This window comes from Amphiura filiformis, chromosome 5, assembly GCF_039555335.1.
Source record: "Amphiura filiformis chromosome 5, Afil_fr2py, whole genome shotgun sequence".
Taxonomy (NCBI): domain Eukaryota; kingdom Metazoa; phylum Echinodermata; class Ophiuroidea; order Amphilepidida; family Amphiuridae; genus Amphiura; species Amphiura filiformis.
In genome coordinates this window covers 11,965,886-12,067,568 of record NC_092632.1, presented here as the reverse complement: position 1 = coordinate 12,067,568, position 101,683 = coordinate 11,965,886, and the positions used below count along the sequence as shown (strand labels likewise).

Here is a 101,683-nt window from a genome sequence, read left to right as displayed (position 1 = left end):
GGTTATAGTGATCATGGTGATCGTCGAAAAAGGAGAAAAGGTACACCTTTCGATTAAGATAGCTGAACTTGCGGCGCGCCGCGGCATCGTAACATCATGAACATCCTGAACCCAATACCAAAAAGTTGTGACAAAACGTTTTTTAAATTCTGTACATAGGGCAAGCAATGTGTCAAAGATGTTTTGATGATACATTCCATCATGTCCATGAATGCATGTTTTAGGATAATTGAGGTAACTATTCTATTTTTTTTTAAATCAACGTGATGAAGCCCCCTCGGGTTTTTTTGCACTTTCCTAACATTGTGAAATCGGGCCTGACCTACAATGTATACACTTTTCAACTCCGTTTTCTAGTCCTGCAAGAGTATTGCCCTGTTGAGATATTGAAAAGTAGTTCATGAGACCAATACATCCAAAAGGAAACAAAATACTTAAAAATAAATATGCCAAATCCCCGTCAGCAAAAGGGCGTCACAAAACCTTTAAACGTGACCAACTATAATATATCACATCATTGTGATATAAAAGTTCTACACCGTGTCCCAAAATAAACGGTGCAACCAAGAACGCCTGCTTTAGTTTAAAAACATTTGGGCCTGGTTACTGTGAAATTGTTGGTTTAAGGTTTATAAAAGTTTATATATTTATTTGAATAAGTTGATCAGGTTTGTTGATTAAATAGACGAAATGGCATTTTTCTTGACAAAACCAAGTGAATTTATAATCACTACAATATTTTTCCCTTTACATCGGATGACTTCATGAGGTATTTATGTCTACTAGTCTTTGGAAATTAATACAAACAAGTGGTTGAAAAATTATTTTGTAATTTTGCCCATTTTCTGAACATTTTTGTTAAACCTTTTACGTCACAGATAGATTCGCCAAGTGTTTCTCATTCTAAATATTTTACTTATTTCAGTTATGAGACCCAAAAGTTTCCAGAACTCCAGGGTAAAGAAGCTTAAAGACCAACCTTAACATAACCTTGCCTAACCAAGGTATTTTCTGTTTATACGATTTAGGGGGAGGGTACAACCCTCTTCTGGAAGTCTTAAATCCCTGTTACTCATTTTAATACCAACATCCCCCACGTACTGTCGCGATGACGTCATAATGTAAGTGCGCCCTCGAAATACTGGGACATTCTGGTTATGTACAAAGTACACTCCACATATGATTTGTGGCTCAGTAAAAATAGAAAAGATTTACATCCGTTATTTTTTGGCAAATATAAGAAAGTGCCTCTGTTGTTCATAGGTACAGATTTGTTATTAGCTAAATAAGAAAAGATTTAATACAAATCTAATATCAAGATTGGAAGTATCACTTTCATCGATCACCCTACCCCTGTGTAAGGTTGTAGGTTAAATCAAAGTTAGATTAAAGCCATATTATAACATTTGCTGAGAAAGACGCCCTCACTGAATTTTTAAAATTCCTTTTTTACACGATTAAATTGTACTTTATTAAACCAATATACCCTGCAAAAATCAAGACTCTAGGTGCTGTAGTTTTGTCAAAATCCGAGATTTTGAATAAAACGCCGGAACCGGCGCTTTATTATTATGGAATTATTAGTCGAACGCATACACGATGTTCATAACACACAGTACGTACACAGCGTGCGGGACGGTGATATACACAACAAAGGGTCGTACCACAACATGACCGAAGGAGTGGTACGTATTGGCGACATGTGCGCTGGTAGTAAATTTCAATTTTCTTTGCTTTGCCGTAGTTGTTCGGCTCAAAAATAAAAGGGATATATCTGACAGTAAAAGCTAACATTTTATGGCAAAGAAATGTTAATCTATTTTGTTTGAAAATGTTATAATATGGCTTTAAATGTGATAGACCTAAATATGTTAGGGGACTGGTACAACCCCCTTTTGCAGGCGCTGAATAGTGTCTTGAACCTAACCTCAAGCAGTTCACCTTGATTCTCTCTTCAAAAATTGGTTTCGGGCAAAGATTTACCCTCTTTCCAAAAATATTAGTTCAAGATTCACCACAAGAAAATAAATATTAGGTCAAGACTCAACTAATCTGTGTTGGTTGTAAAACAAATATAACAATCTACACGAGGGCAATGATTCACATATTTACATATTTTGCTTTTGACTCATCATTTAGTTGATCGAATAATGTTCAAGAAGTTTTTTGTTGACGCTAAAAAAGGTTTCAGCGTGTGACAAATTATATTCTTTTTAATATTATTAGCTTACGTCAACAAGCGGTGGCCAATTCAGAATAAGAAAAAGAATAATATATTGTGAGAAAAGTTTTTAACACAAGTCTCCACATACATAAATGACAGCCAGTGAAAAAATTTCACTGACCATCCAGGATTTGAACCTGGGACCTCCGGATCACCGGACCGATGCTCTACCAACTGAGCTAATGAGTCAGATGGAGAAGAGCAGTGATGTTATTATCTATAGGCCTTCAGTTCAATACCCGCCCTCTATCACATCTTCTCATCCAAGAAGTTTTAATATATTGTGTATATGTTTTTTGAAAATTTATTCAAAGTATAGACAATATGCCAAAGGTATCACTTTTACTGCATTACCGTAAGGTATTCTTGCTTAGAAGTAAGAGGTGGACGAAAAGGGGTGGAAGAAAAGTGCAATATTTCATTACTTTATTGTATTGTTTTTCCTGCTAACAATTTCTTCAATTTCTACCACTTTACTAATTGCGATAATATGTTATGTCTTACATGTCTCAAAATCGATCGTTAGTTACTATGTATCGTATATCGTAAGTTCCAGTTCACTAAGGAGATTTACGATTGTTATACATCGTAAGTAATATAGGGACATCGTAAAGTTGTGATAAGTACAGAGAACTCGTAACATTACGACCTTTACGGATTGACGCTACGATGTGTTTTTATATATCAAGGGTAGTGGCAGCATGGCAGACAAGTTGTAAATCACACTAAGGGCGCACACCACTAAATAAACTCCCATTGAAATACGTGTAAATATACATGAAAGTAAGTTTGTTTTTCTACCCCATGTAAAACCATTTTTCATATTTTGGTAGCACCAATGTCTTAAATAAAGATTAAAATTTAATTTAAAATGGGTTTTTTGACACAAGTTGAGACTAACTTTTAAGCTACGGGGACCTGAACAGCGCCACCCTTATTTTCAGCTTGCACGAATGCCTCCTTACCATGTCCGTACGCGGATTAGTTTTGGGAGCCAAACTTTTTGACCAGATCAAGATGCATCATTTTGTGATATTCTGAACATTTACCAATTGCATATCTTTTAATTTAATTATATTAAACAATCATGGCTACTCATCTTGCTCCCAAGGGACACCCACTTGTTTGCACTACTGACCTATGTTTACCGGGACTATCAAGGGTTACACCAAATGCGGAAGGATTTAGTGGTGTGCTGCCTTCTAAGAACAAAATATTTTTGTTTTTCCTTATTTTTGGAATCAGTGTTAAACATCTTAAAAAAGTGTCATTTCTTTTTATTGCTAGTCGCTCCAAAGTTATAAAACAGCGCTTCAAACAAGTTCGCACCTAGTGAAAAATGTGCTACTTTTTGCCCTTTTGAGAATTCTAGGGTCACAGCAACATAGTAGGCCATGTTAAACTGTATTCATATGCCCATTGATATCAGAAAAGTGATTGATTTCTTTCAAAAATATTCACAATCATAAATATGACATGGTGGACAAACAGTATGTGAGCATTCCGCCCCCCGCTCTTTATCATGCAGTATATACGGATATGCCAAAGGCCTATGTTCTAAAGTTTGGGGCTATGGGTAGCTGGAACGTCATTTTGGCACTTTAAAATGTTCATTTTCCAAGTTGTGTGTATTATTGTTGCAAGATCTAAAATTAAGAAAACCCATCATTCAAATTGTTTGATATATTTCTCTCTTGGGAATTGAATATTTGAGAATATCTTAAAAATACCGGCATTTTGGGCCGTGTATTACGAAAAAAGCATGCATTGACTTTCAAAGTCTATTGCGACCCAATTAAATGGTCAGTGATTATTTTAAAAACGTTAATATACGAGTTTTGTTCTTATAATTACATTTTGCATCAAAATAATTTCAAAGATGTTTCAGTTTTTCTGCGCCGGGATAATCAAAAGTGACCACTCCTGTGATGTTAAGGCCAAAATAGCTCATTTCTATAGCACGGTCTTAAATTGTCAATTCGATGGGAACTTGTGTTTTGAAGACAATTTCGTGTGCGTTTAAGAATGAAATCGCGTATTTGTACACGGTAACAGAAAATAGACATGTTTTCTTTGCAAGTAGAAAAGTTTCAGGCAAAAATCTCAACTTTTTGGCACTTAAAATCAGGTATCAATCATGCCCATAGCCTACAAAAATGAGTCTTCGAAGGGCGCACACCACTAAATAAACTCCCATTGAAATACGTGTAAATATACATGAAAGTAAGTTTGTTTTTCTACCCCATGTAAAACCATTTTTCATATTTTGGTAGCACCAATGTCTTAAATAAAGATTAAAATTTAATTTAAAATGGGTTTTTGACACAAGTTGAGACTAACTTTTAAGCTACGGGGACCTGAACAGCGCCACCCTTATTTTCAGCTTGCACGAATGCCTCCTTACCATGTCCGTACGCGGATTAGTTTTGGGAGCCAGACTTTTTGACCAGATCAAGATGCATCATTTTGTGATATTCTGAACATTTACCAATTGCATATCTTTTAATTTAATTATATTAAACAATCATGGCTACTCATCTTGCTCCCAAGGGACACCCACTTGTTTGCACTACCGACCTATGTTTACCGGGACTATCAAGGGTTACACCAAATGCGGAAGGATTTAGTGGTGTGCTGCCCTAAGCAACTTTTCCAATCTGGACCACTGGGCAAATTGATCAGAAATAAGCGTCAGCTAGGACTCAGCTATGATGATATGAATATAAAAGCTGCAATTATTTGGAATGGTGGTAGATTATTATGCTTATCGATGACCAAGTGTAGTATATCGTATTGCTAGAGAGAACGTTGTAGGTAAATGGGGACGTTTCAGTATAGGATAATGGCCAAGGATTAGAACGTGAGTGGGTAAGAATGGCTGAGCCGCGGAGCGGCGACCGACTTAATACACACCTATGACGTCGCGCTATTGTTTTACCGCTCCATTATTTTTCACGAATGGAGTGTTATTGAAATAGGTTGCTCTTTACAAATTGATCAATTACTCATTGATGCCGGACAATACACTAATATAATGATCGTACTAAATTTTAGGTGCGAGTGCAAAAATAGTCCGACTCAGCTTTATGTAAAATTTCTATAGAAATACCCATCATATCACGATCCAGGTGTTTAGTTCAAATCATCCGTAACCACCTTCTTGAAATTATTATAAAGATTTAAAATGTTTGTTACACAAATTGAATAAACGTAGATTCGTAAAATCATTAAAGTGATTAGACCATCAATAGTTCTTTATGCCCACTTCTAATGTATTAACTGTTGAAGTAGTTGCGTCATGTTGCGTTTAGGTCTCTATTTTGCATAATAAGGAACATTGGCAAAAAGGTCATATAGCATGTAGGCTCATATGAAATGGTCATTACAGTTGTCAACCTCAAGAAAACTACACCTATCGCTATACCTGAGCAATGGTACTCTTCTCTGTGAATCGAGTTTACGATTTTGGAACAACCATGCAATTATGGACACTATTGTTTATCTTGGATAATTTTGTGATGGAATCATTCCGAGGATATATATCGTTGATTCGCAGCAGAAGGACCAAAATCAGGTACGAAAAGGTACGAAAATTTTAAATGTACTACAACACATTTTACCTAGGCCTATTATTGTCCTTGAACTTTGTCGGCAAAAACAAAACAAACTTCGCCGCCTTCGACGCGAAATAAAAGCCACCTCAACTTCCAGTCCCCCTTCCGAAATCAAATGGAGCGTCCCTAACATTGTAATATTTAATTACCGTAAAATGGGGATAACTTCGGTAAGCGGGGTAACTTTGGTCGTTCAAATATATTTTTTAAATGGTCATATTTCCGTACAGCAATATTGTTTTTAGTCATATTTGGTCTCAATTTGTTAAGAAATATATTTGGAAGAAGTCGCTCATGTCCAATTTCTTTGAAAGTTACGAAAATATTGGCATTTTTGACCAAAATGAGCATTTTTTACATTTTTTCAGACAAAATAAAATCGATATTTGTGAGCAAGGATGCGTGCTTGCTTAATTTTGCATGGGGATAAATGTCACAAAAAACAAAAACCTTGCCCATATACAGCGAAGATCAATTTTTTTCATTTTCTTTTCTTCATGGAATGTAATACTCTGACCAAAGTTGCCCCAAATGCGGGTAACTTTAGTCAGGCTATTTTCAACCCCTAGGGCACCCTTTCAAAATTATTCAAAAATCTTTTTCAACTTCAAGGTGTAGAGGGAACCCTAACGTCATAAAAAAGAGATAATTAGAAATATATTTGGTTTTGTTTTGAAGCAGTGGTTTAAAAACTCTGAAAAGTGCCCAAAGTTACCTGTTTTACGGTATCGGATAGGCCTACTGATCGATGTAAGTAAATATTCAAGCATGCCAAAATACCATCAGATGAAACATCAGATATACTAATGACAAATAAAAATTATACAGAAAATAGACCTACTGTGGCTTTTATCATTATTAAACATGCCCGAAGAGAACGATTTGAAAATAAACAGATTCATAGGCCTAAATACATTGATACAGAATGTGTATTATGTATATGTAGCAATGTTGCCCAAAATATGACAAATTATATGTAGGGCCTAAGCCACTAAAAACGTATAAAAATATAAAGAAGGAAAAAAAAATGTTATAAAAAACAGTAAGCGTAGAAAAGAAAGGTCCAAATAAATAAAAGTAAAGGCCTACGAAGTAAAGCCTAAGTGAGGGTAAAACACATCTTGCATAATAAGTACAACGTACTTAGCCAACAATTTAACCTGCCCGTTTTGATCTTGACTTGCTTTTCACAGATTGCATTGTAAGGGCTCGGATAGCGACGTTTTTACGTATTTTGTTTGTGGCACCTAAGAGCAAATCAGACACATCCTTCTGATATCAAATAATTTAGATTTTTATTAAATTCGCGATACAATACACATTTTAAGGCAAATTATTAAAATTGATATTTTTGAAATTTAACAGTCCTCAAAGTAAATTGTATAAATCTAACGATATGCAGTAAATAGTAGGAAGTTGGGTTGAACAGCCGTCAATCATATGAAAATTGTGACCTTCATTATTAAAGATATAGATTTTTTCCTCAAAACACTAAAAAATGTAGGTCTTTTTGGAAACAAATGTTTAAGTTCTATATGAAAGGTCAAATTTTCAATTGAGTCGGCTTTTCATCCCAGCTACATAGGCCTATAGTTTAATTACATATCATTAGATTTATGAAGTTTACTTCGAGGACTGTTACATTTGAAAAATATAAAAATATGAAATTTTAATAATTTGTATTATATCGCGAATTTCACAAAATCAAAATTATTATTATTATTAGATATAGGGACAATCCTCGTATTCAGCATGCAATTCGATATGTCTGATGTGCTCTCAGGTCCCATGACAATACTGTGCAAATGTTGCTATCCGCTTCCTCAATTTATTGTATTAATGAAAATCATTTTCTTCTTGTTTTTCGTATCATTGTTTTGCATGAATGAAGTGATGATAACAATACCGCACTTTTCGCAAATACTTGCTTTTCAAAAGTGCAATTGATATTAACACTACATTCGTAAATGCCAGTACTTTTTCCCTGAAAAGTATTTGCTTTTCAGAGAAAAGAGAAAGGCATTTACGAATGGCGTGTTATTGTGATCATCGCTCCATTCGTGGAAAATAATGGAGCGGTAAAACAATAGCGCGACGTCATAGGTGTGTATTAAAAAAGTGATATTTTTCGCAGCTTGACACCACAAAAGTCCACATATCTGTAATCCAATGTAGCATATGGTATTCATGGTATTATATCACGATGCTAAAAGAGTCAACACATATGTGACGTGTCATGTCAAAAGGAGACACTTTTGGGCAGGATCGTAAATGGAGAAATAGCCAAAAATCTGCCAGGGGGTGATTTTTTCACAATTTGAGTTTGTTGCGAATTTGTGATGTTAATAATGTTAAAAATATTGTCTGATAGTTTCAGACCGGAATATAACTGGCATCTTGTATGTTTTGAGACATATTTCAAGGTAATTCCTACTCTCAACATTGTCAATAATATTTTTAAAGCCCGATATCTCAATTTCCAATTTTAAAATACCATAACTTACGAACTCAATATCTTCCCTTAGGAATGTCCGATTTCATTGGAGAAAACGGTGTTGTGGAGCAAAATATCTCTATATTTAAGATATGTAAAAACCTCAAAATTGATAACCTGCCCAAAAGTGTCTCCTTTTGACATGACACGTCACATATGTGGGGTTTATTTCACGTCTAGAAACACAGGCGGGTCGAAAGGGAGCATTAAAATATATGAGTTCTATTAAGGAGGTGCCAAGCCTTAATATAAAGGGTGCCATTTCCGCCCCATGTACAGGATTTCTCAAAACTCTCGTTTTGATATATTATTGGAGTTAACTCAGGAATAACAAGACCTATGGAAATATAAACGCGACTATTTAGCTTCCATGATTCATTTTCTATATAAAATCAAGGACAAGAAGTGTACTGCATTAATACATAGATACTAAAATGTTTAGTATCTATGATTAATATAAGTCACAGCAACCTTTCCAATCTGGACCACTGGGCAAGTTGATAAGAGGTTAGAGGTAGTGGTAGATTAGAGAAGAAGTTGTAGGTAAATGGGAAGATTGCATAAATAAAAGTTGTATAATTCATAACGTCTGTAAACCACGATGAACATGTTAAAGATGGTCAATATCAGTATTGTCAACACTGTTATTTCGCACAGCTTGACATGACACGGGACCACATATCTGCAACTCAATGTAGCATATTTAGTTATCATAACGCTAAGAGTTAACACTAAAGAGGGTTTTATTACACCTCCAGTAACACCTTTTGTAAGTAACTCTTAATGGTGGGTAAGTATGTGCAAGTTTATGTTCTCACCTTTTTTTACTAACACATGAGAAATTTAGGGTGTGGTGACAGACATTTTACGTGAATTTATACAAAGGAAAATTCAATTACGTGACACAACATAAAAGCGATAAGAAATCTCGGGTTTTAACCAAATATTTATGAAAGTAACATGGTAATCCATTCAGACCAAATGAGGCGATTTTGACAATTGAGGTACTAGTGCAGAAAAAACATTCCTTGGACAACTTTGTTGCAAAGTTATGAGCGTCTATAATGCCAATTTGTATGTGTATTTTAATTTCTTCCCCAATATCACAACTTTGAGTTACTATAGAGCTATATTATACGTACATTGGACATTTTCAACATAAGTGACTACTGACATTAACTGAAAGAAAACCTTTTCATAAGAGCTCATCTTAAAATGGGTTGATCAACATGATCAATTAAGTCAGCTAATATATATTTGCATGCTGGATGCCAAGAAACGTTTCATGGCTCAAAATAATTGGTAACAAAATGAAGACTTTTATTGGAATATTTGGAAGGTTGCAACTTCAATAGTACGGTCACATGAGTACCTTCAAAAGAGACTACATCACAGTTTGTGAGGAATGAATTGAGCAACGTTGGCTTTATCAAGAAAGTGTCATTGAGTTGTTTGGGGATAAATCGCCTGTAGGCACATTCTCCGATAAAGTGTTCAAGTTTGGTCTCAGGAATGGCAAAATGCAAACCACGAAGAATTCATGAAAATCATTTTGAATCGTAAACTTTAATAGTTTCAGAACATGAAACAATGCATGGGTGATTATTTTTAAATACTTCACTTTTGAGCAATATTACTTGTGGTAACGTATCTGTGAAACCCTTTCCCACCTTTGTCTTAATCGTGCAAGTGTAAAAACTTACCGACTTTTAAAATACCCATACTTGATCAGTCATCACCCAATGTACTAAGGTCTGGTATGGTATTTGGCTTCATTTATCACAGTGTTTTTTCTGAGGAGAGTAGGTAACGTGACAACATGAACGTAAAGTCAGGACTTTTTGCCATTAATAGACTTGATTTTTTTTTTACTTTAAAGCCATTGTTTTATATACCACATATATAATATAGCTCTGGAGTGTGCTTGATCCATCACATATGAGAACATTCATCTAGCCAATTATTTTCACAGTTTGTTATCCATAAGAAATATGGTAACGTATCTGTGAACTATATTGGCGACATAGTCTAAACATCTGTTGGAAACATTTAATAACCTGTGTTGTGATGTTTTATATTTATAATTAGGGCACGATACCACTAATGAAAAGTACCTATAATTCCTTTATATGCGCGCATGTTAAACGAGCAGGGACACATTATACAGAACGCACCTTGGCTGGCGACATGGAGGAAACCAATGGATATGCATAATCAGCTTTATTGTTTTATACTTTCTAAGCATGTTACAACCTCTAGCCCCACACATTTTAGAAACTAACTCCTAAGAAGAAGTTATATATTAATAAAAGTCATTTCTTTCTGACGAAACAAGTCTGAATACGAATTGAGAAACTATAAAAAGCAAATAACAAAATGTTCCTTCTTTTATATGAAGTTTATTAGCGGTCGAACTGATTATGGTACAAATAACATATTGAAGTACTATATATGTTATGAAGGTATGTTAAAGGTTACATCTAAAAACCATTCTTAAATGGCACTTAAATAACTTGCCCATTGTTTGTGGTGTTGAACTTGACGCAACTAATTAGATTTCACTAGCCTTTTCCACACAATTTTGCCAAGATAAGAAGAAAAAGTAACAGCCAATCAGCAATATTGTGTGTGTCAGTAATTTCATAAAAAGGTTACTAACTGGTATAATACACACTTTACACAGTGATCATGTATACGTGATTATATATGATAAGAATACCAGTATAAGATGGAACACCTTGTGTATAATTGACGTTACTAATCGTCCGTAAAAGAACTTTAATGGAACTTGTACTTGAATAAGAAACGTTTTTGTGCCTTTTTACGCACAGTAAAGCACAAAGTTCAAATACAAAGAACAAAAGAACAAGTTAATAAGGCGACGATAAAAACATGTTCTACAGGCCAGACTGACCCAGAATTTGCTTTTTGAAGATTTATTTTTAAATTTGGCTAAAATCATGTAAAATCAGCCGTTTTGGGCCACAATTTATTAATTTTGGCTGAACAGTTTTAGAAAAGATTTTGGTGACATTTTAGGGTAATTTTAGCCCCCAGAAAAAACAAAACAAAACAAAAACAAAAACCCACAAAAACGCCTGAAACAGTTTTTTCGTCGCCTAAGGACAATTTATTTTAAATGAACACGATTGCGTATTATTTGAGCACAGACATTGGGCTAATCATAGTCATTAATTACAATGAAGATATAAAGTATACGAGTTATTATTAAACGAATTTGCAGCTGCTTTTTACATTTTAGAAGTTATCGCCTATCACAACTGCATGAGGTTAGTATTTTGAAGTAGGAAAATATACTATGAAGAAAATAAACTATAAAAAGACATCAAAATATACAAATATTTTCCTGAAGGAAGGAAGTACTGATAAAAAAAGCCTTTGGTATAAAATGTTGAAGACAAGAAAGCACTTGAATATCAAAAGTGAAAAAAAAATTTACACAATTAATACATATATATACGCTTGTATTGCTAATATACTTATTTCTTTATCATACTTGCATTGAAGCAGTACACTTCAGCCCATACTTTAAAATAACAACAAAATGTAATATAATTGTTCGCAAATCTGTCCTGCAGAATTGCATATTAATTTGCAACTTGAAATTTTCCCCAAAATATAGCGTTATTTAAAAAAAATATTTCTGGCATTTTAAACATTATTCAGTGCTCCAATGCAAGTAAGTCTATAACAGATAACATTTTGTCTGATATGTATGTCATTCAAGATTATAGTGTTGATTACTGACACTTTGCCACATAATTCAAAATATACAAATTTACCATTGTGTGTTTCTAATATTGGTCAAATTAAAATGCCTATATACATATATGTGAATACATACTTAAAGAAATACACAATTTAGTGAACGCTGTAAGTTTGCGCGAGTTGTATTCAGTAAGTTTTACGGATTTCTTTAATATTCTTAGAAACTTTAGGATATCTGATAATCATTTCCATGTGTTTCTGTTGTATCCGTCACAGTGTCTGTGCGGGTTTCTGGCGGCGTGTCTGGCACTGGTTCTTTTCTCATGGTGCTGTTTTCTCGAGAACTTGTTGATGAATCTTCCTCCATTTTCAAGACACGCTGCAAGCCAAAAAGTGAATCATGATGTGAAAAATTTTACATCTGTCTAAATTGCATTTTTGAAATTTTTTATTCGTTAGTTTATTTAGCCGTAATTTACGATCGTTTTAAATTTGTTGTTATTTTTTGTTCAAACCTGATTTTTTTTGGCATAGTTCACAAGATGTATGTTCCTCAAGACATTTTGGAATAATCCAAAAACTACTCGATCAATTATCTTGGTTTAAAGTTGGAACACATGTTGATTAGTTATGCATTAATTAAGTCAGCGGATTTTTGTTGGTGCCTTTTATCATCTTTACTGGGAAATACATATTTATGATTTTTTTATGCTCCAACTTGTGTTTGTCAGCATTTTCACTTTAAGTGTTGGTCAAGGTGGTCCAACAAGTCGTGTCTTAATAACGACTATCCATAGAAATTTGTTTCTTTAAGGCTTGATCCATTTAATAAATGACTAATGAAATAAAGGAATTGGGTTCCAGCAAAAGAGATTCAACCAAACAAAAGGAACTTTTGGTCCATTGGTTGCATAGATTAATACAACATTTATTGAAATTCTGCTATTTTTCTTAATAACTTAAATTAGAATGAAAAACGTTGAATTTACACATGTTAATGCATACAAATAGTCAATGTAGAAAAGTGCAACTTTTGTTTATGCCTGAAATTTTCACAAATGGCTATATTTCTCACTGAACCATAAAACATGTTTGGAATGTGTAGAATTTGTTGTGTTACTAGGACAACAGTATGAATTGATATCGTAATTAAATTATGACAGTTGTTACTAATATTATTTCATAATTTTTGGCAATGCATAACAAAAATAGAATGATCGAAATCGTATATTATGGCTTTAAATAAATGAACAAAATATTATTAAGGTATTAAAGTAAAGAGTTGTTTTTCCACGTTTGTCATGGAATATTGTTTGGTATCAAGATGGTTGTAAGAAACACAATGTTTTATTAAAAACACGACGTTTCGGACCGATGGTTAAGGGGTACTACACCCCTACCCAATTTTGTGCCTATTTTTGCCGTTTTCTCCAAAATTATAGCGCATTGGGAACAAGCAAGATATGTATATAATAGGGGCAAGGACTACAACTACTGCACTGGAATTTTTTTAATTTCAGCACAGACAACAGTTGTGGAGTTACAGTTAAAAATGAGGGAAAACCAATATTTGAACAGTAAATCAATAACTACTTGCTTTGAGTTGCTGAATTTTCAATACAGTAGTTGTAGTCCATGCCCCTATAATATACATATCTAATTTGTCACCAATGTGTTATATTTTTTTTAGAAAAATGCAAAAATAGGCACGAAATTTGCCCGGGGTGTATTACTTAGTACCCCCTTAAAGGACCATTGATTCGAACCGTCGTGTTTTTAATAAACCATTGTGTTTTTTACAACCATCTTGTACTGTTCTTACTTACTGCCTACAATAAAGTAAGAGACAGGTGAATTAGTTCATTTCATTGCAATTTATTCACTTCCTACAAATTCGTTTTGAGGGGGCTACTGTTAACAACTACACATTCCCATAAGGGATGGTCAAACGCACTGAAAACATTCATATTCAAATAATTAATATAGATATAAATTAAAGTAGACTACAAATCATCACACCGTGTAATTTGTGAATGTTAAATGTGGATGAGTGAATCTTAAAAGTCATATCGTTGCGATCATCATTTATGCTGGGCATTTTATTACCCGGGTCACAAGACGAAATGTGAAAAGTGACAAAGTCTTACCCTATCATCAGAAGCACCCTGTGTCTTTTTGATTGGCCGGCGTGCCTGAAAAAAATAATATTGCAGGTTACTTAACAGAAACAAATTACTCTAAAATCGAGACATTGGTATCTTACACATTTTTCAAGTCTAACAGATATGAAACAGAAAGATTCGAGCAAGGTATACCAACTTGGTGTAGGGAACAAGACAAAGACAAGATAAAAGCTAATGCATATAGTAAACCAGAATGGTGTACACTGTTACTGCACTAGTAAAAATCCAAAACCACAGGGATAGTAGATAAAGGTAACAAAAGTACAACCAACGTTTCGAGCAGATAAACGGGTGTCTACAAAACTAAGACCTAAGACCTAAGACCCAAAAACTAAGACCTACAAAACTAAGACCTACAAAACTAAGACCTACAAAACTAAGACCTACAAAACTAAGACCTACAAAACTAAGACCTACAAAACTAAGACCCTATCTACAAAACTAAGACCTACAAAACTAAGACCCTGTCTACAAAACTAAGACCTACAAAACTAAGACCTGTGACCATTATGATCAATTCAAAAATTGGTGCTGCATGATTTAATTATTTGTTATGATTTAATTATGGCATTTTCCTCTTTGATATTGAGATTTTTCACTGAAACTGGGGATACTTCTTACAAATTTCTGGTGAAATATGGTATTAAAAAACCCACTTTAAAATAGCTTGACACGATGAACATTCCAGTACAATCACAGTCTATGGTACAGTGTGCTTTTTGTCATGAGAGAAAGTGACACCACCGGTGTAGGTGCTAATTGACAACCAAGGGTAGGCCTACTTCCAGATAAGGGACTAGTAAAATTGGACATTGGGGGATCAAATCTTGTGAGTTTCACCATGCATAGCTTTGATCTGATGGTGATGAGGGACAATAAGCCCGGACAATAAGTGATTTAAAAAGCAAATTCAATGTGTGTTGCGGGAGGATATTGCGAACACGCCTAAGCAAACCGATACGTTTGTTTATTTTAGAGACCAATTTATCGGTGTTAACACTCCCAAGTGAGAGAGGGGTCTAACCAAATGCCAAGATATTTAAAACAATTTTCATTTTCGATGGGGTCGTTTTTGATACAAACATTGAGAGACTCTTCGGTCCTGCCTAATTTTTGTTGAGTTGCAAACAACATGGATTTTTTTTTTGACATTCAAAGTGAGGTAGTTATTCTGCAACCATTTGGAAATATGATCCAGCTCTGAATTAAGAGTTCTATAAATCTCTTCGACTGATTTACCCTTTACAAAAATGGCTGTATCATCAGCATATAAATAGACCTTGGAATCAGTTTTCAATAAATTTTGGCATAGGCGTCATACCCCAAATCATGAACTTTTGTAAAATTGTCTAAAATAAAAATACCAATAGCCTTTTAGCCAGAATGAAGATTTTCTTCTGAAAGGTCTGCATTTGAAAAATCTGCACCCCCCTATCTGCGAAATCATGCTGGCTACAGGGTTGTCCGCTAAAAGACCAAAGACCTAAATACTTATCTTTTCCCTGGTCTTTGTGCCCCCATTAAAATATATGATGGTGAGTCCCTTATCATATAGTTTATTTGCTGCCGTGCCATAGCACTGACCAAGGTCAATAAAATGACCATCTATTCCTCATGATACACTAGGATCCACAACATGCTCATTTATCAGGGCACAGTTGTTTAAGCCCAATACATTTGTGCATTCATTGAATGACCTTTGAAAATTTGGGTACAAAAACTCATACTCTACAACTTGAAGTCAAATTTTGCACTGTGATTGTTTTATTGAGGTTATTGAACAATGCCATTGGGATGGGATCACTGTGGTGAAATTAGGGGTGAAGTATGTTCTACAATTACACCATATTAATAATGCAAAAGCCAACAGTTCTAAAGCTGGTACTATTTGGGCTCAACACTTTAATATAATAATTGAGTATAGTAATAATAATTGAGTGAAGTAATTGGCAATAATTGAGTAATGACCAGAACTTTCATAAAAGATTACCATTCAATCATTATGGTCACGCTTCTTGGTTTCTTGTACATGTAGACAGGGTCTTAGTTTTGTAGGTCTTAGTTTTGTAGGTCTTAGTTTTGTAGGTCTTAGTTTTGTAGGTCTTAGTTTTGTAGGTCTTAGTTTTGTAGGTCTTAGTTTTGTAGGTCTTAGTTTTGTAGGTCTTAGTTTTGTAGATAGGGTCTTAGTTTTTGGGTCTTAGGTCTTAGGTCTTAGTTTTGTAGACACCCCAGATAAACCGCCCTTCCCCCGGGGCCCTTCCTCAGGGACAAACAACAAAAGTATATATACAGCAAAGAATTGAATCTAGTTACAAGTGATTAGCAAGCATAAAAGTGAATGAAATCAAAGCAAATAATTAAACCAAGGTAGCAAGCAAAATATCAATACAGAGCCAAAAAATATAGTGTCTCTACTGAAAGAGAGCTGAAGATATAAAAATTGATCAAACGTGTTGTTTTTACGACCAGTGAAGTAGCATTTCCTTGTTTTGCTCTACGTTGTTGTGATGTTCAGATAGGGTAACAAACCGCAGATCCCAAAACAGAAAATTTAATATACTCAAGATTATCACTGTATTTATTGAAATTAAATAAATGTTTTGCCTGTTGTACTATAATTAGTAAGGTTGGAATAGAAATCATCATTTTAAAATCATTTAAATGTATCAACATCGAATAAAAATGAGTTCTTCGTAATGTCTCCAAATTGCAAGTCAAACATCAAAACACTCACCACTGCAACAGCTATTATAAGCAAGATGAGTAGAATACCAGCGCCAACAATGACGATGATTATGATTTGTGTGGTGAATGTTGGCGTTTCTTTGCCATCACCATCGCCATCGCCTTCTTCCTCACGGGGTCCCTCAGATCTGAAAGAATCTGATTTAGCGATGTATGTCTCTCCAATAAACTCAACTGAAAATTCTCCTTTCTTTACCTAATTTGAAACAATAAGATGTAAAATAAGATTGGTAAAATGATGCCACAATGTAGAAATGAAGTAAATAGCTTTATTAAGAGACAATCATATCCATAAGTCCTGACATGTTTTTGAATCTTGCTTTTGTCCAAAATAATATCAAGGTAATGAAAACGTTCTAAAAACTTTTGTTTAAAAATATTACAGCAACGTTTTAAAAAATCAAAATATTAATTGTTAAATATTTTTATAAACGTTTGAAAAATCTGGAATATTGCAGCAACTTTAAAATAGTGTTTGCAAAATGTTAGGGATGAAAGCAAAACTCGACCAGCGGTTGACCGCCGATTCCGTCCGGTTTATATTGTTCTAAACAATGGGAACCGGTGGTCAACCGCCGGGCGAGTTTTGATTTTCCCATTATTAAACGTGTTATACTTTAAAAACAAAAATTACCCAACGTAGGGTCAAACTGTTGAGTGACAATATTTTGTGTCATTTTCTACGCAATGTTTTTACTCAACAACCAAAGTGTTGGTTATGAAATTGTGTGTAAACAGGCAAATTAAAGATCTGCAAAGAATTGAAAGTTTCAAAGTATTTAAACACTACACAATTTACCTTCGTTTCCATGTCAGTGACTGCTTCGTTAACCGTTCCCATGTCATCATCAACAATAGAGAATTCAACTTTGATACTACCAGGTGAAACCTGTAACACAAATTTAAAAACAATTTATGAGCTATCAAATATATTACTGCATATATAATATGTTTGAAATTGGCTATTTCCTGATACTCCTTTTGATAATATACCACTAATACTTTAGTAAATATTCGCCCTACTTAAATGAAACTTTAAGCTTCGCGAACGCACTGTCATTGTAAGGAATATAGTTCAGTATGTTAAAGCAAGAACAGTCTCAGCTCAACCTATGTTGAGTTTTTGATCATTTGGCATCTAAATCATCTACTTTCATCGTTGCGGTTAAACAAAACGATATCTAAATATGAGAAAATTCCGCCCGAAATTAGCCATTTTTCCATTGTACACTGTGTAATAGGCAATTAGTGGAATTGAACCTTTTATGTTAATTGTTAAGCATGTAACTTTTTCGCTTTCAATTCGGATGGGGGGATTGGCAAGTGTGACGGTGCGACTTACATTGACATTCTTGATCGTCACTATCGGAATTCCAAACGTCTTAGATACATCTGATTTGAATTTTCTGTAGAAAAAAAGCATCAGAAGAATGCAAGTATAGTGTAATCGTTTATCTTATTTATTAAATGGTTTTATAAAATATATTTTCGGGTATTATGAAAACTATTTTTTATTTTAGGGTGATAACATTACCCTGATGATTAGGTCGTAAATGCAAAAGATGTAAAGTTCAAACAACATTCTCTCTTATTCAAACCACATTTTCTCTTATTAGCAATGCACTTTCCAAGGGGAGTCGTCAATTAAAGATCTTTTTTACAATGATCTATAATAAATTACTGAGTTTGGCGACTTGGTAAGGCTAAAAACTTCTACGTTTTACATTATTTCGGAAAACGGATTTTTGCGTTGCGTAGAGTAAAGTTGTCCGCACCCCAATAAAACGTCCAATTTTGTTTTTGTTTACGTTAAGGGTGTCAAATTATGTTAATTAGTTTCAAAGCCACTACCAGAGCACCTGCATGCTAAAACTTTTCACGCCAACACAATACACTAATGGTGACATAGCCTGCGGTGTGAGGATATTATGCCTGTAGTCTCAACTATAACATGACACAGTAGAAGTATGCCTGTAGTCTCAACTATTACATGACACAGTAGAAACTCAATTAACATATATTGTTTATTCAACTAATTTATCAACATTAGCATGTATTCTGTGTTTTTATGGAGAACCTATAGTCAACATTAGAGTGTTTGTTTATTGAATTAGTTTGTAAGTGAAACGTTTGAAGGACAAATTAATCAGGGTTGCCAAACCTGTTGGTAACCCAAATGGGTGACTTTTGAACAATTTCACTGAGACTTCCCATATGAACAGATCATGGTTAAGAAAAACACAGCTGCACAGTGGTAAGAGTACGACATATTTATCCAAAATGGGCTAACAAATAAAAAGTACAACAAATGCATAGAAATCTAAAATATCAGATCACCCAGCAGGCCACAGGGGGCCAAGAGGGATGTGAATAAAAGTGTGTTCATCTGCTCAGTGATGTAGCCAGGACTTTTGCAGGAGGCGGGGCAGCAAGGTACATTTCAAGGTGGGGGACAAACTTGGATGAAAATGATAAAAAATGAGCTAAAAGGTACAACAAATTTGTCCAAAATGGGCTCAAAAGTACTGTAGAAACAAATGCATAAAAATCTTAAATATCAGAGCCGCCAGCATCCCACAGGGGCAAGACTTCTCACAGTGGATATGATATGGTGGCAAGAAGACTTGCTTCGATCATGATCTAATTGCAATTTCAAGCCATTGATTTATGTGGAAAAGATACTAAATATTATACTTCTAAGTTCTAAATGATAATCTCCTCTCATACCTTTAATCACATTAAATAAAACATTTACATGTACACAAAATATACAAAATTTACCAACCGCGGAAGACTCTGACCGCGAAAGACGGGTGACCGCTAGTAATTACTATTAAAAACATTGCTATTATTTGTACTACATGGTAGTAGCTGGTACAAACAATAAGGTACATCTACAAAATACTGTAAACATGTTCGATAAACATGGACGCACATGGATATCGTAAATCGTCGATCGCATGTTCGAAAATATGCGTACCGTATGATATATTTACCATTTATGTAATAGTTTGGTTGTAAAAATGGTGGGAGCGTTTGTTATAGGGTGGCTTTAATAAGAGGGAATACGGTAAAGTATTGTGCAAAGTTCCGAACAAGCACAAAATTACCATTCGCAAAGGATAACATTCGCGAGAAGAAATAATATTTCTTAAAGATGAAGCAATATATGAGCGAATATTTTCAGACTTTTTCATAGACCTTGGAAGCTGATACTCTTAGTATGCCTTTCAATGTATGCCCATTTCAGACTTTTTGCAGTCCATGTTCTAACATTCACCCATTACCATGTTAACAGGTCAGTGTGTGAGTATTGAAAACTTACTGTATGAATAGATTCTCTTGACCTTCGATATCTTCGTATTTTCCATTAAGAGTCAGCTTCACTTTCACCAAGTTGCTATATGACGATAAAAGAGTACGAGGCATAAATGATTACATAAAAATTAATATAAAGGTAATTAAGATGAATAAATACTAGTAAATAAAAAATAAAATAAAGAGTTAACATGGTGAACAAAGGAGTTGTACCAGGAGTTGAGTTCATTTCGTAGCAAAGCTTGTGTGTTTCTAGTTCCTTTTTTTGTTTAATTTTAGATCATTTTATTTGTTTGAGCTTTAATGGAAAGGACACGCATTCTGATCCTGATCAATTTGAATGATACTTTAAAGGAATATTGTGTGACTTTAGTGTCCTATATTTAGGGTATGCTTCAATAGAACCACGAAAACGTTTATTTCCAAAGGTTGATTGAATTTTCGAGTTCATAATTGCACGTATTACGGTGTCTAATCGTCTTTCATGCAATAGTGATTCCTTCACTTTTGTTGGGCCCTGGTAGCTGTTGCTTGCTGGTATATTTTGATCTGGTTAATATTTCTGCCAAGGTGTTTAATTGGACGATTTCTTGTCAAACGACCGATTCTGCAAGAAGTGTATGTACACAAATATTTTGTAGTCCTTGTTTTCTGATGCTATCAAAACCTGTTTGGTGTAATTTGTTGGTTGATGTTATGGATCACTAAGTGCCCTTTAAGTATCCTACTTACCCATCTTCAATATGCAAATGATCACGGATGTTCATGTAGGGGGAAAAGGAAATATTACAAATTAGTACCAGTGTATTAGTATACATTGTGTGATACTATTTAAATAAAGATATTTGTTTGTAGACAGTGCAATAAGTAACAAACTTTATTGAAAATTACAGAAATCCTTTATCTAAACACAACTAATCACCATTTAAATCAACAAAATTACTTATTTGGCCTTTTTAAAGAAAAGTTATGATTACCTACCGCATTTTTTGTCTGTGCAACTCCAACCGTCTTCACAAATGCTGAAATATAATTGAAACATTGAATTATCTCATTTGTAAGAATAAAAATAATCTAGATGTCTTAAATATATAGCTGGATATATTTGTCAAATCTAATTAAAATGACTCTAAGTAAAGGGGTTATCTATTTGTACATCATCTCATCTTGCAAGGGGCAATTCACTATGGTACTTTGTATGAAAGGGGCAGTCTACCCCGACAGTCTACCTGCATAACTTCGAAATGTTTGGTACTGATGAAGTCTGACCTAATGTAGACTAACGTTGGATAGTTATTATACTTTTTCGACGGTACACAGGGCTGAAAATCCTCAAACACGATATATATGTGTCCAATGGCCTGAAATCGTTTCGTTAACATATTTTTCACAATCGGATGTATAGTTACCAAACATTGCAACCGTCTTCTGCATCGATGGATTGGCCGACTTCGTACTCCATACTTCGGTATCTACACAGCCTCTGCTCATCTGGAAACAAAGTGATCATATTATTTTTGTCAAACAACCTATACCTCACGCTATTGTTTCGAACTAAAAAACAACTTAGAACACATCATAATTTATATAGATACAAAATGAGAGCATTTAAACAGGTTTCATGCTTACCTCGACAGTCCAATATATTTCCATCAGCATCCGAGAATTCTGCTCTACAGCTACCACACCTATCCACACGACATTTGGCTTCTGGGTATCTCAGACATTTGGCATATTCACACGGATTCACCGCACACAGTGCATGAGGTATATCACCAAGACATGGGGGTTCTAGTAAAGGAAAATAGTAACGCAAAATTATCAATTATGTAACAAATTAATTTTCAACCCAGTTGGTTGTGACCCCTACTTTGGAAGTAAAACTGATAATAAGCGTATATCAATGAATAAACGCATCAAACTCAAAACATAATATGAAGACTATGAATATGTGTCTTCTTCGTTTTCAATCAGAGGCAATCTCAAAAGAAATAGTTTCCCTTGCGCACTTTGATAACACTAGGACGCCAAGAGATATTTATGCTTATCCATAACCTTTTTTAGTTTTGTCACAGATTTTCTGTTTCAATTGAAAGAAAAACGTCCTAAAGGGCCAAGATTCATACCATAAATGGAGTCCATACAAGCATGACCACATCCGATAGAACAGCACTTCTGAGTTCCCGGACAACTGTCGTCATTGTCGCATAACTCTGCACAGGCGCCAAAGAGATCACCAGGGATGTAGGGACATGATCCTGGTTTTTCTATTGGGCAAATGCATAGATGTTCAACATGTTGTGACATTAAGTCAGAAACCATTGAATAAAATGCAGCTATGGATGGGTTAGAAATAGGCAATTTGAATACGCTTGTGGATGGAGCGTGGTACGGTCAGCATATCTCACCATAGAAGCAAGCATGTTTGAAAATGAAATTACTCAAAAACAAGGATAAAGCGATTAAAGCTAACGGATTGTGTAAATATGGCATTTGGAAGGCATTGTGTTATCTTGTTCAGTCAAGAAACATGGATATGCGAAGACTGGTGAATATTCATGGCACCATAGGTACAGCATTGAGACAAGAACGTTATTCATTATCAAGACGACAGAAATGGGTAAGAATAGAAGATTGAAAGAGTCATGAAGATGGAACATATAGGTAAGTATGTTTGAATAGCAAATTATAGAAGTTGAAAATGTCTACTCAAAACAGACAGAGAGGTGAGGTGGGGTAGTTATGTTATGGAGCATCAATCTTATTGCGGAAGAAACAGCTATATCGGCTAGAGATGGTTAGAAATAGACGATTGGAATTATATTCAAGAATGTGAAGCAGCAAATAGATCCTGGACAAACACCAATCAGGAGCGGATCATCGAAGCTAGATTAGAATGATTGTAGCTATGTCTCAGAAGCATATGATGTCTTGATTAAAGAAAATCTGTGATGTTAACATGAACAGTTGTCTGCGTATAAATAAACTGAAGACGACTACATGGATGAAATGGTAAAACAATTCTCCCATTGCATAGATCCGCCATATGCGAGGGGAGCCTCGATCTGGCTTCATACATGAATAGAAATTGCTGGTCACATAACATTGTGTAAAGTTACGTAATTCTTCTTTTCATGTATATTGCAAGTCGAGACTCACCTTGCATATGGAACCGTGCAATGGGTAGACTATGCCTAGTCGATTTTGATAAATAAAAATATGTTAATCATGATGAACGTTGAATTTGCAATTATACTTAAGTTTATTACATCAAAATATAGTAAATGGTAAATAATAAAAGTAAAGTAGGCTTATATTATTGAATGCAACATATCGTAATGGGTATTAATATAATGGCCCACTTAATACTGAACAATTCTGACCGGGGACTTTGTCCCTAACACACACTGTCAATCAAGTCTACGGAGGTATTATGATTTATGAAAATTTTGCTTGCCACAATATTTAGTAAAATAATACGATTTTTAAGCTACAAAAAAACTGAGTGATATTGAAAGCTTAAAAGAGTTCAATAATCGCAACGACATGTTTAAAATATTACCTGTGGGTACAGGATTGCTACAGACATTTCCACATCCATTAGAACAGCACTTGCGGTCACCATGACAATCCGTGTCGTGCTTGCAGTAATCAACACACAATCCAACCGAATCCCCAAGTAATGCTGGACAACTTCCCGGTTTCACTACAAAAAGAAAGTTACATGAAAGTATTTAACTTTTTCCGACACCATTGTTTTAAATTGATTTCAAACGAGAACAAAATGCACATATATTTGAGTAACCTGTATTTTTGTACCAATGTTAGACCGCTTGACATCATTGTTTATCAACAAAGGCGAGGGATTGGTCTATTGATATGCTTGAACGAACCGCTACACTGTTTTGGCTTTCTTGTACTATATGAAATGTGGTGGTTGATTTAAAATGCATGTGCCCTGTGCAAACTACGATGGGCAATGACGGCACATGTCAAGTGGTCTTGTTTAACTCTGCTTAAGGTGGCACTATCGGATATAGATTTTTTTCTAATTTAAATATGTGAAAGTCCATGCTCTCTTGATTACAAAACTGAAAATTTTATTTTAATCGGACATTCAGTTCTCGAGATATGGCCTGTAAAAATGGCGCGAAACCAACAAATTGGCAACAACTTTCTTTTTAGTTTCTTTATTTTCGGCATGCAGTGTTTCCAGGTAATTTTCTAATTATATATGCATAAATTATGCAAAGTAAAGTTTTCAGATACAATTAGAAGAGGTATGGCACTGAAACTTGGTACATGGGTAGTACACATGAAATGCAACAAACCTACGGTCGCGTTTGGCAAATTTCCATTTGCATAATTAATTAGGGCCCTAATCAACTTTTCTAATTAGTGGCCCTAATTAATTATGCAAATTGAAATTTGCCAAACGCAACCGTAATTTTGTAGCACCTTGTGTGTACTACCCACGTACCAAGCCTCAGTACCATAGCTCTTTTAATTGTTTCTGAAAACTTTACTTTGCATAATTCATGCATATATAATTAGAACATTACCTAGCAACTGGACTTGTCAAAAATATAGAAATTAAAAGGAAAGTTGTTGCCAATTTGTTGGTTTCGCGCCATTTTGACAGGCCATATCTTGAGAACCGAATGTCCGATTGAAACAAAATTTTCAGTTTTATAATCTACAAGGTAAGAGCTTTAACATATTTAAATTGAAAGAGAATCTAAATTTTTGCATTAGCCGATAGTCCTGCAACCGTTCAAGATTACCTTCTATGACTGCATCCACGCAAGTATGCCCGCATCCATTAGAGCAGCATTTCTGTGTTCCGTCACAATGGATATCGTGTTCACAATCTTCAACACAAATACCTAATCCATCACTAGCAGCAGGACAGGTACCTGCTCTTGGTTCTAAATAGAAGATAATAAATGGGTGGACCAAAAAAGAAATAAGAATTCTGGACATAAAAATAATCAATGAAATATTTCATACACGAACCGAAATGGATTCACATTAGAACACAGATTAACGTCAGAAGAATTTGCCAAAAATGGTATGCGGTTTGCCTTTCGGAAAGTATGTTTTTGCCACTGCTTGGCGCGAAAGATGACTGTTGCATAAAATACAAACAAGTAGTTTTACAAACTGCAATTCTGTTTAATGATCGTTGTGTATTTTCATGCGAAATATCACAATTCTCTATATTTCCTAAAGTTCTCTCTCTCTCTCTCTCTCTAGGTGCCATATCCTAAGATGTTGGCGATCATGTCATGTCATGCCACAATTCTCTGTTATAAGCCATCTCCAGAAGCTCTGTCGCTTTATGTTCAGCTCCCCTTTCTTTTAGCCAGTCTTTCAGATTTGATAACCACATCACTCTCTTCCTGCCTCTGCTCCTTGTTCCTTCTATTCTTCCTGTCAATACTAGATTCTCGAAACCATCCTTTCTGAGGATATGACCAAGGAATTTGAGCTGCTTAACTCTGATTTCACGTAACAGCTTCCTGTTCACATTTGCTCTTCTTAGGACATCGTCATTAGACACTTTATCAGTCCACGGGATCTTCATCATTCTTCTAAGGAACCACATCTCACAGCTCTCCAATCTTCTTTTAATGTATGTTGTTATTGACCATGCTTCACTTCCATACATTAATACAGGGACGACATAGCAGTTGAGTACCCGAATTCTGGTCTCTATACTGAGGGCACTGTTTTTTAAGATCTTGTCTAACTTTGAGAACGCAGACTTAGCCAGTGCAATCCTCCTCTTAATCTCCTTAATACATCTGGCATCTTCTGTGATTAGACTGCCAAGGTAGTTGAAGGAGGAAACTTGCTTAATTCTTTGATCTTTCACCTTCAATATGCATGTTGGGCTTTCAGTCTTTGATACCACCTAAAGTTACTATAGACCACTTGACATCACTGTTTATCAACAAAGGCGAGGGACTCGTCTATCGATATGCTCGAACGAGCCGCTACACTGTTCAATGGCTTTCCTGTACTATATGAAATGTGGCGGGCGATTTAAAATGCACGTGCCTTTAGCAGACTACGATGCGTACGCACACTGCAGGGCAAAGAACAATTGAAATTGTCATAATGCGCGCGCATACTGCCGGGCAATGACGTCAGATGGCAAGTGGTCTATAGATCCGCTGATTCAATACTATTCGTCTGTACTTTATACCTAAATACATTTGCCAGTGGGTTGTGATTCGGGTGATTGAAAACCAACGATGTATTTGAAAGACGGTATTGAATGCAATAATAATACCTGGTACTGGTATCATACAGGAACGTCCACAACCATTTGAACAACACATTTGGCGTCCTGGGCAAGTGTTATCACCGTAACATGACTCAACGCAGGTCCCTAATTGGTCTTCTGGTATAGCAGGACACATCACTAGGATAAAGATAAAGCATGGTGTGAAAACAACGTTTCAATCAGATAAGTGGTGTGCTAGGTCTACACTAAAACAATGTATTATGAACTGTAGCGTTCCGACCGCAGGGCTAGTTGCCACCTGGTTCTAAATACTGGGACAAAATTGACGACAATTGTCCTCCTTTTAAACAATTTTCACGCGCTTCGGTAAAGTCGTTTTAGTAACGGATTAGCTTGGTGCACTCCTGATTATGAACCTGAAGCGGCTTTTAGTTAATATCAAAATAAAAGTGTAAAAGTCTCCACGACATACCTGAGATTGGACGCATGCACACGTGTCCGCACCCATTGGAACAACATTTGCCATCTCCTCTACAATCTGCATCGTCTTCACATTCTTCTGCGCATGTTCCAACGACATCTCCATCAACCCGTGGACACATACCCGGCTTTTGCTCTAAAAACACAAATAACATGGGAAGTCGTCCAAATGACTTTAATTTGTAACAAATATTAATAGCAAGAAAAAGGCAAAACGATTGTAAAAGGACACCTGGTACAGCTTTCGACATTTTTCTTATTCGTAAAAATATAACAAAGGTATGTAAAATATGTCATTAAATACGAAAACACCAAAAGTAGGCGTAATCATTTATACGCCAATATGAAAAGGAGTTGACTAAAGTTATTAACACATACCTGCCATAGGACGCATGCAAACATGCCCACATCCATTTGAACAACATTTTCCTCTTCCCATACAGTCTACATCGTGTACACAATCTTCTACGCATGCTCCAACAACATCGCCATCTACTCTTGGGCACATGCCTTCTTTGGATTCTGCGAGGGCAATAAAACATCAAATTACAGTGTTGTTAGCAAGGTATATCTGGTTTAGTACTCCAAACTCAAACTCGTTTTTGAACGAATCAACTTACAGAAAGATATCGGTATAGCACTTACCAGGTACAGGCATCATACAAACATGACCACATCCATTGGAGCAGCACATCTGTTGTCCTGGGCAAGAATCATCACTGCTACAGAACTCGATGCAAGCACCTGCTTGATCCTCTGGAATGACTGGACACGTTACTGCAGTGCATAAAAAACATTTGTGATGTGCTACAATATCAAACTAGTATACCACGAAAAGGCGCTGAGATTACAATGACATTGAATCACACTTTCATAATGTAAAGGTATGATTTGTTTATACGGATTCTCACAAAGATGTCTTCGGGATTTATGAAGATATTAATCGTGGTTTAATAGAGAAATGAATGATCAATTGTCGTATCATCACACCAAGCAGTTGCTAAAGTCGTTTGCATACCCAAACTCAATTCGTTACTAGTTGAACTAAACATACAAAAGGTCACCTAGTCATACAACAAGGAGATGGTTTATATTTCAGCTCCGTCAGAATGCGAGAAACATGAAGATATCATTAATACGTAGGTTGTGTTTGACAATAAATAGGGTAGCAGTTTTTGAACATGACCCCATAGCCAAAGTCAAGGTCGATTTCGAATAACAATGTGACCAGAACTTCCTCAAGGGTGCATGTTTTAAGATATTGGAGAAGGCAAATTCAAAAATTTCTGTCGTTTACCTTAGCAAGCCCAATTATCCGCACCACACTTTTAATTGAATTCGGTTCGTGTCATGTAGGCCCTAACTGTGTGCAGGGGGGGTGTCTTCAAAAAATTTGGTACGGTGATGTACTACTTTATCACAAAACCAGACCCCAAAGCACACAAATTTACCCTATAATTTGGCACTTCTGAGGACAATTTTGATTTGAAAACATAACCATCGATAAACCAAAATCACTGAAAAGGCACCCCAAAACTGGATATCTCCCCCCCTCAGGTGCACTCATGACATGCATGAGCCATGAAATGTACAAATCAATGAGTTTTGCTCCGGTAAACATGGTAAAGGATTACGGAAATTAAAAAGTGCATCTTCCACCGGCTTTTGTTTCATAATGGTTATCTTGATTTTTGAAATCTACCATCACTGTGGGATATGTTACCTTAATAGATTGTATAAACTGACTCAAGTTACCTTGAATAGGCTCTAAACAGAGATGTCCACATCCATTTGAACAGCATTTCGTTCCTCCCCAACAGTCTGTGTCATGTCTACATTGTTCTACACAAGCACCGACCATATCTTCATCCATCATTGGACACATACCAGGTCTTGGTACTGTAATATGCGTAATGGAAAATCAAGTTTGAAAATACATTTTGTTTAAAAAAGAACTCTACCATTGAAGTACAAACTGGTAACTTGACAGAATTCAAGAGAATTCTCGAAGAAAAATTATTATTTGTGATCTGAAAATACAAATGAAAATAAATGTTTTAATTACCATATGGCATTGTGCACAAGTTACCGCCACAAGCGCTTGGACAACACTTGGTTTGAGGAGCGTGTTGACTGCATCCGGTATCATCGGAACAGAAATGTCCTCCACATGCTCCAAACGAGTCTGGATTGATTGGTGGACAGCCTTCTGGTATGACTAAATTAGGATAAAGAACACAATATAAGAACAAACTGATAAGAACTTTCACGATTTTAACAAAAATCGGGATTGACTTTAAAACTAAGACAAGGTCTAGTTATGAAAAGTGTGATCAGACAATTTTCATACTGATACTGATACCATTTTTAACGAAAATAAATTTTACCTGGCAATGCATCAACACAAGTATGCCCACATCCATTGGAGCAACATTTCTGGGTTCTTTCACAATCCACATCGTGTTTGCATTCCTCCACACAAATACCAAATCCACCACTAGCAGCTGGACATGTTCCCGGTCTTGGCTCTGAAGGAAAGCATTGCATAAGTGAATTGCAATTGATTACACAAATGTGTTTTCTTAGCATATTCTTGCATATGTATATTATAGGCAATCGATATCATGTAATATAAAACTTTCGTACCTGGAACAGGCATCATGCAGTCATGACCGCATCCATTGGAACAACACATCTGCTGTCCCGGACAAGAGTCGTCACCGCTGCAGGATTCAGCACAAATGCCTACTAGTCCTTCAGGGATAACTGGACACATTACTGCAATTCATTGAACAAGATTATAATAATTATAGCTGCTAATGCTAAAGTACTGCATAAGAAAACTCTTCTTTGCTAATCAGGTGTGTGGTTAATGGATATTGATAGGGTATGTAAAGTGATTTACAAAAAGTGGATACGGATGAAGTAAAATACACTTCAAAGAAATAACAAAAAGTAATGAAAATGACGATCAATGGATTTAAGAGCATATGACAATTTATATGAGTGTCATATACATTGGGGCGCAGCCTCGATTATCTTCAGTTTTTGCGTAATTGACCTAAGTATATTGAGTAAATATTGGCATGATTGGTAAACCTTTATTCATCTCTGGAGCCACAACACAATTTTGGCCAGAATTCACGTATACCATTTAAAGGAAACTAAAAAAAAAGAAGAAAAAAGTGGGGCTTCTAAAACGGTTGTTGGGTTGGTACCGTTTTGGGAAGGGATGGATGCACCAAAAGAAGGAACAATAATACGCTTGCATCTGCAAATGAATTTGCAGTTAGGCTCTAAGATCAATATCTAAATAACTAAGATCGATGAATTATATCAAACACTATTGTAAACAAGTGGGCTGTTTCAAAACACTATACCTGGAATTGGTTGTACACAAACATGACCGCATCCATTGGAGCAACATTTAGTTTCACCATTACAATCCATGTCATGAGTACACTCGTCTACGCACGTTCCTACTGCATCTCCATCCACTCTTGGACACATACCAGGTCTTGGTACTGAATCAAATGACAACATTAAATTCAACATTGAATCATCAGATTGTAATCAAGTTGCAAATTACTATCAAACACGGTATCTTTTCAGCTTTCCTTTTACTCTTTGAAATATGTTTGGAAATACCAATAAAAAGAGATGTAAGAATATCAAGAATAAACACTTTGCTGCTGTCGTTTGCATTATATAAATCGATACCAAAATTTGGAGAGGTCAAAATCAAAGCATTAGTATCTTAGATTATATATACCATAATAATGCGTAATCTGAAAATGCAAATGAATCCGTCTATAAGCTAAAAAAGTTTTATTTACCATATGGCATTGTGCACAAGTTGCCACCACAAGCACTCGGACAACACTTGGTTTGAGGAGCGTGTTGACTGCATCCGGTATCATCGGAACAGAAATGTCCTCCACATACTCCAAACGAGTCTGGATTGATTGGTGGACAGCCTTCTGGAATGACTAAAATAGGATAAAGAACACAATGTCAGAACAAACTGATATAGAACTCTTCAGATTGTAACAAAATATGGAATGACTTTAAAACTAATATATGGGCTAGTCATGAAAAGTGTGATCAGGAAATGCCGATACAGATACTACTTTTATAACCATGTTTTTACCTGGTTTGGCATCAACGCAAGTATGCCCGCATCCATTAGAGCAACATTTCTGGGTTCCGTCACAATCCATATCGTGTTCGCATTCCTCAACACAAATACCAAATCCACCGCTAGCGGCTGGACATGTTCCAGGTCTTGGCTCTGAAAGCAAGCATTGCAAATGGTAAATGCACAATGTGTTTTTATTACCACCATCTTGCAGATGTATTGGTTATATCAACCTTTATTCAGGAATGCAAAATAAAAAATATACAAAATAATTCTGCTTGTTTGTATATTCTTGTGTATTTTTGCTAATATACATAAGCAAAAATACACAAGAATATACAAACAAGCAGAACACACCAGGAATACCAAGCAGGACTGAAAGAAGCCAGTCGTAATCATGTAATCAATGTAAAACGTTCGTACCTGGAACAGGCATCATGCAGACATGACCGCATCCATTGGAACAACACATCTGCTGTCCTGGACAAGAGTCGTCACCACTACAGGATTCAACACAAGTGCCAAATTGTCCATCAGGGATAACTGGACACATCACTGCAATTCAATGAACAAGATGAGAATTGTAGTTGCTAATGCAAAAGTACTGCATATGAAAACATTTTGTTTCCTAATCACTTGTGTGGATTAATGAATTTACATAGGACTAGGGTATGTAACTTGTTTTACTCAAAAAGTGCAATAACAAAACGGAATTGAAATGACGATAAACAAAATTTATCCAGAACATGTGTTATATTTATTATAAATTCATAAGAGTGACGCATAGGGACGCAGTCAGGATTACGTTGGGATTTGTTTTTGCGTAAATGACGTGTATTTGGTAAATATTGGCAAAATATTATCTCAAGGGCCACAACACAATTTTTGTCAAATTTCGCATAACGATACAAATTGAAGAAAAAAAAAAAAAAAAGACCAAAGGTGGGGCTTATAAAACGCTTGTTCGATGGAAGATACAATATTTGGGATAGATGCACCAAATTGATGCGTCTAAATATCTAAGATTGAATAATTATATCAACCACTCTAGTAAACAAGTGGGCTGTTTTAAGACACCGTACCTGGAATTGGTTGTATACAAACATGTCCGCATCCGTTAGAGCAACATTTAGTTTCACCATTACAATCCATGTCATGAGTACACTCGTCTACACACGTTCCTACTGCATCTCCATCCACTCTTGGACACATACCAGGAGTTGGTACTGAATCAAATGACAACATTAAATTCAACATTGAATCATGAGATTGTAATCAAGTTGCAAATTACTATCAAACACGGTATCTTTTCGGTTTTCCTATTACTATTTGAAATATGTTTTGAAAATAGGCCTACTTATAAAAAGAAATGTATGAATATCAAGAATAAACACTTTGCTGCTGTCGTTTGCATTATTTAAATCAATACCCAAATTTGAAGAGGTCAAAATCAATGCATTAGTATCTTTGATTATATATTCCATAATGCGTGATCTGAAAATGCAAATGAATCCGCCTATAAGCTAAAAAAAGTTTTATTTACCATATGGCATTGTGCACAAGTTGCCGCCACAAGCACTCGGACAACACTTGGTTTGAGGAGCGTGTTGACTGCATCCGGTATCATCGGAACAGAAATGTCCTCCACATACTCCAACCGAGTCTGGATTGATTGGTGGGCAACCTTCTGGAATGACTAAATTAGGATAAAGAACACAATGTAAGAAGAAATTGATAAACTCTCAAGATTGTAACAAAATATGGAATGATTTTAAAACTACAATATGGGCTGGTCATAAAAAGTGTGATCAGGATATGCCGATACCGATACTATTTTTATAACAATTTTTTTACCTGGTTTGGCATCAACGCAAGTATGCCCGCATCCATTGGAGCAACATTTCTGGGTTCCGTCGCAATCCATATCGTATTCGCATTCCTCAACACAAATACCAAATCCACCACTAGCAGCTGGACATGTTCCGGGTCTTGGCTCTGAAAGCAAGCATTGCAAATGGTAAATGCACAATGTGTTTTTATTACCACCATCTTGCAGATGTATTGGTTATATCAACCTTTATTCAGGAATGCAAAATAAAAATATACAAAATAATTCTGCTTGTTTGTATATTCTTGTGTATTTTTTGCTAATATACATTAGCAAAAATACACAAGAATATACAAACAAGCAGAACACACCAGGAATACCAAGCAGGACTGAAAGAAGCCAGTCGTAATCATGTAATCAATGTTAAACGTTCGTACCTGGAACAGGCATCATGCAGACATGACCGCATCCATTGGAACAACACATCTGCTGTCCTGGACAAGAGTCGTCACCACTACAGGATTCAACACAAGTGCCAAATTGTCCATCAGGGATAACTGGACACACCACTGCAATTCAATGAACAAGATGAGAATTGTAGTTGCTAATGCTAAAAGTACTGCATATGAAAACATTTTGTTTCCTAATCACTTGTGTGGATTAATGAATTTACATAGGACTAGGGTATGTTTTGTTTTACTCAAAAAGTGCAATAACAAAACGTAATTGAAATGACGATAAACAAAATTTATCCAGAACATGTGTTATATTTATTATAAATTCATAAAAGTGACGCATAGGGACGCAGTCATGATTACGTTGGGATTTTTTTTGCGTAAATGACGTGTATTTGGTAAATATTGGCAAAATATTATCTCAAGGGCCACAACACAATTTTTGTCAAATTTCGCATAACGATACAAATTGAAGAAAACTTTTGAAAAAAGACCAAAGGTGGGGCTTATAAAACGCTTGTTCGATGGAAGATACAATATTTGGGATAGATGCACCAAATTGATGCGTCTAAATATCTAAGATTGAATAATTATATCAACCACTCTAGTAAACAAATGGGCTGTTTTAAGACACCGTACCTGGAATTGGTTGTATACAAACATGTCCGCATCCGTTAGAGCAACATTTAGTTTCACCATTACAATCCATGTCATGAGTACACTCGTCTACACACGTTCCTACTGCATCTCCATCCACTCTTGGACACATACCAGGAGTTGGTACTGAATCAAATGACAACATTAAATTCAACATTGAATCATGAGATTGTAATCAAGTTGCAAATTACTATCAAACACGGTATCTTTTCGGTTTTCCTATTACTATTTGAAATATGTTTTGAAAATACTTATAAAACGAAATGTATGAATATCAAGAATAAACACTTTGCTGCTGTCGTTTGCATTATTTAAATCAATACCCAAATTTGAAGAGGTCAAAATCAATGCATTAGTATCTTTGATTATATATTCCATAATGCGTGATCTGAAAATGCAAATGAATCCGCCTATAAGCTAAAAAAAAAAGTTTTATTTACCATATGGCATTGTGCACAAGTTGCCGCCACAAGCACTCGGACAACACTTGGTTTGAGGAGCGTGTTGACTGCATCCGGTATCATCGGAACAGAAATGTCCTCCACATACTCCAACCGAGTCTGGATTGATTGGTGGGCAACCTTCTGGAATGACTAAATTAGGATAAAGAACACAATGTAAGAAGAAATTGATAAACTCTCAAGATTGTAACAAAATATGGAATGATTTTAAAACTACAATATGGGCTGGTCATAAAAGTGTGATCAGGATATGCCGATACCGATACTACTTTTATAACGATTTTTTTACCTGGTTTGGCATCAACGCAAGTATGCCCGCATCCATTGGAGCAACATTTCTGGGTTCCGTCACAATCTATATCGTATTCGCATTCCTCAACACAAATACCAAATCCACCACTAGCAGCTGGACATGTTCCGGGTCTTGGCTCTGAAAGCAAGCATTGCAAATGGTAAATGCACAATGTGTTTTTATTACCACCATCTTGCAGATGTATTGGTTATATCAACCTTTATTCAGGAATGCAAAATACAAAATAATTCTGCTTGTTTGTATATTCTTGTGTATTTTTGCTAATATACATTAGCAAAAATACACAAGAATATACAAACAAGCAGAACACACCAGGAATACCAAGCAGGACTGAAAGAACCCAGTCGTAATCATGTAATCAATGTAAAACGTTCGTACCTGGAACAGGCATCATGCAGACATGACCGCATCCATTGGAACAACACATCTGCTGTCCTGGACAAGAGTCGTCACCACTACAGGATTCAACACAAGTGCCAAATTGTCCATCAGGGATAACTGGACACATCACTGCAATTCAATGAACAAGATGAGAATTGTAGTTGCTAATGCAAAAAGTACTGCATATGAAAACATTTTGTTTCCTAATCACTTGTGTGGATTAATGAATTTACATAGGACTAGGGTATGTAACTTGTTTTACTCAAAAAGTGCAATAACAAAACGTAATTGAAATGACGATAAACAAAATTTATCCAGAACATGTGTTATATTTATTATAAATTCATAAGAGTGACGCATAGGGACGCAGTCAGGATTACGTTGGGATTTGTTTTTGCGTAAATGACGTGTATTTGGTAAATATTGGCAAAATATTATCTCAAGGGCCACAGCACAATTTTTGTCAAATTTCGCATAACGATACAAATTGAAGAAAACTTTTGAAAAAAGACCAAAGGTGGGGCTTATAAAACGCTTGTTCGATGGAAGATACAATATTTGGGATAGATGCACCAAATTGATGCGTCTAAATATTATATCAACCACTCTAGTAAACAAGTGGGCTGTTTTAAGACACCGTACCTGGAATTGGTTGTATACAAACATGTCCGCATCCATTAGAACAACATTTAGTTTCACCATTACAATCCATGTCATGAGTACACTCGTCTACACACGTTCCTACTGCATCTCCATCCACTCTTGGACACATACCAGGAGTTGGTACTGAATCAAATGACAACATTAAATTCAACATTGAATCATGAGATTGTAATCAAGTTGCAAATTACTATCAAACACGGTATCTTTTCGGTTTTCCTATTACTATTTGAAATATGTTTTGAAAATACTTATAAAAAGATATGTATGAATATCAAGAATAAACACTTTGCTGCTGTCGTTTGCATTATTTAAATCAATACCCAAATTTGAAGAGGTCAAAATCAATGCATTAGTATCTTTGATTATATATTCCATAATGCGTGATCTGAAAATGCAAATGAATCCGCCTATAAGCTAAAAAAAGTTTTATTTACCATATGGCATTGTGCACAAGTTGCCGCCACAAGCACTCGGACAACACTTGGTTTGAGGAGCGTGTTGACTGCATCCGGTATCATCGGAACAGAAATGTCCTCCACATACTCCAACCGAGTCTGGATTGATTGGTGGGCAACCTTCTGGAATGACTAAATTAGGATAAAGAACACAATGTAAGAAGAAATTGATAAACTCTCAAGATTGTAACAAAATATGGAATGATTTTAAAACTACAATATGGGCTGGTCATAAAAAGTGTGATCAGGATATGCCGATACCGATACTACTTTTATAACGATTTTTTTACCTGGTTTGGCATCAACGCAAGTATGCCCGCATCCATTGGAGCAACATTTCTGGGTTCCGTCACAATCCATATCGTATTCGCATTCCTCAACACAAATACCAAATCCACCACTAGCAGCTGGACATGTTCCGGGTCTTGGCTCTGAAAGCAAGCATTGCAAATGGTAAATGCACAATGTGTTTTTATTACCACCATCTTGCAGATGTATTGGTTATATCAACCTTTATTCAGGAATGCAAAATACAAAATAATTCTGCTTGTTTGTATATTCCTGTGTATTTTTGCTAATATACATTAGCAAAAATACACAAGAATATACAAACAAGTAGAACACACCAGGAATACCAAGCAGGACTGAAAGAAGCCAGTCGTAATCATGTAATCAATGTTAAACGTTCGTACCTGGAACAGGCATCATGCAGACATGACCGCATCCATTGGAACAACACATCTGCTGTCCTGGACAAGAGTCGTCACCACTACAGGATTCAACACAAGTGCCAAATTGTCCATCAGGGATAACTGGACACACCACTGCAATTCAATGAACAAGATGAGAATTGTAGTTGCTAATGCTAAAGTACTGCATATGAAAACATTTTGTTTCCTAATCACTTGTGTGGATTAATGAATTTACATAGGACTAGGGTATGTAACTTGTTTTACTCAAAAAGTGCAATAACAAAACGTAATTGAAATGACGATAAACAAAATTTATCCAGAACATATGTTATATTTATTATAAATTCATAAAAGTGACGCATAGGGACGCAGTCATGATTACGTTGGGATTTTTTTTTGCGTAAATAACGTGTATTTGCTAAATATTGGCAAAATATTATCTCAGGGGCCACAGCACAATTTTTGTGAAATTTCGCATAACGATACAAATTGAAGAAAACTTTTGAAAAAGACCAAAGGTGGGGCTTATAAAACGCTTGTTCGATGGAAGATACAATATTTGGGATGGATAGATGCACCAAATTGATGCGTCTAAATATCTAATAATTATATATCAACCACTCTAGTAAACAAGTGGGCTGTTTTAAGACACCGTACCTGGAATTGGTTGTATACAAACATGTCCGCATCCGTTAGAGCAACATTTAGTTTCACCATTACAATCCATGTCATGAGTACACTCGTCTACGCATGTTCCTACTGCATCTCCATCCACTCTTGGACACATACCAGGTCTTGGTACTGAATCAAATAACAACATTAAATTCAACATTGAATCGATACCCAAATTTGGAGAGGTAAAAATAAATACATTAGTATCTTTGACATTATCCATAATGCGTAATCTAGAAATGCAAACGAATCCGTCTATAAGCTAAAAAAGTTTTATTTACCATATGGCATTGTGCACAAGTTGCCGCCACAAGCACTCGGACAACACTTGGTTTGAGGAGCGTGTTGACTACATCCGGTATCATCGGAACAGAAATGTCCTCCACATACTCCAACCGAGTCTGGATTGATTGGTGGGCAGCCTTCTGGAATGACTAAATTAAGATAAAGAATACAATGTAAGAAGAAACTGACATCCAGACAGCCGTCTGTAATTACTAAAATTTACCAATTTTAACGTTAAATTTGTTGCATTTTAAATGTCTGGAAGTCTATTGTTATAATCTGAAATATTAATGCCGTTTACAAAAGTGGATGTGGTATTATTTCGACATAGGACATCTTTGTTTCATTTATGCGTCCATGTCCTTTAAATGATTTGTGCTTCGAATTTTAAAATGTCCATTTGAAACAAAGATGAGGCCGAGGAGGCAAGCAAGTACAATTATAAAGCCAATTATATTTGCAACATTCCCTCAACTACCTGGTATAGCGTCCACACAAGTGTGTCCACATCCATTCGAACAACACTTCTGGGTTCCTTCGCAATCAATGTCATGTTCGCATTCCTCAACACAAATACCAAATCCACCACTAGCAGCAGGGCAAGTTCCTGGTCGTGATTCTATAATGAAAGATAATAGGGTTTTAATGAAGCAAAAGCCACATTATCAATCGATTCGAATATGTTGCCTATATATTTCTGTCCATGTCTAGTTTTACATGCTTTACTCGTACCTACTTTAGAAAGAAATCGTACCTGGTACGGGCATCATACAGGCATGACCACACCCGTTAGAGCAGCACATGTGTTGCCCTGGACAGGACTCATCACCATCACAAGACTCAACACATACGCCTACTTGGCCATCTGGTACAGCAGGACACATCACTGCAATTTAAAGTTCAACGAGAAAATTGTAAAGGCACGTACATTTTGCACAAATGATTTCACAAGAATAATCACGTCTATGAGTTTTGGTCGGTTGTCATCGGATCCCAAGTAGTTTGAAGATGGGTAGTCCGTTTGTTGGTTAGTAGTTTTCTATATAATGCTATATTTTTAATGCGGTAAAATGTCGCATTAGATGGTCAATCGGATCTACTGTCTTTATGCTCACATCAACCATTATCATCGCTATAATTGTGACAACATACCTGGAATTGGATGCATACAGACATGACCACATCCATTTGAACAGCACTTTCCATTTCCGCTGCAGTCGACATCATATTTACATTGTTCCTCACATATCCCGACAACGTCCCCATCTACTCTTGGACACATTCCTTGTTTTGCTTCTGTAACCAAAATATGTTGTTTGAGTTTTTAAAAATGCATTTAAGGACTTCGAGTCATTTCGTCAAAACCTTTTATGATAAATTACGTATGTTATTATGCAAAATGAGGTATTGTTTTCCTCCGTCTCCACATTGCCACGTCATCAACTAATCATAACCAGCCAAAAATATATATCCAAAGAAATAGTGAAAAATACGGTTATTATAGTCTAAATATGCTTTGTACTTGAAGGAGACTTCATTTCACAGGAGTTAAGCAATTATTGCGTAACGTTGAAGATTTGTTTATTTGCTTTTCAAAAAACCCAAAAATACGAAGTAATATTTTGTTTGGTATATAAAAGAAAAATAGTATAGCATACCCGGTATAGGCATCATACAGACATGACCACACCCATTGGAGCAGCACATCTGTTCTCCTGGACAAGAATCGTCATCACTACAAAATTCAATACAAGCGCCTGCTTGGTCCTCTGGTATGATTGGGCACATCACTGTTGAGACGAAATACGAAATGTACAAAGACGGTCTTGTGAATATTTCAATTATAAGTAAGAAGAACAATAAAAACAGTAGAGAAAGGATTAACAAAAATCGAACATTCTAATTCATGTAAAACAGAAACTAATAACAACTTTTGTTTCAAAATGTGAACATTAGGTAGTATTGTTTGAAAAACAGAATCAAAAGGAAATGATATTTGTTTTGGTCAATGGTGTCACGAAGTCAATATTCTCGACAACGGTCAACCAACTTTTGGAAAACAATTTTCACACAATTCTTGAAGATATTCATCAGGACCGTTCATGTTAAATGGTACAAGGTTTGTGAATCTTCGGCTAGCAATAAAGTCTAGGGACATTCTCCGCAGTCGGGTAGAACTGTTTATACTTTGCCTTCCCTATCCTCTCCTCAATCTAGTCAAGGTAGCCACCAATTTCAGTTTGTTCTTTTGCGTTGGGTCAGATGATAACGGGGCAAAACCGTGAGACGAGGGGCAATACAACTTGAGTCACGTCTTTGATGATCTGATAACTGACGAAAAATCAACTGGCAACTCCGTTGCTAAGCAGCGGAGATCACCAGCTGTACACAGATCGTCATTGCAACAATAGCATTGATAAACAAAATTGTCAGTTTCCAAAAAGTCTGCAAGTAAGTGGAAATCATTGGACTAGTTGTAAGAAATTACAAATTACAGTTTTCATACAAACCTTGAACAGGCTCTATGCAAGTATGTCCGCATCCATTAGAGCAGCATTTCCTTTCTCCCCAGCAGTCCATGTCATGTCTGCATTGTTCCACACACGCACCAACCATACCTTCATCCATCATTGGACACATACCCGGTCTTGGTACTGGGGAAAAGAACACATCAACGATATATAAAAAGCGGAGAAAAGTGATGCTCATTTTCTGTAATTTTATTTTCATACAAAATATTAAATTATTTTTCAATTACAACATATTTAGAGTGCGCATCTTTGAATAGAAATCGGCTAGTTTACTTTCGGTGCAAAATGGATTATGCAACTGGATTGTGAAAAAAGGGTTGACGAAGACAGAGTCAGGTTAAGATTCCAAATCATTACTGATTTAGCTCTTGGTGTTTGGATGTTAAAAACAACAAAACAAACTAACAAACAAAACAACCCCTCCCCCCCAAAAAACAACAACAAAAAACAAACAAAAAAAAAAAAACCCAAAGATTTGAATTTGTAATGATTTTTTAAAGACTTTCATAATTTGTTATCATTCAAGAAACACCAAATTATTTTGAGTATGGAATAAAAGAAGACCAATAAAAGAAGAACTTTTCAAAACAAAATGTAGCTAGAGTCCTTGTGTTTTCTCCATATAAGATTACTCGATAGCTTTCAATCTTATCTTGGAAAGCAAAGAAATTATTAGTTTCGAAAATAAAAGAATAAAACATCACGTTCGAAAGGTATGCTTTATACAGGACAGGAAGTTGCACTGTTGCATGTACATATAAAACATACCGTATGGCTGGGTGCAAAGGTTGCCTCCACAAGCACTTGGGCAACACTTGGTCTGCGGAGCATTTTGACTACAGTCATTGTCACTTGAACACAAATCTCCACCACATACACCAACGAAGTCTGGGTTGATGGGTGGGCAACCTTCTGGTATAACTGAAATGAATAGAGTACAATACATACATTAAAAAGCCTGACATTGAATTAGAAAAGTCTTGCACAGAAATTATTTTAATAGTTTATTTAAATAAATACAGTTAACGTCAAGCGCCTTTGCCGGCAATTTTGAGATTAAAAAAAACCCCTTTAATATATTGAATAAACTATCATGAAGTTTGTGTCTTAAATATGGTTAGATGAAATATACTCGGTCTTTGTATGAGCTTAGTAGCATGCAGAGTTCTCACATGTCGGAGCAGACTACATTTTCAACCACGAATTCTAGTCCGACTCTCGAAAATCGAGATGTCTACACAGTATGCCACCAATCAATAAGAAAAACTTTTTACGTGACCAGGGGTTAATGTATTATGTCAAAGTATACAGGTCATGACTTAAGGAAATGACTGATGATTCTTCGCTACATAAACAAAAGAATAATTATGAGGGTATGAGGTGAAAACAAAACCCCGAATTTTGATGGAAATCACTGAATTGGCTTTCATACTTCTTGTACATGTAAAGAAACACAGCATAGATAAATTCACTCGATAGAAATGTTCGTCCCTGGCGTTTTCTATCCAAAAAAGTGCACCAGAAAGATTAACATTCTTTAAAGTACCGAAATAAGTACCAAATGATGATCGCAAATGACATACCTGCTACTGGTGTCATACACACATATCCACATCCATTGGAACAACATTTACCATCGTCGGCACATTCTACATCATGTTGACACTCTTGTACGCATGTTCCAACAACATCGTCATCCACCATTGGGCACATACCTGGTTTTGGTTCTACAAATTATATAGGAAAGTGAAGTTAAACAACTGATACCATCTTTTAATCTGTTTTTGTTTTTGGTTGTAGCATATTAATGAAGTTAATCAGATTTGAGATGAGATATACCAACCTGGTACAGGCATCATGCAGACATGACCACATCCATTAGAGCAGCACATCTGTTGTCCTGGACAAGAGTCATCACCCGAGCACAGTTCTACACAAGAGCCGAATTGACCATCTGGGACGGCAGGACATATAACTATAATGGATCAAATAACAACGTTTGTTGTAAAATAATTTATTGTCCAAAAGAAAACGCTGTACTAGTTTTAAGTATTTAAAAACTTGTAACATTACCGTGTATTTTAATGTGACTAATTATAATCATTTTGAATTAAATTTTTACTCATACCTGAAATTGGTTGCACGCAGACTTGTCCGCATCCGTTTGAGCAGCATTTTGTTTCACCATAACAATCCATGTCATGAGTACACTCGGTTACGCATGTTCCAACAACATCTTCATCAACTATTGGACACATACCAGGTCTTGGAACTGAAAAAGAATGAAGAATCGAAAATAGTTAACAAGTAGGCCTACACAAAAAATACACACACATAAAAGACACACAAGCATCATGACTATTTTGTTGAGAGAACTGTTTTAAATATTCATTCTACCAAGCATCATGACTGAAGTAATGCTGTTAATTGGGTCCCAAATTGCCATTAATGTGTTTGAATTGTACAATGCAGTTTTTTGACTTGCATAAAATAGCCTTACCATATGGAACGGTACAGAGGTTGCCTCCACATGCACTAGGACAACATTTAGTTTGTGGTGAATAAAGCCAGCATTCATTGTCACTGCTGCAAATGTTTCCTCCGCAAACACCGACGGAGTCTGAACTTATTGGTGGACATCCTTCTGGAATGACTAAAATGTGACAAGAAAACAATCAAATATATAAAAACATACATTTATTTTGTGCTTTTTCTTTTATCATATCTTATACAGTCAACGGCACATTTGACCAGAACATTGTGCGACTATTACCCTCAATTGGGCTTAATGAACTTCTCAATTGATATTGATACCGTCAAAATGTACATTGAAATCTTATTAGGACGAATTACAATAGACATAATATTAGTCTTTTTTCATTGGTCTTAGGCTATATAAAATCCTTGAAGAATATTTTAAAGACATTCCTACCTGGAATAGCATTCACGCAAACATGTCCACATCCGTTGGAACAGCATTTCTGTGTTTCCGTACAATTAACATCATGCTGGCATTCTTCAATGCAAGTCCCGACTCCCCCTTCAACGGTAGGGCAAGTGCCTGGTCTTGGCACTGTGAATTAAATTGAGTACTTCAATCAACATGATCAAGTGAACATGCATATCCATCATGAAAAAGAAACATGTATTATGAAATATGTCTACTATGTTCGGAAGTGCACAATATATTATCTTCTTATCTGAGGGATTTTATATGGTATCAGAAGAATAAGCAAAGACACTACATTATAATGGAATTCAGCCAATTCTCCTGTCAAAAACTTACTTGGAACGGGTGCCGTACACACATGCCCACAGCCGTTCGAACAGCACTTGTTTTCACCTTCACATGTGGAATCATCTACGCATTCTTCATTACAAGTACCAAACGAACCATCTGGTATTTCTGGGCACACAACTGAAGACAGAAAATGGACAAAGAGTGTCAGGTTGGCATTATGACATGTCGAAAATGTAATGATTATGAACGTAAATATAGTACAGAGTCTTCATGGTCTTTGAAATTCTTGGATCTAGTTTCCTACCTGGAATTGCTGGAACGCAGACATGTCCACATCCATTTGAACAACATTTATGTCCCGTCTCGTCGCAGTCCATATCAGTCTGGCATTGCTCGTCACAAGTTCCAACAACACCGTCTGGGACACTTGGGCACATACCGGGTCTAGGTGCTGAAATGGAGATAATTCAAAACGATTTTAATGATACAAAAATGAAAAACACGAGTTGGTTCAATGGTAAGTAATACATCACCTGAAATAGTCGGATTAGCATGATTAGTCGGAGACGCGGCTAGACAACGGCGCACTGACAACGGCGCACCATCCTTCAAGAGCAGAGTGCATAAGCATCTCATTTCATGTGTCTGATGCTTAAGTAACTGTACCCCTTCACTCTTGTTTGTTCCTAAGCTGCTGTGAACCACTGATTGGCCCATGTGGTTGTCTTTTATAGTGCCTTGGTGCCTATATAAGTTCTTGACTTGTGTCACTCCTCTTGGGCTATTGTTCACTCTAAAAAAAAAAAAAAAATATAGTACTATTGCCAAGACCTCGATAAAGACTACTTGGAAATAAATATACGTATTGTATTATAAAACGAATCAAGTTTGATATAATTGAAAACCTCACCTGGTACTGCGTCGACGCAGCTATGACCACATCCATTGGAACAACATTTGTGGCCCTCCAATAAACAGCTGTCATCACTTAGACACTCTTCAACACAGGTTCCTGCAGTACCTTCGGGAACTTCAGGGCACATTGCTGTTTAAAACAATAGCCGAGTTTTAATGGTTAGCTTAAATAATTACTATCAATTGTCAACTTTCTTTTGCATATTACATCAAAAACATACCAAATATATTTGTACAAAAGGGCAATAGTGAAAATTAATTCAGGTTGTATTCTAAGTACACCACGATACAATTATCAAACAATGAAAATAATGGACGGTGATCAAATTTAACAACACTTAGGAAATACATTTTTGTTTGTATCGACTGCCGGCAGTACTTAAATGCTTTGGATGATTTTCGTATTTTATTCAAGGAGTTCTAAAGGATGGGTCCACCACTAAGAAAGTCGTTATCGGTGTATTTTGCTGTTGTTGTTGAATAAAGATTATTGATATGTCTTGTCTGGTAATTATGGATTTCAGAACTGTTTCTAAAATACAATCGAATTTAGATCATTAATAGAATATCTGTACATGAATACACCATATGGAGTGAGGGGTGAGGTGGTGATGTTGTAAATCTGACTCGCAAGAGTTATAAGTTATATTACTTTCAAAAGTTAAAGTTGTTTCATTTTTTTTTTTTTTTTTTTTTTCTTTAGTCATGACAAATCATTTAAAAACGACATTATTGATATAAAAAAGCGGTGTGAACTTACTCAAACATTGTCCTTCATATGCAAGTTTTAAGTTAGTGTTGTTGCATTGAGCTGCCATCAGACCACAAGGATTACCGTAGGTAATTCCATCATTTCCACACTGAGGCGTGTATTCCAAAGTACATATCAAGATTGGACATTCTGTCATAAAAAGAGAATTAGAAGCAGTCAATACCTTTAAACTGCTACAAACAATTACATCTATATTAATTTCATTTTCAGAATAAGATTGCGTAGGAAAGCATATCATTACTGAAGTTCTTACCTGTTATAGGGTAAACACAGACATGACCACACCCATTAGAACAACATTTCTGACCATCTCTGCAGTAAGCATCGTGTTGACATTGCTCTACACAACTTCCAATTTCGCCATTTGTAGACGGACATGTACCCGGTCTGGGTTCTAAGTTACAAACAGGCATGAAAACGGTCATTTTTATCAAATTATCCTCATTGCTCAAAACAAGAATAGTATACAAACCGAAGAACAACTGAGACCCATACCGATCTCAGGCAAGGGAAAACACAATAAACAGAACTCTCTACCGCATCATATCCGTACTTGTTCATCTCTTGAATCATTTAAATCACCTTCTAAAATTCACTTAATGAATATTGCTTATGGTTAAGTTCTTAGTTAGTTATTGCTTATCTTGATTTCAGTGCTCTTTGTTTGACATTGCTCCAAAATAAAACTTTGGTTTCATGTTCTATGAGACGTGCGCCAAATAATCTAAGGGTTTCACTAACATGACTATAATATATTTCACATTTGAGGCAAGGAACCTTGTAGACGCACTCAGCTGTCTGTAGTCCGTTTAGCTCTTCAATTTGAAGAGTGCTACGATCTAGCAGGAAACTGTCATTGAGTATTATGAGATCGTTTCCCTCAATAATTCCTGGATTAAAAAAAAAAAGAATATACTAATAAACTTACGAACATATTCACGGATATGACCAAATATGATAGTTAATTTTGTTCATAGGCCTATAGATGTGTAATTTAGAAGAAGTATTTAAAGACAGTTACAGCTTGGTGAACCCTTATAATGTATACGTACCAGGTACAGGCATCATACAGGCACGACCGCATCCATTGGAACAACACATCTGTTCTCCCGGACAAGCGTCATCGCCACTGCACAATTCTACGCATGAGCCTACTTGATCATCTGGGACGGCAGGACACATAACTGCAATACACCGAACAAAACGAAATTCAAATAGTGCCCCGTGATAACTCCACCATTTTGAGAGTGATTAATGTTAGTTATGTACCCCGAAATATAATAAGTGATGTACCCAAAACTTCTTACCTGATATTGGTGTCATACACACATGTCCACATCCATTGGAGCAACATTTACCATCTCCGGCACATTCTACATCATGTTGACAGTCTTGCACACATGTCCCAACAACATCCCCATCTACCATTGGGCACATACCTGGTTTTGGTTCTGTATAAAAGAAGAACAATTATATTCAGCCAGGGTTGCAACTTTTAAATTTGTAGCTTCCCTTATTTTAAGTGTCATAACTTGGTCCTTTTTGCATCATTTGCATGCCGTTACTTATATAGCAAATTAAAGAAAACACCTTTACGGTCATCATGGTCCTCGTAATCAACCCTCACTGTAGCTGAAAGGTCATGTTTCATGAATTGCTAACTTATTTATTTTGGTAACTGAATATGCGGTAAAAATTATTTCCTTTAATTCAGTTGTATGTGTTGGCCCCTTTTTGAATTCATATGGCTCCTTTAATGTGCCTTTTGTTCCTGATGTCTTCCTTGTCTCCTTCTCCTAGCAAATTACATGATTGTCCTCCGCTACATGGTGCGTGATGGTAGATTTGTTGACGTTTCTCGTAACTGAGGCCTTTCTTTTAGCTATGCTAAAACCTTTACCAGGGGGCTCTTTCAACTTTGGTTTTAGCTTCTATGAGACGCGTGCCAAATAATACTAGGCGTTTCACTAGTATATGATTTTTACAATTAAGGCAAGGAATCTTGTAGGCGCACCCGGCGTTTCAACTCCAAAACAGCGCCACCGTCGTCAAGGTCCAACAGGAAGCAGACGATGATGAGCAGGACTTAGAATTCGACAATTTGAAAAGTGCAACGGTGTCGCGCGACACTGTCATTGAAGTATTATAACATAATTTAATAATTACAGGAGAACATCCTAATGAACTTACGAACTTTTCCCCTGATATTATGTCGGAACATGTTAGCGTATTTGGTGCATTATTTATTTATTTATTTATTTATTTATTTATTTATTTATTTATTTATTTATTTATTTATTTATTTATTTATTATGCTTCATCACTGGCTCATATACAATTACAAAGATAAATATATTATATAAATATTGCACATACTAATAATCAAGACAAAGTAAAGAATAAAATGCCAGCGAAAAGAATGGGACAAACAGGTGCAAAATCACCTCAAGGACCATCCCATCTTTCGATTTTTGAAAACAAATTATTGGAAAAAAACCCATCACAGCCCCATCCCAAATTAAATAAGCCTGCAATTCGAGCATTTGCAGTAAGAGCTCCAAGAGCATGTTTTCAAAGAACAAAAATTTTGAGTAAAATGAGAATTCAAAAATTCAACCACCCCGGATTTGAAGGAAGAAAAGCATTAGGCCTACTATATAAATATGCAACTTAGAAGAAGTATATAAAGACAGCTTAATGTATTTAATTATGAATGTATACATACCCGGTACAGGCATCATACAGGTACGACCACATCCATTGGAACAACACATCTGTGCTCCTGGACAAGCGTCATCACCACTGCAAAATTCTGCGCATGAGCCTACTTGATCATCTGGGACGGCAGGACACATAACTGTAAAACATCAAACAAAATAAAAAAAGATCATATGTTTTAGAAATGCAAATAATACCTGTGATAACTCGAAGCGACAGTATTCATTTTGAAAGTGTATGTAGATATATACAGACATATAATAAGCCATGTACCCAAAACTTCTTACCTGATATTGGTGTCACGCACACATGTCCACATCCATTGGAACAACATTTACCATCTGCGGCACATTCTACATCATGTTGACACTCTTGTACGCATGTTCCAACAACATCCCCATCTATCATTGGGCACATACCTGGTTTTGGTTCTGTAAAAAAGAACAATTATATTCAGCCATTTTGTAACGCATTTGAAAAGAACAGTCACCTGTCAAATCATAAATAAATAAAATGAACATAAAGCGTTACAATACTAACCGGGCACAGGCACCATACAAACATGACCACATCCATTAGAGCAGCACATTTGTTCTCCTGGACAAGAGTCATCACCCGAACACACTTCTACACAAGAGCCGAATTGACCGTCAGGGATGGCAGGACACATAACTATAAAACGGTAAAAAAGATTAATTGTGACGTGTCATGTCAAAAGGAGACACTTTTGGGCAGGATCGTAAATGGAGAAATAGCCAAATATCTGCTCAGGGGTGATTTTTTTCACAATGTGGGTTTATTGCGAATTTGTGATGTTATTAATGTTAAAAATATTGTCTGAGAGTTTCAGACCGGAATATTATTGGCATCTTGTATTTTTGAGACATTTGTTAAGGTCATTCCTACTCTCAACATTGTCAATAATAGTTTTAATGGCTGATATCTCAATTTCCAATTTGACAATAATATAACCTACGAACTCAATATCTTCGCTTAGGAATGTCCGATTTCATTGGGGAAAACGGCATTGTGGAGCAAAATATCTCTTTATTTAAGATATGTAAAAACCTAAAAATTGATAACTTGCCCAAAAGTGTCTCCTTTTGACATGACACGTCACAATTAACAAATGTCAGCTTATACATACGTGAACGGGAAATAAATTAATATACATTTTACGATAAACTTCGAATCATGAATTTTACTGAGGGGATGGGGGCGGTGCTAAAATGATCACATTTATGCTTCCATAAACCTGGTATAGTCAAAAACATTTGGCACGTTTCCTATATATATATGGTATGTGAAGGGACATCGCTGTATCGAAAATGCACCCAAACATCTTGGCTTATCTTCCTGTTTGGTGTTGTACTGTTTCGAGATTAGATGAGTATCAACAAATCTGGACAATTACCTGCAATTGCACGTTAAATACGCGACTGAACTGATTCTCTTGCCTAAAATAACAACAGCACTAAAATGCAGCTTGTTTACCTGCAGTTGGTTGCACACAGACTTGTCCGCATCCATTTGAGCAGCATTTTGTTTGACCATAACAATCCATGTCATGAGTACACTCGTTAACGCATGTTCCAACAACATCACCGTCAACTCGTGGACACATACCGGGTCTTGGAACTGAAAAAGAGGGAAGAGTTGAAATAATTAATTAGTACACACAAAAATACACCCCACACACTCGCATTAACAAAATCAAGCATATGACTGACCGAAGTGATGCTAAAGTTTAAATTTGAAAAAATTAATGTAGTTTTGACTTGCGTAAAACAGCCTTACCATATGGAACTGTACAGAGGTGGCCTCCACATGCACTAGGACAACATTTAGTTTGTGGGGAATAAAGCCAGCATTCATTGTCACTGCTGCAAATATTTCCCCCGCAAACACCGACGGAGTCTGAACTTATTGGTGGACATCCTTCTGGAATGACTAAAATGTGATAGGAAAACAATCGACGTTAACAGGATATTTGTCCCGATCAGTGCTCGACTTCTGGTCTGTGCAATTTCTAGCCGTACAATTCTAGAATTACTGTATAGTTTAATGAGTAATTCAATTGGAACGAATTATAATAGACAGGTTTATTTTACATTGATCTTAAAACCTTGAAGACATTCATACCTGGAATTGCATTTACGCAAACATGTCCACATCCGTTGGAACAGCATTTCTGTGTTTCAGTACAATTAATATCATTCTGACATTCTTCGACACAAGTACCAACACCTCCTTCAACGGCCGGGCAAGTGCCTGGTCTTGGCACTGCGAATTTAATTGAAATATAATATCAAGTGAACATGGTTAAGTTTTACATGTGCGATTCATCAAAAATAATCATCATAAAAAGAAACATGTATCATAATATCTAGAGTGTTCGGAAGTACAAAATATCATCTTTTTATATGAGAAGTTTAACTTAGCTTTAAAAAATAAACAAAGACACTACATCATCAAGCAAGTCAATTATTTTGTCAAAAACTTACTTGGAACGGGTGCCGTACACACATGCCCACAGCCGTTTGAACAGCACTTGTTTTCACCTTCACATGTGGAATCATCTGAGCATTCTTCACTACAGGTACCAAAAGAACCATCTGGTATCTCAGGGCACACAACTGAAAAAAAAACGATGGACGAGGAGTTTGAGTTGGGGTTATGACAGGTCTAATATTTAATTTATATGAACGTTAATTGAACCGTTTCCATGTAATAGAGTTTATCTACGTTACTCATGTGTGACTTCCAACAAAGGCGCGGGTTCCATAGTTTCCTCATTCAAACCAATTCAATGCACGACCTCGGAGTTACTTGCATGACTTAGGCGGGCTATTTTGAAACAGTCATGGTTGCACATGCAGGTACTTCTTTTGAAAATCCTAAACAAGGTATAGCAGTCGCTGATAGGATATGCAGCTTATAGAACACGGATAACCTCTATTGTACGGTCTACGATCTAGTTGCCTACCCGGAATTGCTGGGACGCAGACATGTCCACATCCATTTGAACAACATTTATGTCCAGTCTCGTGACAGTTCATATCAGTCTGACATTGCTCATCACAAGTTCCAACAACACCGTCTGGAATATTTGGGCACATACCAGGTCTTGGTGCTGAAATGAAGATTAGTTTAAAACGACGTTAATGGTACACAAATTTAAAACAGTATTTGGCTCAATACAGTATAACACTTGAAGTAGAATCCTTGCGACTAGACCTCGATAAAAATTATGGTTAAATTACTTTTTTTTTTGTGTTAATATTATATTAAAGCAAATCAAGTTTGATATAACAAAAAACGTTACCTGGTACTGCGTCCACGCAGCTATGACCACATCCATTGGAACAACATTTGTGGCCCTCCAATAAACAGCTGTCATCACTCAGACACTCCTCAGTACATGTTCCTGCAGTACCTTCGGGAACTTCAGGGCACATTGCTGGTCAAAACAATATACTTGTTAGCTCAAGTCAACAGCACTTACTTATGTATTATCCAGAACGATGTTCTTGGAGTGGATATTATAGTGATATTATACAAATTGTTTACATATTTTGGATGTCATCCAGAAGAGTACCCATTATCATGGCATTGACTGATAATTGATTTGCTTTAAACCACTTGCGCATTTCTTTTACTTTATTATTAATAATTATGATCTATTTGACTTTCAACAATGTTTTTTTGTGGCCAGTGGTATCATCAGCAAAAGATAATAAAATCTAAAACAATTACATTACTAGTTATGTCAATAACATAGTGTATAACGGACCCAGTATGGATCCCTATAATACCCCACAAATTATAATTTTGTAAACCCGACAAACAAAAGTGATATGAAACGTACTGATGTCACTTCGTACAGAAAGGTATTAAGGTTATAATTATAATGCCCTTATACAAATTAATCTTCACCTTGTACAGGTTTAGGGGACTATACGTTTTGTACATCAGAGAAGATCAAAAGAAATTCTAGAACAGACATTCCGTAAAGAAAACGGCATAACTGCAGGCAGCGCAGCTGCCAGTTTATTTTACTGACGCTGTGTTTTCATCGTTCTTTGTTTCTCCGACATTCTGTTGAAAAACCTTGACAATTATAATGAAATTACCCATATTACATCCAAAAAGCATTTAGAGCTTACATAAAATGTGTAGCAAATTTTGTTGATTCCTTTTTACTTTGAGTCACTTAACCAGTATCATAAAAACAAAAACTGATTTATTATGCTACTATTAATATACATAATGTTGAAGAACTTACTCAAACATTGGCCTTCATATGCAAGTTTTAAGTTAGTGTTGTTGCATTGAGCTGCCATCAGACCGCAAGGATTACCATAGGTAATTCCATCATTTCCACACTGAGGATTGTATTCCAAAGTACATAACAAGATTGGACATTCTGTCATAAAAAGAGAATTAGAAGCAGTCAATACCTTTAATAAACTGCTACAAACAATTACAGCTATATTAATTTCATTTTAAGAATGAAGTTCTTACCTGTTATAGGGTAAACACAGACATGACCACACCCATTAGAACAACATTTCTGACCATCTCTGCAGTAAGCATCGTGTTGACATTGCTCTACACAACTTCCAATTTCGCCATTTGTAGACGGACATGTTCCCGGTCTGGGTTCTAAGTTACAAACATGAAAGCGGTCATTGTTATCAAATTATCCTCATTACCCAAAACAAGAAAAGTATACAAACCCCAAGAACAACTGACACCCATACCAATCGCAGGCAATTTAGGAATAATACAATCATATCCGTACTTGTTCTCTTGAATCATTTAAATCGCGTCCTAAAACTCACTTAATGAATATTGCGTATGGTTTATAAACTTTGGTTTCATGTTCTATGAGACGTGTACTAAATAATCTAAGGATTTCACTAACATGACTATAATATATTTCACATTTGAGGCAAGGAACCTTGTAGACGCACTCAGCTGTCTGTAGTCCGTTTAGCTCTTCAATTTGAAAAGTGCAACGATCTAACAGGAAACTGTCATTGAGTATTATGAGATCGTTTCCCTCAATAATTCCTGGATTTTTTTTAACATGTTAGTTAATTTGATTCATTAGGCCTATAGATGAGTAATTTAGAAGAATCATTTAAAGACAGTTACAGCGTGATGAACACTTTAATGTATACATACCAGGTACAGGCATCATACAGGCACGACCGCATCCATTGGAACAACACATCTGTTCTCCCGGACAAGCGTCATCACCACTGCACAATTCTACGCATGAGCCTACTAGATCATCTGGGACGGCAGGACACATAACTGTAAAACATCAAACAAAATAAAAAGATCATATGTTTTAGAAATGCAAATAATGCCTGTGATAACTCGAAGCGACAATATTCATTTTGAAAGTGTTGGTAGTTATATACCGAAATATAATAATGATGTACCCAAAACCTCTTACCTGATATTGGTGTCATACACACATGTCCACATCCATTGGAACAACATTTACCATCTCCTGCACATTCTACATCATGTTGACATTCTTGTACGCATGTTCCAACAACATCCCCATCTACCATTGGGCACATACCTAGTTTTGGTTCTGTAAAAAAGAAGAACAAGTATACTCAGCCATTTTGTTACACATTTTAAAAGAACAGTCACCTGCCAAATTGTAAATAACAAAATGAACATAAAGCGTTATAATACTAACCGGGCACAGGCACCATACAAACATGACCACATCCATTAGAGCAGCACATCTGTTCTCCTGGACAAGAGTCATCACCCGAACACCCTTCTACACAAGAGCCGAATTGACCATCTGGGATGGCAGGACACATAACTATAAAACGAAAAAAAAGATTAATTAACAAATATCAGCTTATACATATAAAATAAATTAATATACATTTTACGATCAATTTCGCATCATAAATTATACGGAGGGGTGGGGGCGGGAGGGGGGGGGTGCTAAAATTGTCCCATTTAAGCTTCCACAAACCTGGTATAGTCAAGAACATTTGGTGCCGTTTGCTATATATATAAATGGTATGTGAAGGGACATCGCTGTACCGAAAATGCACCCAAACATCTGGGCTTATCTTCCTGTTAGGCGTTGTACTGTTTTGAGATTAGATGGGTCTCAAAATATCTGGACAATTACCTGCAATTTGCACGTTAAAAGCGCGACTGAACTGATGCTGTTGCCTGAAATAACAACAGCACTAATTAAACAATTAAAGGCAGCCAGTTTGTTTACCTGCAATTGGTTGTACGCAGACTTGTCCGCATCCATTTGAGCAGCATTTTGTTTCCCCATAACAATCCATGTCATGAGTACACTCGTTTACGCATGTTCCAACAACATCTTCATCAACTATTGGACACATACCAGGTCTTGGAACTGAAAAAGAGGGAAGAGTTTGAATGATTAATTAGTACACACAAAAATACACCCGGCACACTCGCATTAAAAAAATCAAGCATATGGCTGAAAGGATGCTAAAGTTTAAATGTTTTTAAATCAATGTAGTTTTGACTTGTGTAAAATAGCCTTACCATATGGAACTGTGCAGAGGTTGCCTCCACATGCACTAGGACAACATTTAGTTTGTGGGGAATAAAGCCAGCATTCATTGTCACTGCTGCAAATGTTCCCCCTGCAAACTCCGATGGAGTCTGAATTTATTGGTGGACATCCTTCTGGAATGACTAAAATGTGATAAGAAAACAATCGACATTAACAGGATATTTGTCCCGATCAGTGCTCGACTTCTGGTCTCTGCAATTTCTAGCGGTACAATACTAGAGCTACTGTATAGTTTAATGAGTAATTCAATTGATATTTATACCATTAAAATATACATTTGTCGAATTATAATTATAATAGACATTTGTTTTACATTGATCTAAAACCTTGAAGACATTCATACCTGGTATTGCATTCACGCAAACATGTCCACATCCGTTGGAACAGCATTTCTGTGTTTCTGTACAATCAATATCATGCTGACATCCTTCGACACAAGTCCCAACACCACCTTCAACGGCAGGGCAAGTACCTGGTCTTGGCACTGTGAATTTAATTGAAAAAAAATCATCAAGTGAACATTGTTAAGTTTTACATGTGCGATTCATCAAAAGTAATTATCATTAAAAGAAACATGTATTTTAATATCTAGAGTGTTCGGAAGTACAAAATATCATCTTCTTATATGAGAGGTTTAATATAGGTTTACAAAAATTAACAAAGATACTGCATCATCAAGCAAGTCAATTCTTTTGTCAAAAACTTACTTGGAACTGGTGTCGTACACACATGCCCACAACCGTTTGAACAGCACTTGTTTTCGCCTTCACATGTGGAATCATCTGAGCATTCTTCACTACAGGTACCAAAAGAACCATCTGGTATTTCAGGGCACACAACTGAAAACAAAAAAAAAATGGACAAGGAGTTTAAGTTGGTGTGACAGGTAAAATATTTAATTTCTATGAACGTAAATAAAACAGTTTCCATGTAACAGAGGTTAGCCACGTTACTCATGTGTGACTTCTAACAAAGGCGCTGGTTCCCATAGTTTCCTCATTCAAACCAATTCAATGCATGACCTCGGAGTTACTTGCATGATAGGCGGGCTTTTGTGAAACAGTCATGATTGCACATGCAGGTACTTCTTCTTTTGAAAATTCTAAACAAAGTATAGCAGTCGCTGATGTGATATGCAGCTTAAAGAACACGGACAATCTCCTACCCGGAATTGCTGGGACGCAGACATGTCCACATCCATTTGAACAACATTTATGTCCAGTCTCGTGGCAGTCCATATCACTCTGACATTGCTCATCACAAGTTCCAACAACACCGTCTGGAATATTTGGGCACATACCGGGTCTTGGTGCTGAAATGAAGATTAATTTAAAACGATGTTAATGGTACACAATTTAAAACAGTATTTGGCTCAATACGGTATAGCACTTGAAGTAGAATCCTTGCGACTAGAGACCTAGATAAAAATATTGTTAGATTACTTTTTTTTGTTAATATTATATTTAAGCCAATCAAGTTTGATATAATAAAAAACGTTACCTGGTACTGCGTCCACGCAGCTATGGCCACATCCATTGGAACAGCATTTGTGGCCCTCCAATAAACAACTATCATCACTTAGACACTCTTCAACACAGGTTCCTGCAGTACCTTCGGGAACTTCAGGGCACATTGCTATTTAAAACAATAGCAGTGTTGTAATGGTTAGCTCAAGTCAACAGCACTTACTTATGTATTATCCAGAACGATGTTCTTGGAGTGGATATTATATTGTTTACATATTTTGGATGTCATCCAGAGGAGTAGCCATTATCATGGCATTGACTGATAACTTATTTGCTTTAAACCACTTGCACAAAAATCATATAGATTTTTACTTACCGTTCACTATATAAACCAGTATCATAAAAACAAAAACTACTCTACGCTACTATTAATGTTTATAATGATGAAGAACTTACTCAAACATTGGCCTTCATATGCAAGTTTTAAGTTAGTGTTGTTGCATTGAGCTGCCATCAGACCACAAGGATTACCGTAGGTAATTCCATCATTTCCACACTGAGGATTGTATTCCAAAGTACATAACAAGATTGGACATTCTGTCGTAAAAAGAGAATTAGAAGCAGTCAATACCTCTAAACTGCTACAAACAATTACAGCTATATTAATTTCACTTGAAGAATAATTTACATTAATATGCAATATTTCTTCACGAGGTGCCAAGACTAATCTGCAAGGGGTGTGCATAAACCGCAGTGGCTAAATATTAATTGGGGGTGTGTCGGGAGATGGTGTAAAATAATTGTTTGATAGAAAATGTGCTTTCCTTGAGTTTACATTAATGGTGCTTATGGTTAAATACCACTAATAGGCCTGGGCGATACATTGAAATACGATGAGTAACTATTTGCATTAAATTGCAAAGACTGCATTAAAATCGCTGAAATTGATCAAGTTATATAGCCAAAAAGTACTTTTTAGAGTTTGATGCTTCAAATGGTACATTTTCTCTCATTATATGACATTTTTGATGTAATAGTACCAAAATTCATACGCACGGTTTCGGTTTTTAGTAAACATTCGCCCTGTCATATTGTAACTTTCAGCTTCGAGGGCGCACTGTCATTTTAAGGTGTTTACGGTTCAGTGCGTTAAAACAAGAAAAGTCTCAGGTCAACCTATGTTGAATTTTTGATCATTTGTCATCTAAATCATATAGTATCACCTGGTAATAGTGGCATTGAACTGTGAGAGTTCTGAATATGAGAAAATTCCACCCGAAATTAGGCATTTTCCCATTGAAACCCGTGTAATACATAATTAGTGGTATTTAACCTTATAATGTTGTGCATTAGCCTCAAATGGCGGATTTAAGGAGACTGAATCTGAGTTTTGTGTCGGGCAAAATTTCTGAATTTCTGAACATTGTTCTGATATTATCAAATTTATTGAAGTTTGAGGTGATATGTCTGAATCTAAATACCAATAAGTTTTGATCAGAACTGAAATGCACTTGTAATGTAGCAGTTTTGAATGTGGGAGGAGCTTTTAAAAAAATGGCGTTAAAACGTGGTTCGTACTAAGAAAATGTTCTCAAATAAACAGCGTGAGTTCATTGGACAACCAGGAATCCGCGCAATTGTTTTTGTACAGAAAGTTTATAACATTTGACCCCAGTGGGGGATATTCAAACTTTCTGAGAACTTACCACTTTTAAGAGCCATATTTCAAAAAATCAGTACATTGCATGTGCATTTCAGTTCTGACGAATTACAGTTTCTGATGAAGTTTAGGAAATATCACCTCATCTCAAACCCCTATGAATTTGATAATAACAGAACAATGTTGCATAGAGTCCGATATTGTGTCCCCTACAAAACTCAAATTCAACCTCCTTAAATCCGCCATTTTAGGCAAATGCACAACATTATGAGCCCCATAATGTAAACTCAAGGGAAGCACATTTTCTATCAAGGAATTATGTAAATGTATTGGCATAGTATAAAAGCATATCATTGCTGAAGTTCTTACCTGGTACAGGGTAAACACAGACATGACCACACCCATTAGAACAACATTTCTGACCATCTCTGCAGTAAGCATCGTGTTGACATTGCTCTACACAACTTCCAATTTCGCCATTTGTAGACGGACATGTACCCGGTCTGGGTTCTACATTACAAACATAAAAGCGTGTCAATCTAAGAATCGCGAGATTCGAATCTTCAACCCCTGCGTGCCAAGCAAACGATCACCGACGGTTGTTGCGCCGGCCCAGCCAGCGATTCCCTGAACATATAGCACTTAGGGTGATTGCGTTAAGTCCATGCTACAATACTCAAAATTAAGGTGCGCACGTATATAGAAATAAGAAATCCTAAATTGTGTATATAGAACATCCTAATGCACTCATGAACTTAATCATGGACAAAACAAAAGAAGTTATTTTATTTGCCCCTTAAGCTTATGTTTAAGTTAGAAGTATGTAAAGACAGTTTGATGAACAGATATGAATCTATACACACCAGGTACAGGCATCATACAGGCACGACCACATCCATTGGAGCAACACATCTGTTCTCCTGGACAAGCGTCGTCACCACTGCACAATTCTGCGCATGAGCCTAGTTGATCATCTGGGACGGCAGGACACATAACTGTGATACACCAAACAAATAAAAGACTATTTTTCAGAAATGTAAATAATACCTGTGATATCTGCAAGCGACAATATTTCATTTTGAAAGTGTTGGTAGTTATATACCGAAATATAATTAGTGATGTGCCCAAAACATCTTACCTGATATTGGTGTCACGCACACATGTCCACATCCATTGGAACAACATTTACCATCTGCGGCACATTCTGCATCATGTTGACACTCTTGCACGCATGTCCCAACAACATCCCCATCTACCATTGGGCACATACCTGGTTTTGGTTCTGTATAAAAGAAGAACAGTTATATGCAACCATTTTGTAAAACATTTTAAAAGGACAGTCACTTATTAAATCATAAATCATAAATCGTGTCAAGTAAAATGGGTATTTGGACATATACAAAATAGCAACAAGAAAGGTATTACAGCGCGGTCTCTGTGACCAGCAAGTTTTAAAAATAAACGACTGATAAAGAAGACTAAGCAAATGCTCCGCGAAACACTAAAACACTTGAGAGTTATTTACTGTCCCAAGTTTAAGTAAGTAAGTAAGTAACATACACTCATATAACCTGATACCATTTCATGGTTCAGCAAAAAGTTGACGCGAAGAAAGCAGCAAGCTGCCCCACCTCGGCTCACTTTTTGAAACTTGGTCCCAGTGTTTTTGTTTCATTTTTAACCAGATATAACGTTTCAACAAGATATAACGTTTTGACAATAGCATCACTGCTATTACATGCCTACTAGTCATTCGTTTAATTCAATTATTTTAAAATCATGAAATTAATGTTACAAAACAAAACATATATAACACAAGATAATAACCTTTGTAGTTGTTCCATTGATTAAAATTAATCGCATCAGTACATAAAAGATACATTACACTTCTGGAAATGTGTTGAGTTGGTAATATGATAAAGTTTAAATCAGGAGCTTTTACAAATTGGACCATGTTTCAAAATGTGAGCCGAGGTGAGTTTGTTTACAATTGCTGCTTATTTTGGTAGATACTAACCGGGCACAGGCACCATACAGGCATGACCACATCCATTAGAGCAGCACATTTGTTCTCCTGGACAAGAGTCATCACCCGAGCACCCTTCTACACAAGAGCCGAATTGACCGTCAGGGATGGCAGGACACATAACTAGGAAACGAAATAATGATTGACAAATGTTAACTCATACGGCCATGGGATTTTGCACACAAAAAACCCAGATATTCTGATTTGTTCCCGCTTTTCAGCGTTTTACTTCGTGAAACGATAAAGTGTCAAGGCATACAGGGTGTCCCAGAAAAAAAATACCGAGTGAATAAAATTGAACGTAAGTCGAGAAATAGACATTAAAATCAAAAAATTTAAAATGTAGCGCATGGCCTATTCGCCACTTGCACGGTTCCGCCATTATGCACTATGTGCGGGGAGAGCCTCGAACTGGCAGCATACATGAATGGGAATTGAACCAGTCATATAACATTCTGTGTAAAGTTACGTAATTCTTCCTTTCATGTATGCTGCCAGTTCGAGGCTCTCCCCGCATATAGTGCATAATGGCGGAACCGTGCAAGTGGCGAATGTTATTGCGCATCACGTACAAAATTTTTATTTGATTCGGTTGACTGGTTGCGAAGAAATTAACGATTGCAAAATGCGCGCATCAATGCAGTTCATTCCAAGTTTGATCAGAGGCGCTTTTTTAATGCTCGCTCACCGCTTCCTAAAGTTTGTGTAGGCTATCTCATTAACATTAGTCCACATTATCTATTTTATAATCCGACGGTGTTATGTTATCGCTTTCACTGAAGATAAATAACAGTTTGTCCGAAAAAACTTTCATTTCTGAAATTGAAACTTTCCAACTTTTATTCTTTAGGCTGTGCAAATATTTAATATTTTAACTTTCCAAAGAACATTTCAGCCAAGAATGACAATGATCAAGTGCTTACAGTTTACGTGTGAATTTTGATATCATGCAACATTATGAAAGATTTAAATTTTGCATTACAATTTCTACGAAATATTCCGAAAAACCTAAATGTGTGTGAGAATTTTTTAAGGCAGCTTGTATTCTTTTAAGCAATAATTCTTTATGAAACATTTATATCAACTACATTAACGAAAAAAAATATTTACAAGTAACGAGCATCATCATACATGCAAGTTTTCATTTTCAATATCGTGCAGGTTTTCAAATTTGAACAAAACCTAATTAAATGTTTTGCAAGAAACAGATTGTTTAAAAAGAACGAAAAGGATTTCACAGAACAAAACATGAAGCCCATTGACAGTTAACCACTACAGTGCGCATTGTGTTGAATGATCTTCCTTTCAAACTTGGAATGAGGTGAATTGGCGCATGCGCTATGTTTGGATTCTGATGTCTTTCTCGACTTACGTCCAAATTCATTCGCTCGGTAATTTTTTCTGGGACACTCTGTATATTTTCCTGGGAGATCTAAAATGTACCCACTTAGCTTCGAAAAAGACAGTGTCGAGAATTTGGGGGCCTGGGCCCGGGCCCATCTGGCCCAATGGTTAATCCGGCCCTGCCCAGCTCGGATATAGTTTATCTGAAGTGTATACCTGCAATTGGTTGTACGCATACTTGTCCGCATCCATTTGAGCAGCATTTTGTTTCACCATAACAATCCATGTCATGAGTACACTCGTTTACGCAAGTTCCTGCAGCATCTTCATCAACTATTGGACACATACCAGGTCTTGGAACTAAAAAAGAATGAATAAATAAATAAAAAATACTTAATTACAAAAATGCACACACCTAAAACACAAACAAGCACTACATTGTAAAATGCGGTTAAAATTGGATCCCTATTTCAATTAAGGGTAGACCCTCATCAAAATCACTTTTTCTTTAATAAAGGTGCTATGATCACCAAATTTGGTCTCTAGGACCTTTGGGTCAACTAAAAAAATCACCTAATTTGCATATTTAATTGGCGGTCGTCTTGGATTTGAAGGTGTCAAATTTCAGGGCATTCTATGGACCCAGGGGAATGAGCTAGGAACTTGATTTTTTTAGATGAAAGAGAGAGAGAGAGAGGTCATATCTAGAAAGTGTTGCAGATTTTTTCTTAACTTTTTTTTTGGCCAAAAAAACAACAACAACAAAATTCTAAAACTAAAAAAACACCGCAATTTTGGGCCCAAAGATGGACTCAGATAACAAAATTTAAAAAAAAATCAAAAATCCAATTACAACATGTTTTGATAAATGACTTGATACACATTCTGTGCGAATTTCATACAAATTCTTTTAGGGTCCACAGAGTGTACCGAAGGTTAAAATTCATCATTTTGGGAAAAATGTGTTAAAGGAGTGTTTCGTGATCCAAGTATCCTCTTTTTATGACATTTTTCAGTACATATTCACGAAAAAAGCCTATCCCCAAAATTTCAGTTGATTCCGATTTTGCGTTTGCGAGTTATGCATGATTATGTGTATTACACTGCTCCATAGACAATGCGTTGTAATTTCGTTCTGGTGCACCAGAACGAAATTCAAATTTCACGATATCTTTGAAAAACGAATTAATCTGCAAGAAATATTTTGTACATAAACATTATGTAGCCAGAGGTTTCCAGTGATATAAAAATCTCAACTTTTTTGAGAAAAGTGGGGGATGAGGCTGTGGATCACGAAATGCCCTTTAATATCTACAATCACCTTTTTATTTTTATGTAAATTAGATGAAAATTTATTGCATGCAACATAGCAGGCACTTGATTTATTATTATTGCTGTGAAGATAAGATGATAAAAGCTTATTTGGTTTTTGAGATACAGATTATATATCGCCACTTGAAAAACAATAAAATACATAATAAATATCACTGCTTGAAAAACAGTAAAATACATAAATAATACATTTGATCGCGCAAGATGCTTCACTTTAAATTGCAATTTCTCGGGAACCGTAATTGCGATTTTTGTGGAATAAAAAGTATGTTAAAGAAAAACAACTGCTCTTTTACCTGGAATGACAATGAAATATGACTATAAATGGGTGTTTTTGATGAGGGTCTTCACTTAATGTGACTGAATTGTACAATGCAGTTTGCGTAAAACAGCCTTACCATATGGAACTGTACAGAGGTGGCCTCCACATGCACTAGGACAACATTTAGTTTGTGGTGAATAAAGCCAGCATTCATTGTCACTGCTGCAGGTGTTTCCCCCGCAAACACCAACGGAGTCTGAACTTATCGGTGGACATCCTTCTGGAATGACTAAATGTGACAAGAAAACAATCGAAATATATTATATGTATTATATTTTTTAAATCATATGATCATCGACAATGTATACAGCCTGTCTCAAAAAAATGTGTAAGTGAATAGCGCCCTCCTTGGCAATTAGAAAATGCCGATGTGACACGATGCTTACATCAACGTCAAGGGCGTGTCCTTAGCTCTCAAATGCCGTTTGTTCTGTTCAATTTGCTTGTTTTAATCTCGAGTTTGTTTAGTAAACAACGAAAGGGTAAAATCACAATTGTGCCACTTTTACTAGGGAAGAGGGCTGTATGCATGTAAATCAATGATAGCGTCAAGTTTATCAAGAGTTCCTTCTTGAAATCAAAAGAATGCATCAATTACACAATAATACAAAATTGTTTAATACTGTTTTTACTGTTTTATAATGATGCAGGTATAATGATACTCTTTTAACCATTCAAACAGATTAAAAGATAAATAAATATTTCACATTCTGCTCTAAAACTAAATACATGTGCATGTCAATGATTTTAATATGGTAAATATTGTTCTATTTGTCACTAAAGGCATGTTAAAAGACAAACAAATATTGCACATTTTATAGGTTAATGAACGCGTTGGGAGAAAAATTAGACAACATAACGCACGCGCGCAGATGTTGATTTACATGTACAGCCATTTCCCCTAGTAAAAGTGGCACAATTGTGCGTTAATACCCTTTCGTTGTTAACTAAACATATCTCGAGATTAAAACAAGCAAATTGAATAGAACAAACGGTATTTGAGAGCTTAGACTGCGCCCTTGACGTTGACGTAAGCATCATGTCACAACCGTATTTTCGAATTGCCACAGCGGGCGCTTTTTACTTGCACAATTTTTTTCGAGACAGACTATATACAATCATTGACGTAAACAGGATGATTGACGCCAAAATTGTCTAACTATTAGTCTCAGAAATGTCTAGCAGTACAATAGAGCTACTGTATAGTTTTACTCTTTGAGTCAATCAATAATGATACTTATACCGTTAATATGCATTTTACATGAAATGCTATTGGCACGAATTATAATACACAGTCTGTTTCACATTGACCTTAAAGCGTTGAAGACAGAATGTTTTCAAGACGTTCATACCTGGAATAGCATTCAAGCAAACATGTCCACATCCGTTGGAACAGCATTTCTGCGTTTCTGTACAATTAATATCATACTGACATTCTTCGACACACGTCCCAAATCCTCCTTCAACGGCAGGGCAGTTGCCTGGTCTTGGCACTGTTAATGTAATTGAATACTTCAATTAAGTGAACATGTGCGATTTATCAAAAATATTTAAAATAATCATCATAAAAAAGAAACATGTTTGATAAAATATATAGCTAAAGTGTTTAGACAAATTTTATTTGGCACTACAAAAATAAACCAAATCATAAAGAATTCAGACAATTCTTCTGCCAAAAACTTACTTGGAACTGGTGCCGTACACACATGGCCACAGCCGTTTGAACAGCACTTGTTTTCGCCTTCACATGTGGAATCATCTGAGCATTCTTCACTACAGGTACCAAAAGAACCATCTGGTATCTCAGGGCACACAACTGAATTAAAATAAAGGTGGTCAAGGAGTTTAAGTTGGCATTATGACAGGTCAAATATTTAATTTCTATGAACCTAAATAGAACAATTTCTATGTAATTCTACGATTTAGTTACATACCCGGAATTGCTGGGACGCAGACATGTCCACATCCATTTGAACAACATTTATGTCCCGTCTCTCCACATTGCATATCAGTCTGGCATTGCTCGTCACAAGTTCCTACAACACCGTCTGGAACACTTGGGCACATACCGGGTCTAGGTGCTGAAATTGAGATTAATTTTAAAACTACATTTTTATTACTACACACGATAAGGCTCAATGGAACGTAATTTAACATTTAAGTTATAATCATCGTCAAAACCACTGGAACAATAAATATATCTTGATTCACATTTGTATTAATCTAGATATTATATTAAAGGGAATCAAGTTTGAAAGCCTCACCTGGTACTGCGTCCACGCAGCTATGACCACATCCATTGGAACAACATTTGTGGCCCTCCAATAAACAACTATCATCACTTAGACACTCTTCAACACAGGTTCCTGCAGTACCTTCGGGAACTTCAGGGCACATTGCTGGTCAAAACAATAGCCGTGTTGTAATGGTTACCTCAAGTTATAACTATCAACTTTATTTTCCATATCACACATATACGAAAGATATATAAACAAGATGACGAGTGTGAAAATGGCTAAGGAGCCAGTGATGCCTGAAAGAATTCTCCCCAATACTAATCAAATTACATTCTATGACGCTATTATCAAATAAGCGAAGAAATATAATGTACATAAAACATACTAGACAATACAAGACAAGGACGGTGCTCAAAGTTAACAGCACAATTATATTCGGAAATTTGTTTGTTTTCACTACGAAAGTGCTCAATTGCTTTTGATGATTGTCATGTTTAATTCAAGGAATGAGGCCACTAGTAAGAATGCCATCATCAGAAAATATTCTTTTGTTTTGTGTTAAATGAAGAGCATAAATATGTCTTTTCTGGTATTTTATTATGGGTACCGATGTTTAAATTGTGCTTCGTCTTACTGTTTTATTGCATATTTTATTTTGTACGTATTTTTAATAATATATATATGCCTTAAAACGAATTGGTCATTATTAATAAGATCTACTCGACTTTCCATGTTTTTGTTAGGAACAGAATAGAATAAGACCTAGAATATTAGCAGTTTTAGTAATGTCAGTAACAAAGACTATTTAGGTACGCCACAAATTATACCTTTTACATCCAACTCGCAAGACGTCTAATATAATAAGAAATTAATTCATAAAGAAGTAAACTACTCAGAAAAGTTTGAAAAGTTTTTTCAAGCACCTATATATCAGGTCATTTGCGATATGTTCATATCGTGTTTCAACAATCACCATTTTCATGGTTAAGTATGTCTTGTGAATGCAGTGGGGTCTCAACCAGAATGTTCCGTGCAGCAAGCTGCAATCCCATATCTTCGCAATCTGGGACCTAATGCAATCTTCCAAGATGATAAGACATCGCTCGGCCCACAGGGCCAGTCAACGACTTCCTACAGAATATGGTAGTAGCCAATGCAACCACACTGAATGACTTGCGACGAATCCTGGTTGAAGAATGGAATGCCATCACACAACAACGTGTGTCCAGGCTGGTAGCATGAAGAGGTGGTGCCAGGCTGTTGTGGCTGCATATGGTTTTTCCACCCGCTGTTGAGGTTAGTGACTACTGCTGTTTAAGCACAGAATAATGATTTTGTTTTTCTGTTTGAGACCAGACTACATTCACAAGACGTACACTCATCCATAATAATTTGATTGTTTCAAATGTGGAATTGTAAAGGGGAATAAATTAGCTGTACATTGATATGCAACACGATATCATTAACATGTCACAAATAATCTCAGATATAGATGTCGAATGTTTACTGACTATTGATATACACATCCATCAAAATACAATTCTTTCTGGGATTTTGGAAAAGCAATGTAGTAACGATACTGGCCGATAATACGAAAACACCTCAGGGACATCTTTTAAAATATTTGCATGGCCCTCGGTATTTTTAATGTTCAATATCTGGACCAATTGATGCTAGTTGATATTGACCAGTTGACAAATTAAATAATAAGTGGTTTTAGAATATCATTGCTGACCTTAATAATGCAATTACTATTACATCCAAAAATCATTTATAAAATGTGTACCAAATTTTGTTGATTCCTTTTACACTATCCAATTAAGTCACTGTATAAACCAGTATCATAAAAACATCAACTAGTCTATGCTATAAAATCATTAATATAATGATGAAGAACTTACTCAAACATTGGCCTTCATATGCAAGTTTTAAGTTAGTGTTGTTGCATTGAGCTGCCATCAGACCGCAAGGATTACCGTAGGTAATTCCATCATTTCCACACTGAGGATTGTATTCCAAAGTACATAGCAAGATTGGACATTCTGTCAAATAAGAGAATAAATAAAATTAAATCAGTAAATATCTTTCAACTGCTATGACAATTACCGCTGTATTCATTTCACTTCGTAAAATATACTAATATACACTATGAATTTTACTTCTTAACCCAAGTCAAGTACAATAGCTGAAATATTTGCCTGAATCAAGCTTTGATTAGATGCATGCTGATTATGTATCTCAAAAACATAGTATACGTGCACCACATGGGATGTTTTCAAAGACTTGTTACTGCACGATAAGCCAATGCAATTCAATTGCTGGATTTTGGACTTGTTCCTGATTATTATTATTATTTCATTGTCTCGGATCTGAAGAGCTTACGACAGTTTACTCTCCGTGATCATTGTCTTCATCAACATCCTAAATAGTAATTTAGTATTACCATGATTACCTTGAATTGGTTCTGCACACACGTTTCCGCAGCCATTTGAGCAACACTTTGATGTTCCTTGACATTCTAAGTCTTGAGTACATTCATTTACGCAAGTCCCTACCGTATCGGAAGGAACACTTGGGCATGCGCCTGGCTTGGTTGCTGTTGGAGCAAAATATTTAAAATTCATTTGAATGTACATCATGTTTGACATAGCATAGGCCCAGCAAACACAGGCTATATTTTGGAATTTTGGTTTTGGTAAAATGTTTTCAAAATGTTATGCCAAATATTTTGACAACACTTGAATAACATCATGTTAGAATATTTTCAGTAAGTTATCAAAAAACGTCTTTGAATGTTATGAAAATGTTTTATACCCTTTATATACCCTGTATATAACCCGACATTTAAACGTATTCTGGCAACATTTTCTAACCTTTTGTGAATGATGCGAAAATGTTTTGTCTTTAAAATGCTATAGAGTAAGCTTTTTGTTGAGCTTTAATGTTGTCACATTTGGAATTACCTACCCAGTAAACACAAAACGGTTTACCGAAAACGTTTAAATGCCGGGTTATATATAGGGTATACAATATTTTACAATAACGTTTTAAAAACGTTTTCATGACCGTTATATAACACGACATTTAAATTGTATTAAAACGTTTTAGATAAACGTTTTAAGAGCATTTTGTGTTTGCTGTTGTAGTCATTATAATTATATGCATACTTGCAATAAAATGAAATATATCTATAACGTACGCTGTTATATTTTCCTATCATTGTCCATACAGTAGTCAAGTACAGATATCTTGACAGATAACTTGATTGACAAGGAGTTTAGACAAAAGACCTACGGTATGAAGTTACCAGCAGAATGAACTTACCAACAGATGGACTACTATCTATACACGTACGGACACACCCATTAGAGCAGCACTTCTTCAGACCATTACAATCTGTGTCTACGCTACATTGTTGTGCGTCACATAGTCCGTCTGTTATATATGGACAGAAGAATGGCTTTGTGGTTCCTGCAAATGAGATAATACGGTAGGTGAATGATAATTATTTTCATTCGCCATTGGTCAACACTGTTTAACTATAAAAATATACATTAATGATGGGGTGTGGGTGGGTTATCGTGGTGTGTGTATTTGTGTATGACGGGGGTGAGGATGATTGCTTGACATAAAAACCGAAAATATACCTGAGCAGTATCATGCAACAAAATGCTACATTACTTTTTACTATAACCGGGTTTCTGGGCGGAAATTCGGAGCAAGTAAATCATAACTGTATTAAGTTAGCAAGGGGAGTTAGTTTTCTCATTCCCAAAATGCTTTTGTTTTTCATCGTGGTTCTTGCTATATCCATAACATGACTTTGTGTTTGTTTGTTTGTTTGCTTCTCTGTTTGTGTTTGCGGGGGTGGGGTGGGGGTGGGTGTGTAAGGGTACGTGTGATTGTGAGTGTGACTACGTATCGGTGTATAATGTTTATGCTTTGTGAGTTGTTGGTTTTCTATCGATGGTTAAGTGGAAAGGATGTGGACGAGAGCTTGCATTAGTGATCAAAACAACAGTGATTAAACAGTAAACAATGAAAGTACATTGTTACATTCTTTACACTACAGCGGCTAGTTTAATGTCGTAATATTATTTACTCATCTCTTGAAGTGTATCTATAACTGAAGTAGTAACACATACTAGGTGAAACAACACATAGAAAACGTTTTGGTGAAGTGCAAATTACACAACATTCAATGTCACTGATAATATTTCGTGTCATAATTTGCAATTGAATTGAAGTGTCATTGCGTGCCTGTAAGAAACGGACAATCACGATTTCCAATATCGCTCACATATTAACCCAAATAATAAAAACGGTCAGCACGATCAGTCAGATTCTTCAAGTGTTTAAAATTAATGGTGTATTATGTATAAATGTCATTTTCCCACAATGTGATGTAATATTTCAATTGATAAAGAGGGTAAAGACACATGGAAAGCAAAGGTTAAAGAAAACTTTTTATCAAAGAATTGCTAGCCTTCTTAAAATTATTTTCAACAGGTTTAGGCATAATAGAATTACCGTATTTTTATGGCCTTACAATTTTCTCATGGAATAATAGTATTAATTATAATGCAATATATAATATTATAAGGTAACTTACTGTCTGTACAGTTGGGCAGTTGATAGCAATCCCACATTTCTCCATCATTACAAGAACTTAGGCAAATAAACAGAAAAAATACTTGATGATGCATTACATTGTGATTAACTGCTTATGAAAAGCACATATGTGTGATGCCATCAAGCAAAATCAGTCGGAACTCGGAAATATTAAATTTTCAGTTTCTAATAGGATAGTAACAACATTTACAAAGCTGCTTTTTGCAGAAAACTCCATTGAAATTGAACATTCAGTTCCAAAGTTATGAGCAATTAAAGAGTTTCCAAAACAATAGGAAACAAAAGGAATTAATTCCTTTGTTTGTCTATATCTTTAAATCAATATGTCCCAGTTCCGACTGATTTGGCTTGATCGCATCACATATGTGACCAGCGCCAACAAAACCCGGAACAAGTCGCCAGATTTCATGATATTTGACTGTGGGACTAAGTGGACTTTGAAATCCATCCTTGAAAGTACTTATTAAATAGAGGTTTATTTAATCAATATTTTACAGTTGAACTATGCTAATCCCTATTCAGTCCTGTGTAAGACAGAAAAGCAATTGGCCTATTACTCAGATAGCAATTTGGCAAAATTATCAAGGTATCATTACAAAATTATCCATATCTTTAAAAATATTGATACTACGTATATAATTTTTGTATCATTTTTAACGCTTATTGTCTTGTGCTTATATTTTTATTCAATCATAAAATGCCAAAAATGCGACTTTTTACTGGCTTTGTCAGAGCGAGTCACATATTGTGATCAATTACTGTAGGAAAGAAATATCATGCTATTTACCCTATGAACTTGGTAGTAGAGTATGTTAGTCAAACAGACAAATAACATGAATAATGCGATTAGGATGAGTGAATACATAGAGAAACATGCCTCTATTCAACAGTAGAACTCATGCTGAGTGATACATAATTAGTCAACAAAATCCAAACAGTTGATAGATTGCTGTAAAAACTTGCAAACTTGTAATTGGTAGGATTTGCAATAAACAAACTTCCATTCGGAGTATCATTTATATTTGTTGGTCATTGGCAACCGAAGATAATTCAATAAATAAGCTTATCTCAAACACATTCTGTACAATATGTCGTAATAAAGCCAAAGGAATATTATATTTAAAGGTTCAGTGCGCGTGTGCTCCTACAGAAAATCTGTCAAATAGAAAACTCAAAAAAACTTGCAGCAAACAGAACTAACACATCGACCAACACAACGCCGCCGATGACTTCATGACACAGTAACCTTTCACAGTATTTTTGAGCAGTTGAATTTGTTTTGTGTAAATTGTAAGCATCGGTATTCGTGCACGAGACAAAAGAAAAATCTATGAGGTCTTTCCCAAAATAATCAAAATTGTGTGGCAGGGCTTTGCTTGGTTGAGTTTTTAAAATGACGGCGATGGGTCGATAGGGATAGGACTAGGTGAAAGGTGAATTATTTAGTTGGTTTTATGAGCAGCTTAACAACATGACCTATTTTCCATATTGAATATTGAATTTTCACTCCCTGTAGAATCAAAAGTTGGCATTATGGTAAGCGATCAATTTCATTTTCTGGTTCACATTAGTATTGTTGTAAGTGACTTTAATAATGATATTGCACGCAATGTTTATGTCACATAGAGTAGTGCATTAAAATATGTAATGAAATATGTAGTGTGTAAGATTTGGGTATTCACCGTGAAAGTAGTGATGTAACAGGATTAATTATCACAGCAATGAATGTGCACAATAATCAGACCGAACTCATCACCACCGGTTGAATACAAAATCATTCTCTTCAAAGACACTACCCTTAAGTGCGATGCGAGTCAGATATACCAGGCTTAAAAAATGATGTTTGGCTGGATTTAACCAATCAAATATTAGTTGCAACTCAAACTGAATAATACACATTAAATGCAATAAATAACTGGTAAGGTATCATATTGATGCTTCTCTACTTTTCTTTTTGTGCCACGATGTTATTTTCCAGTTTTCCCCAAATGCAAATAATGCGTGCAAAGGGTTCAACACCACTAATTATCGATTACACGGGTTTAAATGGGAAAATGGCTAATTTCGGGTGAAATTTTCTCACATTCAGAACTCTCACAGTTAAATGCCACTAATATCAGGTGAAACTATATTATTTAGATGCCAAATGATCAAAAACTCAACATAGGTTGACCTGAGACTTTTCTTGTTTTAACGCACTGAACCATAAACCTCTTGAAATGACAGTGCGCCCTCGAAGCTGAAAGCTACAATATGAATGGGCGAATTTATTAAAAACAATGCCGTGCGTATGAATTTTGGTACCATTACAACGAAAATGTCATATAACGAGAAAAAAATACTATTTTGAAGCATCAAACCCTCAAATGTATATTTTGGGCTATATAACTTGGTCAATTTCAGTGATTTTAAAGCAGTCTTTTCAGATGCCATGCACACAAATAGTTACTCGTCGTATTTCCATGCATCGCCCAGGCCTATTAGTGGTATATAATTAAAGCATGCATCTACGCACATTGAAAAAGGATGATGAGTTCACCGTCCTTTTTCAATGACATTTAATGTTCAACCATGATCTTGTTACAAGGAACTGAAATATGAGTTGCATTAAGTACTGGGGTATGAACGTTTGGACAGTTTTTTATGGGACATGAGAGCACATCAGACATATCGAATTGCATTCTGAATACGAAGAATGTATATCAAATAATTTTGATTTTTTTTTGAAGTTCGCGATATCTTATGGCAAATGGTTAGAAATTGATGATGTGCTCTCATGTCCCACAAAAAATACTGTCCAAACGTTCATACCAGAGCCCTTAACAACACTTCATCGATAGATTCTCACACAATTTGATCCCGGATTGTATTGGCGTACTCGAACTCCCGATTCCAGAAAAATATGCCACTATTTTATGGGATTAAAGCAAATTGTCTGTTTTGCATCTTCGTCAAATGGATTATCGTGATGTAGGTCTAGCTATGGGACATTTCAATTATTTCACTGCAAGACTTGAAGAAATTTTAGAACGATAATTAAATAATTACAGCTATTTTGATTTAAAACTCACCATGCATGGACCTGTGGACATTCTCCTGTAGCAATGAATTCCCCTGGAGTACATGGAGGGTTTTGCGTGTTCCCACCTGAAAGATAGATAAATACACATGTACATCAGTCAAGTCCGGGATTCAAGTAGTATCAGCAAAAAAATGTTGCATTGCTTCGATCAGTGGCATAGCCAGATTTTTTTTCAGAAGGGGCCAATGGGTGGGTGAAAGGTGACGAAAATGTTTAAAAAATGATAACTTGCTCCGATAGCATAATAATGAACTATTCCTTTTATGTGACTGTCGGGATGTGACTCAGTTCTAAACAATTATAATGCATATCAATAAATGTAAATAACATTGATTAAGCTATGCAATAGGGGCCTACTTTATTTTTTTCAAACACGATAGAACTTATAGCAGCTAGCTAAATAAGTGTTACATAAGACTAATGGCATCCAATAAACCTGAGACTATTTGCTGTTTGACGAAAATAACAATTTCAGAGGCTTTGCAATAATTATGTGTACCCACGGGATGGTGAATTCTCAAAATGGTCTGCCAAAAAGCGCTTGCTACGCACACCAACCTCGCTGTGGCCGTCCAAAAAAGAATGAAACAAGCCAGATTTTGAAGAACCCAAATTTAAACCTTAAATTGTCACGTATAAATGTGACATCCGTAAGTAAATTATCGAAATAATATCAATGTCAAATAATACTGGCCCTCCCCAATATATAACAATGGAGGGGGCACATGATTATTGTACCACCTCTTACGTACTGTGTAGAAGTGCCACCAGTATGAGGAGGAAGACAGATTTCAGCGTCGACATCCTTGCGTGTTCTTGTAGCCGGTGGTTACAGAGTCCACTAACGGTGTCCGATCTACATGAGAATGTTATTGAATAAATTGAAATACATCAAGGTCAAAACATTATCATGATTATTGGAGACACAAGTCAGGAATAACCAGCGTCACTAATACATAAAGAGAAATCTTCCGCGTCATTTAAGGTGCTGCACGGCGGCATCTTTTGAAGTCAAAGTTAAATATCATCACATCACATTTCCGGATTGCATTGCCTTCGGATCTTTCCATCATACCATGATTCGCATGAATTTAAGAACGAATTCTACTCGTGGGCATGCAATCCTGGGGGAACGGGGACATGTCCACCGTAACTGGCCCATGCAAGTTTGGCAAAATAAAATACATTTTGGTCTTTTTAGCCACTTTTGGGCAATTCAGAACCAGGGTTTCAGGACGAATGTATCGTAATGTGAGTAGTCCTCTCTCTTGAAACATTAAAATTCTAATATCATGTCAAGGAAAAGACACAAAATATCGGTCCCTGATATAATAACAAAAGTATTATTTATTTTAGCACAAAATACATAAAATAAGGACGTCATTTGAAACAAATTATTCATGTTATTTGAACCCGAAAATGATTGAAGCCTGTATTTTGCGCATAAAATATTCCCAATGGATTTTTTTTGGGGGGGGGGGATACATCAAGAGAGTTTTAAAAAGGAGGGCAAATAAATACCTATTCAGTATTCAGGTATATAATGCTATATGGGGCACAAAATATATCTACATGCGCACAAATTTCAAAGTCAGATCTAATCCACTCCAAGACTTAGTTCCACTATTATTAATGTGAATCTGATATTATCGGCGAAATAAACATCTACCAAAAAGTAATAATTACCCCTTTAAACAATGGCCAATATTCCTAAAAATAATAATATGCAGTCAAAGCAGAATTTATTTCTGCACATTATGACACCTCATTTGCTCTAATAGTCCCAATATTGATGTTGCAACATAGTAATTGTATTCAGTATCCATTAAAGGAAATCTTATCAGCTCTCATTGGATTATTCATTTTGTTTCATGCATTTGGAGGGGATCAAAATCTGTGATAATCAATAACAATATTGTCATTATTCACAAGTCATCAATGATCTGACTAACAAAGTCCTAAATGGCCTCAATTGCAAGTTGTCCGTTCAGTGGTGAAATTAGATTCGAAATTTACTGATTTGAAAAGAAAACATTGAACTTGTTATGTTTTAATATAGGATTAAGTAAACAATACCCACTGATGTGAATAATGACTTTTTTTAAATTTATTGTTACGTGTTTTGCCCTCCTCCATATCCACGAAACAAGAAGGTTAATCCAATGAGCGCAAAACACATTTTCTTCCCTGGACGTACATGTTCACTGCGGGTTCACTGAATACAAGGCAATAGGACTTTGCTGCAACTTTCAAATCTTGAGTTACTTTCATTTAAATGTACGCTGATGCGACATCAATATTCATGATATTGGGACTATTGCAATTAATGAGGTGTCATAATGCGCAGAAATTAATTCTGCTTCGACTGCATATTCAAAATTGGCATACGACAACCGTTTAGGAATAATAGCCAATATTTAAAGGGGGATGGGTAATTACTTTTTGGTAGATGTTTAGGTTTAACACATAAAAGTGTAATCATATTCCCTATTTTGGTCACTTCGGATAAAGCTTATAACAAATTCTTAATTATGTTTCATATTTCTACCAATAACAACGGTATAGGCCAATGATAGATCAAAAGTTGGAATTCCTTCTAAATTAGTCGCGGTCCATCGAGTGATTGCCACTTCTTGGCTATTTTCAACGCCACTTGTAATTGTTATTTACCCAAATAAAATGAAATCAATAAGCGTTTTCTGGCTGACTGAATAATACCCTAATAACCATGACCAAAAAAACCCATGCCACCACCAGCTTAGTAATAACTGGACAATGACAACCCACTTTGGGCCTCAAGCAACAAAAACAAAATTGAGAAATATAGGTCAATGAGTTGAACGAGCGACCTTTTTAAACCATAGAAACTTATAGAGTGTCACTAGAAAGTCATTTTGGCCTGATTACAAGAAAAATAACAAATTTTGACAAAATAAGTGAAATTTTCTTACTTTGTCAATTATTTTGTCAATAGTGTAAGTGCCTAAATACAAAAATCCCAATTCAACTTTTGCATCATCTGCCGTTACTGATATCTCAATTCAAAGGAAACATCCTTATTTTATGGTCACTTTGGCTATCAGGTCATTTATCACCTTAGTTATTGTGCTGACTGTATATTTTCTACGTTTTTATGTTACATAATTATTATTATCATTAACGTTCTATAATATTGCAACCCATTTTAGCCATACTGATGATGATTAACGTTAAGGCAGAATAAATTCATCTATTCTGGCGATTTACAATATTGTTGATATTAGCAGTTGATCTTCCTTGTCCAATTTTTGCCTTCCATGGTCGATATCGCCGTTCTAGCCAATATTGGATTTTCAAGCGAGTGTGATAATAACGTTGAAAACAGCTCCACTAAGGATTCCAAGTGATCAATAAAAGAAAATGGGTCTACTCTAATTGTAAATTACAGTTTTACTATGCATTCGCGTATAACATCACATTATGTTCCTGTGTTATATTTGTATTACGCGGGCTTTGGATGTCGACATTTTCCCATTATGCACTGCGTATTTTGACCTCTCCTCCAGCAAACGCTGGAGGCGCATCGTATTGTGAATAAACCGAATTCCACAATCATTGGTCGATAATAGCCGCAGTCTACGATACCCGTCACCATTTTCTAGTTTCCAGTCAATTCTTTATCTATCACTTCATCAAACTGCTGTGAGAAAGGCAGGATGCAGGATTTTTCATGATCGTATGTACAAATAAGTATTTCACAAAAAGTAACTCAGCCGTTACAAATTAGCCTATACAGGGTGTCCCATAAAAAATTATAGAGTAAATAAAATTGAACGTAAGTCGAGAAATAGACATCAGAATAAAAAAATTAAAATATAGTGCATAGCCTATTTTATTGCGCATCACATACAAAAATTTAATTTGATTCGGTTGACTGGTTGCGAAGAAATGAACGATTACATAATGCGTGCATCAATGAAGTTCGTTCCAAGTTTGATCAACAAGCGCTTTTTCATACTCGCTCACCGCTTCCTAAAGTTTGTGTATCTCATTAAATTTAGTCAACATTATCTATTTTATAATCCGACGTTGCTATGTTATTCATGCTTTCACTGAGGATGAATAACAGTTTGTCCGAAAAACTTTGATTTATACAATTGGAAGCTTTCCAACTTTAATTCTTTAGGTTGTGCAAATATGTTATATTTTAACTTTCCAAAGAATATTTGAGCCAAGAATGACAATGTTCAAGTGCTTACAGCTTTACGTGTTATTTGATACCATTCAACATTAATGTTGAAGTTTTAAAAGATTTAAACTTTGCATTGCAATTTCTTGGAAATATTCCAAAAACATTAATATGTGTAAGAAATTTTTTAAGCCAGCTGGAATTCTTTATGCAATCAATCATTCGAAAAAGATATTTACAAGTACCGAGCATCATCTTACATGCAAGCTTTCATTTTCAATATTGTGCAGGTTTTCAAATTCGAACAAAACCCAATTAAATGTTTTGCAAGAAGCAGATTGCTTATAAAGAACGAAAAGGATTTCACCGAACAAAATATGAAGCCCTTTGACAGTTATTAACCAATAGTGCGCATTGTGTTGAATGATCTTTCTTTCAAACTTAGAATGAAGTGAATTGACGCATGCGTTATGTAATCGCTCATTTCTTCGCAATCAGTAAATCGATTCCAGTAAAATTAGCGTATAAGATGCAGAATAAGACGCGCTGATGTTTAGATTTTTGGATTTTGACGTCTATTTCTCGACTTACGTCCAAATTCATTCGCCCGGTAATTTTTTTTCTGGGACACCCTGTAGTTTACGTCACATTATTTTAACATTATCACGATGATACTTACTGATGAGGTTTAGGTTTTGGAAAACGACTGATATTTCCAAATATAATGTCGGGTCTCGCGTGGGGTCCACTGAAAAGGATCCAAATGGGTAGCCTAATGTAGACCGAACTACATAAATATGTAGACCGAACTGTCATGTAATTGTATGGAAATACAAAATAAGGGGTCTGTCTTAGATTGTATGGCGTTGTTAGGCTCGTTCATTTATTGCACCTGTAATTAATTTACGTCTTGCATGTCACCATCATCTTTGCTACAAAACTGATCTACACGTTGTCATTGTTTTCTTCTTTTCTAAGCAGAAACTGACGGAAATTAAATTAATTAATAATTTCGCGATCATTTTAAAGACAAAGAATTGCTTATAGTAATATTTATGCAAAAAAATATACATGGCAGTGCTGTATTATGTTCATCCCTGGTCCCTTGAAAATACTAAAATTAAAGAAATTAAAGATTGGCAAGCGTTACATGCACCTGCATTTATATGATTATTTAAGCGTCTTTAAAATATCGTAAAACATTGCTTTACAAAATGTTGTAAGAGAAACTGTTCTTTCAATCTTGTTTAACATAATGCTTAAAGTCGTCAATGGCCTGGCTGTGAATGTTCTCTGACTCTCCTGAACATGTATACATAGTAACATAGTATACTAAGACGCGTTATTTAGCCATCGCATACATGTGGGTTTTATTTGAAAATGTTTTATATTTTCAATCCTGATAATTTACATAAGTAAGCACGTTCTACTGCCTTAATCCATTTTGAAATATCCTGTTTATTATTCCTCTTACCATTCTTTTTAGTTTAGAAAATGTATTTGAACTAATATAAATTCACATGCCTAAATCACGTCTCCGAGTCCTGTAGCTATACCAATAAGAAACACATATCCTTTCTTAGGAAGTCCTTAAACTTAAATTACAAAACTCCTGTAAGGCACCAATTGATGAAGTACAAGTGTAACTTATTGCGGCGGTCTGTCTGCGTAGTATGTTGATGTAACATGGTGTACCTTTTGTTTACAAGGCTCTGCAAGTCTGAAACTGCCATGTAACATTTCAAATTATATTTCAAAATTGTTTTTGAGATATTAAGAAAAAACTTAAAATATTTGGAAAAGTTTTAGAGACATGTTTTCATCTTTAGGGGACCTACATAATACATTAGCATTTTTGTAAAAAATGGATTTGGATCCTTCTTCCCCTTAGGAACTCAATTGGAAATGTTTTTAAATGACCAATTTGCTTGATATGGAAAAAGCCCGGTTATTTGGTGAGAACTTATAACATTGCATGTTAAAATAGAGTCATTTAGAAAGCCAAAATGAGGACTTAATAAAAGAATATACAAATATATTTGTGAATATGTCTGCTCACCCCTGTCACCCATATTCACTGTTGAGTGTCTCACGGATTTTCAAACTCTTCAAAAGGCATAGATACTGTCCACCGATCTCATTTGTGAAATAAGTGCAATGTTCCCTTTACAATAATACAGGCTATATTAAAATGATTGGTACCCATCAATTTTGATGTTGATTGAAAAGCATGCCTCTTCCAAATGCCAAGTTGTATGAATACTCTCGAAATGTCCAGAATGTATAGTTTATGACTTGTTATACAATCTACTTGGATCTTATGTTAAATTTTGATGTGTCAGACTCATCCATTATCAATGAAAACTGATGGGTACAACTCATTTTGATACAGCTTGTACCCTCAGCATTTTCATTGCCATAGATATTGACATTGCTGACAATAATGAAAAGCGATTTCAAGAGCAATTATTTGTAACAATTATTAAATGTTTTATTTTAATGATATTATGATTTATTTGTAACAACGAAAGTATAATTACATAAAGAAAGGCAAGCTGTTGCTTATGTCGGCTGAAATTCTGGAATACCCGGCAGCTGTTACAATTATTGTTTCGGATGATAATACTCAAAATTCACGATTCAAGCTTTAGACTTTAAGTCTAACTGTGCATGGTTAAGTATATAATACCAAACAACTGGTAGTGGCAGCGGAATGTAGGCGAAATGCTTTGACACCCGTCTAATTATGTATCTAATATAATCCCTTACTGTGACGAGAAACTAACCCCCAAATAGTAAGATGAATAGGTTGAAATATTTAACTTACTTTATCTATATGCCTACGATATTAACAAAAATAAATTAATGCATTGTCATATGCAACATGTGTAACATGACCTGTCAAATTACAATTTCTGTAGAAAAAAAGCAATGTATTCATTAAAACAATACAACGCACACATAAGAATATAAATGCTAATGTGTGCGAAGAAGTACAAATTCTACCCAACTTTGCCTTGTTTACGATAGGCAAGTACAATGTTGCTTTAATAATCGCCTTACCTTATCGGGCCCGATATCATACGATTAATGATCACTTATTAAACTACCATTTGTTAACAATCGTAAGCAGGAAGAAAACAACTACTGCACTGGTACGTAGCGTTCACCACTACTGCGGGTGCTCAACTTCTGTCGTTCCACTATATGCGTCGATTTAATGAAAAAAATAAAATATTGAAAGTTGGGGTGTCAGGGAACTGACGTCACACAATACAAATAAAAGACACAATAGCTTGATTTGCTTGGTGATTGTGAAAGTACTCGGGGCCCTGCAATGTCAATTCGATCAAACCGATCAAATATGAGCGATTAAACAAATAATTTTGACCCACTGTCTAATTTTTTAAAGTACACTGTCACCTAATGTTCCTGAACACGGTAAATGGTGACTACTTTATTTTACTATTTCCCCTTACGCAAGTATAATAGATATCAACACAATATGGTTGGACTATTTCAGCCTAAAGAGCAGCGATAACAAGAAAAGAAAAGAAAAAAAAAGAAGATTAATGAATATCATATACAACAAGATATCAGTGTATTTCGATAACGATTGTTCCAAATCACAACAATTGACTATTCTAGAAATTACACCCCCCCCCCAAGAAGGCATGACATTTTGCACTTCTAAGATTCATTGACCAGTATTTCTTTAATTGGAAAAAATGGGAATTCTCAGTGCGGGGAAAATTAAAAAAGGATTTATCAGAAAAAAAATTTAGATTAAGATTTTTGGGAAGTTACAGGTCTTCCTTATAGTCATTTGGAAGTGTATCATTAGTTTATGTAGCTGCTTAATTAGTCATCTTAAAAATTACGCTATAAATGACAATAGGAATAGAAGTCCGAATTAAATATTTTAATCTATTTGCTAATGTGTTACACCATATACATAATGTTATAATCCTAAATCAAGACATTGCTAGATCTATACAGTATGTAAATATATGAATAAAGAAAGTCTTTAACCCAATAGGCATATAATTGTCAATACTTGGAAAGATTAAAGTCGTAGCAAAGGTCGCTAAGTACTTGAAGCATCCATCCGTTTGTGTTGCTCAATCTTTACGTAAGTAAATTTTGAGGTGGGCATTTGTCCATTGTTCTCTACTGTGGTAGCTTGACTTATAACCTGGTGACCAAGTTTTGCCAGGATCTTGATAGGACCCTTCAACTTATTCCAATCGTGCTGTTCAAGGCTTTGTTTCCAATTAATAATCACTTGTATTATAGTTCATCGTCGGCATGTGCCTAAAATAACATGGAGAAGAGCCTTGCAGAGCATGGAGAAGAGCCTTGCAGAGTATAGGAAGGAGTAGATATTAGAGCAAAGCCAGAAATACAGGCAAATATGGAACCATAGAGCGATGGCCTTTTTGCAGGAGTATGGAGGCTAGACATGCTAGATGATGAGGTGTATTGGAGGCATTTTCTAGAAATTAGGAAATGCTTTGATCATGATTTAAACAGAATAATTGAATCTGGTATAATGTACACTGATAAATATGCCTTTTGTTTGGAGCAAATCGGACATACGGTTTCCATAATACATCAATTTATATTTTCTTTGTTTTTGTCAATAATCAATATAGGCTAGTTAATGAGCTAAAAGGACTGGAAAGGTTCATTAATATGGTAAAAATCAACGCATAAATGTTCAAGGTTCAATTCCCGGGCGGGATCACTTTTCCTCTTTCCTCCTTTAATCATTGCTCGACGGCGAAACTGATAAAATTGCATTATAGTATGTTCTCTTTGAATTTCTCCTTTGCCCTTTTCTCTTTCGGCCACACTCGGCCCCAGGCCACGAAAGTTGAAGGTGGTCGGTTCGATTCATTTCATGTGTTTTGTATTTTGATTAGTGGCCTATCGATCAGGTAAGTAATCTAAGCAATACTACATTAGTGGTTTATTGATATTACAAGCAAATCACAAATGGCAATGGTCCATACAACAATACCGGTGGTATTCCACCATCATGGGGATCAAGAAACTAAAAATTTACATTTTTGTTCAGACGATCTAAAATGAAGCACATATACATGTAGTTTCATGTAATTTTTTACTGGTGTTAGGAGGAAATATCAGCTTTCTCCAATTGCCAAAAAATTACTTTTGATGAGACAAAGTGTGTGGGTGTGTGTGTGAGGGGGTGTGGGTGGTGGGTGTGTGTGGGGGTAGGGGGGTGTGTGGGGTGTGTGTGTGTGGGGAGGGGCAATCACTTATCTAGGATAAGAAAAATGGAGTCAAACTCCAAAAATGTAACTCTAAGGCTGTTTCAAATTGACGGAAATACAAATTGTTGGCTGATATGCATGTAAATAATAAATAACATTTATTTAAAAAAACGCGATTTGTTTTTCCAAAGTAAGTGTTATTAGTATTAAGGATATTAGAGTTATGGTTAGGTTTGGGGTTGTGGGTAGGATTAAGGATATGTTTGGAGTTAGGATTAGGTCTTTCTTTATAGGATGAAGTTTAGGGTTAGAGTTTATAGAAGTTATTGGGTTTCCGGTTGATATCCTGTACTGTCAACAACACATATACCTGAATTTGCCATTGAGAACCCTAAATTTTAACCTGAACCAGGCTCATGATAAAGGCAAATCTTGGTCTGACCAAAAAATAAAAATAACTAGAGCTAATTGCGCATACACATATACGCGACCTTAGCAATAGCTAATTAACTAGGCCTATGGCTAATTAGCCCAGCTAGCTATCTAGCATGCATGGATGTATTAAGGCATAAACAGCCAGCAGTAGTATAATATGCTGATTTTACTGAGAGGTCTTTTTTGAAATGCACCGTAATTTGCAATTGACCATAGGGACAATGGGAGCAAGGTTAATTGTTAGCTCACCTATAGCATATGTGAGTTCAAAAGGTCCAGCAGTTTGGTGTAATTCATTGGAATATACATGTATAACTACAACAGAAGTTTGTAGTATCATATAATTAGGCCAAGTAAAATAAAAAACAGGTTTTGTAAAAAAAGGAGGAAGAGGGGGCTTTTTATTTTATATTTTCATGGCAAAATCGGTGTGAATACCCATAATTTGAGCTGTTTTAGCGAACACAATAATGCCTGGAAAAAGGAGGAGGCCTCTTTTTATTTTTGTTCTGAGGATATAGGCCGGCTCCTCTAATTTTCAAATATTTCTGCTTCCTAGATATATCTTTTTTAAAGTTATAACTGAATAAATATATGATTGTAGAAACCTCAAAAAAGGAAGTGGGAGGGTACATGAAACATGTTTATTTTTTATTTGGCCTTATAATTATTAATTATATTACATAATTATTTTCCATAGTTGTGAAATCATTTTGTTAACCAAAATTATTCAATATTCATGTAAATATTTCTGTGCAACTTTGGTCATGCGCTATTAGAGTGCGACTTTCTAAGGTATTTTTCTACATACCGGAAGTAATATCTGCATGACCTTTGACCCCAATGACCTTTGACCCCAATGGATGAATGCAATGTGTAATGTTATCATACTATTTTATAATTTGTGGAATGACTTAGCATTTTTAGTAACAAAACAGAAAATCACATCAGCCATAATGACCTTCGTATGACCTTTGACCTCAAGGCTAATGTCAAGTGACATCATCTTGCTGTGTAATTCGTGTAAGGAGTAGCAGTTTTAGTAAAAATAACAGGAAATAACATTTTCGGCCATAATGACCTTTCCATAACCTTTGACCTTGAGTTGGTCACGTGACATTTGTGCCACCAGCTATTGGTCCTGATGACCAAGTAACATTGTTTTACCATATATATTTGCGACAGCAGCAGCATTTTATGGTATTTGGTCATATACCGGAAGTATCCCCTTAATGACCTTTGACCCCAATTCTGGACAATAACTTTTAGACATTGGGTATAGCTGATGCATGTACCCAAGTGCCATGATCGTGATGTATAATTTGTGGAAGAAGTAGCATTTTTAGTGAAATCACGTTTTTGGCCATTGACCGGAAGTGGATGACCTTTGACCTGAAGTTGACCATGTTTCATTTGTCCCCCCACCCAATGGTCCTAATGACCAACTATGGTCAACATGGCTCAAAGCATATGGCTACGGTGGCTCATTGTAAGATTGACAGAAAGAAAGAAAGAAACAAAGAACTTGACAGAAACAGACCTTAGCAATTTTGCAAATTGCTAAGGAACAATTTTGCAAATTGCTAAGGAAAAATAAAAATAGATAAATAATATATGAACAAATTCACCCTCTAACGATTGTAGTAAGAATAAACATCATTTTATTGGTGGCGCTATGACTATGATGTAGATGTAAACAATGAATTAACGGTCCTAATAGTTGTCAACGGTCCGTGGTCTTCAATATTAAATTTTTTGACATTTCATTTTTTACGCGGGAGAAAAGGCTTTTGTTCGTCAAATGAAAACAAATGCAGCAATATAAAAAGAACAATGTTCTGTTTGATACCATAAAATCGTTTGGAATTGTCAACAATTATCGTTTTGCTCCAAAGTTTGTATTGAAATCTACCACTGTAATTCATTCATGTTTTTTCTGTCAGTATTGCGTGAAGTGGGTAAAAAGCAATTTAGTTAGTCAGACTACCGCATTCGTTTCGCAATTATTAACATTAAAGGATGACTCCAGCAATCACAACATTATGCCTTATATGGTATGTTAGAAAAATAAATAACAAGCACGAATCACATTTATTTAAAGATGACCATACTACAAGGCTGTTGAAAGAGTATGGAATATGGGAGTATTATTAAAGGATCATCTTCGGCAATCACAACGTTATGCCTTATACAGGGTGTAACAATAAAAAGTTTGAAAATAGAATGACACAGTTATGCCGCTTAATTTTTGGTTTTATATTTATATGTATATCAAGATAATTTCTTAAGCCACCAGATAAGCTTTGTTCCAATAAAATTGATGGTATACAAGTGAAGATATGGCCAATTATGTAACCTAGTCTTAAAACCGCTTGGGCCACTTTTGTCCAAGTGTTGCAAAAGTGACTGAATAGAGTTGAACCATGGACCAGTTGGGCGGTGCTCTTAATGATATAATGTAGTTTTAAACAATTTTGTATTCGATGTGGTAGAAATGATTACATAATAGAATATCTCATTGAGTTGGTTGAAAGTTTTAATCACAAGTAAGCACTGACATAACAACCTCATTTACTAGAAATCGTGGCTGCAGCTCAACAACATCACAGTGTCGACTTCCTATTCGATAAATATAAATTTAATACTCCGTTGGTGAGCGACGGGCGACTGGTATTTCACCGAACGCAAGAAAAGGAGTTCTATCTGATTGGCTAGCAATCGATCGCTTAGGTCGCTTAGTAGTCAACTACAAACTCGAAACTGAGCATCGTATTCAATTCGATTGAAATCGATATTCTATTATTGCCGTAGATAAAGAGGGTGATAGTGTGTCAATAATGTACATTGTATTGCAGCTGGATTTTACATGCATTCTTTTATATAAATTTTTTCTCAAAGAGTTGAATATGATCAAAATTTTTACTCAGGATTTCAAATTTTTACCCGCAAATTGCAGTTAAACATATCCACAGCAAAATACCGGTCCTCACTAATTAGTGTATTTAATTTCCAGTTAGTGTATTTAAGATAAAACCTGACAACAAATAAAATTTTCTTGCAATAGAAATATCATATGGGATACTGATATGGTAGGCCGCAACCGCCACAACGTGGAGCTGGATATACGCGTAGCTGACTTTTTTTTTCGTGGAGCCAAATTGACCAATCATGATCATGTTAGAGTTTTTCATTACTCGGAGGTAAAACTGACTAATTAAGTACCGGTACGACTTACTCATTACGTGAAGCGAATTTATTCATTAAGAATTTGCCAGACGAGCGTCACGTAGTTGCAAGATATCCTCGGTCACGAAAGTTATGATTCAAAAAGTAGTTTATGAAAAGTACGAACTGACTTATTATTAAGATGGACATGCACTCATAAGAAACTCATACAGTATTGTACATAACTATATAGCTAGACAGAGTGGTGGTAAACTATGCACACAGTTCTGCGATCTGCAGTGTATCGCCGGGAGCTAATTTGTATAACTTGCGCGGTGTCCCTGCGGAATTCGACCTTCAGCAAACTGCAAACCAGTTCGGATTTACTTTATATACTAGTAGTAGGCCATACATACTGTAGTTACTGTCCGTTTTCCTATACACAATACTCAGTGCGCTCACCATTGACGCGTGACCTCTACAAATAGTGTATGTTAGAAGTATAGGCCATTGCCTAGTTGACGTCACTACTGTGTAAAAAATAACCGACCAATATTTAAAGTATTCTCTGAAATTCTAGAAAATATAGTTTTGTAACATGTCCTAAATTTTTAGCTAATTTAGGTGTTTGGAAATATTGGTACTTTTGTACCAAAAATATGAAGAAATTATTTCTAAACCGTGTTAAGTCATTAAGCTTCTCATTTTCAAGAACGCTGGTTAACAATAAGCAGACTATTGTCTCATTTCGTAAACAAAAGCCCACAGTATTGTTACCTTGCGTTCGCTTTATAATCGTTCACCCAACTGAAACTATAATACCAGCTCATTGCTCATTGCACAGGTAAAACAGACACAAGTGCAGTGTGTATTTAACCAGAGAAGATCTGATGTAACATAGTTGAGCCGTTTTCATTGAGTGTTATCTTGGTTTAATAGCTTTTAATAGGGTTTAAGTCCTTCAAAGGTCGTGGTGAGTTCTACTGTAGACATGACTGCATCATGATTATTTTTAAGTCAACAACATTCAACAATATGATCACCGTGATAATATGAGAGTATCAATACCGTGGGTGTCAGTGATCCTGGCCTGACACAGTAGACAAACAAACACGCCACACACATGACACATGCATGCAAGGTAACATTGGCTATACACTAATCAAACAATGGTATTGATCCTGTACAACTGGTCGTGGTTTATTTACAATCGATTCATTTAAAATCCCCATAGTAAACATTAATTTTGGCAAGAGTTTTTCTCTCTGGAACGAGGATGCATCCACTGGCTCCGCGTAATGAAAAGATCTAACATGATTGGTCAATTTAGCTCCGCGAAGCGAAAAGTAAGCTACGCGTAGCAGCTCCACGTTGTGGCGGTTACGGCCAGCCATATATTGATCATGCGAAAATCGCAAAACATAGAATAGAAACAGTGTGGCAGGCGCTCAAAATCTCAAATTGTATGCTTAGCCTGAGTTGCACGGCCTATCTCGAATAAAATCACCATGCGTAGTTGTTGAAAAACGTGAGGATTCATCGTACTATCACGGCAATTTTTAACACGAAGATATAGGGATGATGACGGTGGGGCAACATCAACCCCAATTCACGTTGGAAGAGCGTATTGTTATGGTTGTGACATTCGGTAGCATATGGAGTCAAGCAGAAACCATAAGATTGTTTATAGCTCATTTTCCAAAACTCACGTCTTCTAGCTTCTTCTATCACGGCATACAATTACATATAACTATGAGAATATGTAGAATTTGTTAACAGAAATGCTGGCAATTAGTGGTCGCCCCAGAACAGATAGAAGTTCAGTTCAGTTCAGTTCAGTTTATTTCATCCATTCAAAATACATGTTAACATAATACAGAATAATATTGTCTTTTATAAAATAGTGCGAAACATTTTAAATTATATGACAAAAGTATGAGAAACAGAGGATGAGGATGCCACCAAACGCACAGCGTGATGTTGTGGCACCCTATAGTAATGTTGCAATTTTACAATGAGCAAAACAAAATTTAATACATTAGGAAAAAAAAACGAAGCCCAGATGAAGATGGGCAAAATTTCATTGTTTTGTATAATGGATGCAAAAACTGTTCTCAGTTTTAATAATAATAATAATAATAATAATAATAACTAGAGATAATTTGCGCTCACAGAGCGCAGACAATCACCAAGTCATGTAACCTTTTAATGACTTTTTGACCTGACCTTTGACCTTAATGCTTCCTGAGGTTTGTTGTCACCGAAATTGAGCCCCATACCCCTTACAGAAAATGAAATTACGGTATAAGATTTGACCCCAGATAACCTTTGACCTGACCCCTGCAAATTGTTCCAACATATTCCCCCTGGTCTTTAAGTTTGTTGTCACCGAGTTTGAGCCTTGTACCCCTTACAGATGTCCAAAAATGCATTTCTAAAATTTGACCTCTGCATGACCTTTGACCTGACCCTGCAAAATGTTCCCTGGTCATGAGATTTGTTGTCGCTGAGTTTGAGCCCCATACCCCTTACAGATGTCCAGAAAAGGAAATTATAAGATTTGACCCCAGATAACCTTTGACCTGACCCCTGCAAAGTGTTCCAAAATATTCCCCTGGTCATTAAGTTTGTTGTCACAGAGTTTGAGTCCAGTATCCCTTACAGATGTACAGAAAATGCATTTCTAAAACTTGACCTCTGTATGACCTTTGACCTGACCCCAGTAAAATGTTCCCCAGGTCATGAGATTTGTTGTCACCGAGTTTGAGCCCCATACTCCTTACGGATGTTGAGATAATGCAATTGTACCCATGATCATACTCTTAAAAGATTTTACCCCCTTAATGACCTTTGACCCCAATTCTTTGTACAACTTTTAGACACTGGCTAAAGGCGATGCAGGTATGCAAGTGACGACATTGTGTTATGTAATTTGTGGAAGAAGAAGCATTTTTAGTGAAAATCACATTTTGGCCACAATGACCTTTGGATGACCTTTGACCCCGAGTTGGTCATGTAACATTTGTCCCCCCCCCCAATGGTCCTTGTGACCAAATATGGTCACATTGGCTTAAAGCATATGGCTACGATGGCTCGTTAAAAGTTTGACAGAAGAAAGAAAGAAAGAAGAACTGACCAAAAACAGAACACTCGCAAATTGGAAATTTGCGATTGTAATAAGCCGCACTTATTAAGTGCCTTTAACCCAACAGGGTCTCAAGGCGCTTTACAAACCATGAAAAATACAATCTTAAAGCTACAAATTACTACCGGTACATAAAATACATTCTTAAAAAACTACACAAAAATAATTTCAAAGAAACAGCAATACTGGAGGGACTGATTTCGCCAGACCGCAGCGCCAACGCAGAAAAAAGAAAGTGCATCTCGGAATGGCAGGAACCCTCGCTCCAGCATCCCTATACATATTACATATTACATACAAGCAATGAGGAATAATCAAATAACTAGTGAGATGCATGCATATTAAAACATATTAAAATTTAGACACGTACACAGAACCAGCTGTGAAACACTAAGTAAATAATTTCAAATTGCACGGAAGCGATGACACACAAAAATTGATATAAAAGATGCCATACATATATACAAAAGGCAATCATTGATTAAAAAGGAAGGTTTTCAGTTTTGTTTTAAAAACGTCAATTGATGAGGCAAGCCTGACATGCTGAGGTAAATTGTTCCATTCTCTATGAGCGGCTTCCATGAAGGATCGCTGTCCATAGGAGGTGCGCGGACGACGAGTAGGATGTTTGATAATGTTCTGTGATGATGAACGAAGTGAACGGGATGGAGCATACGGCGCGATGAGTTCTGATTAGTACGGCGGAGCAAGTCCATTAAGGGCCTTGAATGTGAGTAAGTTGATCTTGAATGCGATCCTTTGGCGAATGGAAAGCCAGTGAAGTCCGCGCATAATTTCAGAGATGCTGTCATACTTCTTTGTACGCGTTACCAGTCTTGCCGCAGTATTCTGGATCCTTTGAAGTTTCATGATCTCAGAGTCAGGCAGTCCGTAGAGAAGCGAGTTACAATAATCCAAGCGCGAGGTGTCCAATGATATCTCAGGGATATGAGAATTTGAAAGAAATTTCATGACTTCATTTATAGATTTTAAAGAAATATCATATTATTATTAGGTTCATGTTAATTATATGAAGTAACACCACTTATAATTCTTTTGTGTCAGTTCTTTGATGTTTAATGCACGATAAGCATATCTACGCAGTTCAAACTTGATATGCGCAAACATGGCAAAAGTGGCCCAACACGTTTTCTGGACGATTTAATTAATCATACACAACTTTTGAACCCAAGCTAGTAAAGAAACCAACTAAACGTCTTCTTTTAACCAAGATATCACTGATTGTATTGCATATAACATTTGTGCCATAACTCTTTAGTTTCTTCCCGAGAAGTCAAAATGCAATTGTATAAATTGTATTGTTACACCCTGTCAGACTTGTAGTCGAGTCACTGAAAGTCGAGTCCGAGTCGAGTCGAGTCATCGAGCCCTCGAGTCTCGAGTCGAGTCGAGTCGAGTCATGAAGCCTTCGAGTCCGAGTCGAGTCGAGTCATTTGAAGTTGTCAGTCGAGTCGAGTCGAGTCGAGTCAGGCCATTCTGTCGAGTCGAGTCGAGTCGAGTCGGATATATTTTGTCGAGTCATTTCGAGTCACTTCACGTTTTATATGCTCATGATACCAGCTGTCAACTTGATAGCCCAATTTGCATGAATTTGTACTTTTTTGAAATTAAAATCCCAGAGTACACAATATTAATTTATGAATCTATGTGCTCCATCCAGTGCATTGTGGAAATCAGTAATCAGTCAGACTTGTAGTATTGCCATTAGGACCCGCCATGAGTATGGGTACGGGTGCGTGTCCCGGACCACGAGTACCTGTACGGGTACGGGTCCCAGGCCATGGGTACGGATTTCAGGTCATGGGTAAGGGTACGGGTACGGATCCCTAGCCATGAGTATTCAGTACGGGTCCATTCCAAAATAGGGTGCGAGTACGGGTACAGAGCCATAGGTACGAGTACGAGTATGGGTACGGAAATTGGGACTCGAGTACGGGTACTGGTCCAGTAGTGGTATGGAAATTGGGACTTCAAGTACTTGTATGGGTCCTATTATGGGTATGGGTATAAACAAATTAATTAATCAAGTACAAAAAGAGATCAAATATTGATGGTCATACTGAATCTAGCCTAAAGGTGGCATATTTTGGGATGCAAGTGCAAAAACTATGTCTATGTACAGTATGGACAGCCAGACTGTGCAATACTAATTTCAACATATATTTAGTAATGATGTAGCTTTCGAGTCTTATTATGCACATCTGGATAATTATATCCATGTTTTATTAATATTTTAAAATTCATATACATCCCAAATTTCTGTATTATGGTAAGAACCTCTCTATTCATTTGACTCAGATGCACAAGCCCAAGCCTGGGCACAAGAAGTACATGTGGCTGGTGGAAATGCTCACACCAGTCAGTCACATTGCAATGTAGTTCTTCATGTGTGCAGCATGAAGAGGAGTGTATTTGGATGGGGGAATAATCAAAATGATTAATAAAAGCTATAATAATGATATTTTCACATGATAACTTGAAATTCACTACAAAAAAGAAAGTATATCGAAATGTTTTCCCAGTTTGCTGGGTTTTTTTTTTCTGTATTGATCAGTCATTGTGTGAATGAGACATGTAGCATACATGTAGGGGTGTGTGCACAGGCTGTTACAATGACATGTGTGTAGCATTCATGTACATTTTATGTAGCCAGGGCTGGATTTACCTTTTTCAGGGCCCAGGACCAGGCTAAAATAAATTTAAGGGCACTTGCTATAGCTTGCTATCTGGATCCATGCGTTACTCCCCACCCAACCCCATCCATGATGTAACCTATTTGTTTTGATTATGATCAGAGGACTCACAGTGGCATTTGTGTAGCCATATACTGTATGGTACCCATGGGTACGGGTACGTGTCCCGGTATGTTAGAAAATTAATTATCAAGCACAAATCACGTGGTTTTATTTTAAACAAACTCATATTCACCATCACATTAAACTAGCCGGCTTTCAACACGCGATATTCAAACTTCCCGCGCCGAAGTTATCCAGCTAGTGCAATGACGTCATAATTATTTGTGCTCAATTGTTGTCAGCCTTCATTTTATTACTAAGACGTCATTGCACTCGACAATCTCGACCCGGGACTCATGCTGACCTTGAGCATGGTTTTGCTTTCCCACGAATTGACTTGGAGAAAGGTGCTGATGGTTCAGGTGTGGAGGGAGTTGATGTACCAGGAGTTTCATCATGTTCCGGATCAATAGGAGCAAACCTGTTGAAGGTGGGTACCATATACCACTATACATACATGTATAGACGACACATACTGCAGTTACTGTCCGTTTTCCTATACACAATACACAGTGCTCTTTCCCATTGACGCGTGACCCTACAAATAGCCCTACGTTAACAGTATGGGGATATGACTAGTTAACGTCGCTGTGTGAAAAATAACCGGCCAATATTAAAAGTACTCTTCTAAAGTTCTAGAAAATATAGTTTTTTAACATGTCCTAAATTTTTAGCTAATTTAGATGTTTGGAAATATTCGTACTTTGGTGTTTTAGTTAATGTTATAGGTAATAGTACATTGCCTAGTTAACGTCGCTGTGTGAAAAATAACCGGCCAATATTAAAAGTACTCTTCTAAAATTCTAGACAATATAGTTTTGTAACATGTCCTAAATTTTTAGCTAATTTAGGTGTTTGGAGAGGGTCGTACTTTTGTGTTTTAGGAAGGATATGTAAACGACAGATAACACCAAAAATATGAAGAAATTATTTCCAAACCGTGTTAAGTCAACAATCATTATGTTGCTCATTTTCAAGAAAATCCAAGAATGCTGGTTTACAAAAAGCACGCCATTGTCTCATTTCGTGAACAATGGTACACATACCATTGTTTCCTTTCGTTTCCTTTATAATCGGTTACCCAACTGAAGCTTTAATACAAACTTTATTGCGATATCGCACATGAAAACAGTCACATGTGCACAGCCAGAGAAGATCCGATTTAATCAGTTGAGCTGTTTCAATGAGTGTTATCTTGGTTTAATAGCTTTTAATGGGGTTAAGTCCTGCAAAGGTCGAGATGAATTCTACTGTAGACATGACTGCATCATGAATCCTAGTACTACTAGCACATGTAGTAGTACGTTTTGAATTTACAGTCTGCAGTAATTTGTAGAGGATGGCGATGGCTGTTGATGGAGAGGCTGCTCAGAGTATCCTTTTACGGTGTCTGCGCAGTACTGTCTGCACAACTTTTGGACTAGAGAGGTGTAGTGGTACCTTGTTTTGTTCCAAGTTGTGTGCGTTATTTGCGTTATGAGTAGGTTATGTTCTTTATCATACTTCTCATCTCTGTCGGCAAGGTTCGAAGAAAGATTATTTCCTTACAGCATTTTGTTTTCTATCTTGTACTTAGTTCTTTCTTCAACACACTGTACCAAGTTCTGCACAAGGGATGTTGAAGCCGGATGTTGAAGCTCCGAGTTTAAGTCTGAAAAAAGTACTGGAGGACTGAGTCCGGTTTCCTGAAGGTGAGGATTTAGGAGAACTATAATAATTACTAAAGCTGGGCCAAGGAGGTTTTTTTATTTTTTTAAATTTTATTCATTAGGCAACAAATATCAAAAGCAGAACATATTATAAAGGAGGCCTCTTGACTGACAGGGAGCACTGCAAAGCACAGGAAAGCACTGTCGCCAAAAGTCGCACAGTGTCCACTACTCGGCAAACTTCAAAATAAATGTACACAAAATATATTAATTATTGAAAAGTTACATACAATTTAACACAAGAGACAAGAACAAAATAGCTACAGTGATGGAAAAATTTTAGCACATGCATTGCATGAGAGTGAAACACATGTATATATGTGAGAGAAGCCGAAGCTCTATGAAATGTTGTTTGTTTGACATTTCCCCCCTCCGTTGACATAAAATGAGCCAATTTTTCAATGTTACATTTGCGATAAGGAACTTTTGAGTTGTTTTTGCGTGCAACAACCTTAATAAAACCCCGGGATAAAACCCAGAAGTTTATTGCATTTTAACTACATTATTAACATGACAATTCCAAAGTAAGTCACTGGTAATAGACACACACAGGAAAAGCAATGTATCCGTTGTTTCAAGCTGGATGTCGTTAACGTAGTAAGACATGGTTGGTTTTGATTTAAGTAGTGTGACACACATAACTTGGTACTTACCACCAGTTCAATTTATCAAGATCTGACTGTAGAAGGACAATATCTGTGGCATTATTTATTTCTCTATAAAAGAGATTGGTGTCGTCGGCGTACGGCTATATTGATTCAGGTAATGGCATAGAGGGGGGGTCGAGATATCATGAATTTAACAGAACTGGATTTGGAAATACGTAACACCACCACATTTTGGGTGGCGAGTTCAGAACGCATGGCCATATGCTTTTAGCATAAAGTTTGAAAAGGTATGAAAAAAGGCACATAGAATATTTTTCATCTTTAGGGCTTATATGTGGAATATAATATAGTTTGGTGTAATTATCTTATACACGAATATTATATTGGAGGGGGGGGGGGGTCCAAAAAGAATTTAAAACTTCTGTGATATATAGCGCACCCTGGTATGAACAATGACATTCGCATGCCCTTAAACTAGTGCGTGGTAATGTTGCCGCCTTTTGACCTGACGGTAAGATATTTTAATCTCATTGTGTTTTTGACATTGGCCTATCTTTGGGTTTATCTTGTGAACATGCACGGGGTTTGGCATGGAATCAAATTGTGTTCAATAGTGTTTTTCACATGTCCTTGCACTTATACTGTCCTTGAACATGTTGTTGAACTTAGACTGTGGCTCCCTATAAACGGCCCGTTCCCACAAAACCTGCAACATGTTAACATTTACCAGTTGAAAAGATTCGAAAATAAGTTTTAAAATGACTTGTCAATTTGTTTTATTCCATTTTTTTGTTGAAAATTAGGCATTTTGTTACAATTTCTCATCGTGTCAAATTCTGAGAAAAAATGCAGCAATGCACAGCATAGTCATACACAGCATAGTGGATTAACGAAAGTCAGTGGTCAATTATTTCAGTTTTATTTAATCACAACAGACATTGGTACAATTGTAATACAGATAAAACTTTTTAGAATTACTCAGTATCAATATACAAAATGCAATACATAATAATTATACAAAGGAAATAATACGCTGGCGAAGTTACGTAATAAATCGGATTAACTACCATGTAACAATAGGTTCAAACAATATATCGCGCTGCAATACAAGCAGGTTACACGCTGTGTATATCTGCAATCATAGATTGAATACAATATCGATCTTTTCAAAGATACTAATCTTACAGGTGCGAGTGATCTACATGATATGGTTCAATGCAGAGGTACCGCATGAACGTAGTAGTGCAGAGCGATATAATGAAAAATTGTTTTGACCTATTACTTTGGTAGTTAATCCGATTATGACCTAACTTCGCCAGCGTATAATAATATCATTAGGGGTGGTGCAATAATTATGTGTACCCCGGGGTTGTGAATTATAGGGGGGCAAAGATTTTTGGTAGGCTAAAAGGGGGGGCAAGCATTTTTGGCAGGTCGAAAGGGGGGTCAAGCGATTTTTGGCAGGTCGAAAGGAGGGGGCAAGCAATTTTGGCACAGATATTTTGGGCACCGTTTCTATATTACGCCCTAAAAGGCGTAGGAAAACGTTAGGAACATGTTCAAATATGATCAATTTCCTGCTAGCTACGCTCGCAATCTATGGTAAGACAATTTAAGGTTTTAAATTCGGGTTCCCCAGAATCTTGCATGTGTAAGGGGGGGCAAAGATTTTTGGCACGCCAAAGGGGGGCAAAGGTTTTTGGCACGTCGAAAGGGGGTAAAGATTTTTGGCATGGCCAAAGGGGAACAAGCAATTTTGGCAGACCATTTTGAGAATTCACCACCCGGGGGTACACATAATTATTGCACCATCCCTTACAAAGTATAATACTATTGTGGTGTGTGAGATGTGGATGCCACACAGAAACACAGAGCGCATAGCATTGTGGCAACTGTTTAATAGTTTAAAAAACATAAGGCCTAGTCTATGGCATTTATATAATTATTAGACAATAATATTAATAATGTTTAATGTTGCAGGAAATGTCAAGTAAACAATGTTGGGAATGTATCAATAAATTAATGCAAAGCATTATGTCGAATTCGTTGTATGCATTATACAAACAAAACTTTGTACGTTGTATCTGTTAGCTTCTGTTAAATGCCTTGATCTTAAAAATAGGTCTGCTGATAGTTTCAGGGTTTCGAGGGAATACCGAAACAGGTCATATTTGTGGAGTGATAACATTTGGTACGCCACCGTGCTGCCACCAAAATATTATTTAGATCGTATTTACCTATTTTTGACAAGATAGAACTGCTTTCAACCGGTTCCCGTATGGTCCCGTTCAAGAACCTTATCCATATCAGAAATACTTTAGTTCTTGTATGTTGTCACCATTGTGACGCACATATAAAAGCAGCTCCATAATATTCATCTTATTTGGATTTAATCGTTTGCCTACGTTTCCACAGACAAAATGCCAGTGACAAAAGGTAAGTTGTTATCAAATTATGACTAATTACAATTCGTGTGAAATATGAATTATTGTTGTTTTTGACTAATTATTAATATTTTTGCATGACTAATTAGATTTTGTGAATGACTTATTAAATTTGTTAATAATTAGTCCAATAAGACCTTTTTGAAAGACTAATTATAATTAGTCAATTGACTAAATTATGATGTGATGACTTTTGACAAATTGATTCTAACAGTGTTGGATAACCAATATCGAATAATTCATGCCATAAACTGCGTATTCCAGTTCGTATTGTATTGTATTGTTAAATTGACAAAGCACACAGATGAGACTTGACATAATAGTAGTACTGGGTTATACAACCATGATGTGTCAGATTCCTTAAGGCTCAAGCTTATTTGATGCAGGATGATCTCCTGAGCATTTTGACACCTCTTTTTTTACTGAAATCGGCCAAAAAATGAGAAGGTGCCGGCCAAGAAACTTATTCGAACAGGGGGGGGGGGGTCTGAAAATTGTCATTTTGCATCAAAAATGTTATTCTATGCCTTATTCTATTGATATTGGTGTTGGTTTATAATATGTTATTGGTGCCAAGGAATCCATTTTTGAAAGTTGCATAAGATTCAGGGCATCCGTATTCTTGGAAACTACTGTTTTATGTCAAAATTAGGGTATGAGGGCGATTTGCTCTTAGCACGCGCACGCTCTTTCAACTGTAAAATTTAGTGTCGTAACTATGAAGATAATCCTAAGTGGCACCTGATCAAGAAATTTGAACTTTTTACGTGATACGGTTTGACTTTAACACCCATTTCATGGAACGCTGTCATTGAAATGTACAGGGGTCAATACTTTCATATCGTGTACATTTCAATGGAGGGCTTCATGAAATTGCAAAAAACGGTGCCACGGTCAAACGAAACAAAGCTTAACGCCCAAATTTCTTGTGGAGGTTCCACCTATGATTATCTTTATAGTTATGTCAACAAAAATTTCAATTGTAAGAGCGAATTCGAATTTAATGCAAAGCGCCCTCATACCCTAATTTTGACATAAAATGGCCGTTTCAAGAAAATGAATGCTCCAAATCTTATACAACTTTAAAAAATGGATTCTTTGGCACCAATAACATATAAAACAACACCAATATCAATAGAATAAGTCATATAATAATATTTTTGATGAAAAATTAAAATTTTCAGACCCCCTCAGACCCCCTGTCCGAATAAGTTTTTGGCCGGCACCTTCTCATTTTTTGGCCGATTTCAGTAAAAAAGGTGTCAAAATGCTCAGGAGATCATCCTGCATCAAATAAGCTTGAGCCCTAAGGAATCTGACACATCACCCTTTTTTTACCTCTATAACCGACCCCTAATAATAGTAGTTTGTTACTATGTTTTTTACGAAACACATTCTAGTTGTCATAGTTGTTATTATAAAAGGAACGAATGGAAATTTAAAAGTACAGTACCTATGGAGTAGACTTAAAGTACACCTTTTTTGTCCAATCACCTACCTAAAAATAATACATGTAGCTATCAGACTTGGAAAAAGGATTTTTAAAACGTTTTCTTTCGTGTAAGGAAGTGTTAATAAATACTTTGGTGGGGGGGCTGGAAAATTTTTTTTTTTTCATGTCGAAATTTTTTTTAACCCCCTTCTTCGTGAACCCCAAACTTTTATTTTATTGACCTAAAACTTTTTTGACCCCCTATATTATGTTCAAAACTATATTGACCACCCCCCTCATTTTAATGTAGGCCTACCATTCTACATCAAAGGACAGAGGAAATATATGATCCTAAAATTTATTTTGATATGCAATGAAACGTCCATGTCATTGATACAAAATATGTGAAATTATGGAAATGTTTTATCATTTTGTAAAGTAGCTCATAAGTATGTTTTATGCAGCCCGGGAACCCAGTATTAATAAACCATCCATTTATGATTGGAATCAGTGGCAAAGGAAGCATTGAAATTTAGGGGGTATGGGACGAGTATATTTTGTTTTGGTTTTACTGGAACTGGGGGGGGGGGGGCAAAATAAAATAAAATTTCGGGGGCACAGTTGAGAAAAAAATTGCAGTTACTTGCAAATACATACCAGGTTTGTTTTTTCATGTATTTGAGCTTCCAAAAAAGTCTTTATTGGGACGATGTGTGCACGTAGCGTGCAGAAATGTTGTATTTCATCGCCCATGATGAGGATGAAAATTGTGACAATGTGCGCACACAGCGCGCAAACGTTTTGTATTTTACACTATTTTGGCCCATGATCGGGCTGAATTTGGATGGAAAAGGGGCTCCTTGCCCCTTTTCTTTTCCTTTGCACTGCAGATTTTATCTTTTATTTTTTGACAGGGGATTGAACTTTTTGCCGAAATGGTGTGTTTTGCTATTTGATGGGCCAGTTCGCGTAATCGTACAATTTTTCCCTATTTGGGCCCAAAACACGGTGCTTTTCGATGTGCGAAAAAAGTTGCAGAGAGCAATTATTGTTTTTTTTCTCCTACTAGGATTTTTAGGGGGATGTCCCCCATGGAAAAATTAGGGAGGGGAGGATGTGTACCCCAGTTCTCCAAGCTTCCTCCGCCTATGATTGTAATGCAACATGATTTAGTTGTATATATTTAGTGATAATAAATTAATAATCTGTACTGTATGAAACATTATTGTAAAAATTGTCAACACTAAAGAAGAACAAAGATATTGCACCTTTTTAGTGATTTAAAGAGCAGACCAGAAGGAACTGACACAGGAACTGTTACAGACAACAAGACAATTTTTAACGCTTCATACTTATCTTTGATTATTGAACGACTTGTCAAAATACATTAAGGACCTGATAAACTACCCTCATATGGAATTTGTTTAGTTCTGGTTTTACTGGAACATTTGCGCGCGTTATTTTTTTGCTTCAGGACTAATGTTGCAAAAGTTTTTACACCCCCCTCTCGTGCCCCAAAACTTTTTAACTCCCCTGTTCATACACCCAAAACTTTTTTAACCCCCTATTCAGAACTCCTAAAATTTTATGACCCCTACATATTTTCCAGCCCCCTACCAAAGTATTTATGAACACTCCCTAGGCATCCCTCTTCAATTTACTATCCACTGCTCTAGCTTCAGTATAGCGCTATATGGGCATTACCGGACCATCACCTTTTGACCTGGCCGAAGTAGCCGAGATAATTGGACATAAATCTTCACTTATGCCTTGATCTTGAACTTTGAGAATCCCATGTCCACATCATCTCAGTAATTGTAAACAGAGCACAGGTGGTTGAAATTGGAGTACCATCAGGTGATTTCCCTGTTAGCTGAGATTTATTCCAAATTCTGTTAGTCATGCTAGTTGAGTAGACGCACCATTAGATTATCAGGGGGGTGGGGTGGGTGGGGGGTACGCAGTTTTTGAAAAAAACCTTCACCCACTAAATGAGAAAACACCCCTCCCCCAAAAAAACCTTTTCCCACCTAACAAAAAAAAAAAAAAATCAAACTTGCCGCCTTTGCGGCAAAAAACAAACAAACTTGGCCCGACCCCAACTTCCTACCCCCTTGAAGTCTAATGGTGCGTCCCTTACCTGTGCAACAACTTAGTATTGCTAGAGCCATAGGTACACCACATTTCGCCATACTGCATTTTAGAAACGCTTGCTGTTAGAATAAGAAAAATTTTAATTGTAATTATTGCACAGGTCACGGCAACCCTGTGACCTTTCCGGAAAAAGCCGAGTGGCAGGTTTTTCAAATAAATATTTTCTGTGTAAAAACTGGTAAAAGGTAATGGAATATATGAATATTAGAGTCAAGCGGTAGCATGACCAGCAAGTATAAAAAAAGGACTGATAAAGAAGAATAAACAGATGCACCGCGGGACTATATTTACACGAAACAAAACGCTATTGTTCTATGATATTTTTCGCTGGGTACAAAATATATCTAAAACCATGCTAAATCTTATTTACTGTCCAAAGTGTAATATTTTAATAACTCATTAATTCAAAAGTTACACCAATCTTACAGTCAATCCGATTGTTTGATAATAAACAATCATTCTTGCTTCATTTTACGCGGTATTTTATAGCCAAATTTAGTGCCAATTCTGGATCCCATTCGCCAAAAAATCAAGTTTTTCACAATTCTTTTATTCTTTCCGGACCACAGCATACATTCATATTAATAAATACTCCACTTTTACACGTCGTTATATCGAGACGTCCCCGTGGCGAAGCAGTTAAGGCCATGGACTTCTAATCCATTTATGAGCTTTTGCTCAAGTTCGAAACTTCCCACCACTTTTTTTTCAATGTTTTATTAACCAATTTATTGTCATAAATCAAGAATAACACCATTTTGAACACCGATTGCTATGGTGATATTTTTTTTTTCATCAAACAAACAATTTATCAGTAGCTCTGTTCACAGCTCAAACTAAAATTATATTTGGAATAAATGTTATAAATTGTCACAAATTAAAATCACAAACCGCGAAAGATAACCAACAACTGCCGCTAAATATTGATATCCAACTAGATTTCCCCACAGGGCTATAAAGAACCAAAACCCGCGAAATTTGGATTAATAGATTGCCCCGCAGGGCTACAAAGAATCACACACCACGAAATATGGATATATCCAACAAGCTTAAATTATAAATTAGCTCCCGATAGAGGGCAGGGCTTGATAAGGGAAATTCAAATCACAAACCGCGAAAGATCGCCGACAACCGCCTTTTAATAGGGATATCCAACTAGAAACTACAAAGAACCACACACCGCGAAATTTGGATATCCAACCAGATTGCTCGTAGGCCTATCGATTATAAATAACCACAAATCGCGAAATATGGATATCCAACGAGTTAAGACCGGAAAGCGCGAAAGATCGCGAGCAACTGCCGCTCAATATTGATATCCAACTAGATTGCCCCGCAGGGCTATAAAGAACCACAAACCGCGAAATTTGGATATCCAACAAGCTTAAACTATAAATTAGCTCCCGATAGAGGGCAGGGCTTGGTGAAAACAACAAACCACGAAAGAT

At 36.0% G+C, this 101,683-nt stretch overlaps 3 protein-coding genes across 15 annotated transcripts in view; 1 reads left to right on the top strand and 2 right to left on the bottom strand.

Annotated features, from left to right (window-relative positions):
* Nucleotides 1–10,711: 10,711 nt before the first annotated feature.
* Nucleotides 10,712–20,433, bottom strand: LOC140152625 (uncharacterized). Its single transcript, XM_072175047.1, has 6 exons — nt 20,315–20,433; nt 18,332–18,395; nt 17,789–17,878; nt 16,979–17,185; nt 14,209–14,253; nt 10,712–12,440 (listed from the first exon to the last, which is right to left on the bottom strand). The coding sequence occupies exons 1-6, from the start codon at nt 20,416–20,418 to the stop codon at nt 12,288–12,290; spliced, it is 663 nt and encodes a 220-aa protein (XP_072031148.1). The 5' UTR covers nt 20,419–20,433; the 3' UTR covers nt 10,712–12,287.
* Nucleotides 20,434–21,263: 830 nt separating this feature from the next.
* Nucleotides 21,264–80,282, bottom strand: LOC140152623 (uncharacterized). 13 transcript variants are annotated; one of them, XM_072175033.1, is made up of 88 exons: nt 80,151–80,282; nt 73,672–73,775; nt 72,909–72,984; nt 69,818–69,873; nt 68,530–68,676; nt 67,658–67,801; nt 67,107–67,247; nt 65,233–65,367; nt 64,903–65,049; nt 64,653–64,784; nt 64,321–64,461; nt 63,045–63,197; nt 61,531–61,674; nt 59,962–60,093; nt 59,083–59,226; nt 58,808–58,939; nt 58,314–58,454; nt 56,741–56,881; nt 56,319–56,453; nt 55,984–56,130; nt 55,526–55,657; nt 55,162–55,302; nt 54,788–54,940; nt 54,489–54,632; nt 53,940–54,071; nt 53,685–53,828; nt 53,408–53,539; nt 52,742–52,882; nt 52,503–52,643; nt 51,543–51,677; nt 51,204–51,350; nt 50,722–50,853; nt 50,360–50,500; nt 50,015–50,167; nt 49,712–49,855; nt 48,758–48,889; nt 48,505–48,648; nt 48,225–48,356; nt 46,807–46,950; nt 46,552–46,683; nt 45,753–45,893; nt 45,488–45,628; nt 44,723–44,857; nt 44,117–44,263; nt 43,858–43,989; nt 43,504–43,644; nt 43,072–43,224; nt 42,700–42,843; nt 42,415–42,546; nt 42,155–42,298; nt 41,340–41,492; nt 40,551–40,694; nt 39,699–39,830; nt 39,193–39,336; nt 38,795–38,926; nt 38,519–38,659; nt 38,037–38,189; nt 37,741–37,884; nt 37,084–37,215; nt 36,682–36,822; nt 36,371–36,523; nt 35,916–36,059; nt 35,271–35,402; nt 34,869–35,009; nt 34,559–34,711; nt 34,101–34,244; nt 33,444–33,575; nt 33,033–33,173; nt 32,722–32,874; nt 32,261–32,404; nt 31,602–31,733; nt 31,191–31,331; nt 30,877–31,029; nt 30,421–30,564; nt 29,687–29,818; nt 29,428–29,568; nt 29,106–29,258; nt 28,796–28,939; nt 27,686–27,817; nt 27,419–27,562; nt 27,033–27,176; nt 26,606–26,737; nt 25,092–25,235; nt 23,870–24,013; nt 22,434–22,574; nt 21,937–22,098; nt 21,717–21,798; nt 21,264–21,329 (listed from the first exon to the last, which is right to left on the bottom strand). In XM_072175033.1, the coding sequence occupies exons 1-88, from the start codon at nt 80,168–80,170 to the stop codon at nt 21,281–21,283; spliced, it is 11,985 nt and encodes a 3,994-aa protein (XP_072031134.1). In that variant the 5' UTR covers nt 80,171–80,282; the 3' UTR covers nt 21,264–21,280. The 13 variants fall into 13 exon arrangements, with proteins under 13 accessions (XP_072031134.1, XP_072031136.1, XP_072031135.1 ...); XM_072175035.1 differs by lacking the exon at nt 22,434–22,574; XM_072175034.1 differs by lacking the exon at nt 53,940–54,071.
* A 16,182-nt stretch (nt 80,283–96,464) lies between these two features.
* The window catches only part of LOC140152622 (betaine--homocysteine S-methyltransferase 1-like), a 26,868-nt gene continuing 21,649 nt past the window's right edge, over nt 96,465–101,683 (top strand). Inside the window, 1 exon segment of the mRNA XM_072175032.1 lies at nt 96,465–96,641. Coding sequence (XP_072031133.1) covers nt 96,626–96,641 — 16 coding nt within the window. The 5' untranslated portion in view covers nt 96,465–96,625.

What these genes read in the sequence shown, in the direction of transcription:
- LOC140152623 (XM_072175033.1), bottom strand. Translation starts at nt 80,170, where the DNA reads ATGATATCGGGCCCGATAAG. An exon ending in GTGTGCAGAACCAATTCAAG is followed by an intron (nt 67,248 to 67,657) that starts GTAATCATGGTA and finishes CTTATTTGACAG; the next exon opens with AATGTCCAATCTTGCTATGT. An exon ending in TTGTGTGGACGCTATACCAG is followed by an intron (nt 38,190 to 38,518) that starts GTAGTTGAGGGA and finishes ATCTTAATTTAG; the next exon opens with TCATTCCAGAAGGCTGCCCA.
- LOC140152625 (XM_072175047.1), bottom strand. Translation starts at nt 20,418, where the DNA reads ATGCCTCGTACTCTTTTATCGTCATATAGCAACTTGGTGAAAGTGAAG. An exon ending in TGACGATCAAGAATGTCAAT is followed by an intron (nt 17,879 to 18,331) that starts GTAAGTCGCACC and finishes TTTGTGTTACAG; the next exon opens with GTTTCACCTGGTAGTATCAA. An exon ending in TCACTGACATGGAAACGAAG is followed by an intron (nt 17,186 to 17,788) that starts GTAAATTGTGTA and finishes GTTTCAAATTAG; the next exon opens with GTAAAGAAAGGAGAATTTTC.